General features: G+C 46.3%; 2 protein-coding genes across 5 annotated transcripts; one reads left to right on the top strand and one right to left on the bottom strand.

Annotated features, from left to right (window-relative positions):
- The first annotated feature begins 69452 nt into the window (after positions 1 to 69452).
- On the top strand, positions 69453 to 99757 carry CAMK1G (calcium/calmodulin dependent protein kinase IG). Of its 3 annotated transcripts, none has more exons than XM_025388243.1 (13): positions 69453 to 69548; positions 80711 to 80831; positions 85708 to 85836; positions 88945 to 89019; positions 91261 to 91399; positions 92052 to 92175; positions 93599 to 93674; positions 94771 to 94883; positions 95657 to 95735; positions 97270 to 97357; positions 97597 to 98021; positions 98595 to 98722; positions 98850 to 99757. In XM_025388243.1, exons 2-12 carry the CDS (start codon positions 80740 to 80742, stop codon positions 98683 to 98685), a joined length of 1431 nt encoding a protein of 476 aa, XP_025244028.1. In that variant the 5' UTR covers positions 69453 to 69548; positions 80711 to 80739; the 3' UTR covers positions 98686 to 98722; positions 98850 to 99757. The 3 variants fall into 3 exon arrangements, with proteins under 3 accessions (XP_025244028.1, XP_025244036.1, XP_025244043.1); XM_025388251.1 differs by having other exon boundaries at positions 69493 to 69708; XM_025388258.1 differs by having other exon boundaries at positions 69499 to 69548; positions 80720 to 80831.
- A 932-nt stretch (positions 99758 to 100689) lies between these two features.
- LAMB3 (laminin subunit beta 3) lies at positions 100690 to 141241 on the bottom strand. 2 transcript variants are annotated; one of them, XM_025356555.1, is made up of 23 exons: positions 140533 to 141241; positions 139065 to 139129; positions 137766 to 137920; positions 126709 to 126823; positions 126084 to 126157; positions 122646 to 122837; positions 121236 to 121299; positions 120749 to 120942; positions 118795 to 118915; positions 117847 to 118035; positions 116148 to 116303; positions 115498 to 115694; positions 114983 to 115094; positions 113766 to 114144; positions 111279 to 111439; positions 110945 to 111165; positions 110458 to 110655; positions 110013 to 110157; positions 105873 to 106080; positions 105341 to 105482; positions 104828 to 105004; positions 103893 to 104046; positions 100690 to 101226 (listed from the first exon to the last, which is right to left on the bottom strand). In XM_025356555.1, the coding sequence occupies exons 2-23, from the start codon at positions 139090 to 139092 to the stop codon at positions 101090 to 101092; spliced, it is 3519 nt and encodes a 1172-aa protein (XP_025212340.1). In that variant the 5' UTR covers positions 139093 to 139129; positions 140533 to 141241; the 3' UTR covers positions 100690 to 101089. The 2 variants fall into 2 exon arrangements, with proteins under 2 accessions (XP_025212340.1, XP_025212350.1); XM_025356565.1 differs by lacking the exon at positions 140533 to 141241 and adding an exon at positions 140413 to 140491.
- Positions 141242 to 143818: the final 2577 nt, after the last annotated feature.

The following is a 143818-nucleotide window of genomic DNA, read 5'->3' as shown; positions in this document are numbered from 1 at the left end:
ATCTTTCTTGACTGCTGGGTGTCTCTGTTCCTGAGGAATTTATAAAATGGGATGGAGATAATAATAGTTCCTACTTCACAGAGTTGTGTGAAGATTAAACTGCTTAATACATGTAAATTACTTAGCCCAATGCCCATTGTGAGCTATTATGGCCATTAATTATTTCACCATAATCATTAGCATATCCATCTTCTTCTTTAAGCTATGAGTTATTTGAGGGAAAGGTCCACATCTTATCCTTCCCTTTATGCCCATCACTTAGATAGTTGCTATGGTTTGTATATGGTTTGTCCTCACCAAAACTCATGAAGTTTGACTGCCAGTGAGGCAGTGTTGGGAGGTGAGGCCTGATGGGAGGTGTTTGAGTCATGGGAATTTCACCCTCATCGGTTCCTTGGTGCTGTTCTTGCTGTAGTGAGTTCTTCTCATGACACAGGATTAGTTCTAGCAGAAGTGGATTAGTTCTCACAAGAGTGCTTGCTATAAAGTGAGAACACACTTCGTGTTTGGCCCTTTCACCTGTGTTTACTTCCCCTTTGACCTTCTATCATGTTATGACAAAGCACAAAAGTCCTTACCAGAAGCTAGTGCCATGCCCCTGAACTTCTCAGCCTGCAGAACCATGAGCTAAATAAACCTCTTTTGTTTATAAATTACCCAGTCTCAAGTATTCTGTTACAGCAACACAAAACAGACTAAGATAGAAAATTGGTGCCAGGAGTGGGATATTGCTATAAAGAAACCTGAAAGTGTAGAAGCAGCTTGGAAATGGTTAAGAGGCAAGAGCTGAAAAAGTTTGGAGGAGCAGACCAGCAAAAGCCTGTATTGCTATGAATTAAACATTAAGTGTGATTCTGGTGAGGGCTCAGAAGAAGACAAAAAGATGAGGGAAAGATCGGAACTTGTTAGAGATCGGTTAAGCAGTCATGACCAAAATGCTGACAGAAAATAGACCATAAAGGCTATTCTGATGGGGTCTCAGATGGAAATGAGGATATTGATCTGGAAACTGGAGCAACGGTCAGCCTTGTTATATGGTTGCAAAGAACGTGGCTATATTTTGTCCGTGCCCTAGGGTTTTGTGGAAGGTCAAACTTAATAGCAATAATATAGCATATCTGTGGAAGGAATTTCTAAGCAGCAAAGCACTCAGGCTGCTGCATGTTTACTTCTAACTGCTTGCAGTGAACTGCTAGGAAAAAAGGGAAATGAAGGAGAAAGATTTGGAAAATTCACAGCCTGGCCACGTGCTAGAGAAAAAAAGAACATTTTTCAAGAGAGGCATTATGAGTTTGGTGAAGCAACACTTACTAAAGAGATTAGCATGGCTAAAAGGGAATCAGGTGCTTATACTCAAAACAATGGGGAAAAGGGTTCGAAGGCATGTTTAAGGGTTTTGAGGGCACCCTTCCCATTACAGGCCCAGAAGCCTAGGAAGACACAATGGTTTCAGGGGACAGGTCTGGGGCACTGCTGCCCTGTGCAGCCTCCGGATGCTAGCTCCCCTCAGGATACTACTGCAATGGCTCAAGTGACCCCAGGTGAGAAAAAGAGATTCGTGTACCAACTCCAGAGGGTGTAAGCAGTAAGCGTTGGCCACATGTGTTGTTAACTCTTTAGGCCTGCAGAATGCAAGACCTATGAGGTATGTCTTCCTACTCCAAGATTCCAAAGGATTTATGGAAAAGCCTGTGGTCCCAAGCACAGACTTGTCACAGGGGAGAAGCACTGCAAAGAGCCTCTACTAGGGCAATCACAAGAGGAAAAGTAGGGTTGGAGCTGCCACAGAGAGTCCCCACCAGGGCAATGCCTAGTGGAGATACAGGGGCGGGGCTGCCACTGGGACCCCAGAATCGTAGAGTCACTGGCAACATGCAATGTCAGCTCAAAAAAGCCACAGGTATTTGACTCCAACTCAGAAGAGCAATCAAGTGGGATGTGCCCAGCAACGCCATGGGGACAGTGCTGTGCAAGGCCTTAGGAGCTCACCACTTACACCAGTGTTCCCAGAATGTGGGACATGGAGTCAAAGGAGATCATTCCAGAGGCTTAAGAATTAATATTTGCCCTGATGGGTTTTGGATTCGCCTGGAGTCTGTTACATCTTTCTTCTTTTGGTGTATTTCTCCATTTTGTAATGGGAACGTCTACCCCATGCCTATTCCACCATTGTGTCTTGGAAGTAAATATCTTGTTTTTCATTTTATGAGCTCAGAGCTAAAAGGAACTTGCCTTGAGTGTCAGATAAGACTTTGATCTTCGGACTTTTACAATGGTGCTAGAAAAATTAAGACTTTTGGGATCACTAAGAGGGAATGATTGTATTTTACCTGTAAGAAGTAGGTGAGTGTTGGTCAGGGGGTGGGAGTTGGCCGGGGATGGAATGCTATGGGATGGAATGCTATGGGGTGGAATGCTATGGTTTGGATGTGGTTTGTCCCCACCAAAAATCATATTGAAGTTTCATTGCTAATGTGGCTATATTGGGAGATGGGGTCTAATGGGAGGTGTTTAAGTCATAGGGGCTGCACCTTTGTGGGTCTTGATGCCATTCTTAAAACAGTGAGTGAATTCTCACTCTCATAAGACTGGATGAGCTCTTGGGGGAATGGATTAGTTCCCGCAAGAATGGATTGTTATAAAGCAAGGATGCCTTTCAAATTCAGCTCGTTCATACATGCCCACTTCCCATTTGACCTTCCACCATGTTATGACACAACAGGAAAGCCCTTATCAGAAGCCAGTGCCATGCCCTTGAACTTCCCAGCATGCAGAACTGTGAGCTAAATAAACTTATTTTCTTTATAAAGTATCCAGTCTCAGGTATTCTATTGTGGCAACGTAAAACAAACTAACATAATAATGTTCCCAAACACCTGTCTTCCCTCTCCCCTGTAAGAGTATTAACTATTCCTACCCATTGCTTGTGACTTGCAGTGCCTTCCTAAAGGAAGGGTACCTAGCCCATTGATATCAAGCATAATTATGTGACTTGTCTTGGCCAATAAAATGTGAATGAAAGTGACAGTCTTCCAGTTCCAGAAAGACGCTTCAAGAGACATTCCATGTTTTTACTAGCTCCTTTCACTCCTCTGCCATGAGAATGGCATATCTCAGATAAGGTTGCTCCTCCATCCTAGATCCCAGGTGCCAGGAAACAGCTTGGAACAGGAGTAGAATGACAGCTGACTGGCAACGAGCACACAATATGAACAAGAAATAAGAATTTGATTATAAGCCACTGGATTTTGGGGTTGTACTTACCACAGCATAACCTAGTGAAAGCTGGTGAACACAGCACCCAATAAAAGTTTGTTGAATAAATGAGTATACTGATAAAACAATGAGTGAGTGAGTGAATTATGTTTTCTCCAGCTCCTCACTAGGACTATGGCTCTTATGTACATCACCAAATCAACTAATTTAAGCATGTGCTCTTTTAATAGTGACTATATTATCTGACACTTACTTTGAATATAAATACTTTTAACTAAAAAGTGAGGCGTGACCTCGTAGTCATTCAGACACCACTCAGAATATCCATCCCCAGAACCCATGTGGAAATAAAGTGGCAGTGAAGAGAGCAACACTTCTTGGGCAACTACTGTTTCAAACACTTTACATATTCCAGCTCAGCAGAGCCCCTTCAAGTGTATCTTCCAGATGTGGAAACAGGCTCAGAAACCCTGCGAAGGTCATCAGAGATATAAGTGATGGTACAGGTGTGAATGCTGATCTGTTTGAGTACAAAGCCCATGTTCTCTCCATGAAAGGACACTATAACCATGAAAGTACTTGGAGATAAGCCGGGGAAATCTGGCTAACCAACAATACTCCTCCTATACTACCTATATTCCTCACCTCTTTTTTTTTTTTTTTTTTTTTTTTTTTTTTGGCACATGGGCCAAATTGTTAACAGTTTGAGATTCAAGTGTGATGATTTGAAAATGCAACAATCTTGGTGGGATTAAACAGACTATCAGTCACTTACTCTCAGTAAATGAATTTTTTAAATCAGATTATTTTCTCATCACAAAATTTAAATCTGTACAAGAAAGGAGAAAATGCTAGTTGGGGTATAATAGGAGAGGGAGAAAGTGGAAAGACTAGCTCCCATCAGGGGCTACTTTTCTGTGGGGCTGAGCAGGTAAGCTAATGAGTGAAGAAGGCTGGGTAGGGTATTGGCACGCTGGAGTCCACAGACCTGACCTAAAGGAGACAGCTCCTGGTCTATTTCAGTCAATTACTATTAGGTAGGAATGCCAGGCTTTTAGAAGTTGGAAATCTGGACACATATTTGGACTCTCCAAATGTTTAAATGTTGGCAACTAATTCAAGTTGATTTTTTCAATACTGTATATTCCAACCTTTCTCCCAAAAGTTGTTATATGGGTTCTGGTCTGTGTCACCTATTTGTTACTCATAGGAAACTTGAGAGAATTGCACATTTGGAGCAGCCCACATTTAGAGGAGATAAAGGGAAGGGGGAAGTCAAAGCATATTATAAGACCCTTGTGCTTGGGAGGGAGAGGAGAAGGGGCAGAGGACAGTGAAAGGCAGGCACACAATGTAAATGGAAAGTCACTGAAAACAAACTTCTTTTAATGCAGTTGGCTTGGCCTGACTTCGTTCTTCCCTATTTCAGCACAGCATCAAGTAAAAGCAAATTCTGATAAGGAAAAGCCATTTGTTCCAGAATAAACTTCATTACTCTGCTAAATATCTTTACTGGATTTCATTTGATCCTAGTCATTCTCAATTCTATATTGCACTCAGCCAACTTAACCTTTTAAAAGGAGTTTTATTGATGGCATGTTATGCAGACATTAACATTTCTCAAAAAAAAAAAACAAGAAAGAAAGAAATAGAAAAAATTAAATTGCTTTGCTTAGCGATCTTAATTATCTGGAATAATTAGCTCTAGTCAATTCTCCAACAACAGCTCTCCAGAGAAATCAGTGTTTGGGGAAAGGGAAAGAAAGGAGGAACCAAACTTGGGATCAAAGCAAGTATTTGGCAAGTTATTTGGAAATATCTAATTAACCCCGAGAGTGAAGCTGACAATCAAAGCCACTTTCTTGGTGCTTAATTATTAAAAGCAAATGAAGAAAGTAAATATTCTGGGAACTAGTCTACTGAGCGCTGGAAAACAGGAGCCACTTTGTGCCAAAGTACTCAATAATCCCCAAATGTACTGGCATGCATGCTCCATGCCTTTGTTCCTGCTAATGTCTGTTTAAGATATTCTTCCATCCCATCTCTGCTTAGAAACTCCTACTAGGCCTCTATGATATCATCCCTAACCCACTTTTCTCCTTAACCAGAGAAAATTATTCTCTCCTTTTTGTCCATAGTACTCATTCTGTTGTGCATTCGTTAGGTATTTGTCTGCCCCCCTAGATGGTAAGCATAGTGCATATTCATCTCTGTATCTCCAGTGTCTAGTGTGTCTGGAACAGAGCAGGTGCTTTGTCAGTGGAAGTTGAATGCATCTACAGAGCAACAGCTTTTTATGCAGTCTGGTATGTACTAGAAAGTCAACAAATCTTCCCTTGTTTTTCTTTCTTGCCTTTTTTCTCCCTCCTCCTCGATTCACTCATTCATTCTTTCTCTTTCTTTTTCTCTTTTTCTTTCCTTCTTTCTTTCTATTTCTTTCTTCTTTCTTTCTTTCTGTTTCTTCTTTCTTTCTTTCTTTCTTTCTTTCTTTCTTTCTTTCTTTCTTTCTTTCTTTCTTTCTTTCTTTCTTTCTTTCTTCTTTCTCCTTCCTTCCTATTTATTTTATTTTTAGGTTCTACCATTAAAGGTATTGATCTCAGAGCTGCTGGGCCCAAACAACAGTGTTCTCCTATGTGAGTCTGTTGTTTTGACTTGTGATTGACTTTCAATAAGCCAATGCAAATTTCAGTGGAGTGCCTGAGAAACCCCAGCGCAGGGGTAGCCTGGGGGTACTCCATGCACAACCCCATTAGAAGAGAAGTTTCTTAATTTGCAGCCACTACTCTTGGGCTTGCAGTGTGAGAAACTTCAGGTCCCAGAAGAAGAATTGAAAGAAGAAGAAATGATGCACAAAGCATCTGCTAATGTAACTCTGGGTTATTTTTTAAAACAAGCTTGTCACTGTTGGTACATAAATCAGTACAGCCATTATGGAAAACAGTGTGGAGGTTCCTCAAAATACTAAAATTAGAACTACCATATGATTCAGCAATTCCACCACTGGGTATATATTCAAAATAAAGGCAATCAATATATCAAAGAGATATCTGCACACTTACGTGTATTGCAGCACTATTCACAATAGCCTAAATATGAAATCAACCTAAGTGCCCAACAGATGAATAGAGAAAGAAAATGTATATGTACACAATAGATTATTATTCAGCCATAAAAAATAATGAAATCCTGTCATTTGTAGCAACGTGCATGGAACTGGAGGTCATTAGGTTAAGTGAAATAAGCCAAGCACAGACACAAATATTGCATCTTCTCACTCATATGCGGGAGTTTAAAAAGTAGATCCCATAAAGATAAAGAGCAGATTGGTAGTTGCTGGAGTCTGGGAGAGTGGAGGGAAGGGAGAATGAAGAGAGGTTGATTAAAGAATACAAATATATAATTGTATAGAAGAAATAAGATATGGTGTTCAATGGATCAGCAGGGTGACTATCATTAATATTAATCTATTGTACATTTCAGAATAGGTAGAATGTGTGCCGGGTGCCATGGCTGATGTCTGTAATTCCAACATTTTTGAAAACCAAGGCAGGCAGATTGCCTGAGCCCAGGAGTTTGAGATCAGCCTGGGCAACATGGCAAAAACTGTCTCTTTAACAAATACAAAAATTAGCCCACATGGTGGTGCATGCCTGTAGTCGCAGCTACCTGGAGTGCTGAGGCAGGAAGAGTCCAGCCTGGGTGACAGAGACCCTGTCTCAAAAAAAAAAAAAAAACTAGAATATTTCAAAATTTGAATGTTCCTAGCAAAAAGGAAAGATAAATATTAAGGTGATGGATATCCCAATTGCTCTGAATTGATTATATGAATGTATCAAATTATCACATGTACCCCCGAAATATGTACATCTATTATGTATCAATAAGAAAACTAGGCCGGGTGCGGTGGCTCACGCTTGTAATACCAGCACTTTGGGAGGCCAGGGCAGGCGGATCATGAGGTCAGGAGATCGAGACCATCTTGGCTAACACGGTGAAACCCTGTCTCTACTAAAAACACAAAAAATTAGCCAGGCGTGGTGGCGGGCGCCTGTAGTCCCAGCTACTTAGGAGGCTGAGGCAGGAGAACGGCAGGAACCCAGGAGATGGAGCTTGCAGTGAGCCGAGATCACGCCACTGCACTCCAGCCTGGGTGACAGAGTGAGATTCCGTCTCTAAAAGAAAACTAGCTTGTGTGTACCTGTCTTGAGGACCATGACAATCCTGGGGGCTTTTTGTAGAATATTTATCCCCAGACTCTGCACTGAATCTTGAAGTCTGAGCAAGAATTTGTTGGGTGAAGAAAGTGTCACGTTCTTTCAAAAGGAGAGACCAGCATAAACAAGGGTCCCGGGGGTAGAACATCATGATAGGAGTAGAAATTCAAGTGAGGTTTTGGTTTTCTGCAGAATATTGGTACTCTGCTATAACCTGCAAATAGAGAAAGAAAGTGAGGCAGGTAGTGTTAAGAAGAGACATTCATAGTCATTGCTAATTTCTGAGCTTGGATGTGGCTGTTAGTTTTAGCCTCAGGGTACATTGCCTGCTGCACTTCCAATCTCACTCGGGTGTCCCACAAGCACCCCAGATTCAATAAGTGCAACAATTGATGCTTAATATTTCTCATAAGCTTTCTTCTCCTCTTAACATTCTGTTAATTGCACCATCAATCCTAGTTGTCTAAGGCAAAATTCTTGGAAATCATTCTTGATCCTCTCTTTCCCTCTCTCCCACACCCGATTAACCAGCAAATCCTGAAGGCTTGGCCTCCTAACATTTCCTGCATCTCTGCATTCTGCCCCATTTCCATTATCACTGCCTTCATCATCTTTTCCCCTGGACAATAGCCACCCATAACCCCTTACCTCCAGCCTTGCTCACCTCAACTCCAAGCTTCCTACCTATCACTCTTCTGCCAGCATGTTCAGGATAAGGTTCAAACTCCCAGACATGCATATAAGGACTTCTGAGCTCTGGCCTTGTCTGCCCCTTCTGCTTGATCTCTGTCTACTCACTTCTGCATTGTGCTTTCCACTATGATAAATCTGAATGGCCTGCAGTTCCATGACACTACATGCTATCTCTCATCTCTGTGCCTTTGCTCCTGTGCTCCCCTCTACTAAACCCTCCTCTCACTTTTCTTCTGCGGGCTCTTACTAAACTTTCAACATTCAGTTCTGGCATCTTCTCTTCCAAGAAATCTTCCTTCAAAGTCCAGACTCCCCTAGTGTCCTCCTCTGTTCTCCTGCGGCTCCCTGTGCACATTCCTGCCCTTTACCTCCCACCATTACACTGTCATTAAGTAATTATATGAGATCTGTCTCTCCAGGCTCTGGCTTCCTCAAGGACAGCTGCCACTAGGTCCTATCCATCTTGTAAGTCCAGTTCTTAATGTAGTGCTTGGCACTCAGCTGTCACACATATGTTTGTTGAGCTGCACTCCAGGCAGTGCCCTCTGAGATGACTCTTATGGCAAATAGAAAGGCTCAGCCTGAGCCAAGATGTGCGTGCCCCCAGACACAGCAAAGGAAGGTCCAGAGAACAGCCAAGGGCTTCAGAGAGTTCCAGAAAGTTTTGCTTTGTTTTGAAGATAGATTCTGAAAAGTGGAAAGCATACAGGCTATAGAGTCCAAACAAATCTAGGCTGAAATCTTAGTCCTACCATCATTAGCTAATATGACTATTGGAGAGATACATAATCTCTGTGGGTGTCGGTAAATTATCGAAAATATTAGGATTATCTGCTTAAATGGAAAAAAAATGTTTTTAAAGCCCCTAACACAGTAACTAGTACAATGTAAGTACTCGATAAATATTAGTTCTCTCTTGTAGCCTCCATATTTCTGGAGAAATAGGAGATCCCCATGGCCTGGAATAGAATGACTTTGGTTGCCAGAAACAAGATATTCTTGTTTTCTACATGCCTTAAAATCTTATCATTTTAAACTCTAATTACTAGTACTAATTGGCTTTCATCTATTAAGAGCCTATTTTATGCCAGGTACTATGCAAGGTCCTCAAGGTACGTTTTCTCACTTATTCTTTGTGATGGTAGTGATGATAGTGATGAAAGTTAGCTCTTACTGAGTCCTTAACTATGCACTGCTCTGAGTCCTCTCCAAGTACTAACTCATTCAGTCCTCACAAAAACTTTAAGAGGTAGAGAGAGTATCCCCATTTTAAAGACGAGAAAACTGAGTCTCAGAGTCATTAATTTGCCCAAGTACATTTTATGGAATAATGCTGGGACTAGAATTTCTCTGCACAACACCAAGGACTCTAATTTTTTGACCTTGCTATAAAGTATCTTCAGTATTGTACAAAGTTTTATTAAAAGTGAAGATGATAGCTTTATTTTAATTTTAATACCTTTCCTCATAATGCCCTTTCCACTTTTGGAAACTATGTTGTTCAATCAGCAAATAGTGTATTGGGTAAGAGAAACACTAGATTATTTTCAGCCTCAAGCTGTTTAATGAGATCATTGGAGTCAACTGTAGTGACCTACAAGAGAGAGAATATTTTGTGGACTGTGTCTTTATTACTGACAGATCATTGTGGCAATGTGTAATATTCAACAACTGACTTGTAACATACTTACCATACTGAATTGTACTACTTGTACAGATTGAATTATGAATTTGCTTTTATAAAGGTCAACTCTTTGATCCGGGGAACCCTGAAGACCTCGAGTTAATTGCTCATTCAGCAAGAATTTACTGAATGCCTGATCAATCTCAGGCCTTATGCTAGTCTGAGGATTCTGAGATGATTAAGTCACTGTCTCTTCTCCTAAGGTACCCACAGTCTCATTGGGGTGACTCACACAGGAATTGACTTCACCCGGGGTGACAAGTTAAGTTCCCCTCTTCAAATCCAAAGCAAGGCTCTAATGTCTCGGGAGTGTTCTCAGTGCATTGTCCAGAACTCCTTTCATTTTATCCTTAGAAGTATATTGGCCTGAAAAGCCTCAGCCTAGCATAGTGGAGTGGTTTGGGGCAGAGTAGACTTTCAATGTGGTTAGAGAACACTGAGGACCCCTGCTCCTATGTGGACTCTCCCATGACTGGGTCTCCTCAGCCCCAGGTGGGAAAAGGGCTGGCCTGAGGTTCTACCGCTGCTGAGTCAGATCCTCCTCTCTTGCTAGACAAAGAGCGTTTTCCTCCCCAACAATAGCGTGTCAGGCTGAGCTCCCTGCACCATCCTCCCCCACAATCTCCCAAGCACAGTATCGACACTTGAGATGGACTAGAAGGCCCTGAGCAAATATTGGCTCTTGAAAGGTTAATAATTTACAAATGAACTACAGCTGATTAAAAAAAAAAAAAAAAAAAGTCAGGGCCTCTGCTGCTGGGATACGGTGCATGACATGCATGCAGCCAGCCTTCTCCAATGGAGAACAAAGTGGCAGGCACCGGCTGGCTCCTTTATAAAGGTTTAGAGAGGTGGGCAAGACCTTGTTCTTTCCCATATAACAATGGGAGTTGTGGGGAGCCCGAGCGTTTGGTCAAACCACCAGTATTTCTTCTGTACACAGAAGTCCAGTGAGATGCATAGGCAGCACGCTTCTCCTGGGGGGAGCTTGGCAGCTCCACTCTTCATGCCAGGAAGGACATCAGGATTTTTATTCAACTCCACAGTCCTGCCACACCATCCCACCAGCCTTTGCAAATCACTTCTCTACTGTGACTTAGACCCCCTTGGACAGGCAGGTGCCTATGTTTGATCCCCTGCAGAGAGAAGGAAACAAAACCCACTTTTTAAAGCTGTTGTTGATTCCATGGGATTTCGGTGGGCACATAGACGAGTGAGCAAGATGAAGTGGAGGAACAGAAAGAGCCATCAGTGAGCAGCCCACATGCATTTAGGAGCTGAGAAAGGAGCCCACAACAAATGGACAGAACCAGAATGATTCGGTGTGGAAAGGAGGTGTTTTGGAAGAGAGAGGGCGGTGACTGTGTTCATCCTGGGGATTAGCACAGCAAGGAACAAACAGAGAAGGTTCAAGAGGATGAAATGAACTCCTCCTTCAGGAAAGAAATTACTAGGTTTGGACATGAAGAAACTGTTGCGCTGCAGGATGGATATTTCTATTCCCTGCTGGACTCCATTATCTGGGCCGGTACATATGGAAGGCAGATTAACACCAGACAGCATTTAGTAATTTTAGTAATTTTCTCAGGTGGAGGACCAGAAACTCTTTTCACATAGTAGTTCATAAAAGCTACGCTAAGAAGAAACCCATTCTGTCAGTGAGAAAGGTTGTGCCGTTTATCATCCTCTCCCCACCCTGCTACCCGGTCCAAAGTAGAACCCAGAACAGCACACACATAATCACACTCTCACACACACAGAGGACATAATCACACTCTCACACACACAGAGGACATAATCACACTCTCACACACACAGAGGACGTAATCACACTCACACACACAGAGGACGTAATCACACTCTCACACACACAGAGGACGTAATCACACTCTCACACACACAGAGGACATAATCACACTCACACTGCACAGATTACACTTACACCAGACATCACACACACACTCACACTGGCACACAAACATACTCAGAGGTATTCATACACGTGCTCAGAATTGCACATACCCTCGAAAGTAACCAAACACAAGTGCTCACACTTGCACTCACATACATGCTCCCAGGTGCAAACACACAAACTTATACCTGAGCCCACCTGGAAGGGAGCCAGCGGGAACAAATGACCACGCCTGAGCCTGGGGAGAACAGATGGAGCCAGGCAGAGAGTCCTCGTGGGAGGCTTTCAGCCCTGTGCTTCCCCACATCTGCAATGTCCTTCGTGATCATGTCCACACACCTCCAAATCTTACCCACATGTAGGTACCCCCAGCCAGAAAGGCTGTGTAGCCCTTGTTCTTGGGAACTGCTTGCACTATACAAAGAGGGGTCTTAGCAGCCATGTTTCTGGGGACAGTTCCCCTGGCCATAGCTAATGAATTTACAAACTGGAGTCCTGACACTCTACTTGGTTAATCACATTAGATCGCCTGGAAACTGAAGGTTTCATGAGAGAAACAAAGAATGTTTGCCACTGAATTGCAGTGACAAGAGAACTCTCAGGGGAATGGTCACAGATTTCACCACAGGGTCCCCGAGGATCTCTGCTTCTCACCTCTACCTGAGACTTACTTGTTGAGTTTTTCATGGGTTCTGTGAGATAGTAGAGTCTGCTGCCTGTGAACACCTTTTGTTACAAAAGCTAGATTCACTTTAATTTATTTGAAAAAAAAAGCAATTAATATACCATCCATTCTAATTCTATTCAAATATCCACTCCAGCCTATGTCTCCAGCTAGCAATATGTTCATCCTCAGAGCATTCAAAGCATTTTTATAGCCTCATTTTCTTCCCTGTACCATTCATTTCTCTCTTACCCTTAATACTAGATCATAAACTCCTTTAAGATACAAGTTACGCTTTTTTGTTTTGTTTTTTGTTTGTTTGAGACAGGGTCTTATTCTGTTACCCAGGATGGAGTGCAGTGGCTTGATCACAGCTCACTACAGTATTGATCTCCTGGGTTCAAGCAATCCTCCCAATTCAGCCTCCCAAGTAGCTGGGACTATAGGTGCACCACCACAGCTGACTAATTTTTCATTTAAAAAAAAAAAAATTTAGTAGAGACGAGGTCTTGTCACGTTGCCCAGGTTGGTGTCAAACCCATGAGCTCAAGGATCCTCCCACCTCAGCCTCCCAAAAGTGCTGGGATTACAGGTGTAAGCCATCACACCTGACCAGAAACCATATATATATATTTTTAGTTCACTTAGCAATTAGCACTGTGCCTTCTACACAATAGTTTTTAATAAGCATTTGTTGTACAAATGTGCAAATGCATGATTGAATAAATGAGCTAATACACAATCCCAGGTGATGGTAAGTATGTCTTTTACTTTTCCTCCAGGAATTTATGGAGTCATGATCCCAGAAGCTGAATCTCCTCACATGTGACTCAATTCATTGTGTTTCAACATACATTTGTTGACATCAACCATGTGCCAGACCCTGTATAAAGAGGACACAAAATGAGTAAGACATGGACTGTCCTTAAGGAACCCATGGTCTCACTGGACCAAGGGTGGGGGTTGTGAACAAGGCAAAGGAACACAGCTCCCCACCCTGTTCACCCTGTACACAGCCCTGTACACCCTGTTCCTGGGAGCAGCAGAAGTAGGAAAGTCACAAATTGTACATCCACCCCAATCTTGAAACAAGAGTGTATTAAAAGCCATTTTCCAAGGCTGAGTAAGTGTTTGTGACCTGATAGATGATGGCTGGCAAACTCATTTCATCATAAATATCACAGCAGATAATATACTTCAACATAAGTGATGCATCTGCCTATGCCAGGATCCTCAGAGTGAGTAATGCTCCTCCAATATGGGCTTCTGAAAGATAAACAAATTATGGGCTGTAATTACCTGACGTTTGATTTTCTTTTTTATGAGATTTTCTTCACTCTCATCACACTCAGAGTGGTAGGATGGAAGATACAATTGGGGCTTAAAGAAGGGAAGAAGAGGGATCTGCTCTCTCAGCAGAGAAGCAGATGCCAGATAAGCAGCTCCTAAAGAAGGGGCTGGTGCTTCTGTCGCTCCGGAATCAGAGGAAAGGCTCAGCAAGTAGGAAGATGTGCAGAAAGTGGAGAAATGAGAAAGGAGAGACAGTGATGATTTCTCAAGTATGTGCATTTTTAGAAGCTGACTGCAACAGAAAAGAAATTCTCTTCTCTGACACATACATATCACATAAAGACATAATGCATGCTATGCAGACAGAATTCTACATCTCCAAACTCCCCGCACTGCAGAGCTCAGGCCCAGATTCACACACCGTTTAACCAACTGTGGATCTTGAATTTGACCCTTCCTCCTTTCTGAAGACAGCATTTCTCGTCTCTCCTCCAAAGGTTTGCCTTAAACTTCACTTTTACAAATCCTTTACCTCCTGACAGGCTCCTGTCTGCCAGCATCGATTGTTCCTCCAAAACGTTTCCTCCTCCAAAATGTTTCCTCTATAAGCCTGTTGTTAATATTTGTACTTGAAAATTAAACCTCTCCTTACACATGGGACCAGACTCTTCTGAGTCTGCGGCTTCTCCTGAAAGGTCAGAGAAGTATTTCAAGATGGAAAGGAAGTGTGCCATAAAAAAATAATAATGAATCAACAAATAAGAGGGTCACAGTGTAATGTAGTAATCTCTAAATTGGATGTCAGGAAATCTGGGTTTAATTAGAATCTTCACTGTTTCTTATGAAAGTGATGGTTCTTTGCTTCAAGTCAATTTTCTCTTCACTTAAAATGGGAATCACTTATTTGGTAGGTTGCTTTAAAGATCCAATGTAATAATATCCATAAAATTCCATGTCACCTTCTGGATTCTATAAATATTTATTTCATCCCAGCCTCCTAAGTCTGAATAATAAAGGGCTATAAATGTGCACAGCATTCTTTGTTGTACTTTAAAAGGTCTTTTCAGATTAACAACATTCTCCAGAGGCAGGCAAGACTAAAGCAGTTGCCTTTTTTTATTAATAAAGACATTGAAAGAATTCAGGGAGGTTAAGAGACTTGCCCAGGGTCATGCGGAGATTGAAAACCCAGATTCTTGAACCTTTCTGTGGTCCTCAAAGACAGCATACTTACCTGGGAGGGTCAGGTCAAAAGGAGGTCACCTTTATGAACTATTTAAAAACTCCTGACATTTCTGAGCAGAGAAGTAGCCCATGTGGCAACTGAGCTGTGAATCCAGCAGATACAAACTTTGCCCTCAAATAAAATGAGCCAGCTGGCACCTGATGCCAAAAATGCAATGGGTGAGATCAATGGTTTGAATCTGAAAAAAGGCGGTGGTGGGGTGGGGTGTGGGGGGGAGGGTCAGGGTGCTATGCATAGGGAGAGGAAGTATGCATGAAGTTAGTGATAAATGCATTTGTTTCCTAGGATACCACAAATTGGTGGCTTAAGAGAACATAATCTTTCACTGTTCTGGAAGCTAGAGATCCAAAATCAAGATGTCAGCAGGGTCATGTTCTCTCTGAAGGTGCTAGGGAAGATTCCTTCCTCGCCTCTTTGTAGTTTTGGGTTATTGCCAGCAATCCATGGTGTTCCTTGGCTTGTAGACACATTGCTTCAGTCTCTGCTTCCATAGTCACGTGGTGATCTCCCAGGGTGTGTCTGTTTTTGTATCTCTTCTCCTCTCCTTATGAGGATACCATCACATTGGATTTACAGTGCACCCTGTTCCAGAATGACCGCATCATAACTGAGATGGCCATTAATTAAATAACCAATTGAATAATTAAATAACTAATTAAATAGGTTATCCACAATGACCCAATTTCCAAATAGAACCATATTCTGAGACTCCAGGTAGGATGTGAATTTTGAGGGGACACTATCCAACCCAGCACAGTAAGAAAATGAGAGCCGAGCTGAGGAGGAAGATTGAAAACCTGAGAAAGAACATTAGGGGAAAAGGGAGACTACGAGACAGAAGACAGACAAAGTAGAATGTGAGACAAAGACCAAAGGAGACAGAAGTGGAAAAGCAGAGTGAAGAGATGAGAAAGGAAGAGAAAGAGAAGGATGCTAGTGAAGCACAGATACACAGACCCCTGCGCACACCGTATGGGAGATGCCTAACAGCTTGGTGTTTAAAGAATTTCCTCCAAATTTGCACCTTCTCTCCCACCAGATGCCCACTAGGCAGCCCTAAAGCTGTTACTGTAGAAACTGAGGCAGACATCCTCTTTGGGGTTAATAGATGGCCCCAGTAAGAGAGACGGATTAGTCTGTTGGCCCTCACATTCCTACTTCCTCCCATGACTGGGTCCAGGGGCTTCCGGTTTTCAATGTTAGAACCTCGGTGATGGTTTTTCAAAAAAAAGTATTTTTTTCAAAAGGCCAGTTTTCAGGTGGTGTTATGTTTATTTACCTCCTATAGAGAAGAAAATGGGCCACTCAGGAGATATGACAATGACAGTTCCCCTTTGAGAAGCATCATGTTCCTAGCTTCTGGCAAGCTGCTTGGGGTCAGACTGTCCCCATTTTTCATCCAACCAGATGTCATCCGGCGTTATTCTTCAGATCCCATGTCCTGGTCTTTTCCAACTCACTGGAGTTTTCCAGAGATCTCCAAAGAGGTACTAGCCACTTTAGTATCGCCCAAAACAGACACCAGGAAAGAGGAATCATGAATTAACAGTAGGAAGGAGGCCTTGGGGCTGGCAGAACACCAGTGTGCTGTGTGTGTGTGTGTGTGTGTGTGTGTGTGTGTGTGTGTGTGTGTGTAAGGGGGAGGCTTTCATGGAGAAATAGGTGGAAGTAGAAAGATATCCATCAACATAGACCAAGCCATTTCCAAGTTATGGGGCTCTAGAACCCTCTTTGTCACTGGAACAATCACGCATTCAGTCAGAACAGAAAGTCACATAGGACACGCCAGAATTTATAAGCTAAGATGAGCTAAGTCTCCCCTTGCTTTATTTTCTTTTGCCATATTGAAAATTTAGTGAGTTTGCCTTTAGGATAATAGTCCCCACTCCTTCCCTGTCATAGAAACCACCATTTAAAAAGAGAAAGCCATAAGCTTGTAGGTCTCCTAAGGGAAATTTCCCATGCCAGCCTGACCTGGCCAGTAGTGTGATGGGGGAGACGTGGGTGAAAGGACAGAGGTGGGTAGACATCACCACAGCAAAGTGCTCAGCCGCTGTGCCATCCCTTCAGAGCAGTGAAGAGGAAGAGCCCTCCACTGGCAGGAGCATCTTCTGGGCTTCTGGGCTCCCCAGTCCTCTCACCTCCCACAGCAGGAAAGGCAGTGAGGTGCGCATGCCCATCTCCAGGGACAACCATAGAAAGAGCAGTGAGTTAGGAGACATTTATCTCACATGGCCACACAATGGAGCATACACCTTAATTGTCATAGCAGCTGTTATTCATTCATTGTTTCTCTTATTTACTCATTCATAGTTTTTTGTTTTGTTTTGTTTTGTTTTGTCACCACACTTAAGGTGGTCTATGTTAAGTACTGAAGGTATCAAGATGAAAAAAGCTCAGTTTCTAATTTTAACTCAAAGCAAGAGCAAAGCAAGAAAAAGGAACTATAGGGGCTGAATGCTCAGGGTCATAAACTATAAGGGATGGATTCTTTTACCTGAAGGCAGGCTTTCCTATCTCCCCCACAGGGCTGCAGGTGTTTGGGGCCTAACTCTGGGTCTCTCTTCTGCCAGGTGTCTAGCACCTCCCTGATGACCTGCTGACTTAAGACTCCCTTAGATCATTCTCACAATGAACTATGGCACCCTAACCAGTGGGCAGAATAAAAACCTCAGGTCAAGGTGGTAAAAGAAGTCTGGAAAGGATGTGGAAGTTTGCAGAGGGAGGTGTGGTTATTACTGATCCCCCTCTCCGCCTCAGTGTTCTAGGTTAAAAGAAAGGCCAGACAGCCCAAGGGTATGAAACACAGTGAAATAAACAAACCAAAACAGACATGAGTGTTAAGCAGAACTGAGTAAAATCTATGATTGCGCTATGTACCCATAGTTGTCTTGCTAGACAGATTACTTCACCTAAGAAATAACCAGCCTGCAAATTTTTTGTCTCCAATATATTCATGTGGTAATGTCCTCTTTTAGCATCTGATCAGCAATGTTCTTATTTGAAAGCTGCAGAGACAAACTGTGGGCTTGTCATTTGCCATTGATTCCTCACCTTTCCCTTGCTCTGCTGTGTCTTGCAGGGATGACAAGGCCCTCTTGCCCACTGGTCTCTGGGTAGTTCTGCCAGTGGTGCACTGGTGGCAGCCTGGGGAAAGACAGGGAGGAAGGCCAGGGTAGTTATTTCTTCCTTGCTTTGCCTCAGGCCATGCCTCTGACTGCATTGCATCAGGTAAGCTCCACCTCCACTAGACAAGGTGTGATTGAAGCTCACATTGGTTAGCCTCAGCCTCCTCTTCCCACTGTGACTCCAGTCCTATGTAATTAACAACACTCTGCTACTGTTCATCTTTGGGTTTCTTCACCATTCTTTGGCTTTTCAGCTTCCCCATCATCCACCAATCCAATTCCTGATATTCAATTCTCTCCATTGAAAAACCTAGAGTGGTTTCTGTTTTCCTAAGGGAAACTTAATACATTCTGACTTGTTTAACAGCAAAGTAATTAACTAGAAGGACATAGGATCATTTACAGAACTGCTAGGAAGCAGAGGGGCTATGCAGCCAGACACAGAGCAAAATTCACTCCATGGAAACTACAGCAGGGGCTCCTCAGCAGCCACTGCTGGACTCCAGAACATGATGACCACCATGAGAACTCCACCAGCTGCGACGCTGAGCCTACCTCTGCTGCCCTTGGACACTCACTCCCAAATAAAGTTCAGATTGCTCTCTCTGATGATCTAACTGGTTACGTCCACGTCATTTTCCCTACCCTGGCTTCAGAAGACTGGAAAATTGAGTTTCTGATCTTTGTTAACAGAGTCCAGATCCACATTTCAGTGAGACTTGTAGGGTTAACAATTCTCCAAGTATCAGAAGCAGATCAGATGCAGAAGAGCCAAGAGAAATAAATAAATATTTGTCCCAGGAATAAGACCAGGAGATAGAGGTTGAATTTCAGCCCTAGGGTCAGCATGTGAAGAAGAGACTCTCTCTAAGATCACTGTGTTAAAGGCAATAGAAAGACTAGAACCCTGGGTGGGAGCTTTTGGCCTATGAGTATAATCACAGGCCTTCTCAGTACCCTTCAAATTGATAATGGGCAACCAGTATTTACAACTATAGGATAGCACAGCTTCCTATCCAGGACTGAATGTCTACCTCACTAGGAGTACTTACCAGATTTGGGGATCAGTCCTGACCCTAGCCAGAGAGAACTTAAGGAATCCCTGGCTTCTGAATCCACTCTGAGCTTCCACATTGATTCCTAAGACAGTTCTTATTTCTGGGAACTAGGTCCCTACCTTGTACCTCTGACCCAGCTCCTGGGTTCCTGCCCTTCTTCCTGGAACCCTGCTGATTCTTAAGAACAAAGGTACTAATTAACATCCCCATTCAATCCCTCTGAAGTTTGGGTCTTGCATCAGTCCAGCAGTTTTTGTGGTGAGGTCCTCTTTGTCTACCTCCAGATTTGATCTTCCTCTAGTCGCCCCTTCCTGAGCACAACCAGCCCAAAATTCCTCCTGTTACTTGCTCTTAGAGGCAGCTTGACATAGTAGCAAAAGGATGTATTTCCTTTACATCCTGGAAAGTCAGTCAGACCTGGGTTTGAATCCCAGCTCTAACACTTACTGCTTGTATGAGTTTGGTGGGCTTCTGTACTTATTGTTTCTCTTGTAATTCTCAAACCTTAGTATGTAACTATCTAAGTATCTGCTGTCCTGTTGTGTTTGTTGAAAGGGCAGATTCCTGGTTTCCATCTCTTAGAGATTCCTGGTTTCTATCTCTTAGAGATTCCATTAATTAGGCCCAAAGTGATTGAAAGGCAGGTAGTTTACAGACCACAATTTGGGAATCACTGCCCCAACAAGTTTCCAAGTCCTGTTCATTCTCAATGTGGTTCTGTCATTCATTCAGTCAGCACTTCCTAGGGTTCAGGTGGGCAGGGGATGTGAGTAAGTACAACCACATCCTTTTATGTTCCAGCTGGAGGTTCCCCTTCACCCAGACCTCCTGTATTAGAATCTTGGGATAAAAATGGAACTGACATATGCAATTCACCAAAGTTCCACACGTATCTGTTACACAAACCTCTGGTTCAAAAGCCCTATATTACTGCTTCAGTACCAGACTTGACTCCAGTCCCCTTCCTGCCATAATTTCCCACCTCCCTATCCTGTGTTCTACTCATACCCTTAGCTTCCCTGCAGCCTTACTTAAGAATAGGGCATCTGCTCTTCATAGATGCCACTTCAATGAGAGTTCCCTCTCAGCAAAGCTAAGTCTTTTTTTATTCTTCAAGATTTTATCTGTATTCATTTGGCAGGAGAGTAGATTCTATTATGATCATTACCCATATGGACAAGCAGCCAAGATTTAATATCTGTTGGTCAATAACTGCTTTCCTTACTAATAGCTCTTGATGACCATCTAGAGGGGAGTGTGACCTTCTTATCCTCCTGGTCCCCTTTGCTGGCACTCACATATCCTACAAAAACTGGGGACCTTGATGTCCACATACCTAAGGATTCCCCTTCTCCTGAGGGAGCACACAGCACTTATAGCCACAGTGGGGAAATGGAAGACTGACCTCTCCATCCTCAAAGCCCGACCCATGTTTTACCTCCTCCATGAAGCTGTTCCCAAATTCCAGTGCCCTGTGCTACTTTCTCTTCTCAGATTTTCTACCGCATGCCATATTACACAGCTTAGCACTAGACTGTGTCCTACTTTGGAATTTTTTTTATTATTATTTTTTGCTTATACTTCTTGCTTATCTAGCAATATTGCAGACTCTCTTGAACTAAATCTTGATTTTAGACTTCCCTTGAAGAATCAGGGAGGTGGAAAGAGGAACAGATCAAGGATCTGTTCAAGGATGTCACATTGGAGTGGGACAGGGGACTGAGGACATTGACCTGCCTGTGGAGGTAGAGTCTTCAGGTATCTCCCTCCAGGGTGAAGCTGAGGTACACTATTAAAGGCTGTCATCACCTCCAACATGACTCAGGTCACAGTTGCTGAAGGAAGATCCACTGGTAGGAGAAAGGAAGGGCAAAGGACAGAGCACAAAGAATCCAAGTAGCTGTTGGTAAATACTAACAAGGAGTCACGATCCAAGGAATGTCCACTATCAGCTAGACCCAAAGTAATGGACTAGGGCATAATCCACCAGTTATGTGGATCCAGGAACAGGCAGGATAGGGGTCCGAAGGCACCACAATGGAATTTTCATTAGGTAACCAGCATTAGAGAGACTGACCTCATGGACAGGAAAACCATCAAAATTATAGAGTGGAGCCTTTGAGACAGACACGAAAGAACTGTCTCAGAGGCTGACTCTGCTCAAGCCCTCAGCAGCTTCTCTGGTCCTCCTGCTACACCCCACTACCTCAGGGGATTTCTCCAGGTTTGAGAATTGACTCCCTCTCTCTCCTGTGCTGAGCTCTGTGGCAGGTTTTTCTGTGGCAGGTTCTTCCCTTTGTATCTGATCCCAGCTATCTGCCTGCCTAGTTCTGTAAACTGGGAAACTTCAACTATTTTATGGTTCCCAATATTTCAAGACTCCAACTTTGCTCCTCTTTCACTCAAGTTTGCCGTGGCAGAGGCTCTAGAAGTGAAGTCTGGCTGGCCCTTTCTAACCCCACAGTGCCCAGAATCATGCTAAGTATATACACGGTGGCTATCCATCCATTCCAACACATCAAATAAACACAGCTCACTTAAGCAAGTGCACACCAGAAGGGTGTCAAGAAACCCTGGGGATGGTGAACCTTCTTCAGAATTCATCTAGATGTCCCCATTATCCTCTCTGTAACTTCTTACGTTCCTCTTCTCTTAAGATCAAAGAGACCTGCGCTCCAATCTGCCATTTACTAACCTGAGACCTTGGGTAAGTTACTATCTTTAAAAAATGGAGATAGCAGAGCCTATGAATAAGCAGCCTCTGTCCCCACTCTCTGGGGGTGCACTGGCTAGTCTGCCACTCCCCAACCTCACCCATCAAATGGTAGGATCTGAGAAATGGTGCTCAGTGCTAATTGACTTGACCACTTAACTATGACTAAAGATATCAAGAGGCAAGGACCCATTTATAGCAAATGGGAAGAACACCAGTACATTTTTTCTGGGCATTGGGGATGGCATAGTCCAGTGTTTGTGGGAAGGACTGGTAGTCTGTTTGTAAGGCTAGGCATAAACTCTCTGGAAAGACAAATCACCATATAAATGTTTTAGAATCAGGGCAGCATTAAGGCACAGGTCATGCTCAAAAGATGGATGAAAATGAGGGACAGGGACACCAAGGAGGCAGGATTATGAAGGAGCAAGGACTTTTTTGCTCAGGTCCCCTCCCCCAGACTCTGTGTCAAGGTTTCAGTATGTTTTTAATCACTTTACTATTACTTATAAAAACCAATAGCAGGTGCCTGATGGAAGAAGAAAATAATGATTCAAGCATGAGAGTCATTTTCCAATTGATTTCCTTTCTCTTCATTTCCTTTTGACCTCAGTAGGGAAGGCATAGCCTCACTATTCAAAGAAACCATAACTCAGTCCTCACTCATGGACTTTGTTTAAGAAAGTGCTTAATATTTTTCTTCTTATGTCCCAGGGAACTACGTTTTAGGTGTTTAATCATCTTTACAGCCCCCAAATATCTGGGATTTATGGAAAGCATTTAAACTCAGTTGAAAAAAATAAAAACAGAGTGTCCTAAATTCAGGGTAAATTTTTACTCTTGTTATGGGTGTTAATTTATGATTCAACAATGATTTCAAGGCTTTACCTCAAATCCTCTGAGGCTTGTATTTTCTTGTTATTCAACCTGGTTTTATTCTCAGTGTCAAATGAATCACACATTCAATCACACAGAGCACAATGTTCCCCCAAAACACATAATTCAGAGTCTTAGCCTATGGAATTATGAACCCCCTGGGAGGAAGATCAAGGGAGTCCTTGTGGTCTTTCATTCCCCCGGTGATGAAAATGCCTAATCCTTCAAAAGACTGATTTTTGAGGGGCCAATGCTCCTGAGAGCTCGGTCTTGAGGCCAGAGTGTCTCAGCTGCCCTGAGTACAGAGTACAGTTCCTGGCCACTGTAATACCATGAGGAGTACTGGGAAAGTCTAAAATCAAGATTTTATTCCAAAGGAATGAAGTAGTTTTGAGAAGAGTTGAGCTGGTCTCACCAAAGTGGCCTTAAGTGGATCCTCCACTCATGTTTCAGAGGGGGAAGGAGCTGACACTTGGGGCCTCAACTTCAGTAGTCACGTCTTCTCACTATTAGGTAAGAGATAAGAAGAGTGGTTAGACCAGTCAGGGAGTGGGGCCTCATGGCAGATTTTGGATGGCAGGGAAAACAACCCTATTACATTCCATCCAACCATCCTTGCTCCTGCTCAGGGTTGCAGGCACTCTAGAAAACATCTCTGCAGCCACCATCTCAGCCTAGGCCCTATGGCTTATCCTGACTTTGAACCTCTGACTTTCCTGAATGCTGTCCCTAATTTAGATTCTCCCTTTCTGACTAGCCTCTCCAAACTGAAGCCTTGTTTCCATAGCCTGCCTGGTTTTGGAGTGCAAATGCTCACCTAGATGACTTTCTCAGTCCCATATTCCTCACCTGTAGGTGGGTAATGGTCTTACCTTCACACTCTACCCAAGTCCTCAGGAGGCCCACATCCCCCCTTTCATAGAAGGGAGATTAGACAGCCTGTGACTGACATTTGCTGAGGGAGAATAAGGTGTGGCCCAGGCTCTCCCATGTGCCACACTTCCTGTGTCTCTCACCTTCAATCCAGCATGTGCCCACGGAAGCCACTCTGGTCTGCTCTCCCAGAGGTGAACTGCGCTCTGGCTCTCTTCCTCCACTTTTCCCCATCAGCATTGGCATTCCCATGTCCTACAAGAGCCTAGTATATCAGAGATATATTGATTTCTGATCAGCCAGAAACAGAAGTAACTTTTCAAAAGCACATTTAAGGGAGAATAACTTAACAAAGAAATGAGACGTGGAATTACAGAACTTCAACTAGCTAGATGGAAGAATGATTGGGGAGAAAAACATTCAGTGGTATTGCTCAAATCACATTATATAGAATAAAAAGACACTAGAAGAAAGAAATAAACTATTATTTATTTAGTGCCTATTATCTACAAGACCCTAAGATGCATTTTTCTTCATACATTACTTAATTTTATCCTATAAACAGTGTGCCAAAATACTATCTTACTTTTACAAAACAGAACTGAAATGTAAAGAGATTAAGAAAATTAACTCATGATACTCAGCTAGCAGATTGCAGAAGTGGGGTTCAAACCCAAGCCAATATTTTCTCCTAAATTTGGGAGTTTTCTATTCCAACGCTTTTGTTATAGTAGGCTTTCAGCTTCAGGAAGTCACTTGAATTTGATGCTGACATTCTTTTCTGAGCAGGAGCTGACAGTGTTAGTCATGGGATACCTTCCCCCATCCCAACTCTCTCCTCCAGCCCTGATGCCACTTGCCACCCCAGTTAAAGATACAGGTAGAGCTGCCACACTTGTTCTCACCCCAGGCCCACTAGAGGGCAGACTACCTGACAAGCTGCCCCCTCGCCACCTTGGAACAAGGCCTTTCCCACCTATAGAGGCCCTAGAACTCTCAGGAACCCCATATTGCTCTTCACTCTGCAGAGTCGTTCTTCAGAGGCAAGGTTGCTGAAGAGAAAGATCTGGATCTGGGCCCAATGAAACTCCCCACTAGACTACTGCTCCAACTTAACCAAACTGGAAATTTGAGCCAATTCTTCTTCATTCTCCTACCCATCTAAGAAAGCAACTTGCAGAAGTCAAGGACAGCAGAGAGTCTTCTTAGCTTCCAATCATTCTGCTTCTTACTATGAATATGATCCATTCAAGTGCAAGAAACCTGTAAGTTCAGGGCTAAGCTGCAATTGAAATGCTTGAGCGCTTAAGAAGCAGGAAAGAAAATGTATGATGCTTTTAAGAAACCACTATTAGCAAAACAATCTCAAATAAGCCCAGAAAGTCCCAATAGAGCTGGATGACTCCTACCCAGCCTCAGGGGTCATTCATTTACCAATTTATAATTCAGAGACTATCACTGCTGGCTCAGCCAATCTCCTATCCCAATCATTGTCCACCTACCAAACTGACTTGTCAGTGGTAGATCTGCCAACAGCCACTCATAGAGTACCAGAAAAAATGCCCCCCTCTCTCCCTCCCACCACCACTTGTCTTCTCCAGAAATAAATAGTAATGTAGGAACTCCTAACACCCACAATACTCATGACTCACACTGTGGTTAACCAAAAGAACTTACCTTCCTCAAGTCCAAGTCATTACTTGCTGTAGCTCTCTGGCCAAGCAGAGGAGCAGGTGTGAGTCAATGGATCTAAAAGGTGAAGCATAAAGCTATTACAAATTAATAAGAAAAAGTCAAGTACATCGTAGGGGACTGAATTTTGTCCCCTAAAAATATATGTTCAAGTCCTAATGCCCGGGGCCGATGAACGCAACCTTATTTGGAAGTAGGGTCTTTGCAAATGCAGTCAAGTTAAGATGAAATACTGCGTTAGAGTATGCCCTAAATCCAATAATTGGTGTCCTTATAAGAAGACGAAGATTTAGAGACACACAGATAAGCATGGAGAGAAGATAGTCATTTGAAGGAGACAGAAATTGAGTAATGCAGCTGTAAGCCAAGGAATGCCAAAGAATGCCAGCAACCCCCAGAAGCTAGAAATAGGCAAGGAAGAATCCCTTTCTTCAGAGGGAACGTGGCCCTGCCAACACCTTGATTTCAGACATCTAGCCTCTAGAACTATGAAAGAATAAATTTCTGTTGCTTTAAGCCACCAAGTTTGTAGTAATTTGTTATGGCAGCCCTGGGAAACTAATATATGCACCATGGGGGTAAAATAGCAGAATGATATGTAAAAGCAAATCATGAAAGAAGAAATGTAAATGACAATAAAAAATGTAAACCATTTTCATCCTTGGTGGAAATAAAAGAAATATGACTTAAAATAATGATATACCCTTTTTACTTTTCAGACAGCTAAGATTAAAAAGAATTATAATGCCTGGTGTCAGCACAGGGGTGGGAAATGGACATCTATTAACTGCTTTTGGGACTAGGCGAGAACAAATAATTCTAGAGAGTAATATGGTAATGTATATTAAAAGCTGTAAAATCATTATATCCTAGGAAATAATAAGGTAAGTGTGCAAAGATCTATGCATAATACTATTTCCATCAAAGCATTACATATAATAGCAAACTTAAAAAGGGAAGAAATTTAAAGTTCAAACAATAGGAATTGTTAAATAATTTATGTTATGTTCACACAATAAAATTACTATGAAGCCGTTAAAAATGATATCAATTCATATTTATTGACAAGAAGAGATGTTCAAATATATTGCCAAGTGAGAAAAATAGCCTAATCTAATCCTGTGTGTGTGTGTGTGTGTGTGTGTGTGTGTAGTGAGAGAGTGAGAACTCAGGATGGACACTGTGTTACTGGCTGCTACCGTTATGAATTATTTATGTCTTGAATTCTTTAATTTTTATAAAGTGAAAATCAGTACCTTAAAAAATTAGTACATGTTTCAAATGAAGGAGATGGATTGGAGAACTTCTGCTGTTGAGCTACATCCCTACAATGTACCCAGAACAAAAGGTACTAGGGCGGCCTGCCCACACCCCTTTGTTCAGCACAGGAAGCCAATTGTTCAGAGCAGGCCAAAGGTGCAGAATGGGCCGGGGACAAACAAACATTTTCCTCCTCTTTTCTTACCTCAACTTGACTCTGCTCTGAACCCTTGAGCACAACCTCCCAGACCTTCCTGTCTCACCTCCAAATCAACCAGCTCTTCCTTCAGCTCCCATTTTGAAGGTTTTCTACCCCCTCTTTACTACCTCCCCCTCACTTTTGACCTGGGCCTAGTAATAAAATCATGCTTTTGTTCCCTCTTTCACTTGGTAGCCCTGCTACCTGTAGAAATGTCCACTTTCCTGACTAGAGCATGAGCTCCATGCAGTCATGGGGAACTGGTCCACCTGCACCGCCAGGGCCCAAGGCTGTGCCTGACCCACATGTGTTTATTGGATCGAAGTGAATCATGCAATTACTAGAACCCAAATGAACCTGGAAATCAATAACAATCATTTAAAGGCCTTTCTCATTTTACAGACAAGGAAGTAAAAGGCTCAGAAAACCAAAATGACTGGCCAGTGGCCAAATCAGACAAGAGGCCAGACCCCTGACTCCTAGACAGTGTTTCTCTTACTGCGTCACATTGACTCTCTAAAGAAGCAACGGTCCCTTAGGTCTGGGCCACAGGATCCCTCTGGAGATCAGGAGGAAACTGAGTGGCTCCCTTAGAGCCTTTGGCAAGTTTGATGATCCCTTCCCCAGATTCCTCCCACATTCTCTTTCCTGTATTCCTGCTCTCAGGCACTTCCAACTGGGTAAGCTTCCAGATCAGCTGCCTTTCTGTGACACCCTGCCCGGCTCTTTGCCAGCCCTCCTTTCCCTGGCCGCCCTCCCAGACCCACCTCATCAGTCCCTCTCTGATGTCCTTGTACCTTCTGACCACGTTTCTTATCACCCCTCCACTACCCTGCACCTCAGTCTCAACCCCAAGTCCACTCCTGGGCCCAGCCTCCTGGGTCCAGTCACGGAGAAAAAGTGAACTGTTGTTCCCCTCAGGCCTCACATTCTCCCTTCCAAGGCCATGTTTACACTAGGTTCCTCCCATCCAGGTCTGGTGAGCGCTCAGCCTGCCCCCAGGTGACAGCTCAGAATCTCTCTGCTTCAGCCCAAAGGCTCCTGACCCCCTTTGCTAGCCACAGGTGGCCCCCTGCCCCTCCCCCATCGTGGCAAGGCAGACCACAGCCAGCTCAATCTCCTCCCAAAGGAAGGGCCAGCACCATTGCCCCATGGGGCCCTAAGGTTCAGGGTCTGGGGGCTGGCTTGCTTGCTTGCTTGCTTTCCTCTTTTCCTTCCTTCCTTCCTTCTTTCGCTTCCTTCCTTCCTTCCTTTCCCTTCCTTCCTTTCCTTTCCCTTCCTTCCTTTCCCTTCCTTCCTTTCCTTTCCCTTCCTTCCTTTCTCTTCCTTCTTTTCCCTTTCTTTCTTTCTCTTTATTTTCTTTCTTTTTCTCTTTTCATTCCTTCCTTCTTTCCTTCCTTTCCCTTCCTTCCTTCCCCTTCTTTTCTTTCTCTTTCCTTTCTTTTCTTCTTTCTTTCTTTCCTTCCTTCCTCCTTTCTTTCTATTTCTTTCTCTCTCTCTTTCTTTCTTTCTCTTTCTTTCTTTTCTTTCTTTCCTTTCCCTCCCTTCCTCCTTCCCTCCCTCTCTCTCTGTTCCTTCCTTCCTTCCTTTCTTTCTTCCTTCCTTCCTTCCTCTTTCTTTCATCTTGCTCTGTCACCCAGGCTGGAAAACAGTGGTGCAACCTTGGCTCATGGCAGCCTCGACCTCCTGGGCTCAAGCAGTCCTCCCACCTCGGCCTCCTGAGTACCTGGAACTACAGGCGCACACCATCACACCTGGCTAATTTTGTGTGTGTGTGTGTGTGTGTGTGTGTGTGTGTGTTTGGTTTGGTTTTGTTTTTTGTAGAGACAAGGTTTCTCCCATGCTGGTCTCCAATTCCTGGGCTCAAGCAATCCACCCACCTCAGCCTCCCAAAGTGCTGGGATTAGAGGTGTGAGCCACTGTTCCCAGCCAAATGCTCACTTTTATCTGCCAGGAAATGAGCACTTAATTTCTCAGATGCTTACCAGGGCTCTTAGGAGATAATAAAGACTCTCTGAGGCCACTTACTCCAGCTCAATTTTAGCCTGTGGTGGCTACACCTGGGAGAAAAAAGGAGCAAAAAGTGGTCAAGAGAGAACTCAGGATCAGGACCAAAAGCAAAAGATAAGAGTTATATCAACAAGGACATTGGGTTTTCCAGCTAAGCGCCACAGAAACCAAGTTCCTTGGGGTCCTGGTGAGGTGGTGAGCGGGAGGCTGAGCTGGCAGGGTTGAAAGCCGTCCCCTCAGTTCACCTAAAGGAACTCCACACTTAGGTCACTTACATATTTTGAATACCTTCAGACTGTATTTGAAAAATGGACACCATTGTTAAAATCAAGGTTTAAAAAACACTAAACTAGGGTATCTCAAGGAAGATCCCATCTCAGGACTAAAACAGTCCAGTTTGCATGGTGGGAACATGTATTCATTCATCCACTAAACAAATACTCTGAGACACTACTACACACCAGGCAGTGAGTCGAGGTCAGGCTAACCTGGCTCACTGCAGAGACAGAAATATCTGACACTTCAGGTTAGGACTGGTTCTGAGGACTGGGAGACTGCCTTGGCTTATGTTCCAGGTGTCTAACAAGCCATCCCAAATATAGGGCTGGAAACAACAAGCATTTATTTTGTTCACAAACGTGCAACATGAGCAGGGTTTGGTGGGGACAGCTCGTTTTGCTCCATGCAGAGAGTCATCAGAAGGCTTGCTCATGTGTCTGGCAGTTGATGCTGGCTTCTGGCTGGGGCCTCAGCTGTCGCTGTTGCTGAAACATCTAACATGGCTGCCCATGTACTTGTCTGCCTCCCCACAGTGCAGTGGCTGGGTTCCAACAGTGAGCATCCCAGAAGAGAGAAGTGGCAGCTGCCAGTTTCTTAAAGCCCAGGGCTGCACACTGGCACATGGCTACTTCCACTATATTCTAATAGTGAAGTAGTCACAGAGGGCAGATTCAAGGAAAGGGAGCAGAGACCCCACCTCTTGGTGAGAAAAGAGTCAAAGACCTTTGGAGTCCTGTCTTAAAATTACCACAGCCTCAGGTGCCTGTAATCCCAGCTACTTGGGAGGCCGAGGCAGAGAATAGCTTGAACCCGGGAGGCAGAGGTTGCAGCGAGCCAACATCACACCACTGCATTCCACCTGGGCAACAGAGCAAGACTCCATCTGAAAAAAAAAAAAAAAATTGCCACAGCCTGCAAGTTGGGAAGAAATAGTCCAGCTATAGGGAGGGCTGTAAACCTGGCTAACCTGTATTCTTCATCCAGAGAGTACAATAGTTAAAAGCATGGGTTATGGTAACACTCACCTCTGGACACTGGTACTGCCCTATGGAGCAACATGAAATTTGCTTATGCCCTCTGCTTATGGCAGCTTGTCATCAATTCCATGATGCCTACCTTACCCAGTTCCTGGTCCCAAGAAATACCTAAGCCCCAGACTCAGCACTCTCAATATCTTCCTCCATTCCTTAACTGATTTGATTTCCAGGTCCACTTGCCAAGCTGGTCAGCATCCCTGGGAAATGTCTGTGCTTGTATACATTTCTTGGAAAATGCCACCCCGCACTAAATGCTCGTGTCCCTGAATAGTGCCAGGTGCCAGTGGGCATCATCTCCCTTGTTGTGGCTACTCCATCAACTGATACAGGCTGATGTCTTCAGCAGTCTCTTGGTTCAGTTACGCATACTGAGCTTGCAGGAGCCTAAAGCTTTCTCCCCTGTGATGCTATGAAACCCTAGCCCTTCATTCAAAACAAACTCACTTTCACCGTTAATAAGAGGATAGCCTGTGCTTAGGCAGTTGACAGTTTGGCACCAAAGAGTGGGACTCCAATTACCTACACAAGGGGAAAGCTGCAGTGCACGTTCCAGTTTTCCTCTCTTAAGGGCCCTTTAGCTAAAGGATCTTGTTGCCAGAGGTGCAGCAGTGGCACAGGCAAGAAGTGAAATATTACCTGCACAGTAATTTCCATCGAGTGTAAAATACGCAACAGGACCATGAAATAATCTTGAGATATTCCAATATCAGATTTCACTTCTCCTCCCAAACCAGCCATCCTTCTCCCTCCTAAGAGAGGACACATCCAAGAAAAGATTTGGCTCCTAAACTGACAGGTGGTGGCACATGGCTAGATTTATTGAGAAACACCTAATTAAGCTCCAGAGTAAACTAGCCATCAAGGTGTTTAATTGGCAGCATGTGACTATTAGGGGCTGATTAAGTTGTTCCCTCATACTTTAATTAATGTTTGTCATTTGGCCGCTGTATAGCTGGTGCAAGGTTAAGGAAAACAGAAGGGACCTGCCAGCCAGCCCCTAGACCAAGTTACTAGCTGTCCCCGGCACCAAGGAGGGCTGAGCAGATGGGGCAGCATGTGGAGCGTGCAGTTCATTCACTGTCCAAGCCTCAGAAGTTACTTTAAATGTACCTAATGAACAATTATTGAGCCTCAACTCTGTGCCAGCCGGGCAGGGAGACAGAGAGGGTAGGAGAGAGAATCTGGTGAAGCCCTAGGTTCAAATCCCACCTCTGCCCCACCCTAGTTTTATAATCATGTGCCACCAGGCCTTTCTGAACTTCAATTTTCTTATCTGTAGGATGAAACCAAGCAACACCTACCTCATACAGCTATTGTTTTAAAATGGAAATCAGATATGCTCAATCCTGCATTCAAAACTCTTTCGTGATTTCCTACCTCAGGGTACAAGCTAAGCTCGTACAGTGATATGTGAGGCTACATGGCTCACACCTTCAGTCTTTGCTCAAGTCACCTTGTCAGGGAGGTCTCTTCTGACCTCCCTATTTAAAATTCCAACACTGCCCTCCTCACCAACAAAAAAACCGGCAAATATTCTCTCACATCCTTGCTTTATTTTCTCCTTTGCATTTATTTAGTTCCATCTAATATACAATACTATTATAATTCTCCTTTGCATTTGTTTAATTCCATCTAATATACAATACTATTACACTTAATATTAAAATATTTTAATATATTGTGCTTATTTATTGTTTTAGAATGCCTACTCCACCTCTAAATAGAAAGTAAACTCAATCATGGCAGAAAGATTTTTGTCTGTTTTGCTCACTGCTGCATTCCTAGTGCCTGGAACAGGGCCTGGTGCAGGGTAGGCACTTGATAAATATTTATTGAATACATGAATGCATAAATAATGAGGAAAAATATACAAAAGACACAGCACCGTGCCTGGTGCATATTGGTGCCTGTTAATATTCATTTCCTTCTCCTTTCCATCTTTTCTTAAGCACTGCAATAAGAACTGGTCTCTCTGCCTTTAAGGGTTTCAAATCCAACATGAACACAGCTCATCACAAACACCTGCCCTACAGACTTCCACCCACACCCTGAAACCAGGAGCAGAGGGAGCACAGACAAGAGACCCCTTGTCTGTCCTCTCTGGCAAGACTGAGTTGCTGTAATCAGCAAGGCATAAGCTTTATTGCTCCCCTGCAATATGCCTGCGCTTTCTGCCATGTGCTACAAAGGATTCAAGCAAGAATAGCACACATTGTCTGCTGGTGAGAAGCTTATGGTCTAGGGCTCAGCAAACTTACCTGCAAAGGACCAAACAGATATTTTTTACTTGGAGGGTCATATGGTCTCTATCCCAAGTACTCAACTCTGCTGTTGTAGCACGCAAACGGCCATAGAGAACATGTAAATGAGTGGTTGTGGCTGCATTCCAATAAAACTTTATTTCTGCATACTGAAATTTGAATTTATATAGTTTTCATGTGTCACAAAATATCCTTCTTTGGATTTTTTTTCTACCATTTAAAAAACGTAAAAACTATTCTTAGCCCGTAGGCTATATAAACATAGTCAAGAGACCAGATTTTTGTCCGTGAGCTGTAGTTTGCTAACACTTGGTTTAGACAAGAGGAAGGAAAGGATAAAATACTGCTTGCAAGTGAGGTTTAAAACATGATGCTACAGATTAAATCTCATAAATGTTTATGGAAAATGGCAGGAACTAGATGGGACTGTGGCTGTCAAGGAAGGCTTTGGGGAAGAGGCGAGGCTTAGGCTAAGTGCTGAGACATAGGAAGCAGCAGGCTAAGTGGAGGATAGGAAAGCTTCCCAGGCATGGACAATAATAGTAGTAGTAATAATAACAACAGCCTACTAAGCGTATATGATATGGCAGGCTCGGTTCTTAGTGTTTTACAAGCATGGTTTAGCTTAATCCTCATAGCAACCCTACTAGGAAGTAAATTTTATCCCCCTCTTAAAAAAAAGACCAGGGCCAAGAGGGTTAATAATCTGCCCATATCTGCACAGTCAGCGGCAGAGTCAGAATCTCAGCCTAGGATGTCTGCCTCCAAAGCCCACCCTCCCTCCTGCTATTCTTCCTCCAGCAACCCCTTTGATCTTGGTCCCCTCCCATTTCCTATGATCAGACGCTGCCATGTCCCTGGTGTACCTGTATTCATGTAAATAACCATTTCCTAAATACACTCAATGAAAAATCAATTACATAGCAAAGTGGCTGAGGTTTGGATAAACAACCTAATTGTTCCCTCTGGGGTTGCAGGCTGAGTAGTCCCTGCTGAGAGAAGAAAGACAGTTAACATTTATTAAGAGCTCCGCCTCAGGCACCGATGTGTTTCCTTCCTCCTTGACCACTAGGGGTCTGAGACCATTGGCCAAGCCCCCCACAGAATCCCAGGGAAGTTGCTGGTCTCATACCACGGGTGACAGGTGACAATTCTATGTTCAAAGTATATCTCTAACCCAGGTAGACTTGAGACTTTGACCCCCTAAGAGTGCCTTTCAGATGCCTTACTCAAAGATATACTCCTGGCTGCCTTCCTCTGATTGATTTGAGGACAGTCTCTCCAGGAAGCCCACCCTGTTTAAACCCTGACGTGCCCCTCACAGTTCTGTTCCCTTCTACATAAAATGTTGCAATTAGACGTCCCTTATTTTGAGTCAGGACACTGTCCCTGGTTGATAGGCAAAGATCCCAGGGAGATGTATTCCAAATCAAACCTTATCAGTGATTAACACCGTGATGTGAATTAGTTTTCAGGACTTTTTAACCAGACAGGTAATTAAAATTGAGCAATTGGCTAGAGAAGATGGAAAATTCAAGTTTAGGTAGGGCACAGTAGGGGAAGGCTAAAGAACAGCAAAGTGGCCTTTGGCAAGTGAAGTCCTAAAATGAAGGTATGGTACTTCAAAAGCCTGAGTCCGCATGGGGCTTATTTCCCCATCTTCCCTTCTAGCCACCCCTTCCCCACCTTAGTTGGTGGTGGGTCAGCTGGTGATGCTCAAAAAAATAAGATATAGTTCCAAAGCTGTGACTCCCAAATAATTACAACAGCAGGCAATGTGGCCTGCAGGAAGACAACAGCACATCTACCGGTTCTGGATCAAAGTGTTCCAAGGTGTGACCATCCAACCATGGAAGTCATGGGATAACTGAAAGAACACCAAGCAAGGAGTCAAAAGACAGAGATTATAATGCTGGTTCTGTCACATGTGTATTTGCTGCATGACATTGCCTAAGCTCCTTCCCCTCTCTGGGCCTCGGTTTACTCATCCATTGACTCAGTTATTCATTCAACTTTGTGTCAGCCTTGTGCCACACCCTAGGGATGAATACAGTGATTAACAGATATCTTTCCTGTTCATATAAGGTTTTCAATCTAATATGGGAAATAAACATGCAAGCAATAATTTCACAGATAATTGCCCTATAAGATGATGAAGTTGGTCTAGATCAGGGGCTTTCAACCCTGGCTATAGATTAGGATCAACTAGGGGCTTTTAGAAAAAAAATTTAAAAAGATGACTATCTGGGCATTATCTCCAAAGATGATTATTAAATTTGGTAGGGTTCAGGCATAGATATTTTTCCAATTTCCCCAGCGATTGTGGGGAACCAAGGCTGACAGCCACTGTGCAACCAGGGTTGAGAGCCACCAAGGTAGACAATATTTAACATTTCCTCTTGCTATAACTTTTTATTTGTCTTTTATATTCTATGAGTAACCTAAGATACATATGTGAACAGGTATGGGTATTTCTGTATATACGCATGTGAAAGAAAGACAAAAGTACACAGAGACACAGAAAGAGACCAACCAAGACCATTTAGCATGTGTGTAGAACAAAACACTGAAGACTAGTGGGAAAGTAACATACAAACATTTTCCAAACTTGGCCCTGAGGAATGTTCGGTGGATGGTTATGTAGAGACTATATGCCTACTCAACATTCTTTCTTCAATTCCTCTTTGCTTATAAAACTGATTTAATTCAGGGCAGCAATGTGCCCAGCTCTAGGTCTATACTTCCCAGCCTCCACAGCAGCTAGAGGTGACCAATGAGAGATGCAAGTGGAAGTCATGGGATGGGGCTTCCAGGAAATCCCCTCAAGGAGATACTCTCCAAGGGGGAGCACACTAATACCCTGTACCGCTTGCTCCAATTTTTTTCCTAGAACAAGGGTGTGATGACCAGCACATCATTAGCCATCTGGGACAATGTAGTGACTTTGGAGATAGAAGTAATAAGCTAAGGAAATTAGAGCACAGATATAAAAGGACCCTGGGACTTAGATCATATCTGGGAGTCACAGTCATCTGGACTCCTTACTTCTGTAAGTAATACACATTTACAACTAACGTAAGTCTACTTTCAAATAACACTATTGGCTTCGCAGGGAGTATAGGTACCTCATAGGAAAGTATTCCCAATTTCCTCTCCCATCTCTTATATCATTGCTGCCATTCATTTCACTTATCCATACACTGTAATTACCCAATACATGTTACTATTATTACTTTGAAAACTTATCTATTTGATCAATTAAGGATGAGAAAAATAAAAATTTTCATTTTACCTTCACTTATCCCTATTCTGGTACTTATTCTTTCTCACATAGACCTGAGTTTCTGAAGAACTTCCTCTAACATTTCTAAAGGAGCAAGTTCACTGTTCACTGGCAATGAAATCTCTCTCTCGCTCTCTTTTTTTTTTTTTTGGTCTGAAGAAGTCTTGATCTGTCCTTCACTCCTCAAGAGAAATTTCACTGGATATAAACTTCAGGTTGGTGGGTTTTCTTAGATATTTTGCCCCTCTCTCTTTGCTTGCATAGTTTCTGACCAGTCCACTGTAAATGTTATCCTTGTTTCTCTATAAGCAAGGTATTTTCCTCTCTCTGACATCTTTCAAGATTTTTTTTCTTTGTTTTTGGTTCTCTGCATTTGAATATGATATGCCTAGGTGTGAATTTTTTGGTATTTATCTTGCTTGTTGTTCTCTGAGCTTCCTGGATCTATAGTTTGATATCTGTCACTAGTTTTAGAAAAATATTGGTCATATTACTTCAAATATTTATTCTTTGTTTCTTTCTCTCTCTTTGCCTGCTGAACAATTAAGCATATGCTATCCCTTTTGTCCCACCACATCAGTGGTTCTCAAAGTGTGGTCCCTGCACAGCAGCATCATCACTCCAGAAGTTGTTAGACATGCAAATCATTAGGCCTCACTCTAGCCCAGATCTACTTACTCAAAAGTTTCTGGGTGGGACCCAGCAATGGGTGTTTAATGAAACCCTCTAGGTCAACAGTCCCCAATCTTTTTGTCACCAGAGACTAGTTTTGTGGAAGACAGTTTTTCCCATGGTGATTCTTTGGCATGCAAAGTTTGAGAACAACCATGCTAAAGCAAGAAAATGAGCACTAAGACATCTGAAAAGGGTGATACAGAGGAAAGGGAAGGACAGCTGCTGGAAACATTTAGTAGCCTAAAAAATGTGCATTTAATTTTTGTCTATATATCAGTGCTACTTCCTATTGGGAGTCTTTCATACCTTCAGTGAGACCTAAAGGAAAACATGAGACTAACTCCAAATGAACCACCAGTCTCTTTGCCTCCTTTAACTTTGTTCCTAGCTAGTGGCCCCCTGTAGTGGTATCGTGCAGCATGTCACCCTGAGAATTCATTGAAAATGACTCCAGACAAACTGAACCAGAATCTCCAAATCTTGATGTCCATAAAACTGTGTTTTAAACATAATTCCCTGAGTATTCAGACTTAGCCCCAGTCTGCAACCTGGCAATTGGGTACCATGGCTAGAGGATTATAACTGGGCCTGTTGGTTGCTCTTCATGAAAGCATCAGTGCTCCCATCCCCAAACCAATCCTGATATGTCTTGACCCATATGTAAATAGATTCTGCCTCACCCTTCCTCTTTTCATCTCTCCTTCCTTCAGACGGATCTGGTAGATTTCATACCCTCAGAGATGGGCTCCACAGCCCCAGAGTTGAGTGCTTTGCCCCATGTGACTCCCCTACTCTTTTTTGATGCCATCAGACAAAAGACATAATGTTCCCGGTGACATTGGCTAAATGTCTACACTGATCCCCAGAACATAACTATATCTGTTCTTTCCACCTCATCTAGTCCACTGAGGCCTGCCCATGGAAACATGACCCCTCTCAGAAGTTCCAACTAATTACCCTGGTACCTCAGATCTCTGTAGGACCTGATCCTATCTCAGATCCCAGTCAATAGCTAGGGGCCTCACTGATCTCTGTGCTTGTACTACTAGCTCTATATCCTAAGACTGTCCTCTGGCTTCATGTCCTGGCCCACAGGCTGGTAACTTGCTCCCTTAGAGAGACTGCATGTAAGGGCTACCCTTCTGCCTGTCTCCAGAGTGTTCCAAATGTCAGTCATTCCCCAGGCCATCCCATCTGTGGGGCCACATCTCTGTGGCCACTTTCCTCATGCCAGTAGGCTCTGGATTCATGCTGGGACTTCTGGACCCCTTGGACATGGGTTGAGGTCACTTGTTCAGATAGCTCCATGTGTCAGAATGAGAGGAAGAACCAACAGCCTAGCCTGTCCCTATAGATGCCCTGTGGCAAGACTCATTTCAGATCCTAAGACTTCTCTCATCCCTCCCTCCTGCCAGGACTGGGATGAGGGGAAAACAAGAGTGGCACCTAGGAGGTGCCCACCCTCAGGGTCAGGCAAGCCTAGATCAGCACCAGAGAGGGGGTGCCTTCTTATATTTTGCACCCTGGTCCCCTCACTCACCTCATCCTTGTTCCAGCACTGCCTCCTGCCCCAGGTTGCCATAAATATTCCAGGTCCCTATGAAAGACTAAAGTAGGACACTATAAACCCCAAGGGCTCCATGAAGTTATTCTGTCACTCAGCCAGTATTTATTGTGTATCTCTAGGTTATAAACACAAAGCAGACAGAGTTCCTGGCTGTCAGGAACTCACAGCATAATGGGGAAGGAAACCCTATAAGCAAGAAATAACACAAGACTGGCCAGACCAAGTGCTATAACAGAGTAGCACGTGGAAGGCAGTGGAGGTTGGGATTCCTTACAGGGAGAGACGGTACAGAAGGCTTCAAGGAGAAGGTACAGGTTGAGTTTCCCTTATCCAAAATGCTCGGGACCAGAAGTATTTTGGATTTTGTATTTATTCAGATTTGGGAATATTTGCATATACATAATGAGATATCTTGGGGATAGGACCCAAGTCTAAACATGAAATTCATTTACATTTCACATTACATCTTATACACATAGCCTGAAGGTAATTTTACACAGTATTCTTAAATAATTCTGTTCATGAAACAACGTTTTGATTGCGTTTTGACTGTGACCCATCACACGAGGTCAGGTGTGGAATTTTCCACGTGTGGGACCATATCGGTGCTCAAAACATTTCAGATTTTGAAATATTTTTTATTTTGAATTTTCAGATGAAGGATGCACAACCTGTAGTAGTTATACCTGGGACTTGGAACTAGGGAGAGAAAACAGAAAGCTGATAGCAGGCAGAAAACAGTGTGAGTCAAAGTGTGGTGTGTTCTGAGGCTAGCAGGCGGCTGGGCATCATTAGAGGGTTAGAGACTTGGAAAGAATGGTGGGACACGAGGTCACAGAGGAAGAAGACCAGATTTTAGAAAGCCATTATTACCCTGTGGAGGACTGCTGGGCTTTGGTCTATGGTACACGGGTGCATCCTGGAAGATTTTGAGGCAGAGGAGGAAAGTAATCAGATTTAGCATCACAGATAAAGAATTAGATTTCGGGGGAAGTGGACAAGATCCGCAACGGGAAAAGCAATTGGGAGACAGTTTTAAGAACAGCTGGCAAGTAACGTCTGATTTTCTAAGTCAGGTGCATCAAATGCCGGAGGCTGTCACACTATGGGCTGGAAAAGCAGACAGCACCAGGAAGACAGCCCAGACAGGCACCCTACCATTCCGCAAGCATCTGCCAAAGCACTGGCTTCCGCAGAAAGAAAACCTAAAATCGCTGGCTCAGATGTTCTCTGGGACGGCAGCCTGCAGAGACAATTGTTAGAAATGACATACAAAACAGGCTCCATGGACATTGTGGCCCACATCCTGGGGTACCCTCAAGCTACTGCTGCTTTGACAAGCTTCTGTTGGGAAGAAAGTCTCTTCTCTTCATCCCAGGAAGAAAAGCACCTGCCTGTTAGGTAGTTCTTCAGGTTGGGGATTAAAGGGCCCTACTCTATCAGAGCCCCTAAAGAGGAATGTCCAAATCACTTTGAAAGCTCCCTTCCTGCCCTATTCATCTGTGGCTTGAGGATTCCAGAAGTATAATATGCAGACACTGGAAACTTTAACTCTTCTAGAGTTCCCTGCTGAAATAAATCCCAGGTGTCTGTAATGAATGTAGTCATTTTGATGGTTCACTTCTCTCGATCCACACTGAGAACACCAAGCCCTGGCCACAGTCACCTCTCACCAAGTCCCTGCCTGCTAGAGTCTCTGACTCGTCTTCCTTATTTTCAGTTTTGCTCTCATTCCTCACCCCTTTTTCCATGAATAAAACCAGAATAGGATTTCTGAAGCACATCAGTCTGATGTGATCACATCCCTGCCTGAAATCCTTCCTGCTGCCTTCAGGATACAGTCAGGCTCCTGTGAAGGGCTCACTGGGATGCTTCACGAGGCTGCCCCATGACCTCCCTAAACCCCAAGCTCAGTAATTAAAAATCCCTTCCAATTCCTCAAATCCATCGAACTCCCACCTGCCTCTGAGCTCTGTGCAGACCGTTCTTGTTGCTTAGAGCAGTGCCAGCCAATAAAAATAGAATGGGAGCCACATAGGCAATCGTGAGTTTTCTAGTAGCCACAGTGAAAAAAAGTGAAAGAAAGGAGTGATGGTATCATGAATAACCATATTTTATCATTCAATCTATCCAGAATGTTATCAGTTCAACATGGAATCAATATAAAAATGATTAATGAGATAGTTTACATTTTTTTCCATGCGAAGTCTTCCAAATCTGGTGTGTATTCCACACTTACAGCACATTTCAATGTGGACTTGCCATGTTTTCAAGTGCTCGACAGTTGCATGTGGCTAGTGGCTACCATAGCAGAAGCACAGGCCTAGAGCTCCGCTGCTTCTACCCCACCCAGCTCTCTACCCTGTGGTTTAGGTCTCAGCAGCAAGACCCGGCCTCTCGTCCTGTCTGTCCGGGTGCTCCTCCTCTGTGCTCCCGTAGCTCTCTGTCTGAGTCCATTCAAGCCACAATAACAAATCACCATAGGACTGGGCAGCCTGTAAGCAATAGAAATGTATTTCCCACTGTTCTGGAGGCAAGTTTGAGACTGGGGTGCCAGCATGTTCAGGTTCTGGTGAGGACCCTCTTTCAGCTGTGGACTGCAAACTTCAGTGTATCCTCACTTGGTGGAACCGGTGAGGGTCTCTCTTATGAGTGTCCTTCTAAGGCCCCACCCTTATGACCTGCTACTTTCCCAAAGGCCCTTTACCCTAATACCGTCACCTTGGGCTTCAGCATATGAATGTTGTGGGGACACAAACATTCAGACCATAGCACTCCCTACAGCTCCTCTTGCAACTCTCACACTGAATTGCAAAAGCCTGTGCTCTTATCTGAATCCAAGACTGTCCGCTCTATGAGGGCAAGGACTGTATTTGTCTTCTTTATCATTCAACTTCAACACTGAGCCTAGCAGCAAACTATATATGTTGTACAGAACAAATCAGTATCTGTTGAAAGAAGAAAAGTAGTCTCCTGTGTCCTCACCTGTCACTGGGAGATACTAATATACTTTGGAAATTCCCTTAAAGATTCCCTTCTGCTTGACCCTCTCTTTCTCCACCATCTATGTGTACATGCACACCCATGCTCACACTCATTACACACTCTCACACTCACACACTTGCACAGTAGCATCATGCACATATACCCTACACTCTCAAACCCTCTCACACTGCCTCACACTCACTGAAACATGCTCATGTGTACACATCTCTGCACACACATACTCACACGTATTTAAACGTATTTAGACACACACGCTCACACATCCATATATACACTCACACACATTGCAGAGGTTAGTGGGAGGCCCAGAGAGGTCTTTATTTGCTCCAGGCCACACAGCACAACTGGGGCAGGCCTGGCACTATATCCCAAGGTGACTGCTTAGGTGACCACACTGCCTCCCACTGGACTAACAGGACCACAAGGTGTACAAGTGTGTCTGGGCACATTAAGAATGATTTCTGTTTGCTACCAACCAGTGACTAATGCCATACCTGATCGTCAATGAAGTATATTTCTAGGTTTTTATGCTATTCAGACAAGTTGCCCTGGCTGGGGTGCCTCAGAGAAAAACCCTGCTGATGCCCAGGGCAGGCAGAGTTTTGCTGACACAGCAGAGGGCAGCCAGGGTTTCATGTGGACCTGCCAGGACCTGGCACCTTCTCTTCCTTGACAAGGAAGGGGCTGAACCATCTCCATTAAAAAACATCACATCTCTCACAGTCTCCTAGAAAGAAAGCAAGACTTTTGGCCTGGGTGAGGGGAGCTCACATGGTAAGCTAGAGCAGTAGTCTTAAAACTGGGGTACACAGTTGTGCTGTGTGACCTGGAGGAAATAAAAAACCTCTCTGAGCCTTCTACCAACTTCTGCAATGTGGGTAAGTGTAGGTGTGTGTGAGTGAAGAAAAGGTGAGTGTGCATACGTGTGTGTGGGTGTGTGTTTTGGTGTGTGAGTGTGAAGGTGTATGAAAGAGTTTGTGAGTGTATATGGATGACGGTGTGTATGTAGGTGAGCCTATGAGCATACATTCGTGTGTACAACAGTGTTTGTAGGTATGAAGGTGTGTTTTTCGGAATGCTTGGTGAGTGCGAGCTTGTGAGTGTGAATGTGTAGACAGTGGAGAAAGAATTCCATCCATGAGGACCTTCTGAGGGGTATGCAGATATGGCTATTTTGATCCACTGCTGGGAGACACTAAGATACTCAAACCGCATTTACTATTTCCTAGTCTCCTATTGGTCCCCTTTGCTCTCCCCACCCCTACGCTTTTTAATTGCCTTTCTCTCACTTTCCCTCACCCATTCTCAACTTTACTGTGCTTTACTCTCCAGAATGTAAAAGTTTTCAGGGCACCAAACAAAAAGGACAATTAAAAACATTATTCAGGGGTGTGTTTCCTTATTGATAAATTAAGGCACAAAGCTCATCTTAGGGCCTTCTAGTCCTTCCCTGCTTTAATCAAGAGCAAGCCACAAGCTCAGTAACGGGCCCTCGTAGAAGTGGTTTTTAATCAGACATCCTATAGAGTAGGGGCAGTGGAATGTTGGCTGTTTGGGGTAAGGCCCTCTTCTCTGCATTCCTCAAGGCTTGTCCAAGAATGCATTGCTTTTGACAGGGTCCCAGGAGAGCAAAGAAAAGACACCACAAAGCATAATGAAGGCTAAAAACTGTCCGTTTTTCCTCACATATTAAACATAAGCAACTCTTTTCAAATATTCTCACTACCAACCCTAGGATGACCAAAAAGAAAAGAGGAAGGAAAGAAAGAAAGAAGGAAGGGAGGAAGGGAGGAAGGGAGGGAGGGAGGGAGGCAGGCAGGCAGGCAGGCAGGCAGGCAGGAAGAGGGAAGGGAAAGGGAAGGGAAGAAAGGCAAGAAAGGCTCTTTGAACAGCCAAAGCAGCACAGGTTTGTAATGTTAGTTCTTTTAAACACAAATAAAATATACTCAGGGCTACTAACACTTACAAGTTAAGCCAGATAAAACCACAGAGAGATATTTTATGTGCTTTCTTTTGAATGCAGTGTGCATTATTCAATAGGTAGTTAAAATCTATTTTATCAAATAACGTAATATGTATTCCAATTACAATCAATCCTGAGACTATTTCATCTTATAAAATGTTTAAAATTTGTTTCTCCTACACCTTTTATTAATCAAAAAATAAAATTAAATGCTACCTGCTGGACCAATTCATCTTTAGTAACATATACCTTTCTCTTTCGTTAAAACAGTTGGAGAGTTTATCTCAATGTCTAATGAAATTAAAGGAGTTATTTCTGTTTTATATACAAGATTTTAATTTAATTATTCCCAAAAGCCAACTCTAAAGCTCAGTACACATAGGCATGCATATTTGCCACACTTTTATTGTGTATTTTCTTTTGTTTCGTAAATAACTTGCATTTTTGGCTGCACATAACATTTAATTGTGACTAAGTAATGAGAAACAACATATAGATTTATTCTTGCTTTTATAATTTACCATAAAATAGATTAATTATATTATATCCTTCATGATTTTAATCTTGACTGCTTTTTAGTAATCTTTTTACAAGATTATGAGTAATCCCTCTTATAGTGGTTTTTATAATATTCCTTCAAATATATGATGTTGATTTGAATTAAAAATTTAAGTCAGATGTTTTCTTACAGAAAGTGAGTCTGATTTGCAGCCTGGTTTGACAAGAAAGACTGACTTTGCTAAACAGATTATGCACAAGGCAGTTTTCATAAATTGAATGAGCTAAATCTGAGTTATATGATTTTGACAAAAAGATACTTGAAGCATGCAATAAAACAAATACATCTGACTTTTTAAAATGCATTGAAAAAGATATATTGAAATTTACAACATTTTAATTTTTCAATCTTTTCTTTTTGTTTCTTTTTCTTTTTTTTTTTTTTTCCTTTTTTTTTTTTTTTTTTGACGGGGTTTTTCTCTGTTGCCAGGCTTGAGTGCAGTGGATCTCAGCTCACTGCAACTTCTGCCTTCTGGGTTCAAGTGATTCTCATGCCTCAGCCTCCTGAGTAACTGGGAGTACAGGCACGTGCCACCACACCCCACTAATTTTTTTATATTTTTAGTCAAGATGGGGTTTCACCATGTTGGCCCGGATGGTTTCGGTCTCCTGACCTTGTGATCTGCCCACCCTGGCCTCCCAAAGTGCTGGGATTACACGTGTGAGCCACCGCGCCTGGCCTCAATCTTTTCTTAATAAGTTGAATGGGATAAGTTGCTGCTAAGTTAAAAAAAAAAAGAATAGAAAATGTAATTAATAGTCATTAAATACATTTTGGAAAAGGCTTTTGGGATATTCCCAGAAATTGAGAAAGTGAATGGTTCTAATTATGGGCAACAAATACCTTAGGAAGTCTTTTTCTCTTTCAACAGAATTGAAAGTGAAAATAATTTTTGATGATATGTCACAGTGTGATTTGGAGCATTTGAACCCAAAAAGATTTCAAATAATTGATGAAGTTACCATAATAAAACATCTGTTCCCATCAACTTACACATGTAAGCAAAATTAATCAATGTGCACATTTATAAAAGTGAAACAAGTTTTCAATAAAGAATAGAATTGATTTATATCCTTTCTCATTCTAGCAAAAAGGAATATTTATCATCTAATTGGAGGATCTCACTAATCTCATTAGGAGATGTAGTCCCAATAAATTTCTACTATGTTTAAGTTAGCATTGACAAAATTTATGTTACTTTTTTTTTTTTTTTGGTAATGTGTACACTGACTTATAATGATCACTCATTGAAGAAGTAATTTTAACATTTGGAAACAATATTAAAATTTCTGATTACAAACAATATGAATGAACTTAACATTACTGAACTGTATACTTAAGAAAACTGTCAAGCATAGAAACATATCACATTAGAATAAAATTCTGTGGGAGTTAGAACACAAAGGTGAATTTAAGAAGATTAGAGAATGAAATAAAATTTCTCAATGTTAAATAGCAGTTTGAGGCTGGGCATGGCAGCTCACAAACGTAATCCCAGCACTTTGGGAGGCCGAGGTGGGAGGATCTCTTGAAACCAGGAGTTGGAGACCAGCCTGAGCAACACTGGGAGACCCTGCCTGTACAAAACTTCAAAAAAAAAATTGAAATAAAGAACAGTTTGTTCACATAGTTTTTAAGGGATGATGATAGATAACTATAGTATTCCAATTCCATTGAATACATTGAACAAGTAGTAATGGTTTCATTTTAAAGACTCAGTACTTATAATACCTTGACATTATACCTTTTGGAATGATTCCAAACTTATGGAGAAAATTGTAGACGTTAGCTTAAAGATGTTTGAGGAGCTACACAGACTTTCAGAGTACTTTCAGAGGCATGTGAGGAAAACTGAAAGGCATTGTCTTTGAGCGTGGGGAGAAGGGGGGATCCTCGCAGCAGAGGCCAGCCCTGTGCTTCCGTTAGAGTTGTGATTTTTCTGTCCTTGTTCTTCCCACTTCATTCCTTATGGCCATTTCTTTTTTTTTCTTTTGCAGACGGAGTCTCACTCTGTCACCCAGGCTGGAGTGCAGTGGCGTGATCTTGGCTCACTGCAATCTGTGGCTCTCAGGTTCAGGCGGTTCTCCTGCCTCAGCCTCCTGAGGAGCTGGGACTACAGGCGCATGCCACCACGCCCAGCTAATATTTGTATTTTTAGTAAAGATGGGGTTTCACCATGTTGGCCAGGATGGTCTCGGTCTCCTGACCTCGTGATCCACCGGCCTCAGCCTCCCAAAGTGTTGGGATTACAGGTGTGAGCCATGGCTCCCGGCCTCTTATGGCCATTTCTTTTCTCCTGGAGAAAGCAGTGACATTGTGGAGCAGTTTTTAAAGGTATGTGACCTTCTCAGGCTCTAACCATTCTATGCTGCAATAGCCTTTCTGTTCAAAAGAAAACTGAGTTGGGCCAGGTTTTTTAATTATACAGACTGGTTCATCTATTTAGGAAGGACAGAAGGTGGAGACCTTTATTTATTATTTGCCATGTGCTAGATACTGTGCAGGATGCTGTCTAGATAATCTCATTTATTAACAAGAAAAATCGAGATTATTGTCTGGGCCAGGTGGCTCACGCCTGTAATTCCAGCACTTCAGGAGGAAGAGGCAAGCAGATCATTGGAGCTCAAGAGTTCAAGACCCTCCTGGGCAACATGGGGAAACCCCATCTCTACAAAAAATACAAAAATTAGCTGGGTGTGGTGGCATGTGACTATAGTCCCAGCTACTCAGGAGGCTGAGGTGGGAAGATTGCTTGAACCCGGGAGGTTGAGGCTGCAGTGAGCTGTGATCTTGTCACTGCACTCCAGCCTGGGCAACAGAGCAAGACTCTGTCTCAATAAAGAAGAAAGAAAAAGAAAAGATTATTTTTATATGTGGTTATTGTTATACTAAGCATTTACTATGTACCAGACACAGAGCTGGAAACTTCACATAAATGATTTTAATCAATTTCAAGAATGATCCTATGGGGTAGGAATTATCTCATTTTCCAGATGAGAAAATAAATCTTGCAAGACTAAGCAGCTAGGAAGGGACAAAAACCTGATCATGATGCCAAAAGCCATACTTTGATCTCAAACATTGTCATTCCCACTTAAAAATGAGGGTCTGAGAGTTCCAACAAGTTGCCAGGATCACAACTGGTAAGACTCAAGTCAGTCTGAGTCATTCTTTCCTTATTTTATTCCAGATAGGAAGGAATTAAGGCACTACCTGATAACAACAAATAGTCATGTTTACCTAGAACTCTCCAAGTACATTATTCCCCTTGCTTCTCTGCCAATTTTATGAAGTGGGCAGAATTGATTTTACTATATTACTATCTCCCTCCTTTAAAAAAAAAAAAAAATGAAGGAACTGAAATACCCAGAACCTTTTCTGAAACTTGCATGGCCATCTTAGCATCCTTTCAGCTCCTGATAGGAGCAGTCTGACAGCTGTGAAAACCAAGCCTAGGCAGCTGATGCCACGAACACTGGGGCCCCTGATCTCCCAGGGTTGGTACAGCTAAGCAAGGGAAAGGAGCCCCGACACACGGTCTTATGCTTTTGGCTATCACTGAAGGTGCGGGCTCCTAACTCACATTTCCCATCGTGTAGGGAAACTGTGTGTTCACAGCCTCACTCCTGGTTTTGAGCAGGAGCTTTTGAGCCCTGGCCCCAGAGTGTTTAGGAAAGGGGAAGGCCTTTAGGGGTCTTGAGAAAATAATGTTAATGAGGAGGGGAGGTCGTGAGAAAAGAGAAGCCTGAGTCTCATTCCCCACTGCCACTCCCTGAGTTGAGGTGCTTATTTTGTTGGTTCATAAAATCAGAGTCTTCATTGGACTTTGCATAAGGGCCTGTTTTTACTAATTATGTCCCAGGCAATGGCAAGAGGCAGTCATTTAAACATAATGTAACATGTGCAAAAATCCTAAGAGTAATCTGATTGCAAGACAACCAGAGCTGTGGAGCAGCACACTAACGTTGATAGAATGGGCAAGAGACAGACCAACTGGAGGCAGGCCCTCCCCAGGGAGGCTCTTTTGTGAACTGCCTGCAGGAGCTCCCCAAATTCACCTGCCTAACCTATCCCACTCTTCCTAGGAATGGTGCGTCCCAAGAAAAAATAAATGGTCTCTTATGTGTGTGTGTGTGTGTGTGCGTGTGTGTGTGTGTTTGTGTGTGTGTGGTTTTTTTTTTTTTTTTTTTTGGATTGAAGAAGAAGAAATAGTTTTTGTTTTGTTGTTGTTGTTATTTTTGTTTTTTGTTTTTTCCTCCAGTTGGCTAAACATGACATCCGACCTACAGGCTTGGAAAACAACTTGACTAGCAGTCTGAGCGATTAGACAGGACAACAGCCTGGGGTATTCTCTCGTGGACTGGGGAAACCCCAGGCTGTCTTTTCTTGCGAAATTTGTGGCAATCATCAAAAAAGAGCAGCTGTCAAATTCGCCTCCTGCCCCAGTGGGGCCACCAGGCTGCTGCAGTCTTTCTTTAATTGGTTTATTAATCTTATAATGCAATACCGTCCTCTGTCTCATTGTTCCCCACTAGCTAACCAGGCCTGGACTTTGTAAACATGTTTAATTAAGCTCCCAAAGCCACAAGCCTTTTCTCTTCTTGGTTACACTCTCCCACCAGGCCAACACCAGCCAGAACTGATACAAACAACTGGCTCCATCCCCCTGTCCATCTGCTTCCACGTGGGGGTGGGGATGCAAGGGGAGGACATTCTGCAGGAAGAAAAGTCCCCCACCCCAGATGAGAGGTGCTGCCTTCCATGGCAGGAGGCCTGCTGTTCTGTGGGGAGACATCAACTAGGTGTTCTGGAGAGATGGAGAGAAAAGGACACCATTCAAACTTGTGGGTATAAATCTCTCTTTCTTCCAGACACCCGCATATGTTTGGGAAGGAAATCTCTCTGCTACAAAGGAGTAACCCTTCTCTAATATTTTTTGAGCTCCCACCCTGGAGACACAGCGGGTGCAGGGAAGTTGGTGGGAGCATAGGACATGAAGTCAGAGAAGGTGAAAATATCCAGAGATAGGCCTGGGGAAGAATTGCACTTGAACATGTTCTACAACTGCTGTGTGCACATCTGTCTTACCCAATAAACCCCGAGTCCTAGCAGACAAGGATCAGTATCTAGCACAGTGCAGGGTGTGTAGGGGACATGTAAGTTTGGAAGGAGGGAGAAAAGGAGCAAGGGAAAAAGGGAGGGAGGGAAGGAATAAAGCATGTGGGTAGGTGGGTGGATGGACAGATGGATGATGTGGTAGGGATTTGAACCAGGGACCACACTCACTGTTATACAGACCATGTGGCTTCAGAAACCAAACAATAGGGTTCTTTCATAGAAGAGTCTCTTCCTAGGAAGGTACTCAGAGCATTTGGTCAGAGATGGCTTATATGGAGTCTGCATTGCATACCACCAAACTAATGCCAGCAGGAAGGAAAAAAACCCAATCTCTACAACTTGTTTTGAAGACAAGATGCTAAACAACTCACTGCTTGGGTTGTAGAGGTTTTTAAAATGTATTCATGTATTTGTTTTTACTGAATTGTGTCCACAGGGCACCCAGAATATACAAAACAGCAAACATTAAATCTACCATCTGGACATTTCTAAACATCTGGGCATTTGGCATCACACTCACCCCAACGTGTCATCATGTGACCATGGAGTTGGGGCCCAGCGCAGACACAGGCAGAGGGGACAGCACATGGAGAGGGGTGTTAAGCTCACCCATTCCAGAATGCCTGTGGATGTCCACATTTCAAATACTCTGACATATTGTCAGGCTATGTCCCAATTTTTAATTTGGAAACTATAGTCACAATAGATACAGGGAGAAAAGAAACAGTATGAGGGAGAAGGGAGAAAAAAGGAAGAAAAGACAGGAAAGGAAAGACAGCAAGTGAGAAAGGGAGCTGGCTGGGGCACTTCTCTGAGCAGTGAGGACGGAACAGTTAGAAAACACGTGCCACACCATATGGCATTCCCAAGGGGTGCTGTTTCCACAGCCACCGCCTAACACTGTCATGGGCTGTTCCCAAGGCTCAGATGGAAATAGCCTGAGCACCAGGTTCCCCTGGAGCTTACCTTACACCAGGTTTAGTAACACTGTCATTTTCCTCACCTCAGTGGTGTGGGACAGAGAAGGAAGAGTGAGAATCTCCCCATTCTACAGACAGGGAAGCCAAGGCTTGGGAGGGAACCGAAGGTAGCCAGCGATGAGCTGAAAGGTGGAGGTAAATCTAAGCTCCTTGTTTCCAGGGTGACATCTGGATGTTTTCCCCTTTTTTTTTTTTTTTTTTTTTTTTGAGAGAGAGTCTCACTCTGTCACCAAGGCTGGAGTACAGTAGTACAATCTCAGCTCACTGCAGCCCCCACCTCCCAGGTTCAAGCAATTCTCCTGCCTCAGCCTCCCAAGTAGCTGGGACTACAGGCATGTACCAGCATATCTGGCTAATTTTTATGTTTTTAGTAGAAATGGGGCTTCACCACGTTGGCCAGGCTGGTCTTGATCTCCTGACCTTAAGTGATCCACCTGCCTCAGACTCCCAAAGTGCTGGGATTAGAGGTGTGAGCCACCGCACATGGCCATTTTTCCTTTTCTAGAGGTAAGAGCTCAGAGAAGCCTTAATTGAAATAATAGTTCCCTGCTACCCCCATATAGACCAAAAGAGAGGTAAGATGAGACGAGACTACTTGGAAGCCTGGAGAAGATTGGCACCACTTTAAACATGGCCCCCCACATACACACCTCCTCACACCAAAACATACACATGCTCATGCCACATGTCCTTAAGATTTATTTTGTTAAACCCATGAAGCGAAGAGCATCCTCTCTACAGAGTCCCCCTGCCTGCCTGCCTGCCTGCCTCGAATCTCCGTGTGTTTTTGTTTCCTGTACTGGGTGATTGATTACAGAAGAGCAAATTAGCTCCCACTGCTTTTAAGATGCATTTTCTTTCTTAAAGAGAAGATGATGTGAACATTACTTCTCCCTTCCCCCCGCCTGCGTTGGCGGTGGGCCTGTAGTCACTGCAGCTTTGGAAGGGCCTTCCTGGAAGGCAGGAGTACAGCAGCATCTGCTAGACTGCAGCTAGGCCCACCCCGGGGGCCCAGTCGTGTACCCACTCTGCTTTCCTCAGGCTTCTCCTCCTGTCCCAGGAGACTTTCTGGTTACTCCAGGCTATTTTCACCCTTCTCTATCTGTACCAATACATGTGAATTCAGCTGCCTAGCAGACTAGATGCTGTTGAATGAATGATGAAGTAAATGATGAATGAATTATAAAGACTAAGATCTCAACTTAATGAAATAAATGTGCTCTGGGCTCCAAAGCATGCTCCCCTGCCCCCATCTGTTTCTCTCTCCCCGTCTCTCTGCTATGGGTCTTGCTATTCAAAGTAGTTCCTGGACCAGCAACATCAGCAGTCACCTGGGAGCAAGGTTCCAAGGTGACCTATACACATACACATTAAACCTCGAGAAGCACTGCTCTGTGGTCCTGAGTGGAGGCAGGCTGGTAGACAAGATGATCTCTCAAGGCCCCTCATTGCCTTGCATATCTCTCAATATGATCTCAGATAACGATGGTTATGAGAAGACATAGACCAGGGTCACTGTACACCTACAGGGCCGGCCTGGAATGTGGAAGGTGGAATTTCAACTCTTTCCCTCCCAGTCTCGTCCTTCCTGCTGTAATGCTCCTTTGGAGGTCCCAGCTGACAGAGCCAGAGCACAGCATGGCTTTGCTCTAACTAATTGCCAACAGTTGGCTGAAGCTACATTTGTTATTCAAAAAGCCTCATTAATCTGCTAATGCCAGTGTAGCCATGGCTGCTAATGGTGCCTCTCATCTCCCCACACCCAGTTCCGGATGGGGCATCCTGGCTCCTGGCAGCAGAGCAGCAGGAAATGGCTTCCTTCTCAGAAGGCTAAGCTAGTATCTGGGGTCATGGAGCCAGGCTGATTTAGAACCTGGCTGACTTCTGCCTCTGGATGGAGTGGTCCTAGGAGGCTGGACTCAAATCTGGGTCATCCTTGGGTCACAGAGCCTTGGAATGGTTCAGGTAGGTGGAAGAATGGATTATAGAATACCACAAGGAGGCTTATGTGAGACCTCTTGGATGAGCTGAGCTGAGCTTCCCCCTCACAGCCACATCAAGAAATCCACCACTTGTCTCTTGGGTATAGGAATGGGCTTTATCTCAGGAAACCCTGCAGGGTGTTTGGACATGGAAGAGGTACCTTCCAGAAAGTTCATGATGAGGAAGTCCTGAACCACTAGAGAGCCGTTGCCAAGGTTGAATCCGAGGTTGAAACTTGCTTGTATCCTATGGCCCAGAGAACACGGTTTCAGTGCTTTCCTACCTTCCCTCTCTAAGTTCTGCCTCTGTCAGTTTGTCTTCCCACAACTATAAACTCTGAAGGGACGGAATCTGCTGTATCTTTCATACCTAACCCCTCATATCGCCAGTACTGGCCCTGCTGACTCATGAGCCATCCACCTGACTCACAGTTAGATATGGAGGTAGAGGAGAGAGCATGAGGGGGACGGGAAAAAGGAGAAATAGCAGAGGAGAAAAAGGAGCAAGCAAAGAAGAGAGCTGACTGAGGCATAACTCTGGGCAGGGAGAATACGAGGAATGTCAAGAATAAGACACTCCGTGAAGACCCATGCCACTGCCCCCAGTGGCTACGGGTCTGGACCCAGATGGGTGCACCACCCGCAGCAACAGGGCTGAGACAGGCACAACCTAGGGCTCCATCCTCTTTTTTCTTCCAAAAATTTATTACAACATTTTCCAGACGGAAACATTGAAAGAATTATGCAGAAAATCCCAGTATAGATAGTGGGTATACAGGTGCCTATCTTTTTCGCTGTTTTTGTTTTTCAAATGGACCAGACCCTCTGGCCTCGATCAATTCAATTACATCAGTATTGCCAAAGTTTAGATGCGCGGGCAGCCTTCTCACTAGCCATTATTAAAGTATTTGTTAGAACAACACTGCCCCCTGCTGACTACAGGCTCTCACTTCTCTGGGACAGCTCTGCCTTGCAAAGGGCTCAGAGAGGGCTGGATCAGATTGTTCCTTCCCAGCCCTTTGTTTTGTCTCTCCCGCGTCTACCCTTAGCTTTGCCTCCACCCTCAACTTTAGTTCTGGGGGCACCCACCCAGGCACAGCAATGAGCACCCGACTGAGACTCAGACAAGCTCAATTAAGCAATGTGTGAGGCCAGCAAATGTCTTTGTATCTTCATTTTTCTACAACCCTTCACGGAGTACTGCTTGTGTGAGGTGCAGCAGTAGGGCTGTATGCAGAGCAAAGCTATGTCTCCAGGCTGTGGGTAAATAACTTGACTGCGTGGGGGAGCCTCACTTTCCTCCTCTGTGAAACAGGGATCATAAGACTCTTTCTTCTCTGCTTCAGAGAGGGTATGTCAAGCAAAGAATGAGGAAGAACGCAATGAACCTGGTAGTTTCAGATATAACTGGGAATTCACCTTCTTAAAGCTACAGTTGAACCTATTTCCAGGTCATTTCTTAACTTCAGGTAATTAGCTTGGGCCATAGTATATGTATTAGTCTGTTTTCATGCTGCTGATAAAGACATGCTCGAGACTGGGGAATTTACAAAAGAAAGAGGTTTAATTGACTCACAGTTCAGCATGGCTGGGGAGGCCTCACAATCATGGTGGAAGATGAAGGAAGAGCAAAGGAACGTCTTATGTGGTGGCTGACAAAGAAAAAATGAGAGTCAAGCAAAAGGGGTTTCCCCTTATAAAACCATCAGATCTCGTGAGACTTATTCACTACCATGAGAACAGTATGGGGGACACTACCCGATGATTCCATTATCTCCCACCAGGTCCCTCCCACAACACATGGGAATCATGGGAACTATAATTCAAAATGAGATTTGGGTGGGGACACAGCCAAACCACATCAGTATATTTGTAGTTAAATATGCTCAGGTGTTTAGTGCTTAACTATCTCTACCAAAGGAAAGAAGTAAAGTAGAATGGATCATCCCAAACACTGGTGGCCTCTGGGGCAAGCTCCCTGTGTAACTGGAAGCTGACAGAGTGGGATCTCACCTCAGGCTTCTGGCACCTGTTTCACTCAAGATCAGTTACAGCTGTGGTTCTCAAGCCTGAGCTAGATCAGAGTTACCTGTGGGAGTTGTTAAAACCCAGACCCTGGCCCCATCCTCAGCCTCTGATTCAGCTTGCGTGGGGTGAAGCCTGAGGGTTTGCCTCTCTTAAACATCCCCTGATACTTACTTGGGACCAGACTGAGAACCACTGAGCTTGGCTCTGCTATGGTAACAACTCCTGAATCTCAGTGACTTTGCACCACAGAAGTTTATTTTTCACTTGTGCTACCCATGGATAAGAGTCAGTGCAGCTTTGCTCCACGTAGTCACTCAAGAGCCCAGGCCCACATAGGTCCCCCCACCCACCTTATAGCTGCAACTTCTGGAACATATGACCTTCTTGTTGCTGTGACACAGGAAAAGAACCTGAAGAATCATGTTTGGGCTTTTAACTGTCTCAGCCCAGAAGTGAAGACATAATGCACTCACATTTCATTGACCAGAGCTACTCACATGGCCCTGCCCACATTTCAGGCAGGAGTCTTCCATGTCCCTAGAAGAAGTGGATTGGATGTTAGTGAACACTTGTACTTGTGGGGACAAGAATGACTTTATTTTAAATGGTAATTCATCATGTAGCTTCTGACTAACCCCGAGTCCAGGAATGCCTCCAAAATGTCTAGTTGATGTATTACTCTTTATGTAGGGACACCTATTCATTAAAAGTTTCCTCCAAAACAACTCTTGTAGTTACAGAAATCAAAGGCTATGACACCCATAGCCATCTACACATCTCTTCCAGAGCATGTATGCTTTTTCTTCAAGACATCAGCCCTGGGTCTGGGGGGTGTTGTGGTGCAGAGATCCACCTGTCTTGGGACCACCCAAGACCTTGCTTCTGCCTGTGAGTCCCCCCTAATAAATCATTCAGAACTGACAAACTGGATTTGTCTGCCTCTTTCTTTGATTACTTGGCTCCTTCTGCATTTGAGGGTCACTTTGTACATACAGCCCTTTCATGGAACAGTACTGTCAACCATACCACCCAAGCATATCTCTTTTCACTCTCAAGAGCATGCATGATCACAGCAAAATGGGGTGGCGGTTAGTGGGGACAAATATTTGGCCTCATAAGTCTTGGTCATTTGATGATGATGATGATGATGACAGAAAATAAGTACTGAGGGCTCACTATGTTCCAGGAACTGTTCTAAGTAGTTTTTGTGTATCAACTCATTTAACCATCACAGTAACCTTACATGGTAAGTACCATTTATACCCATTTTATAGATAAGGAAACTGAGGCACAGTGTGATTACATAGCTCACCCAGGTCACAGAGCTATAAGAGACACAGCTGAGATTATAATCCAGCCAGTCTGACACCAGAGTCCATGCCTTTAATCACTATTCTGCTCTATCACTATCCAGCTAACTTTATTTTTGAAGATAAAAGGAGACTATGGTAGAAGGCCTGGTTATTATTGATAGATAAGTGAGTAGTTCAAACCCAAATAACCCAAATACAAACAGTTCTACAGAGAGGGAATCCCCACCCAAGCATCTCTACTGATATCCCAAATACGCCCTAAAATGTCAAAATGGGATCCAGTTCCAACAGAAGGGCTTTGAGGGTCCACACGAGTGCCCCACAGTGTCTGGAAGGCCATTCAGGTAGTATCTGTTCCCCCTAAAAAGCACACTCTTCCTAGTAAATTGATCGGGAAGATGGACAATTTTTTTTTTTCATTTCTCAAAGAATTGCCTCCCAGGTCATACAGATGCCCCTTAAGAGGGGAGCCAGGAATATTCTTATGCCCGCTTTCCTCCCTCTTTCCCCCTACACTTCCCCTTGGCCCTATTTCATCTGGAAAGACTACAAACTGTAGAGTCCCCACCCTGACCCAAGCATCTACTCTTTCTCTACCCTGGTGGGCCAGTGCTAGGTTCTTATTTGACAATATCATCGTAAGCAGCTTTAAGTCTTAGCATCAGTAAGAAAAAGCAATTCTTCAGGTTGAAGCATCTACACAAAAAATAACCCTTTTCCCTACTGATTATGATAGCCTCTTATAATTTCAATGAGTATGCTATTTAAAACTCTGTTTCTTTATTCTGTCTCACCAAATGCCCCTTCCCCACAATAAATTGGGAAATGAAATATATGTAAATAAACGAGAGAGAAAAATCCCACCTGGACTCCCTGGATTAGATGAATTTGTTTTCCTCATTGGTGGATGCATAGGATTTAGCTGCAAAGAGCCTCTGGCCAGCAGAGGGCGATAGTCTCATAGCTTCAAATGTAAGCTACAGGTCTGCCCTCAAAGGTGTCTCGCGGGGAATGCTCCCTCATCAAGAAGAATCTGTTTAATCCGAAACACAGGATGCTCGATGGTTCTTGTTAGTGCCTCAGATGGAGTCAGTCAGTGGCCTCAAAATGTCAGATTTCCTCCCTGGGTTTTACGAGTCTCTCATTTCCTGTTTTTCTTAATAAAACTTCAAAATCTCCCTGGCAATGATTTTGAATCACTAGAGTTTTCAAGAAATCTGAAAATCCTATTTCTTTTGGTTGGACAGCCATCAAAGATACATGTCAGTCATTCCAACCGTCTCTCTCTCTCTCTCTCAATCACACACACACACACACACACACACACACACACTCAACATTCACAATTCTTGCTGACAGCTCAAACCCATGTCTGCAACCAGAGATACCACAGAGAAGAAGGAATGGTTGGAAATTGACTAAGCGCTCCAACAAGTTATTCTGCATCCACGATCTGTATTATGAGAGGTCTCCAACCTGCTCAGAGGTGTGCTTAGCGTTACTAAGGGCACATGGAGTAGTGGCTAAAGCAATTCTTTCTGGTCTGGTCTCTAGGTGGTTAAAGGCATGAAACATATCTTTCCTCTCTTGCAAGAGTACCTATCAGATGGACCAGCAGTGGGGATTGTGCTTTGGAAAAAGGCAACAGCAGCCCACTTCTTGGCTAATTCTGACATGGAAAGCATATTGCACCCACAGCTCCTGAAGGGCACCCCATGAGCTCTGACTCAGATTGAAAGAGAAAAAGTGGAGATCCAAGATTTCACGCTGTCAGCGAATCTGTGTCTGGAGAGGGCGGCAAAGGCAAGCTTGGGATCCTTGGGAGCTCTCCCTCCAGCACTTAAGCTGGGAGGCACACTGAGCCCCATAATTCCTTACTGCAGCCCTGCCCAGCCGAGCAAGGTTCCTGCCCTAGAGTTCAGTCTTAACCATCACCGAGGAGGTGCATTAGTTTGCTAGGACTGCCTAACAAAGGGTCACAAACTGGGTAGCTAAAATGATAGAAATTTACTGTCTCACAATTCTGGAGGCAAGAAGTCTGAGATCAAGGAGTTGGCAGGGTTGGTTCCTTCTAAGGGCTGTGAGGGAGAATCTGTTCCATGTTTCTGTCCTAGATTTGGGTGATTTGCTTGCGATTTTTTGGCATTCTTTGGCTCAGAGAAGCATCATCCCTATCTCTACCTTTATGTTCATGCGGCATTCTCCCTGTGTGTGTCTGTGTCCACAGTTCCCCTTTTTATAAGGACATCAGTCTTACTGCATTAGGGGCCCACCCTCCTCCAGTATGACCTCATCTAAAATTAACTAATTAAATCTGCAATGACCCCACTTCCGAATGAGGTCACATTCTGGGGTCCTGGGGGTTAGGACCTCAGCATATAAATTTTGGAGGGACATAATTTACCCCATAATGGGAGGGCATGCCTCCCCTAACGACCAACCCATCTTCCAGGCTAGATGGGGATGCCAATGGTCAGGGAATAAAGCAAGCAAAAAAAGCCACATACATTAATTAGATGTTATTTATTTATTTATTTATTTATTTTTAATTTATATTTTTAGACAGAGTCTCACTCTGTCACCCAGGCTGGAGTGCAGTGGCACAATCTTGGCTCACTGCAGCATCTGCCTCCTGGGTTCAATTGATTCTCCTGCCTCAGCCACTCAAGTGTCTGGGATTACAGGCATACACCACCACGCCCAGCTAATTTTTGTATGTTTAGTAGAGATGGGGTTTCACCGTGTTGGTCAGGCTGGTCTCTGATTGGTAAAATTTTAAGAGTGACGTGTTCCATCAATATAGCAGGGCTAGGAAAGAATGGGAATGGGAGAAGGACAAAACGAGAGGAAATCAGACCAACTCAGAGGCTTCTACTAAAGTCCAGGCAAGAGATGATGAAGTCAACCCATGAAGAGATGGAAAAGAACATGCAAATATAAGAAATATGTAGGAGGCAAAATCAGCGAGGCTTGGAGGCTTGTTGGGTGTGGCAGAGTAAAGGAGGGTGGAGAGTGCAAGTGGCTCAGATTTCCAGGTTGGATGGTGGAGAAGACAACGGAGGACACAGGTGGAGGAACAGATGGGGAGGAAGACGTCAGGGTCATTGCATGGCTCCGCTTCACCCCAATCCTTCATGCTCCTGGCTTCACTTCAATATCTAATATCTAACGGTTTCTCACTCCCCATTTAGGTGCAGTTCTGGACATGCCGAACTTGAAGTGATTGTAGGACAGAGTGGTGTTCATCCCTGCCTTCAAAGAATTCATATTCTAATAGAGAAGACAGACATGTATGATCCAAATATGCCTAGACTCAACTACTTACAATTCCACAGTCCATGCTCCACAATCCCCAAATTCAAAGTGCCCTGGAAATCTAAACAGAATTTTTTTAAATATAAATTTGAAGTAAGTTCATTTGGCAGCAAAACTGAACTGAATGGACTTGAGCTCACGACTTGACTCATCAACTGTGAACAGGGGTAGGTTCTACACAGAAGTCGTGCCGCCCATTAGAGTCACATAACGGGGAAATGAGCACTTTCCAGCAGAAAGGGGGTAGAAGTGTATGTGCAGAAAGGGGCAAGGGTACTGTTTGGACCTTGCAAATGTTTTCCATGCTCATCAGATCTCACTGGCTGTCAATATTGCATTATTCTTCCTGTTCTATAGATAAAACTAAGGCTCAGATTCATCTGAAGTCACCCAATGGGGACTCAAATTTAGAATGAAAAGCTCTTCTATGAGATGAGAATTTGCAAAGAGGTGCTAGGACCTGAACTGTTTTTATTTGTTTGTTTGTTTTGTTTTGTTTTTTAGATGGAGTCTCACTCTGCCGCGCAGGCTGGAGTGCAGTGGTGCAATGTCAGCTCACAGCAACCTCCGCCTCCCAGGTTCAAGCAATTTTCGTTCCTCAGCCTCCTGAGTAGCTGGGAATACAGGTGCGTTCCACCAAGCCCAGCTAATTTTTTGTAGGCGCGGTAGCTCACGCCTGTAATCTCAGGACTTTGGGAGGCTGAGGCGGGCAGATCACGAGGTCAGGAGATTGAGGCCATCCTGGCTAACGTGGCGAAACCCCATCTCTACTAAAAAATACAAAAAAGTTAGCCAGGCATGGTGGCGGGCACCTGTAGCCCCAGCTACTCAGAGGCTGAGGCAGGAGAATGCCGTGAACCCGGGAGTTGGAGCTTGCAGTGAGCCCAGATCGCATCACTGCATTCCAGTCTGGGTGACAGAGCAAGACTCTGTCTCAAAAAAAAAAAAAAAAAAAAAACAGAGCAAGACTCTGTCTCAAAAAAAAACAAAAACAGAACAAGACTCTGTCTCAAAACAAACAAACAAACAAAAAAACAAACTAGAAGTAGGCTCTGTGAAACACAGAGGAAGCAGGTAGTACCTGCATGGATGGTTCATCAGTGTCTCTGCTGCAGGTTTCATATGCCAATTCTATGCACAAAATGTCTAATATTTAATGGTGGCAGGAGGCAGATTCCCTCGGGATTCCATCAGATGCTAATGTGCCTTGCTGTGTTTAGAAGGCTGGGATATCTGTGCCTGTGTTCGCTTTTTGGAGAAAAGAGGACAAAGCAATGGTCATGAGTTTGGCCTATTGACTTGTTGGCTCATTGTACCCTCAGCTCCTCAGCTGCAACTGAGAGCACTTCAAGGCTATGTTCCCAGCAGCAGACTCAGCATGGTCCCAAGCCTGGACACCAGGACCATCTTCCTTTAAGGACCCTCAAAGCCCTTTTAGTTCAATGTTCATAAGACTCAATCAGCATCCAGCCTTTCTCAGGCCCAGTGCTCAATTGTGTATAAGCCTCTGCCTTGCTCCCACAACCAATTCTCCTCCCTGAACCCAAGATTCCCGTGTTGCCATCCCTGCATTGAAACTCTGCCAGGTATCCAATTCCACTAGGACAAAGACATGTCCTTGCCCTTTGTTTCCACCCTCACCTTGGGCTTGGAGTATTGCCTTGATGGCTCTTGCCCTGAATTCTCTCACCAAACCTCCTCATGCTACCTGCCAGCCTGCTTCCTGAGTTTTAATTTACAATTGTTGGATGAATTAGTAAATTACTAGCTGTTATACACTGGGTAGTTAAAGCCACAGAATCTACTCTAAGGGCTCAAAATTTAGTGAAATGGATTAATTTAATAATAGAAAATTTTGCATATAATGGAATTATGAATGAGGTATTGTCAAATGTTGTAGAGAGAGAGAATTATTTTGTTACGGAGGATTTCATAGAGGTGGCAAGATGTGAGCTGCTCTTGAAGCATCGTTAGGAATCCTCTAAACAAAAAAGGAGTGAACACTCCAGGCAAAGGAAATGGCCCATGCAATGGCACATGGTCTGAAAATCTCAGATACTGTCTTCTCTTAGACTCCCTATTCTATGGGAGCACTGCTCTATGCACACTTGTTGTGATGCCTCACCTCGCCTCTCATGGGAACTGTGGGATGTGATGATTTGTTGGGCATAGCACCCATTCCCTATCACAACCCTCTCTAGATACAAAGCTCCTTCTGGTCTCTAAATCTTTCCATTTTCAGCTGGGTTACAGGCTATGATAAGATCAACCTTACCTTACGAAGAAATGTCCAAAATGCCTGGCCTGGGCTTATTTCATCGGCTGACACTTGCAGAGCTCCCTAGCGCTACAAAAGGAACAGAGCCTGCCTTGGTGCTGCCCTTTTCTTCTGTCTTTGAAATCTGCCTTCTCATGCCTGAGCCCAGGAAAGGACAGAAGTTTCTCCTTCCCCTTTCCCTTCTCTCCCCTTCACACCATCTTGCTGCCAAACAAGGGGCTGATTTCAGTATCCCCATTTAGGAGCCTCTGGACCCCAAAATCAATCAATAATTTTCTGGCATCACCACATCATCTGGCCTTGCAACCTTCACAAGAATATAATTCTTTGTCTCTTTGCAATTCTTTAGGCTGGTTGTTTTTCCTAAGGTTTTGGAAAACCTGGGCAGACCGTTCTTTCTGCTTCCCTCCACCTATTGTGGGAAGGTAGAAATGCTGAAAGCTGAGGTCAAAACAATCCATAACAAGGACTGGCAATGCCAGCCTACTTTCTGTCCTCATGCTGAGGACTCGTCTCCAACATGGAGTGGAAGGAAGCAGCCTTGGATCTGGAGTGGCTATTGTGCCTCGTTTCCAATTCGCTGCACAGAGAAGGAGCCAGACCATTGTTCTCAGCCTGCAGTCCTTGCTCTGGAAGCACTGTGCCTGCATTCCACCCCTATGCAAGGTTCTTTCAATCCATCTCTGAAGGTCAAATGTGGACCATGGCACTGAGAGCACTCAGACAAGAGATCTGGTGTTTAAATCAAGCAATTGTTTCCTTCCTCAGGAGTAGATTATTTCTGCTGATTTCTATTTATCATCAGTCCTATTATTTAAATATTCCACCTCAGGAACAACAGCAGAGGAGAACATGCAGCTGGTGATGCTGCTGCTCCTTCAGAAATTCTCCACCTCTTGAAAACCTAGAAGAAGGGAAGAGAGAAGGAGGGTGGGAGTGAGAGGAGTTCACCTCCTTGCAGGGGATGCAAAGGGAGAGTACAACTGGAAGAAGGATTTTCTTGTTGCTACTCTCCCTAGGGCCAGCTGGGGCTGGATGTGTCCCCAGAAGGTTGTCTGGCTCCCAAGTCCTAAGCGTTCTAGTTGTTCAAGAGTCCTGGATATCACCCTCCCAAAGCCATTATAAGAGGAAGGTTTTGTCTTTCATTTGCCTCCCTCTTTCTGACTAAGTCCCCTAACTAGAGCATACATTGATTGGACTCCTTGGAGATGAGAGTGCTCGGGAGCTCAGGAGGGTTCCTCTAGACAGTTATCCCAAGAGGTAAAAGTGCCTGTAACCTCTAAATCACAAAATTTTTAGCTGAGATCTCACTATACATGGAAGTCCTCTGTCCCAAACCTCTGGCTTATGGGTGAGCATGTGTATGCACCTTCTCGCCTTCTGTGCAAACACTGTCCCCTCCTTAACCCCATTTGCTCCCTTCACCCAGATCTCTGGAGCCACCTTACATACCACATTGGTCTCTGCCATGTCTCAAACTGATTCAAATCCCCAAAGCGTCCTCTTCCTGAGTGCTTGTCATTTTCTAAGCAATTCATATGCATTATCTTATTTAGTGCTTATGACCTTCTTACACCCAATTTATGCTAGAGAAACTGAGGCTCAGAAAAGTTTTTAAAACTGTCTGACTCAGCCTCTGCACTAAAGTGAGTCTCAGAAAGGTATGCACATATTACAGAATGTCAGGATCTATCCAAGGAAGGCATTCATAAAGGTCAACTATTCACTCAGTAGAACTTTCCAGAATGCCTGTGCCATGCCTGCTCTGTGATGGGCACTGTGGGGGACAGAGAAGACTCTCAGGCAACCCCTGTGATCCCACTGAGTCCTTTCCACAAGTGAGGAGGGGGCCCAGTAATTGTCCCTGGGAAGTCTCCAGAAGGCTGACTTGCTGAGGAAGGTTGTGCACAGCTCCCTCTTAAGGCAAAAGAGGGAGATGGGAGGTGGGGGAGCAGCGGCAGCTCACTGCCTGCGCATAGCCTTACCCACAAGAGACACCTGCAAATATGTGTTGGTTCTTAAAACATTAAAGAAAAGGAGCAGCAGTTACTGCCCGTATCAAAAATATGATCCTCCAGGTGTGCAATGGGTTACCGCGTGGAACTTATACAGAAGAAATGTGGAGAATTATGAGGCAAGGCAGAAGGAGGGGTTGGTCAGACACAGTGCTACCAAGAAAATGATCCGTTCTCCCCACCAGTCAGCCATTGGGGAGGACACAGGCACCTCTGGGCCTGTTGCTAGACAGGACACTGTCACTAGAGGGCAGTGCAGCTCATTCTTGGGCGTGAGGGAGCCTGGCCATCCCATCTCCCAGAGAGCAATCCTGCTGGGAAATCGCCGTGCCCCAGCGGAGCGGGGCAGCACCTGGAGGTAGGTAGACTCGAGATTCTAGGAGTAGGGGACAAAGGTGACATTACTTTTGATGTTTTTATACACATTCTTTCGTTTTATTTGACCCTGACAGTAGACTCCTGGGGTAGACTGAGATCTTTAGCCCAATTTGACAGATGAGAAGATAAATCATGAAGGTTAGACTCATCCCAGGTTACCCAGCTAATAAAGGTGCCATGGGACAGACGCCAGGTTCCCTAAGCCCCAGTCACAAGTTGAATCCAGGGCTGTCTGTAAACATGGGCTAGATTCCTTAGCGAAATTCTCACCATTGTAATTTCTCCCTTTGTTATTTATGTATTCCCTAGAGGGTTGGGAAGAAACAGAAAAACAAGGTTAAAATGGAATCGCTCAATTAGATACTTTGTAAGCAGCTGTGATAAAAGTTTGGATGAAGCAAGGGATACTCATGACTACCCACTTCCTTTGACTCCCCTTCTTCTGGCCTTTCCAGGCCACACCCTGGTGACCTTGGAGAGTCATTGCAAATGCTTCTAGCTCTGGATACAGAAATACATGTGGATAATAAAGGATGCAGAGGTGAAAGGTCCTCCAGTCTCTGCTGAGGACCAGAAGCAGGTTCCCACATAGGAAGTGACTAGGTCATAGCCAGAAATCAGAAGCGGTGGGTGATGAGATTTATCCTGCCCTCCGCCAACTCTTCCTGGAACATGACATAGACCCAGGCTGGGGTCATTTGGGAATATGATTTCAAGCAGTAGAGGTGATAGATTCTTTTAGCACATAGACACAAATCACACACATGAAGAGAGGGTCCGATGATCAGATGAAAATCTACACGCCTTGTAGATATTCCACGTGCAAGATCCCTTGCTACCCCCACATCACCCAAGGTACAGCTAGACATAACCACGTGCTTGATGAACCCTAGCAGAGGCTGAGGAGGAGGATTAAAGAATCCGGGAAAGAATACATAGGATGGAGAGGCCAAGGGAAATAGGAGAAAAGAAGAAAGTCCAGATGGGAAGAGCTGATACCTTCCTCTTAAGCAGAGTGGCCATGAAGACCCAAGCAGACATCCTGGATGAATGGCCCACCCCTGACACCCAACTCTCTGCAACATCTAAAGAAACATCTAAAGAAATTGGAAGATGCAACACAAACCAAACAATGGGCCATTTTGTACATTTTTCAGGATTCTGTGTGTCCTTGGGGGCAGCCCATGGTAAGCCTGATATGGTTTGGTTGTGTCCCCCACCCAAATCTCATTTTGAATTGCAGCTCCCATAATTCTCACATGTCGTGGGAGGGACCCAGTGGGAGGTAATTGAATCATGGGTCTGTGCCATGCTGTTCTTGTGACAGTGAATAAGTCTCACGAGATCTGAGGATTTTATAAAGAGGAGTTCCCCTGCCCAAGTTCTTTCTTTTGCCTGCTGCCATCCATGTAAGACGTGACTTGTCCCCCACTTGCCTTCTGCCGTGATTGCAAGTCCTCCCCAGCCACATGGAACTGTCAGTCCATTAAACCTCTTTCCTTTATAAATTACCCAGTCTCCGGTACATCTTTATTAGCAGCGTGAGAACAGACTAATACAAAGCCCACGTATTTATCATCCATTGTACTCCTCCTCCCTTACACAGTGTCAAATGGCAAATGGTGTCAAACTCAGGACACACCAGAAAACTCTCATTTTTAGAATTTATTTAGCCCTTCAATTTTCATGACTTTGTGGAAGTGTAGAGGTCATTGAAGCCCGGTTTCTACCCTCAGAGAGCTTATCACCTAAGGGGCAACGCTGACACGTATCATGCCAATTTTAACCCAAGCAGAGTAGGGCAGGTACCATTGCAGAGATGCTTTGGATCTTGCCATTGCAAGAGCTTGGGAGAAAAGAGAAAGAGAGACATCATTTGCCTGTGGACCGAGGGAAGGATGCTCAGGAGAGGAGACTTTTTAAAGATCCAGCTCAAATAAAAGAGCATTTCGCAGGCCGCAGGAAAAATGTCGTCCAAGACACAGCAGTGTAAAATGTCTATTCCTGGAAATACTAGCAGTCTGGTGTCTTATTTTTAACATAAATAAATACTAAAGCAGCGAGTCTTGCATTGATTCACGCCTGTGAGCCAGCCCATCTATGGTCCTATAATTTCCATTCCCTCCCTCCAGCCCCCATTCCCTGATCAGGAGCACATTCTATTCTCTGTTATCCAACCTCCAACTGGAGATATGTTTTGAAATAAGTGATATTTGCTCTTTGGTGGCCCCTCTTCTCCCTCATTATCTGTCCTAGCATGCCTTCAAGGCCTTGCACAATCTGCTCCTTTTCCTACCTCACCAGCTGCATTTGGGTTACTCTCCCACTACTCTACCTGCCCAGTCACAATGCGCTACTCTGTCTTTCCCCAGCAGGTATGGCTCCTTTCCACCCCAGGGCCTTTACACATGCCATTTTTTGGTTTGTTTTCCTGACTTCTCATGTAGCAAATTCTTTCTCCTGATTCATTTTCCCTTCCCTCTTCCACCCTGGCACATCGCCATGTCTTGTCATTTGGCTGTCCAGAAAGCTCAATCTGGAGATCTAATTAAATGTAAAAGACAATGCAGAAAGGAGGTGACGCAAGAATCTGCTCTTAAACAGAGGAAGGATTGCTCTGTCCTCATGAGCAAATCTCCCTTTTCTCCTCCTTATATGAAACCTTAAGAGGACCCCTTATTTTGTTTACTTGGAGGGGTAAGCGTGGTCCGATAGGAGGGATGGAGGTAATTATCAGGTTCCATATGGCCACTTTCCCCTTTGCCAATGTCACCTGTGACATTGCAAAGCTGTCTCATCATTTCCAGTATGGATATTGTGTAGGTATTCAAATCCGTGTGTTTTCTTAATTCTACCACACCCACCACTGACGCCTCCCAAATCTGGTCCCACTTATCCTTAATATGCAGATTCTACTTTTTCTATAAAACCTTTCCTGATATCTCCATCCCGCAGAAATCTTTCCATGATCCTATCTCTGGGAACAACGTAAATTAATAGTACCTTATTTAGCTATTGAATGATCTCCAATTGTTATTCTGTAGCTTGTCTTGTCTCCTGTCCTGGGGACATAGTTGATGTTTAATACATATTTGGTCAAATTGCCAATTGAGAAAAACATAGAGATAAGGCCATTAAAAGAATATAAACTGGGCAAAACTGCAACCATGCATGTGCATGTGCGTGTCTTTGTGTAGTGCATGCTTGTACCTGTTCTGTAATGACAAAAGCTCTCTTCCACGTCCTTGGAGACATTACCAAATGCCCCCTCAGTTCTCTAGTCATCCGTTCTAATATTTGAGCAATGGGTGCTCTGCCTCCTCCCTACGCCTCCAGTGATTGGCGTATGGCCTGGTCAGTGCTTGCAAGGAGAGCTGGCTTCTGACCTCATCGTTAAGAGGCAATGCTTTCTCCTCTGGCGCCAAACATCTGCTGAACCTATTTATGTTTCCACAGCAGAGAATTCATTCCTGGCCCTGTGGCTTTTCAAGACCAGCAGGGTGCAGGTGAATTGGAGAGAATGGGAAGAAAGAGAACTCTGGTGGTCTGATGACAACATACAATTCCTTGCCCGATTCATCCTTTCATCAGAGTGACCTACAAGGTGCAGAGTTGACTGATGAATGTACTTGGACAGTAAAAATTGTATGAACATATGAACTAGGTCTGGTTTCAGATCCCCAATACTTAGTATACAGTCAGCACTTGATAAATATTTAAGGAATGAGTATATGTATGCGTGTGCTGGGAAAGTCTTCAGAGAAGCAGAATTCAGCTTCCTCTAGAGATGAACTTTGTCATGTGTGTCAATGCCCATGGGCATTACTTAGCTGTCTTAGGCTGTGATAAACTCCCCAGCTCCAGAGTGTGCAAACAGGAGGAGGACAGCAGCTTAGTCAGGGATGCTCTACCCAGAGAGTCTAGGCAATAAATGGGATGTTGTATCAATAACAATAATATGCTATTATTCCTACTTTCAATACCAATAATAGTTACCATTTATTAAGCACTTATATATCAATAGTTAGCAAATCATCTCTTACTTAATTATGATGACTATCAAAGGCCTTTCTACCCCTGAGGGTTGATAAATCTATCAGGTCCAATAAACATTTGCAGAGCCAGGCACAGGAGGAGGATGGAAGAAAGAAAAAAGAGGGGCAAGAAATACAGGCAGATTCACGGCCCTTAAATAACTCTCAATTCAAAAAAGGAGACAGGAAACAAACTAGAATTCAAGGCAGAAAAAGATTAAGAACTAGGAAGAGTTGTAGACAAAAGTTTTGGGAACAGTCCAAAGGGAGAGTGATCAGTTCTCAGTGGGGTGGGAAATCTTAGAAGGCTTCCTAGATGTGGAATTTTTGAATCTATAGCATTTTTATAGGCAGAGAATGAGGAAAGGGCATTTTCTTAACCAACAGATCAGGATAAATGAAGGTCAGGAGTTTTGGTGTGAGTGTTATCTTAGAAATAAGTGTTTCATATGGTGAGGCTGGAGTGTCACATGGGTAGAAAGAGAGATGCAGTGGAGGGAGAATAGCTCTGTGCCCAATCCTGGAATGCTTTCAATGATGGCCTGAAGTGTATGGGTTTTATTCTGTAAACAATGAATGTTTTTGATGAGGAAGCAATATGTTTTATTGAGGTAATTCTAGAATGAAAGTTACATTGTATATTGTCTTAGTCTATTCAGGGTGCTGTAACAAAATACCATAAACTGGTGGCTTATAAACAGCAGAAACATATTTCTCACCATTCTGCAGGCTGCAAGTCCCAGCAAATACAATGCCTGATGAGGGCTCACTTCCTGATTCATAGAAGGCACCTTTTCTTTGTGTCCCCCTATAGTGGAAGGAGCAATGCAGCTCTTCGGGGTATCTTTCATAAGGGCACTGATTCCATTCACAAGGGCTCTACCCTCATGACGTAATCACCTCCCCCAAACCCCATGTTTTAATACCACCACACTAGTGATTAGGTGTCAGCATATAAATTTGGATGGGGACATAAATATTTAGACTATGACAGGTAAAGAATGATCACAGCTAAATTTTATTAAGTGCCCACCACGTACGAGCCACTGTTCTAAGCAGCTGCATTCTGTCTCGCTCCACCCTACTAGTGTGTGAAATAAGTTTAATAATTATGCCATTTTACAGATGGAAAAACTGAGGCACAGAGAGGTTAAGCTACTTTCCCAAAGCCACATATCTGTCATTGGAAGACCCAGGAATCCAACCTAGAAGTCTTCCCCAGAGCCACTTTTAAATATCCTACTGCACCACCTCATCCTATGCTATCACAATTCTACCTGGGTGGGAGGGTGAGGGCTTGAACTGAGATTGTAGAGGTGAGTATTTCCTTGCATTCACATAAAGAAATACCATAATAAAAGTGGTCACCTATAGAAGGCAATATCAGGGTCAAGGGACAGACAAGGAGTAGAAGGGGGTGACACATCTCAATGTACACCTTTTAATATGGTCCTTTTCTTGCCCATATGAATGTGTTATTTGTTCAAAAAACAAGATGACACAAAAGAAAGGGTACAATTTAAAAGCTAATTTCAAGGAACAAATGAAAGTGCATAAGAGCTGGATGGGTTTGGAAGACAAATGAAACAGGCAACACAAACAAAACAAACCCTGGAGTTTCTCACTTGAGTGTTTGGAAGATGGTAGCCCACTAGCCTAGCTGGGGAAAACAGGAGAGTGGGTTTGAGGGTGGCCATAACACATTCAGTCTTGTTCTTAGGTGACAGTGGACATCTGGATGTTGAGGTTGAGCATGGTAACCAAGGTGGGATGTTGACCGGGGAGGTTCTCATGAAGATGGTAATGGACCCCGTGAGTAGATGGTAACCTTAAGGAGAGAGTAGAGAAGGAGAAAACAAGAGAGCAGATGACAGAGGTTAAAGAAATCTGCACTAAAGGGACTGCCCCAGAGAAACTAAGATGGAGACTGTGAAGCCTTGGTCAAGGGCCAGGATGGAGAGATGAGTACAGGAAACAGAGGGAGCAGAGAGTTTCCGGAGGAGGGGAATGATTTCCTGGGGTCTCATGGGTTAGGACTGAGACAGGTTCGGGGATCAGAATGCTGAGCTTCCGGAGGAAAGGAGACATATCAAAGATATTGAGTGCGACTGTCCAACTGAAGGGCCCCTTGTGGGACGTCTAAGGCCCTTTCTCCCAGTTCTGTAAGAGATAACAAGCAAGGTGGACACTGAGATGTCTTCAGTCCCTACATGTCAGCCAGTGTAGATGTTCTGTTTTTCAGGGAGAGGTTTTTAGGCAACATACGCCAGCACCTGAGTGGTTAAAAGGGAAACTGAGGCAGACAATCCTAGAAAGCTTATCTGATTTTTTCTGCCATCACCCATTCAGGATAATGGGAACCTATAATTCGATATGTTTGCTTTTCATTCTTCCTTTCTATCTTTTCATCACACACATCAATGCAAACACAATTGCACACACACACACACACACACACACACACACACACACACCCCAGGCAAAAATGCACAAGCATTTTTCTGGATAAGACTCATTATTGCTCGGTGGGAGGGAGGGAGAGCAGAGCCAAGGAAAGGAAAGAGAGATGCAAGCCACCCTAGCTACTTTTACTCCCCTTTAAGGCTGCATGGTTACGGTCCTGGGAAAGAAAACTCCTGCATTCCTCCCCTTTAATTGGGTTTATTGTTAAAGCACTGGAGCAGCTAATCCTCACAGACCTGTAGGAGCTGGAGTGGGAGCCCAAGCAGGATTCTTGCCGAGTCCGTGGGTAAGATGACCCTGCTTCTTTTCTTGGCTTTAGGGGGTCTCCTTGCTTAGTGGGAAGCGTGCAGCACCTAGCGAGTGGATTTGAAGAGCCACTTTGTAAGCAACTTGGGCATTTATTTCAGCCCCAGTTCCAGGCTTCCCTGACTCTTTTGGCATCAAGGGTAAGTTATAGGTGTCTTGGAAAATAAGTCTGAATGGGGGTCCGGGTGGAGCCATCTGTCCATCATTCCTGGGCTGGCTTGCATGGAAACCTTTTGCACTTCTGGGCAGGGAAAAGGGAGAAAAATATCTTTATGTGCCCCTCCTGCAATGTCTGCATTCTAGGGACAAGCCTCCAGGCTCTATGCCTGGAGGGACCCCATCCATCTGCTGGGGTGTCAGGACCTCCAGCTTTCTTGCACCCCTCCCTCCTATTCAACCTTCATCTCTTAACCTCTCTGACCCCATCCATCAAATAAGGTATGCCCTCTCTGCCTACCTCTTTGGGTTATTGGGAGGATTAGCAGAACCAATGACAAAACGATTCGTAAACAGCCTGTGGCTCTGCAAACCTAAGGAAGAAGAATCAGCCTCAGTCCCTCCTGGAGAGGTCTGTGGACAGGCTTCAGGCTCCCTATCCCCGGCCGCGTTAAGATGCAGAACACAGTCGAGCTATCGCTGTCAGTCACAAGACAGCTCCTTCACCTTCCCCAGGGGCGTGTCTACCTCCCTTCTGTTTTTAAACTTCCCTAGTTTACCTCTCAGGTGAAGATCTTGAAAGGAGGTCTGGATTCACCAACACCATCACCCCCATCCACACCGTGGCCCCTTCTCTCCACGTAACTTTGACGTACAAACATTAACCCTGAAGCTCCCGGAGGTGGCTGCCAGGCCTCACGCTGGTCTGGCTGCAGTGCTTGGCTGGCCAGCCTCTTGCTCTGGAGTGAGATAAATTGATCATGAGGAAAATCTCTGAGAAGGGTCAAGAGAATCAAGCAGATTCCGCCTTAGGTAAGAAGATGATCTTTTCCAGATCATAAGCTGAAGACAGAACAAGGCCCCTGTCATTCCTGCTGACCCAAGCTTAACCAGAACCAAAGATGAGACCCACCTCTGAAACAGGCTGTAACACAGAGTGCTTAGTAATACCTGGTATGCGGACCACATTTTACAGTTTAGAATGTGTTTATAATTAATCTTCTTTAGGACGATCCCATCAGATGATGTGGCATGTATTATTTCCCCCTTAATATAGATGAGACCACTGAGGCTCAGAGGTTAAAGGGGTTGTAAAGCTGGTGATGGTGGTGGCATTTGAACCCAGATCTATTGATAAATTCAGTGACCTTTCCATGATGCTGCAGATTGCTCTGGTGTGTGTGTGTGCGTGTGTGTGTGGCTGCTTATTAAGAGTCCTCTTCAGAAAGTACTCTTTGGGAAAGAAGCTTGAGGTTAGAGTGAGAAATGGTTTGAGCTGGAGCCATGAGAGGCTTGGGGCAATAGATATGCTGCCCCCAGCCTCTGTGCTGAGAAATCTGAGTGCTTTAAGGATTCAGTCCTTTCCAGATTGTCCGAGCCATGTGTTCCCAGGGGAATCAGTCAGACGTTAGGATTGCATTACAGCATCATGAGGATGAAGGTGGAGATGAGTGACATCCCAGCAACCGCCACCAGGAAAGAGGCAACAGGTTATGTGGTACAGCGACGAGAAGACTAGCGTTGGAATCCAGTTCAGTTCTATCATTCACTATCAGTTTGATGCGGGGAATTTTTCTGAACATTTCTACTTATCAGTACCTGAGACGTAAAATGCGGTTACCTTGAAAGGGGGACATGAGTCATTAAACAAGATAATGCATGCAAAGTGCCTAGCGCGGTGCCCCACCCAGGTGCGTGGTCCAGGGCAGCGAATACTATAAAGCCTAGGAGAGATTCTACCTGGAAGTGAAAAAGCATCCCCCTCTAAGAGGAGAGCACCTCCCTCCCTCCCTCTCCCCCATACACACGCACACAGGGCCAGAAATAAATTGCCACACGAATGCGCGCGAGTGACGGCGCCTAGCCACAGCCTGCCAGCGCCAGCGAGTGAATGAGCTGCAGCATGAATGAGGGGAGCGGCTGAGTCTGCAAACAGGCTGCGTGCCTGGCGCTACAACTGCAGGCGCGCCGCCACGGTCAATGGCGAGGGGGTTGGGGCTGAGTGGGAGCGGCTGCCAGCAAGAAAGCAAGCTGAAGCAGGCAGGGGACTGCACGGACTATCCATGATTGTGGAGGAAAGGCTGGTAACTCAGAGCTTCCTGACACAGCCCTTCGTCCTGAATTCAGCCTGTCCTTTCTTTTGCACTCCATTCCTGGTGGGGGAAATATCCTTCCTCTCCCCTTCTGGAAGCCGCAGTGGAGTGCCTGGCTGTGACGGTTAATAGTAATGAGCGTTCAGCCTGTACAAAAGAGGCACCTCTTGCATGGGATTAGGCTTGAAGGCGGTGTGTGACACACAGTCAGTGTTAACCTTGAAAACTCCTTAGAAAAGTGCCCCAATGGAGACCTGATATCGCCCATGAAAAAATCCCAACAAAAGTATTATTTCCTCTCTTGTTGCAACAGTTCCCTGCTTTCTTGGTTGGGTACCAGATGAAGTAGTTGGCTTGCATTCAGGGCTATGATGTATGAAAAATCATATATCTTTAAACACTTTAGAATCACAGTGAGATGAGATGCTCACACTGTGAAAGGCACGTGGGAGCTGGAACCAGCTGAAGGAACAGCAGATCCCTGTCTCCTGTCCTGTGTTCACCCCTGTTTAAGTCCTTATTGGTTTCCCTTTCTTTCTCCAGTGCTTAGTGTTTAATTCATGTGCCTATAATGTGGACCCACTGCATGGCACTTTAGAGGTTGCAAACTGCTTTTGTGCCCATTGAAGCATTAGCCCTCCAAAGAAATGCTGAGAAATAGAGCAGGGATCATTATTCACACTCAGCAGATGAGGAAACCGAGGCCCAATATGCTTAGCAGCACACTAAGAATAAGCAACATACCCTGCTCTTTACAATGGCCCCTGTGTGTTGACCCCTCAGCTACCACATGAAGCCCTAGAGAATGGTCTTCACATCCTCTGTAAGAAGCACATAGTAAACCATAAGCAACACATAAATTATGGCTTGTCACTGCAGTCAGCGTGATTTTGTTAAACTTAGATGTAGGTTTGCGCCTTAAATAAACTGCAGGCAACAATGGAAAAACCTTCTCCCTGGGTCATTTTGTGAACAGAAATTGGCATGCAGAGTTGATCTTTGAAATGCAGAATGACAGTGGCAGAAGGGCTGGGAAATGGAGTGGGTGGTCCTTGGAGTTTCTCTCCAGTCAGAAGACTCCTGAAGCCTTTAGGCTCCAGAACCTGGGCTTTGGCAAGCTGATGAGCCACTTGGGTTGCAACCCATGAACTAGAAATGAGTTCTGACACAGGCCCAGCCGTTCACCTATGACACCACAAGGAGGGTAAAACTGTGACTGATGGCAGAGGGCTGCTAGAAATTTCATCTATCCTTTCAAAATATGAAGAATTACAAAGCATTAGAGATGGCCTAGTCTACATTTTCCAAAGGATGCTCTGAGAAACCCTAGATCCCCTGCACACTAATATGAGTGTTACAGAAGGAAAGAATTTCACTGTCTACTAAATTTGGGAAATGCCGGATTAAACAGCATTAAGCATGTGTCTTTAATGGTCCTCAGAGCCTTTAATAAGCTAATGTGGATTATGAATCTCCAAGAAGGGGGCCAGAGGAGGTAGCAAATCCACCCTGCTCACGGAGAGTCGCTCAGGACTAACATAATGAAAAGCATACTTCAGGGAACTTTAATCTAGTCCAATCTCATCTGTTCACCAAAGAGGAGGATGGAAACTCAGAGATGTATAGTGATCTGCTTGGGGCTGCACAGCTACTGGATATCAAACCAAGACTGGAACAAGCCTTGGTTCTTTCCAGTATTCTTTTAACCCAGTGGATGATATAAAGTTCAATATGGGCCAGAGTGTAGAAAATTGTGGGACCCAGCAAGAAAATTTCCCAACTTTTGCCTTTTACCCTTTTGTCACAAAGTACTGACAGATTTCCATGATTCTGTGTGCCCCAGCCTGGAGGCAGAGAGCACATTCTTATTGAAGATGATCCAACTGATAACCTCCCTCCCAAGGCCCATAGGCTCTTCTGAGTCATGGTCCCAAAGAATGGAAAATCCTGGAAGCAGAGACTATAAAGCAGTCTTAGGGTAGACTGATTCCTCTAAAGTCAGTGAAAGAGCCAGGCATGATCCAGAAGGCCTGAGCCTGCTCACTATGCCCCAGAGTGATTCAAGCCTCCTTGCTCAGAAGCCCCTAGTGACAGCACTAGCAAAAGGAGGGTGGCTCTTTCCATGGGTAGAATTGAGAACCATTATCTGTGGGCTTAAGATTGCAGAGGTGCTACTCAAAGATGCTCTCCTTCCCTGTCCCCATCTACTCTGGTTAGTCCATGCCCAGTTTAGGAACACTATGATTGTTCCTACACTGTACCTATTGTAATGGTTTGGAGTGGATTGGATTGGAATGGAGTGGAGTAGGGTGGATTGGATTGGATTGGATGGAAAGCCTTTGAATTCTAACGTGATGCTCCTAAGACTCTGGATCACCTAATTAGGAGTGTAACACTTTTAAGCTATTAGCCCAGCTGATTAATTTAATAAGCACCTCAGGGCAGGTCCCTAAATGGCTGCAACTCAAATAGGAAACTTTGGATAGTGAGGCCATGTGGAGAGTGGGGCAGAAGTGAGAGTCCAGGGAAAGAATCTGGCCAGTGTGGGGTCATGAGGTGACCTGGCAGTTTTAGGGTACATGACTACAGTGAGGAGGCCACTGCAAACAAACCTCATCTGCCTGAGAGTTCTGTCTGGGGCTAGTGATGCTCCCTTTACTAAATGAAGCTGGAAAAGGAGGAAGGACAGAGAAGCTCCATGGAAGGAACACCTGCCTGCTGGGCTCATGGCCCAAGCATCTCTCACCAGCATCTCATAAACAGGCATCACACAGCCTGCCACTAGGAGCATGGAAAGGGCTGCACTCAGAGGCAGCGTCCACCCCAAGGCTGTACTGCCTGCCCTTTAGGAAGAACTTTCCCCTCTGTAACCTCCTCCACAGCTGCAGAATTTTCCCCCAAGAGGCCAGGAAGATCACCCAAAAAATACAGTTGAGCACTAACCAGGAGGCAGGTACTGCAGTAGCCCCAAGGGAGGCAGCGAGACAGCCAAGGTCTTTGTGTGGAGTTACTTTCTACAGAGGAGATCAACCTCTGACAAATAAACAGGGTGCTTTGAGATTGTCATATGTATTACAGAAGAAAGGACTGGCTCACCTAAGAGAGAGTAACTCTGGGTGTGGGTAGACAGACTCTAGGTAGAATGGTCAGAAAGAGCCTTGTCTAGTGTCCCAGGGAAGTTCTTCTGACCAAGAACTGGACACAGGTCCCATCCCAGGCACTACTGTCCCTGAAATGATGATGACAACAAAGAAGCCAAGCAGATTTGGCCTTCTATGGCCATTCCACCCTCTCCTGCTGCTGTGCCATGGGCAGAACCTCACAGTGAGGACTACAGAGAGGAAGGCCCTGCTGCAGTCCCTTCTCGGGGCTCAGGTCTTCTTGCTATACGCTCCTCTCTAAAGCAATATAAAGAATACATCCACCCACCTTCCATACTTATCTTAAGTCTAACTCCTCCACAGTGCGCTCCCCAATCAACCCACCCCCAAGCTTTTCTTTCTCATTCACTCATTTAGCAACCATGGGCTGGACCTTTAGCGAGTGCCAGGAACAGTAGTAGGTTCTAGGATTTCAAAGATGAGTAACACGTGGTCCCAGTCCTTTAAGCAGACTGGTCTGCATTCTTAGCTCCTTATTTATATATCTGCATTTGGTCTTCATAACCTGATTGTAAGCACTTTTAAGGCCAGACTCCTATCATAGAAATGTCTATTTATAGCCCAAAGGGTATACAGGAAGTACTTAATAAATGCATGTTGCGTGAAGGACTATTACCTCCACAACTCAAAGATAGTTCCATGAATAAAGTCATTTCCTTTGCTAGGAGCCATTTTTGCAGAATATTCTTGAGAATCTTGCTGTGCTGAGGTGCAAGGCGCCTGAACCAGCCACGAAGCCAACATTCTCCAAGTCTCCTGAGCTATCGACGTGAAATCAGCCCTAAATCTCAGAGAAATCTGTGGCGGCTGCTCCTGAGCTTTGAAACCCAATGGAAATTGTTGCCAGAAATAGAGTGAGAGGCGGGGAGTACTTTGGAAACAAATGAGAGCAATACTGGAGCTTCAAGCTCCTTAGAATTTGTTTTCTTTTCCTCTGAAAAGGCCTAGATTACAGAAGTCAAGAGAGGAAGGGGAGGACTTCAGCAGAAAGAAGCAGGATGCAGCCATGGAAGAAACGTGGGCACCCCTTTCAAAGCCCGCTGTTCAGACCTCCACCACACAGGGCATGGGGGTCTTGAGGCGATCGCTCTGGTTACAGAGGGGCGGGAAGGAAAAGTCAAAGCTATGGGGGTTTCAGATCTGGGCCTTTGAGTTTTCCACATTGCACTGAAGACGGAACTAAATGGTTAGGATTCAGTGTATGGGAGGAGGAGTGGGCGGGAAAGATGTTTTCTTATAGCCTAGCTTCGGCTAAGAATACTATGTTTTTAAAGCTATTTAAGAGAGAAGAGAAAGAAGGAACAGTGAGTACAGATCTGCTAATGAGGTGGTACAGCCTCCTGGAGAACAGGCCGTCATTCCATGGGAGCTCCGGAAGGGGGAGTGATGGACGCCTGGCTCTTGGTCCCAGAGCTGGAAGGCAGCTCTTGATTGGCTGGAAAAGCAACATCCACAGCCCTGTTGTTCTGTGGAGAGGGGAGAGAGAGAGGGTGGGGGAGGCACACAGGCAGTTGATTTTGCTTTGTTAAATGTTCAAACCTTTGCCCTTATCCCCTACTTTCAAGACTTCCCAGCAGCAGTGTATCTACACAGCGAGAAGTATTTGTGATGCCCCCTGGAGACTGGGTCAGCTAAATGAGATTCTTTAAACCTGATAAGATTAACATGCAATAATGGACAATCTCAAATTTAAAGTACCCCATTTTTCTTTTTGCAGCCTGGTAAAGCGAGTGAGAGTTCATGCATTCTAGATGCCAAGCACCCTGATAAGTGGAAGCTGCTAGATTTGGGGTTCAGGATCTACAGAAAGGCATCTGGCTAAAGACATTCCCCAACTCTTATATTCCATCTTCCTCAAAGAGATCTCCACCAGTCAGGGTCCATTTGTCTCCACCTTGTGTACTGTGCCCTCAAAGTCAAGTGTCAGCCCACCACTGCCAGTGAGACCTCCTCTGGCCAGTGCCTGCATCCTGAACTGCTGTGGTCCCTTTGGGCTGCCACCCTGCCAAGAGGAACAGATCATCTAATGGGCCAGAAGACCCAAACACAAGCTACCAGATGTATATACAACTAGGTCAATCATGAAGGAGTTTCTCATATGCATTTTTTAATAATAAATAGCCACCAATTATTATATAGCCAGGTTGCAAGTTGACACACTATTAAAATGTACACCAAAAAATGCAGCTTCCTTATTTCTTATAAATCTTTCTCATGAACTCCCACCCCACCAGGGAACAAAAAGGGAAATGGGGAACTTTAAATTTCAATTTGTCCATTATAGCATATAAATCTCCCTTTGGGTTTCAAGAGTCTCCTTTAGCTGACCTTATGCCTTTCAGGAAAACATAGCCTTGAGATGGCCTTTCCTCTTCCTGCTCAACTTCAAGGTGGCATTTTATGTTGTAAGGTGTTTACTTGACCTTGTTGTCGTATGGGAGAAGGGGGCCTCAGACTTCTCAGACTTATCAGACTTATCAGGGACCCTGGATTCCATAGTCCTCCAGATCCCATCAGAAACTGACTAGTGACCTCTGAAGTATGACTGGTCACACTGGTTCATGGGAATCATACTGACATACTCTACTAAAGGCCCTGATCCCAGCTGTTTGCTTACCTGAAAAGTCCTGGTCATCACCATCTCTTCTCACCAACCCCAGCCAGCTGGCCCTGACCTGCTCTACGTCCCCTCATAGGGCCATGAGCCATGATGACCTGGTAAATGTTTAATGACATGTCTTGGGGCAGGGGTCAGTGGAGTCAGGGAGAAGCCCTGATTATAGCTGTTGCCACTGTCCATGGTGTAAATACTCCTATTAGGCTGGGATTGGTGGCTCACACCTGTAATCCCAGCACTTTGGGAGGCCAAGATGGGAGGGTCACTTGAGCCCAGGAGTTCGAGGCCAGCCTGGGCAACAGAGTAAGACCCTGTCTGGAAAATAAATTAAAATTAGTCAGGTGTGGCGATGCATGCCAACTACTAGGGTGACTGAGGTCCCAACTACTAGGGTGGCTGAGATGAGATCACTTCAGCCCAGGGGGTGGAGGCTACAGTGAGGAATGATCACACCACTCTACTCCAGCCTAGGCAATAGAGCAAGACTCTGTCTCAAAAAAAATACTCCAGTACTCCTACTGTGGTCACTTTCTAGCTGCCAACATTAACACCAGAGATGTGCACAGCTGGCTCTCATGAGCTGGCATGAGCTGGCCCTGGGGAGGTTTTGGAGTCTCTGCCCATCATGAGGCATTGTCTCAACTCACCTTCTCCCTCGAGGCCTCCCCATGATTCCTCACTGCCCTGTTAGATGCAGTTGCAGGTGGACCTCCTCCTAGGCTTAAAGCCTCCCACCAGCAGGGTCCTGGTAAGCCACCCCATCCATGTCACCAGTCTCCCCATTCCTGAACAGATGCTCTAAAGCAAAGATCTGTGCTTTGGAAAACTATACCATCTGTCTCCCCATCCCCTTTCCAGGGTCCACTTGAACCAAAAGTAGCCATCTTTCCACCTCCTCTTCCTCTCTGCCAAGAGCCTCGCTTGTATCATATTCTTCTTATCCCAGGGCTCTAAGTCTCATATTGTGTTTTAATGGTGGAAGAGGTTTCCCTCTATTCCATGAAACCTGTTTTACCATGAGTCCTCCAGATGTGGATTACCAGGAATGAAATACATCAATAACTGTCTCCAGAATATTATCTCCATTACAACTGTTTATCATTGTAGCAGAACAGAAAAAAAAAAAAAAAAAAAGAAACCACTGTTTATCACGTGTACCAACGTCTCTATATGCACCATTTCATTTAACTTTTACCATATCATAAAGGTTTTTGCCCCCACTTTACAGATGAGGAAATAGATTCAAAGAGGTTAGTAACTTGCCTTAGGCAAGGCCATTTACCTGGTAACTAGCAAAGGTAGGATTTGAACTCAGGTTGGCCTCCAAAACTATGCTCTTCACTAAATGCTGAATTGTAGACAAACAAACTTTCTTTTTGTTCAAAGGCTATTATTAATAGGAGACCCCATAGAGTCTACAGGTGGTTTTTCTCAAGTGGGGAAGGAAGGTCATTGCCCAAGAGGGGCAGTCATTAGACATATTTTCCTATTTCTCCATCAGGTTCAAAGAGTGTGAGGGAGAGGGTGCTGGCAGAAATGGTGTCTCACTCATCACTCCTGGACACCCAGTACCCTGCCATTAGCTGTTGGAGGAGGTAGACAGAGTGGAATATCCAGAGGAACAGAAATTCCCTCCAACCATTTAACCCCATCCCAAAAATGTGTTTCTCTCTAGTATTCATGAGCTCAGTCAGGGCACCCCCAACCAATCCCAGATGCTCCTACCAGAAACATGGGAGTCCTCCTGGACTCTGTCTGCCCCACCATATGACACATCGCCTAATACTGTAGATAGCTGGACTCCCAGAATACATCCCAGGTTCATCATTCTCTCCTTCACTCCCATCTGGCCCAAGCCACCATCATCTCTCTCCTAGACTTCTGTCCCCTACCCGTTTTCCATGCAGCAACTCTTGCCCCTTCCACTCCCTTCACAGATCAGCCAGAGAGAACTCTTTAAAACATCAATGGTGTAATTAACTCCCCTGCTAAAAATACTTCATGTCTTCCCATCTCACTTAGAAGAAAATCCAAGGTCTTTAACAGAGTCTACAAGGCCCTTTATGGTCTGCCTCTGCCTGCCTCTCCCTGCCCATTCTCCACCCCCGACCATAGGGCGCTCACTCTGCACTAGCCACACCATCCCTTCAGGCTCTGGAGCACACCATGCTCTTTCCTCCCTTCGAGATTTGCTGTTATATTTCCTTTGCAGAGAAGCTCTTTCACATGCTTTTTGCTTGGTTGGCTCCTTCCCAAACTTTGCGTCTCAGCTTAAATATGGCCTGCTCAAGAGGCCTCCCTGGCCTTTATCTAAAGAAGACTCTCCCTGTTTATCTCTATGACAAACCCAGGTTTTTGTCTTTCATGATTTTCCCCACACTTTGTAACTGTACACGTGTGACTTTACTTGCCCATTGCCCATCTCCTTCAGACTGGCAGCCTCATGAAGGCAGGGCCAGCATCTGTGTTGTTATCAGTACACATCGGCACCTTGCCTATGGTAGGTGCTAAATAAATATTAGTTGACTGTTGAATACGTATGGTAACTCCAGAACTCTGATATAAATTTAGGAAATGATTCAATTTAGATTTTCATGAATAACTATTTGCCCAGCACTGTGCTAAATGTTGTAGGAGTTACAAAAACAGCACAATACTCATTCATTTAACCCATAACAGGTGGGAGAGAGGTACTAGTGAGAAAAATTGAGGGAGGTGGCAGAGTTGTGACATGAGAGAGGAAGCCTGGCTGACTCTGTAGTCTGAGTAAACATTATGACTATCATTTGGAAAACATAGGACATGCCTCAGCTCAGCTCAGATCCCCTCAAGGTGGATATTCCCAGGTTATCTACACACGTACTCACTACTGCCCTGATGTGAGCATGCAGCAAGCATAGTACCCATGTAGTAGGCATTCCATAAATTTGTCCTTGTACTTTTTATAAGCAAGCGTGGAGATAATTTTATTTTTGCCAGTTATCCAGGTTTGCTCCTAATCCTTCCTTTTGATAATTACAGAAAGATGTGAGTATTGCAGCCTATTTTTAATCTTGTTTGACAAAGCAACTGACCAGACTTTTTTTCTCCTCTTTTTCCCCCCGTTCCAATAAAGCATCCTCAGAAGCTTCAACTCTGGAGGCGATGGGTCGAAAGGAAGAAGATGACTGCAGTTCCTGGAAGAAACAGACCACCAACATCCGGAAAACCTTCATTTTTATGGAAGTGCTGGGATCGTAAGTCCTGAGGCTATAAGGCCGGGCGGGCTGGGCTGCCTGCAGTGGGAGGTTGGAAGAGTTGTTCTCTGCTGGCTGCAATTGGTGAACTGGACTGAGGCTGCTGTGACTTCATTTTGATTTCTTTAAGGGACATAGGGAGAGTTGTGTGGCCTAGAGGATGGTGGGTGGAGTGGGTGGCAGGTACTTTGGGTAATACCAAAGATGATTTAATACATTGGATATAGTCCCAGCTACTCGGGAGGCTGAGGCAGGAGAATTGCTTGAACCTGGGAGGCGGAGATTGCAGTGAAAGGAGATTGTGCCACCACTCTCTAGCCTGATAACAGAGCAAGACTCTGTCTCAAAACAAAACAAAACAAAATTGGAGCCCTCAGGGAATACCAGTCCCTTTCCCCCAGGGCTTACCTCCTTCCGACCCACCTGCAGTGACCTATCCTCCTTCCAGATCTGTGACAGCTTGTGGGTTCTTGCCTCTGTCACAGGAGAGGGGAGTTGGAGAGCACTTCTGGAGGGCCAGTGACCCTAGAACTTTCCCAGCCTCCTCCCCCAGTATCTTCATTTCTCCATCAGTGAACAACCTCATCTTCTGCTCTCACTGGAACATAAGGGGCTTTTCAGGTCCAGGATGCTCATGGGTCACACACACCTGAATCAGCCCCCTGCACCACCATCCTCCCTCCTCCATATCTAAGTGTTTCAGCTGTGCTGTAGTCCATACCTCTGCCAGCCTGCAGGGTGTCTGAGCCTGCCCCTTGAAGATGATTACACGACTGGCAGACCAGAGACAGTTTGTCTGGAGCTGACTCTCCACTTAGTCCTGCCTCTCCCCTGGGAGGCTGCAGACTCTGACGCAGGCTGGCAGCAGCTCCAGGCCACTGGCCCCCAATCCCCTCAGAACCCCAGCTGGTCAGCTAATTAGTCTAGGCTAATTGGGCCTGGGCAGTGAGGAGCAGCCAGCGGGCTGTCCATCCCCGGGTAAGCTTTCTCTGTAGCCAATGCCACTTCACTTTGCCCTGACTAGGAGGCAATGACCTCAGGCAATGACGGCTGCCCACACTCATGCTGTAGACAGAGAAGTGACTTCTGAGCCCTCCTGGCACAGGCAGGTTGTCAGGCTGTGAAAGTGCAGGAGGATCCCAGTGGGATGCTGGTCATGAGAGCATGGGCCTTCCATCAAAGGCCTTTACCAAGACGGGAGTGATGAGAGAGGGGCTTTTGGCAGGAGAAAGAGACAAGGCTCACGAATAAGTCAGAAATGATTTGCTAAGTGTTCCAAAAATCCAGAGGAGAGGAGAGAAGGGAGCCCAGGTTGACAAGAATTTACCATCTGCTAGACTTGTGCTGTAGGACTCCAAAGATGGACACACCTTCCGTCTTAGAGCTCAGTGAAGTTTACCATAGCAGCACCTAAATCTGGGAGAACATCGGAGTCATCTGGAGAGTTTATGCCTCCAACTTTTAACTGTGAAAATGTTTAAACATATGGAAAAGGTGAAACAATGGTAAAATGAACATCAGTATACCCATCATCTAAATTCAACATTGTTAGCATTTCACTATACAGTATGTATTTTACATCATACACACACACACACACATACATACATGTACTGAACACTGAACTATTTGTAAATAAGTTGCTAACATGATGACATGTCACCTCCGAATCTTCTGTTTGTATCTCCTAAAATAAAGGTATTTTCACATATATCTACAATATCATTGTCACACTCAAGAAAATGAATAACAATTCCTTTTAGCCTGGGTGACTTTTGAAAAATAAATCCCGGTCTCAGACCCACTAAATTGGAATTTTGGAAGATAGGATGCAGCAGCCAGGAATCCATATTTTAAGTGCTTCTGGTGTTCTAATGTATCTAGCTCAGCAGTGATTTGAAGGGAGCAGAAGGACAAGACAGGAGGCACGTCACAGCTGTTGCAGAAGTTAGAGCTGAGCGAAAGAGAAGACACCTCAGTGGTGCTCGGGATGAAGACTAGTGTCCCCAGGCTGCAGACCCCACAGACTTACCACAGTGGGGTGTGGTGGAGAGTGGACAAGTGTACAAATTATGAAAAAGGTGCTCTTTTATCTAGTCTGCTGTCTGCTGGGGCAGGAAATATAATAATTATCATACGAACATGTACGATGGCTTCAAGGTGAATGGCACCTGCTGGAGCTGTTGCACTGCACAACCTGCCCAACCATAGCAGGGGCCCTGTCTTAAGTGTCCATTTTCTGTGGCCTCTTAATATGTCATTCTTATGTGTTGTGTATGTATCTGTCTTTCACACTGAATCCCAAGCTGGACCAATACTAATCTCAGTGCCTGACACAGAGAAGTTCCATCAGTTCAATAAGCATTCATTGAATACCTGAGAGCATTTTTCAAATCAAATGCTAATTGCTTACTTGTCCCTGTTCCTCACTATTCTACAGGCTCCTTAAGAATGGAAACACTCACCTTTTACTTTCCAGTGTCTAAGACTCAGTAGGTGCTCAATAAATCTTGGTTGAAGGGATGAGTAAGTGAATGGATTAACAGAGCAAGCTCAGGAGGCTTTGATTAACTCAGTTCCAAGTGCAGCTGGGAAAACAGGAAACTCAGACACAGGAAACACCAAGTAATTTCTAATGCAGATTTTTAAAGTCCTTGTAGAAGCTTGACTCCCATTGGGCTTTCATTCTAGCATATCCAGATGGCAGGGTCAAGGATGGCTCAGCTGTTTCCTTACTTAGATTCTCTCTCCTCTTGTACTACTGGGTGTTCTTCATAATGGTATTCAAATAGTAGTGATGATAATAATAGTATCTAACACATATAGTCTTAATAGATGTCAGAAACACTTTTAAGCAATTTACATATATCAAGTCATTTAATCTTCTAAACAACCTTGTGAATCAGATACTATTGATACTCCAACTTTTCAGATGAGGAAACTGGGAATATGGGAGTTAAGTGACTTTTTACCCCAAAAGCTGAGATTCTAACATGAACAATCAGGCTTCAGCATCCACACCTAGCTTAACTTCTGGTCTGATGGTCTGGTCTCCAGAGGACCCCTTCAAACCAAGAGGCCTGTAATCTGGACTCCTACCCTGTATTACCATTGGTTCCACCTTCCCTGTCTTCAGAGCCTGCCTCAGAGACTGCTAGGTTCTGTCTTTTGTCTTTGAAGATCCTACTGAATGAATGAGAGGATGATCAGCACCCTGGCCTCTGATAAGGGTGATCATCACCATCTAAAATTGAGAGAGAAGTCTTTTTGTTCTCACTGTATTTCCACTGTGTCCCCTGTGCTACCTCCAGCTGCCACTCCAGTGTGCCACACTGAGTCACATTGAAAGTGACATGAATTGACTCTGTAGTGGCTTCTTTTTAGTGGGCTTGCCAAGTGGAGAAATCTTTCCACAGCTGCAGGGGACTCTCTGTCTCTAGGGATCATTCCCAAACTATAGAACCAGGAAATAACACATGCCTAGTCCCTGAATCTGTGGTGGGATCTTTTTCTTCCAATATGATCTTTAAATTAGAAAGCACATTAGCATGTCAGATACACCTGCCATCAACATAACTCAGCAGCGCCCAAATGACAGTGAAGAGTAATTATCAGCCTTTCCCTCATCTACTCTTTCACTTTGCCTCTAAGTTTAATTGTTTAACTTTTTAGTTGGAAATAATTTCAAACTTAGAAAAACATTTAAAAAATAAGAATAACACCAGGCGTGGTGGCTCATACCTGTAATCTCAACACTTTGGAATGCCAAAGCAGGAGAATTGCCTGAACCCAGGAGTTCAAGACCAGTTTGGGCAACTGTATTAGTCTATTTTTATACTGCTATAAAGAAGAGCTTGAGACTGGGTAATTTATAAAGGAAAGAGACTTAATCGACTCACAGTTCAGCATGGCTGAGGTGGCCTCAGGAAACTGACAATCATGGCAGAAGGTGAAGGGGAAGTAAGGCTCCTTCTTCACAAGGCAGCAGGAAGGAGAAGTGCCAAGCAAAGGGAGAAGAGCCCCTTATAAAACCGTCAGATCCCATGAGAATTCACTCACTATCATGAGAATATCATAAGGGAAACTGCCCCCATGAGCCAATCACCTCTACCTGGTCTCTCCCTTGACACATGGGGATTATGAGGATTATAGGGAGTACAATTCAAGATGAGATTTGAGTGGGGACACAAAGTCTAACCAGATCAGCAACATAGTGAAGCCCTGTCTCTAAAAAAATAATAAAATAAAATAAGAATAAGAATGGTAGAAAGAATTTCCAAATGCCCACTACCCAGATTCACCTCTTGTTCACAATTTCCCCCATCTGCCTTCTCATTGCAATGTTCTCTGTAGATTTGTAGAGATAGATGTAGAAAAATGATTCTTTCCTAATCTCCGAAGAGTTAGTTGTGGACACCATCACCCTTTACCCATCAAGGACATTCGTGTATATTTCTAGGGATGGAGTATTCCCTTACGTGACCATAGTACAGTTCTCAACTTCAGTCAATTGAATATTGACTCATTAAGTGTACCTAGTCTGTCATCCATACTCTGGTTTTATTGATTGACCCTATTATGTGTCTTATAGCATTTTCTCTCCAGTACAGGCTGCAGTCTAGGGTCTGGTATTGCACTTCGGTGTTATCTCTCTCTAGCTTTTTATGACATTGGCATTTTGGAAGAATACAGGTTCCCCTCTGCCCTTTTTTAAATTTTGTATTTTCCTGATGTTTCTTCCAGATTTAAATTCAGGATATGCCTTTGTGGTCAGAGGACTACATAGACTCTGTTGCGTCCTTTCTCAGGTCTCACATCTGGAAGTGTAAGATGTCTGCCCCCTACTAAGTTTTATCTTTTGGTATCTTCTCCTCAGAGGAGCTTTCTCAGAAGTGTTCCTGGTGAAGCAAAGACTGACTGGGAAGCTCTTTGCCCTGAAGTGCATCAAGAAGTCACCTGCTTTCCGTGACAGCAGTCTGGAGAATGAGATTGCTGTGTTGAAAAAGTGAGTGGGTCTTAGGGTTGATTGGATGTCACTATGGGATCATAACATTTTCTTCATAAATTTCCTTCAAGAAGGACTAGGACTGGATTTCTGCACCCAAAGGCATTGCTCCCTTTGATTGAGTTGATGGGTCAGTTCAATTAGCTAAGTTTAGTTGGACAGCTGTCCTAGCTGATATTTTTTTTTTTGGCAGCAAATTGATGCGCGAACCCACTGGTGGCAGAACTGGTTTGTGCACATAGGCTGGAGAGTAATTAGCTCAAAGGAACAAAAATCAATTGAGGGCCAGCATCAGGAAGAATTAATAATTAAGGAAGCAGCGCAAGATTTCAAAATTAGCTTCAATTTATACCAAAGCAAACAGAGGTTCAGCACCCCAACCATCATAATGAAGGCGACACTACAAATCATCAAATATTTACAGCAAGACTCTTACAACAGGCCCTTGTGAAACCCTTATGGTGTACCAAAAGTGTATTAGGCACATGAACACAGGATAAGGACTACAAGGATGAGGCAGACAAAATTCTGTACCCTCAGGAGTCTACGTTGGATACAGAGGTGCCCATAAGAAAATCCAACAAAATCAGATGTAAGTCACACTAGCAGAAGGCAGACTTTGGAGGAGATAAAGATTCATTTTGCCTATGTGTGTGTTTTTATGAGTATGAGTTATTGGACCACTTTCAAAGAAGATGGACCTTGATGGATGAGTCAAACTTTGTGGGGGCAAGAAGGGCAGTGCAGAAAGGGAATTCAGGCCAAGAGTAGCATAAACTTTAATGTAGAACCATGTAAGTGCAAGGGGTTTTAGGGAAGAGTGAGTATTTGAAATCCTTGAATTTACAGTGCATAGTATTAAGAGACAAGTGATGAAACTAAAATCGTGAAATAAGACTTGATTACAAAGGATCTTAGATGGCATGATAAGGAATGTTGGCTTTATTCTGTGGGCAAAAAGAAGTCATCAAAGGATTTTAAGTGAGGAGTCACATTGTTTGATTAACATGTTGGAGCTATCCCTCTCAAGCACGGTGGAGGATGGATTGGAGGGTGCCAGCCTAGAGGACAGGAGGCCAATTATAAGACTTTCACAATAATTTAGGCATGGGTTGAGAATACAAGAGAAGGTGGTGGCAGAATCATGTGTGCCTAAAAGGACTAGATTACAAAAGATGTTTCAAAGAGAGAAGTGACTGGGTTTGGGGTTGACTGCTAAAAGTGTACAAGACAAAAGCATTAAAAGAGACCCTGAGATCGAGCAATTAAGTGGACAACTATGTCATTGCTTGGGATAGAGAGCAAAGAGGATGTGTACGCTTGGATGAAATACAAAGAAATTGGTTGGAATATACTGAATGTAAGTATCCACCTATCTCAACATGAAGGCATTTTGTAACATGCTAGAGACATAGGTCTGGGATCCAGGGAGATTAGGGCAAAGAAAGATTGTCAACTAATTGAGAGCAAGGACCATGTCATCTTTCTTATTATTGCCTTGTATCAACAGTATTTATGCTCAATAAATGTTTGTTCAGTGAGTGAATAATTGATAAACTAATGTTAGCATTGCCAGCTTATGAGTATAGTTGAATTCATCAAGTGACAACTGCCACAGGTCTATATTTTCTAAAATATCGTAAAGAAGATAGCTACTATTGATTATGTGTTTACTCTTCCCCAGGCACTGTATTAAGCATTATGCATTATCTCCTTTTATCCTGATACAATTCTATAAGAGACACATACTTTTCAGAGAAGGAAATTAAGGGTTTGAAAACTGGAATAAGCCAGCTGAAGTTACCTAATTGCCTGAACTAGATGTGAACCCAGGCCTGACTGAGTCTGAGTCTGAGTTTAAGTCCTTAACCCCTGTGCTGCACAGCCAGGAGTAAAATTCCTAGAGAATTTTCTCCTTTACAGGTATGCACAGCATTGCTGCCTGGCAAGCCAAGCCCCTCTGCTAATATGATTATTCTGCATGATTCAGTCTTTGAGTAACCCCGAACAAGGGTAATAGAGGGCTGGACTTCTCCACCATGATGCTGTCGACATTTTGAACCAGATAATTCTTTGTGGTGTTGGGGGCTATCCTGTGCATTGTTGGATGTTTAGCAGCATTTCTGCCTCTACCCACTAGATGCCAGCAGCACCTCCCCCTGCCCTAGTCGTGACAATCAAACATGTCTCAAGATATTGCCAAATGTTCCCTGAGAGGCAAAAGAGTCCTTGGTTGAGAATCACCTATCTAAGTCATTCCACAGAACTAACCCTAAAAATAAGCATCTACCTTGCTTCTCACGATATCCTGGAACACTAATTTTTCAACACTTCCTCTGTGGTTATCCAAGAGGAGGCTCAGCTCACCTGAATCCTTCCCATTGTATACAGGTTGAGCATTCCTACTCTAAAATCCAAAATTCTCCAAAGTCAGAAACATTTTTAGCATTGACAGGATGCCACAAATAGAAAATTCCACACCTGACCTCATGTGACAGGTCACAGTCAAAATGCATTCAAAGTTTTGTTTCATGCACAAAATTATTTTTTAAATATTGTGTAAAATTACCTACCAGCTATGTGTATAAGGTACACATGAGACAAAAACGAACTTCATGTTTAGACTTGGGTCCTATCTCCAAGGTATATCATTATGTACATGCAAATATTCCAAAAACTCTTCTAGTCTCAAACATTTTAGATATGGGATACTGAACCTGTACTTTTTAAATGCAATATTTCTAACATCTGAATACCCACTTTGTAGAATAACCTAGAGTCAGGTATTCCCTTAGCCTTCCTCCATTCTTCTAACTGTCTCTTTTAGTAAAGTTTAAAGAGATTCCTGGCATAACAAGGAAGTGTTTGTTCCCTGATTGAAGGATGATCAATTGTTCATTCAGTAAACACAGACCGAGCACCACCATAGGAATCTTTTCTCTGGGATTAATTTGTGACAGTCAACTTATTATGAAGACTTCACAAAGACCTAGTCTTCCTAAACATTGCCATCAAAAGCCTCCAACAGAAGCTTTTGGGCTAGGTCTGCATTCTTTGTCTGGACAACCTGAATCACATACCGTTCATCATGCACTTTATTTTTCCCAGGATCAAGCATGAAAACATTGTGACCCTGGAGGACATCTACGAGAGCACCACCCACTACTACCTGGTCATGCAGCTGTAAGTGATAGGCGACTTGCTTCCTCCACAGAGGCCTGGTGGTGTGGGGGAGGCCTAGAGGAGGTTGGTCGCTGGTGAGGGATGGACAGAGATTCAAAGACAAAAATGAAGACTTAATTCAGGAGGCTCAGAAATGCCAAGGGTCCTTTTAGACTGAGTGTGCCTTTGGTCATGGGCAGGTTCTATGTGGGCCACAGGGTAAACCTGGGTTGATTATTGAGCTCCTTTGCACCAGGACAACCCTATCGGTTGTTAGAACATTTCTTACTAGTCAGCAAATAGCTGCGACCCCAACCCATCCATGTCCTTCTGCTGCCCAACCCCTCCTAGCCCCTTGCAACCAAACAACTGAAGGGGTAATGCCAGACTAACAAGGAGTTGCCAGAACCCTTTCCTGGCACCATGGCTTCAGTCCATTTGGACCAATACATGTTAATCAAATTGGATAGTAAATGTTTTAACATCACTCTAGCATAAAATTACTGTAGGAGCAGAAGCCACAGGTAGATATATTTCAATATAAAGAAAGATTTTCTCAAAAGAGAGCCACCCAAAGTTAAAGACGGGCTGTGATTGTGCGTGTCCACCTGTAGGACAGAAGTGGTGCTTCATTAGCAAGGTCTCTGTGTCATTGCCACATCCAAACAACAGTTCTGCCTGACAGCGACTGCTGTAGAGGTTGGTCGGTGTTCATGAGGACTCAGCATTGGGCTCAAAGACACTTCTGTTTATAAAGTACACACACACACAAATACACACACTTGCACATGCACACACACATGTACTCACACACCACTCTGCAATCTCAGCGTGGCTGGACACAACATGATTTTTGGCTGATGGGCTGATTCCTAAGAAACTTTAATGAGCTAACTCAGGCCTAAGCAGCTGATTAACTGGGGGGTCATCTGAGGGCCTCTAAAGAGAGGTAGCAGGCAGTCAAGGGAGTGAGATGGGAAGGGCCCCTAGTGGCACTAACAGGTGATCAGGGACCATCAGGTACTTCAATGAGGCCAAGCCAACAGTATTAGCACACAGTAATTCAGAAGGCAGGGAGGCAAGGAGATAGGCAGGGTTGGACGTCCCTGAGGAGACACCAAGCCTCCTCAGAGCATAGCTCCAGGACTCAGGCCCCTCAGGGTTAAGAATTCATACCTCTATACAAACAGCACATTTCCTACAGGCCTTCAGCTACCATAGGAAAGCCCAAAGTCTAAAGACCGGAAGCCAAAGAGCAGGATAAGGTGAATTTTGATTGGAGAAATTGTGTTCCTTCATCACTAGTTGGGCATGAATGACCACATCTAATGTCATGGGACAGTGGTAAGGGGGACTAGGAGGGTGAAAGGACTAGAACCCCTGGCTCATGGTTGAAATAGTCTGGGAATGCTTATCTCAGAGAAGACAAGGCCTCCAGAGAGCATTTCACTATCTTTGAATACTTGAAAGGTGCACAGGAAAGGCTGTTATTCTTGTTCTGTGCAGTCTCAATGGGTGAAATTGGTAGCACTGGTATGACAGGACATCAGCTTTCAACATAATGTACAGAAACATTAGGAAGATGCCAAAAAACACTCTGTCTTAGGAGGTAGAGTGTTCTCTGACACTTAAGTGTTCTAGTACTCACTAGAAAACTTCTAGGCAAAAATAGTGTAGACGGTATTCACGAGATAGAAGTCGGACTTGATCTTTAAGCTCCTCTGAGTCCTAAGATACTCTACCATTTGAGTCTCAAAGCACCCGTACAGCCCTACCTGTAATTCCAGCTTTACGAAGTCCAATTTCCCAAAATGAGGAAAGAAATCTTAATATAAGCACAGTTAGTTTCACTTTCGTGCCTTCCCTTTCCTACTTTGCTTAATTTCTGTGTCAGCCCTCTCTTTCATCATGGCTTCCTGTGTCATAGGCCAGGAAGGAAGGTGGCTAAGAAGTGTGTCCACACTGAGGAATTATTGGCTTCTTGTGCAACCCCAACCGGAAGCATTTACATTTTAAAGGAAATTGTCAGAGAGAGAGGTCAATGCTTGGCCCAAAGAAATGACTGCCTGGTGATATCACTCCAGGTGCCCAGAGTGGGTGTTCTGAGACTGGAGTAGTCCTGCCAGCAGCCCTTCAATCGCAGTTCATGGGTGCCTGCCTGTTCCACCACAGCTGTGTCCCCCATGGCTTCAAAGCAAACACTTTCGCATTACTTTGACCTGAAATGAGAACAGAATTCCTGTCTTGATCCTATGCCCACAGTGTTTCTGGTGGGGAGCTCTTTGACCGGATCCTGGAGCGGGGTGTCTACACAGAGAAGGATGCCAGTCTGGTGATCCAGCAGGTCTTGTCGGCAGTGAAATACCTCCATGAGAATGGCATCGTCCACAGAGACTTAAAGGTGTCAAGCCGGGAGTCCTGGGTGGGAAACAGATAATGACTCTTAAGGAAGCTGCATGGGTCATGGGACATCTAAGCTCCATAAAGTAAGAGGGTTGGACTAGTGACTCCCAAGGCCCCTTCTGCCCCTAGATTCCTTAAACAGACCTTGGATGAGTGAACAATGGTTACTAATTTGCACCTCAATCTTTTCTTGAACCTTTCACTATGCCTTACCCTATTTGGATACCAAAATAATACACACATTTCTTAAATCCAGCCACAGTCAAAACCCAATGCAACAAAATACTTACTGAGGGCCTACATTGTACTAGGCATTGCACTGGACTTTGGAGAGATCAGACACCATTAACCAAAGATAGGTTCCCTCAAAACACAAACAGTCCTGGGGTAGTTGGAAGTGAGGGAAGGAAAGGGTGAGTATATTAATGGTTATAAGACTGAGCAAAGTCAGAGCCATAAGCAAGAGGCAGAGTGCTGGGGTGCAGGGGTGAGGGTGCAGGTAGGAGGAAGGAGGGAAGAATGGAGGAGGATGGGCTGGCCTTGAAGTCAGGAGCCCAGGGCTCAGCTTCCTATGAAATTATGTATCAAGGGGAAGGAAAATACTTGCTTCAAGTGGTTATATCCTACACTACATATTTTTTCTCCTACAGCCTGAAAACCTTTTGTACCTCACCCCTGAAGAGAACTCTAAGATCATGATCACTGACTTTGGTCTGTCCAAGATGGAACAGAATGGCGTCATGTCCACTGCCTGTGGGACCCCAGGTTATGTGGGTAAGTCTGGGAGCAGAAGGAAGGTTGACCAGTTGGCTACATTCAACCACATGCCTATCATTCACAGAAAGGGGTAATTCTGAGAACGTAGGGTTCAACTTCAGGGGCTATCCAGGTAGGACATCCACTTACAAGGTTTAGGGCCAGCCAATTCATCCATCTCAGGATCTGTCCTTACTGCTCTCAAATTCTACATTTTTAAAGACCGCCTACCCCTGAGCCCTCCACAGTTCCTGCCTATGCTTTGGCTCTCATTTCTGCAGATAGACTTTGAGCCTTTGTCTTTCCAGCTGGACCAGGGGCAGACAAGATCACAAACCCAGAGATCAGCAGAGAGCTGAGGGGTTGAGCACTGGCCCCACTCCTTTCTCCCACTCTGCAGGAGACATTAGCCCCCAGTTGTTGGGAGCCAGGAAGCACAGGATATTGAAATTGGGCCTGAGGAACCCAGAAATGGGCTAAATGTCCACCCAAGGAAGCACTCTGGGAAATTGGCAGAGCTGGGGCCTCCTGCTTGAACATTCCTATAGGTTTCCAGGGCACCCAAAAAGAGTGAGAGCAGGCAGGGCACCTGGGAGAGTATTATTGGGATCTACAGGAGAGAAAGCTGGAACTCTGAACATCTGCTCCTGTCCCTTCCTCCTTCACCAGTAATCACCTGTTTACAGTTGGGTAATGGGAAGCAGAGCTCTGACTCAAGAGAGGGAATCTACCCTCCCAGAAAGTCAGGTCATTCACTCATCAGTAGGTATCGAGTCCCACCAGGTACAAAGTTCTGGTAGCTGCGATAAATATAGAAGGCAACCCTCTACACTCCACAGAGGAGTGTAGAGACTTCCTAATCAGAGGAAGTCATGGCTCATGCCCTCTGAAAGCTCTCAATCTGATGGGGGAGACTAAATGCCTCCCCTCAGAAGGTACCCACGGTGTGATGGGAGAGATACTGCCTTTGCTCCAGGATCTCCTAACCTAATGGGGGAGACTCAACATCTGCCTCCCAGAGGCTCCTAGTCTAGTGGAAGAGAGACAGTGCTACAATGATGATCTCCAAGTCTGAAGGGAGAGAGATCACCCTTGCCCTGGGAATCCCCTATCTGAGTGGGGAAACAGGCCCTGCCTTCAGAGAATACTCACTGTGATCAGGGAGACATAGCCCTGGAGATCTCCAGTCCAACAGGGGAGTCATCGACCCTGTCATGGGGAAACTCACAAACTAATGGAGAAGTCACAGTCTCTCTTTGCAGGAAGACTTAGTCTTCCCAGAAGAGACACAGCCCCCAGCCTTAGGGAGTTTTCAGTCTCCTAGAAACACCACCATCCCATGGTCTTCCCCAGTCTGCTTCTCTAAGCCTGACCTTCAGCCCCCACCCCAAATCCCTCTCCTCTTGCCACCAGCCCTGACTCTGCCCTTGGTCTGCTGCAGCTCCAGAAGTGCTGGCCCAGAAACCCTACAGCAAGGCTGTGGATTGCTGGTCCATCGGTGTCATCACCTACATATTGTGAGTAGACGCTGGCCTGGGCTCAGCTGCTGAGAAATCTCGGAGCCTGCTTACCCTTTCTCATTCCCTCCCCTGTCTCAGCTCCTCTTCCAAGCATGTGCATGTGCACAAACAGACACAGGCACACGGGTGCGTGCACACACACACACACACAAACACACACACACACATATGCATGTACACGAAGCTTAAAAGCTTCCTCTCTCTTGACCTCCACTGAATTTTAAAACAGAGCTCAGCATGAATCCACTGCACAGCCACCTGTCACTCCCTCCTCTTGCACCCCTGCCCCATTTACTGCCTATAAATGTGTTGGATCCCACTCTGTGGAATGAACAGTGAAAAAGAGAGAGGCCAAGCCAGTCTTGGAAGTCAGGCGGACCCACTGTTCCTGCATCTCAGCTTTCTTTCCCAAGGCAAAACCATTGCCTGGATGAAGCTGGTCAGGGCCTCACCTTTTCGCTCCTCTCCACACATTCCCAAGCTCTCCCTTTCCTAACCTGCCCATCACCTCTTCCCCACCATCCCTCCTCACCTACAGTAAACTTTGCTCTTAGGAAAATAACCTGGTTTCAATTATCTCCTCCATTTATGTTGAATAAGTTTATGTTGATAAGTTTATCTCCTCCATTTATGTTGAATAAGTCATTTATTTGCTCAACCAATATTCACTGCCTATCTACTCTGCATCTATCCCTGTGCTAGGTTCTAAAGAATCCAGCAGCGAACAACGCAGCCTAAATAAATCCTTCATCAAACTTACAATCAAGTAGACAGTCGACTCCATCTTTCTTAAAGATATTTTATATAGCATTCATGAGTCAGGGAAAGTACAAGGAGAGGTGGCAAGGGTTTGAGGGCATAATGTATGCAGAGACCTTCTAGGGATGCCTGTGCCAAGGCTTGGCACTTGCATAAACACTTCATGGGACCTGTACCATTCTTGAATTTGAGGCAGATCCGTGTCCTGGTCATACCGCTGTTCTGAGACCTTCATTGCCCACCTGTGTATACAGTGGGAGCCTGGGGGAGCAGAGAGGCTGGCTCAGGGAGGACAGGTTTTTCAGTAGTGTACCTCCTTCCTGTCCTGCTGCAGGCTCTGTGGATACCCCCCGTTCTACGAAGAAACGGAGTCTAAGCTTTTCGAGAAGATCAAGGAGGGCTACTATGAGTTTGAGTCTCCATTCTGGGATGACATTTCTGAGTCAGGTAAGGCCAGTAGGCATGAAGGAGAGATAATAGGCTCAAGGTAGAGGCTGCCAGGCAGGAGAAATGAGCTTAACAAAGGGTGACAGTCCTGGCTCTTCAAAGTCCTGGGGATCTTACAGAACAGGCTGCCAAGGAAAGTGGAGAAATCTTCATCTGCTTCAAAGACCCAATAAATTATTTACTTCTAAGGGCTATGCTTTTGTTTTTCTGGGGGCAGAACCACAGTATGCCTGATAAGGAGATGGCGGGGGGAGCGGGGGCAGTTCAGATGCGGGGCCAGGAGGGCAGAGCCAGGTGGTGAGGGGAGAGTTCCAGGCAAGAGCAGCAAAACCAAGGGGTTAGATACCAAGAAAGACCATGCAATGTCTGTGTGTGAGAGAAGATGATCATTACGTGATTGTTGGACCTGTTAAGTGGAAATTGGAGCTGGAACAATCCAGCACTCACATGTGTGCCCATGTGCCAGTGCTGTTTCCTGTTTCCATGCAAACACATGCACATGTGGTGTGCAGGCACATGGGGGCCTCGTGACCAGTGATGCTTCTGCAGTGCTGTGTGGGTGAGGCGGCTTGTAGCTTCCCTTCTTTGGTGGTTTATAGTGGGTTGTTGTTAGGTGGTTTGGATTTTTTTTTCCCTCTTCTAAGACTCTTAAAATTGCCTCTTTGGAAGATCAGCTAAAGATGCATTCACTGCCACCCACCAGCCCGGAAGTGAATTTCCATCAGTCATGAAATCTGGTCCTTAGTCGTCGTGTCTTTGATTGCTCCCCTTAGCCAAGGACTTTATTTGCCACTTGCTCGAGAAGGATCCGAATGAGCGGTACACCTGTGAGAAGGCCTTGAGTCACCCCTGGTGAGTGAGACATGGAGTGGACTCTAGACCCCAGCCCTGTGGTTCCCAAAACCAGGCTGACTCATTCACATTGTGTTCCTCTGGAATCTGCTTGCCTTGGTCCATTTAATGTTGCGACGAGCAAGGACCATGCCATTGTTCATCAGGCCCAGGTGGAGATTCAAACAGCATTCAGTGGAGCAGGTTCTGATGCACGGGTAGCAGCTGGGTTGTCTGGTCAAGTGCAGGAGGCAGGTGCAGCCGAGCGCTGTCATTCAGCCCTGGGACAGGGTGCAATGCTCAATACCAGTTATTCAAGAGGTGCCAGGAATGGGCAACTCTGTTCTGTCCTTAAGAGGTTTGTTTTACTCAGGGATCAATAACTATTCCAGGTGAAGTGATTTAGGAATAATTGCAAAGCAACCGATTGGCAAAATAGGAAAATCTCAAAATACTTCTTCATGTTACTCCCTAACTCAATTTACAATACTTCCCCACTTCGCACCCCAGCAAGCCTGGATTCCTTTGTCTGTCCAGTTTCCCTAATATGGCCTGACCCTTTATCTCCAGCCTCTTTTCCCAGGATCGCCAGCATACCTCCTCTGTCCAGATAGGCCTGGGAGCTATCTCTGTCTTCCTGCCATCCCTCACCCCACATACGAAGCTCTTTCTTAACTACACCTTGGATCAGATCATTCCCACTACCTACAATGTCTTGCTTCTTGCCCTGTATGTGGCATCCTTCAGGATCCAGATCAGTCTCTGCCCTTCCCTGAAGCCCCTGATCCCTGCAGTCCATCCCAATCTCCCCTGTTCTCTTTATTAATCACACAGCTTACCATGCATTACTGTAGTCCATAGCATAAGCAACACCCCACACCTAGACTGTAGGCTCCTAGGTGTTAGGGCCCATGTCTCTTACTTCTCGAGGTCTGTTGGCACAGTACTATGCACACATCAGGTGTCTGAGAAACACTTAGAGACCAGTGAATAAGAGGCTAAGGGGATAGAAAAGGGGTAGCCTGTACCAGATGGCCTTATTGAGGAAGGCTTCCAGGGGGAGGTGGGTTCTAGGCAAGGTTTTGAGCTAAAGGATGGTGACTATGCTAGTGCCCTCTGATGCTAGGTCCAATAAACTTTTTCTATAAAGCAGCAGATAGTAAATACTTTAGGCTTTCCTGGCCATACTGTATTTATGGCAACTACTCAACCCTGCTGTCACAGTGCAAAAGGAGCCACAGACAATACCTGAATTAGTGAGCACCGCTGTGTCCCCTTAAAACCTTATCTACAAAAACAGGCAATGGGCCGATTTGGCCTATAGGCCATAGCTTGTTGACCCTGCTCTAAAAGTTTTTTATTTTGCCAAAGCTAAAGCCCACTCTTACCTGCCTGGGGGACAGAGAACCCCTGCTTGTAGCCCTTTCCTGCTGTGGGCTGCCTTTCCTCTGCACACTCTACCCAGCTCTCACATGGACCTGCAGGCACCCTGCCCACCCCCTGGCTGAGTGTCCATAGCCACCCAGTAGCCAGGTGTCCCCTCTTACATCCACAGGATTGACGGGAACACAGCCCTCCACCGGGACATCTACCCATCAGTCAGCCTCCAGATCCAGAAGAACTTTGCTAAGAGCAAGTGGAGGGTAAGCTGTCCTCTCCGGGGGGTGGGAAAGCTGTTCTGGGCCCCTGGAGGCTGGGCTGGCAGGAGCTGACATAAGGGCTTTCCTTGGGATGTCCCAGAAGGCACTGGAGCTCCCTGTACCCTCTCTGAAATGAGAAGTGGGCACCCAGGTTTCAAGAGGCCACAAGGCAAAGGGAAAGTTTAAGCCCCGAGGCCCTCTGAGGTTGCAGAAGGCCAGAGGCTGCTCTTGTGTCTCCTTAGCAAGCCTTCAACGCAGCAGCTGTGGTGCACCACATGAGGAAGCTACACATGAACCTGCACAGCCCGGGCATCCGCCCAGAGGTGGAGAACAGGCCGCCTGAAACTCAAGCCTCAGAAACCTCTAGACCCAGCTCCCCTGAGATCACCATCACTGAGGCACCAGTCCTGGACCAGAGCGTAGCACTCCCTGCTCTGACCCAATTACCCTGCCAGCATGGCCGCCGGCCCACTGCCCCTGGTGGCAGGTCCTTCAACTGCCTGGTCAACGGCTCCCTCCGCATCAGCAGCAGCCTGGTGCCCATGCATCAGGGATCCCTGGCTGCCGGGCCCTGTGGCTGCTGCTCCAGCTGCCTGAACATTGGGAGCAAAGGAAAATCCTCCTACTGCTCTGAGCCCACACTCATCAAAAAGGCCAACAAAAAACAGTATGTATTTTTAGCCAAAGATGGAGCCCCAGCTTGGGTCTGAAAGAAATCGGCCAACAGGACTGAAAGAAATGGACACAAAGGCCTCTCCCACTCGCAGGCAGCTCTACAGGGAGGGATGAGTTCTGGATCAGGGGGCGGGGAAAACGCTTCCAGCCCTGTCCCCATCACTTACTAGCTATGAGGCCATTGATGAGTCAGTGAATGTCTCTGCTTCTAGTTTGCTCATCTGTAAAATGGGTTGACATCTATTTATCTACTCAGCCTGCCTCACAGAGGTGCTATTAAAGGTTAGTGAAGCAATAGAGATGATAAAAGCCTACAGAAAACTGGGTATGTGCAAGTGGTGAGCATCAGATTCCCTGAGTTTCTAGGGCCTCTGTGCTTTGGAGGAAAGGTTAGGGGGGCTTGGTTATCTTTATCTTTTCTGCAGGGTCTTGAACTTTCTGAACCTCATGAGGGGAGAGCTGAGTGGATGCCATAGGCACAGAGAACTACCACCTCTGCCCTACCCCATCAACTCTTCTTCTCCTCTCAAATACTTCAAAGGTTGTTGCTTCATTTCCTTTCTAGGAACTTCAAATCGGAGGTCATGGTACCAGTTAAAGCCAGCGGCAGCTCCCACTGCCGGGCAGGGCAGACTGGAGTCTGTCTCATTATGTGATTCCTGGAGTCTGTGCCTGTGTCATTGCAATTTTCAGGTGAGGAGGGTCACAGTGTGAGGCTTGGGGAGAGTTTCTGTCCCAGAGGAGAGCCCCATACCAGAGTGTGAGTGATGGGGTCTGAAGTGGCAGCCCCGCCCTTACTCTGAGCCCCTTTCTCTTGCAGGAGACATGTTCAACTCCTCTGCTCTTCCAAACCTGGTGCCTATCCAGCAGAGGGAGGAAGGCAGAGCAAGTAGAGCAGGGCCTAGCAGGAGCGGTTTCTGGCCGGAAGCACCAGCCTGCTGCCAGCAGGGCAGCCCCTCACAGGAGGCCCGCAAGGGAGCCCCAAGGCATGAAGCCTTGTTGAAGCTGTGAGCAGGAGGAGCAGCGCCTGCGGGCTTCCAGGTCTCCCTGACCTGCCTGCTCTATGCCCCCACACCCTACGTGCCATGGTTCTGTGCAGTGTACGTAGATAGCTCTCGCCTGGGTCTGTACTGTTTGTCGTGAAAAGCTTAATGGGCTGGCCAGGCTGTGTCACCTCCAAGCAAAGCCATATGGAGCATCTACCCAGATACCCACTCTGCACACACTCACTCCCACCTCTCAAGCCTTCAACCTCTTGGCCAGATTGGGCTCATTAATGCTGTTGCCTGCCCATCCGCATGAATGACAGGCAGCTGTCCATGGTGGTCTGCTTGTGAGCTCTTCAAGTTCTAATCCTTAACTCTAGGATTAGCTCCCAAGTGCGCTGAGACCCAGCCAGCCTGCTCCTGGCACAATTCTGGCCCCTCTCCCTGCCTCAATCTAAAAGCAGTGCCACACCCTCCAAAGTGGAATGGAAAGAAATTCATGAGCAAGGGCTGCAAGGAATTCTTATCCCGGCCACATGCCCTCCGCGCACACACCCAATTGAGTTAACCTTGGAAGTTGACTATTTTAATGTCTGCCAGGAGTTCTAATCCTGCTTCTGTTCCCTTTTCTCTCCTTGAAAGTCCAGCATACCGTTCTTGTCCTTCCCCAGTCTTCTCACCCTCCGCCCCTCCAGCTTCATGCTCAGTGTTGTGCTCAATAAAATGGACATATTTTTCTCTATGATGCTTCATTTGGTTCTTTCAAAGTCAGGAGCAGTTCAGGGACTTCTGAGCATGTCTGGAGTAGAGAGTGCATGGATGGCTGGGGTCAGTAAGGAACCAGCAGTTGTAGCTGATGTGCATACAGATGTGCATACAGCAGAGTATACAGTGCTCCAGGCACCTAGGGACATGAGTTACACCATTAACTCATTACTCATCACAACAACCCCTTGGGGCAAGTTCTGTTGGAACCCAGGCAGTCTGGCTGTAGTGGCCATTCTCTGAATGGCCGTATCAGATGAGCATGAGTTCAAGCCCCAGCTCTGTCCCGAACTGCCATATATGTGACCTTGGGGAAGTTACTTAGCCTTTTGTGCCTTGGTTTCCTCACTTATCCAATGGGAATAGTAGCACCACCTGCATCATGAAATGATGCAGATAATGTGCCCAGCCTCGTGACCAATAAATAATTAAAATGATTAACAATGATCAAGAAATTAATGTAGATAAAATGTCTAGCACAGTGTCTGCTTGGGCCATGGTTAACACACAAATGTCCATGCCATTCCATGTCATCCTCCACCCCACCCCCCTCACATATCCATTTACTTCTCTTTAAGACCCCAAGAGACACAGATTCTAGTCTTAGTCTTTCCTCTGGAATCTGCATGAATTTGAACAGAACCTTCCCTTCCCTGGATTTCTATTTCCCCATCTGTAAACAAGAAGTTGAATCACTGCTTAGAGATGAAAACTGCTTGTCTGGTTTCTCAAGGGTAGAATCCATCAGGTTCTGGGGCACAGGGGTCCAGACTCCCTAAATCTGGTTATCCAGCAAGCCAGGTGGAACAGAGGAGAGCAAACCATGGGCTTGAACAGAGGAGTCCCCCACAAACCCCAAATAGGAGACAGAAACAGTGGCAAGAGTTTACCCAGTGAGGGGACAGACCATTTTTCCTTGTTGAACCTCTAGGCTCTTTTCCAAAGATTTTTATTTGGCTTTTCATTTTTATATCACTTTTGTTAAGTTTTTGTGTTTGGTCCAGGATTCTTCCCCAGTGGAGAACTAAAGGCGGGGGATACTGCCCAGCCCAGCTTCCTTGACTTGAGAGCTCCTAGCTTCAATGGCATGCCAATCTCCACCATCTCTGTCTGTCAAGTGTAACTGTCCCATTGACTCAGGCTCAGCTGCAGCTCAGGGTAATCTTACTAGCTACACACCAGGGGTGGTCCAGGCTGTGCTTTGGCTGCATGAAAGACTCCTGGAGATGGAAAGCATTCCAACCCAATCTGCCCCCAACTAAAAGCAAAGGGGGCAGATGAGTAGGGAAAGGGGCTGGAAGCTGTAGCATCACTTGCAGGTGGCATAGTAGAGCACGCGCTCATTGATGTGGTCACGAATCTGCTCCACACGCTTCTCCAGTCCTGTCAGGTCCGCCGAGCGCAGCATGATGGCCTGGCTGCCCCGCAGCAGCTCCAACTCCATGTCTGAGGCAAATGGAACAGCAGCAGGAGGAGGAGTTGATAGTGAGACTCCCAAAGACTCCCAACCCTTCCTTCCCCTCCTGCTAACTGGAAGTAGCATGTGCAGAGGAAGCCCCGCCAAAAAATCTGGCCTGTAAGGCAGTGGTGCCCCCCCATCTTCATGCCTCCCTAGCCCCTATTCCATGCTTAGAAATCCGGCAAGGGCGAAACCCAGCAGGCCCCCACTCCTAACTATTACTGGGCCCCTGACCCTCTGGGCTCTCACAGTTGTCCCAGGCTAATGAAGGAGGTCACAGACACCAAGATTAGCAACCCAGTGCTGTTGGGCTCAGACAGCTGCCATCCAACTAATGGTCCTCAAGTAGGCACCTTGACAAAAGAGCTGGATGAGTGACCAGAATTCCTCCTCAATTTCCCTCCCCAAATGCCACTCCAGATAAATCTAGCCCTCCTCTTCCAATTCATTCTGCATACAACCACCAGATGATGCATAGAGGTTTGAAGAACTCTGGAAGTGACTCAGTCCAGCCTGCCCCCTGTCCCTCTAGGCAGGAGTCCCTCTATCACATCCATGAGAGCTGGTACCCAGGCTCAGCCTGAACTTTTCCAGGAATAGGAAGAAAGCAGGCACTGCCTCATGAGGCTCCAATCTTAGGCAGCTCTGGTTATGAAAAAAGTCATCTTCTCATGAAGCCAAAATCTGACTGCCTCTTACTTCCACCTCTTGTCCCAGGTCTGTGTCCTGGGGGTATAAGAATATACCTTCTCTGTTCTCACATGTCAATCCTTCACATATCTGAGGCTTTATTGTCTCCAGGTTAAATATCTCCAGTTTCTTCACCTATTCCTCATCTGATATAATTGCTGTGTCCCACCCTGGTCACTCTCTCCTTGATGTATGCTGGTTTGTCAATATCCCTTCTGAAGATGTAGCAGCCATCACTTGAACAACCATCCCCCAGGTGAGATCCCATCAGCAGAGTATAACAGTGTTATTATTGGATTGACATTCAGCCAGTAGATACCCATATGGATTCACAGGTTGATAAAATATTTAAATATGTCCATAGCAGTTGTTAAATAGCTGCCATTCTGTTCCTTGGTACTCACCCCCAAGACCCACATCCCACCCCTGGTCAATGCATGATCTTCCCCCATTATCCTGCAACTAAAGGTAAGTTCCTGCAAGCAGGTACCTTCCGGTTCCAATACTGTAGCCTAAGCCTTTTCTGGTTAGTGGGTACACACCACTCCAGTTGCTAAATAGTCTTACCATTACCCCAAGCTATTACTCTCTTCACTTTGGTTGCATTGTGTTTGTTAGCTCTTTGGGCAGCAGTAAGCATTGCTGGCTTATAACAAGCTTGCGGTAACTCTTGGGTCTTTTTCAGGTGAGTAACAACTCATATTTGCTTATCACTTACTAGTTATAAAGTGGTTGCAGTGGCATTAGCTACTGAAAAGCCAGGCTTCACCTGAGCTGTACTTGTGGTTTAAGCCCAAACAAGGCCAGAGCAGGAGGTTAGTTTTCTCTTTATTTAATTTCATTTGTTAGTTTCAGCCCATCTTTCTGAACTTTTGCTATTGCCTTAGAATACTGGTTCGGTTACCTGGTGTCTCTGTTGTCCAGAGACTTGATAAATTATTTATCTTCATACAAAGTATTGGATGAACAGGACAAGGAAAAGCACTGACTTAGCCGCTGGCCCCTTCCCCTAGGTCAGCTCCTCTCACTTCATCCTTTGGGTGCAGCTGCCCATGGCCCCAGGTTTATTCATTGTCTACCCACCAGCCCAACCTTTCATGTGGTGCCCACCTGGCTATCCAACGAGACTTCTGCCAAACACTTCTGCTGAAATTCGAAGGAACTCTTTCTGTGGCTTTCACTGGATACACCACTCCAGTGATCCCATCATCATGTCTTAGCGATGACTCTAGTTCCCAGGAGCCCCTGTTCTTTCTGAGAAATCTTCGGAACCCTTCCGAAAGCTACTTTCATTATGTTTCCATCATATTCAAAACCCTTGGATGTGCCCTACTGCCTCCTGAGCTATCTACCCTCCTCATCCTCACACTAGAAGCCAGGCACAGGGACAAGTCATGTTAACCCCATGCCACTTCTTTCCCACCAGCTCCTCAGCAACCTTCTTCTCCTGTCCCTATGTCAGAACATACCTTGTTGCTTCCCAACACCCTTATCCTAATGTCCCTCCTCTTCCTCACAGCTTCTCCCAGGCCTATACATTCTTCCAGGCCCATCTCAAATCTTCTTTTCTTACCTTCACTGAACATGTCTCAGTCAAATTATTTATGCTCTGAGCCCCAGAACTCTTATTATTCAACCCCTATCAGAGACCACCTCATCCTGTTAAATATAGTTCTATGCATCTTAAACATAAAGCAATAGGAAGAGAAAATATGACCCCACTGTTTGCAAAAATAGAAAAAATGGTCCCATTAATTGTGAGCTTTTTGAGGCCAGGTCAAGTCATGGAACCATCTCTGCATTCCCCAGCCTCATACATACTAGACGCCCAGAAAAAATCTCATTTGATCTCACTCCCATAGCACGGCTAGCTCCAATAAGAATGGGCTTCAGAAGCCTTGGGTTGGGTGGGACCAGCCTTCATGAATGCCCTGTAGTCCGTGCCCCTGAACCATTCCCTCACCTTTCATCCTGTCCATCATCTCCATGGTCTCCCCAAATAGCTCCTCTGCCTCTGTCTTCACACTCTGGATCCGGGCACCCTGTTCACCCAGTGTGGGACTCTGACCCAACCGGTCCTTCAACTCAGCATACTTTTGTTTTATTCTCTCAAATCCCTGAAAAAGGTAGAATAGTCTCAGTGTCATTGTCATCATGCAAGGTCCTAAAGACCTGTGGCCAAAGCACTTGATGTCACCCAAATCAACACACAGTGGGAAAGCGCCTCCTATTAACCCCCAATAGAATTGGTTTTGCCTATTAAAACGCCTGAGTCACAGACTATGACTTAAACTTCTGTGTTTCCCTCTTCCCATCTCCAGCTCTTGACATGTCCCACCTCACTCCCAGGACAATGTTAGTCACATCACAGGATATTGATATTAAGCTGTCACATAGTATACTTAGCAACTTGGTCACTGTGCCAGGATTGAAAGTGCCAGTGTTCCTAGCCATAGGGGGAGCAGGTAGTGTGTGTGAGACACTGAGAATGGGCTCTTTGATCTTCTCTCTCATCTAATTCTGACAATTGTGGAGCCCAGGTTAGGATAAGCAAAGAGCATCTGTCCAGGCTGGGGATCCAAGAGACAAGCTCTGGATCCAGTGTCAGGGGACCTGCTTTATAGATGAGTCTTAGGCCTGTGAACAAGTCACCACCTCATCTGTAAAAGGAAAGGGATTGGACTGGTCATCTCCAATGTCCCTGAGCCAGCTATACCAAAGGCAGTGGAGGGAGAAATCAGATGCCTGGCCAGGTTTGGGTTGATTCTCAAGCCTCTTCTTGTTCTGTTATTCTAAGCACATTTGAGTTTGTGGTCTTATAAAGTGTGCAAAGTCCTCTCCTGCTCAGGACCCCCTCACTGGCCATACATCGTTGAGCTAACTATGCCTTCTCTATACCTCTTGGGCACTCAATGCCTGCTTGCTGGCACCTTCTGCAAGCTGCTGGGCCTGGACTGCCTGTGCCCGCTGCTGCCGGGCTTGGCGGCGGAGCTCCTCCATCCGTGTCCAGAAGTCACCCAGCTGCTTGGTCATGCTTGTCACCAGCTTTTCTGCTGGCTGCAGTACCTGCTGAACCTTTGTGGAAAGAGGGAGATCTGGCATTTGTGGTGGGTCTCATAGGTGGGGGGGTTCATCCCCATTTTTTCTCCAACTCATCAGGCAGCAAAAACCCTCTCCAATCAGAACAATCAAAATTGCCCACCTCTCACTCCTGCCTTCTGCATCCCAGCCACAAGATCAGAAAATCCAAGGCCCAAAGCCAGCCCAAAACTTGTCACCCTCCTGTAGAACTTCACCTCAGCTTTCATCTAGTCACTTTTCATCTAGTCACTTTCTGGCATTTTCTATGCCTGGTGCCCAAATTTTCCTGTTTATGCCCAAATATGGGTGGAGGAAGCCATGATGCCTCACCTCAGCAACCCTGTCCTGGATAAGCCTAAGGGAGCGGCTGGTGCCTTGCATGGTGTCCTGAGCTTCCTGCAGTGCCACTGTGCCCTGCCGCAGGTTCCCAACCACATCCTCCACCTGGCCCTCCACTGCATGGGCTCGGCTCCTGGGTGAGAGAAGCATGAGGGAGAGGAGAGAGAGAATGAGTGAATAGTGAATCAATGTGTGGTTTGACTCACACACCAGTCCAAAAGAACACCCTTCCCAGCCAAGACAAAAAGCAAGGAAAGTATTAGCTTTGACGTCCCAGGACCCCACCAAGCAGACATGATGAATGTTTGTGTTATGCCTGAGACACTCTCTTGGCAGTTTCCAATACGGAAGACACAGTCACGCAAATTGTTTAACCTGCACTCTGGACTCTGTGTACCACTCCCCACCATCGTAAGCATCCCCTCCTGTCTCCCAGCCCTCTGCACCCCTCTCCCAGCCATGGGGTTGAGAAGCAAAACTTCTCTCTTCTGGGCAGAGAGAAGTTCAGGGCCCAAGGCCGTACCTGGCTTCCTCAGCCTCAGCCTGCAGCCTGCGGGCCCGCGCAATGTCCTGTTTGGTCTGGGACAGCACCAGGTCCACGTTGGGGAGCCTGGCTGCAATGGCCTGGATCTCATTCATCTTCTGCAGAACAGTAGCTGAGTCTGTGGGCAGCCACAGGGCCAGTACAGCCTCGCTGACCTCCTGGATAGTGGCTGCATCAGTGTCGGGGTCTGGAAGACAACCATGCATTAGACTGTGGGAGCCCACTAACCTCCCCAGAGATCCGAGGCCTCTCCTGGCTAAGCAGCACCTGTGGAAGGCACCCATGGTGGCCCCTCTATCATGGTGTCCCAAGGAGCTGCTGCCCCCTCTCAGCCTGTTCTCTGGAAATTTCTGGGAATGCTGTAGGAGGATGACTATCCTGTGCTCCATGCTGCAGCAGGGAAGAGGAGTGGGGGAGTGTCATCACAGCTGTGGCAACTAAGCGTCTGGTGTCACAGGAAGCTGCGGGCTAGGGAGAAGGAGGTGGTGCCAGACAGCTGGTACTGAACAATGCCTGCGGCACATGCACAATCAGCCCTAAATTGGGAAGAGTGACCAGAAACTGGAGCTGCTTCCTTGGCAAAAAGACCCCTTCCCTGCACTCCCCCTCAGGCAAGACTGCTCATTTTTGCAAAGGCAAATAAGAATGATCAAGTCTTTGCTGGAATATCACCTTCTCAGGGAGGCCAACCCCAGCCATCCAATCTAGAATTGCAACCTCCACCCTAGACTGTAGCACACTTTATCGTCCCTCCCCGCCTCATCTTTCTGTCTAGCACTTGCACCACCCCGGTACCAAAAACTGTACTCATCTAACTGTTTTTTTTTTTTTTTTTTTTTTGTCTCTTTTCCTCTAGAATGTAAGCTCTACAAGGGCAGGGGCTGGGTTTTGTCCACAGCTATATCCCTAGACCCCAGCATAGTGCCTGGCACTTGGAGGTCCTCATGTGTGTAGAGTGAACGAATGATTGACAGGGCTTCAGGTTCAGATTGCTGCTTTACTATTCAAGCCACCTGGGCAAGTCAAGTGGTTCCCTAAGCTCAGTTTCCTGATCTGTGAAAAAGGAATATCAATCCCCAATATCAATCCTCAACCTGAAGGTACAACATGAAACAACCCATTTACAAGAGTTGTTACAAACCAACTCTGGGTCAGAGAGTAAGGTCAGAAGTACAGAGATGACATCTCCTCCCCATCTATTCCAATTTGCTTTTACAGATTTCGCTGGTATTGAGGTATTAAGGAGGGGGGCACCCACTCACCCAGATGATTTGCCCTGGGACCTGAATTCCTCCGGGGTCCCAGGCCCAGCCTCACTCTACACCTAGAGGGTACTAGGTGACCACACAGGTCTCATTCCCTGCCCCATCCCATGCCAGGCAGAAGGACACTCCTGGAGGGTGGAAGCCATGCTTGTTCATTGCTGTGTCCCTTGGGGTTTGCATGCAGCATAACTGTGGTTGAGTTTCATTAAGTGGGTTTATCCCAGCAGCAAGCTTTCATAAGGACCTTCCTTATAGAGACTGTCGACCTCTCATCTAACCCAGAGTCTCACTCTCAAAGCAAGGCTTCACATGCAACTTCCCCAGAAAGCCTTCCAGGATGAGCACATCCCCACCTAGAACTGGCCCTTCCTTTACTCTGCACCACTTCAGCTGCACCCTTAGGCTCAATCTACATGACATTCAGTCATAGAGCCTTCTGGGTCTCAGGATGGGCTCAGTAAATATTTACTGCATTAAGCAAAAGCATGGGAGGAGTTGAGACGGCAAATCAAATTAAACTCAATACCTGCCTTTATGGAGCTGGAAATCCAATGGGAGACAGGCACATGAACAAAGAAGTACAGCTTTGAGTGAGTGGTGTAAACACAGGTGCTACAGTGGCCATGGGAGGGGCCCCCAGAGCCACCTGATAGGTCAAGGGAGGCTGCTGGGAGAGTGGGATGCCTAGGAGGATTCCTAGAGGATGAACAGGAACTAGCCAGGTCAGCAGAGGTGGGAGAGGGGAGACAATCCAGAGAGAGGAAAAACATTTGCAAAGGCAAGTGGCAAGAAAGTGTGTATTTGTGTGTGCATGCACACTCACAGGTGTGTATGTATGTGTGTGTCCATGCCATAACGCAATAGGTTGTGGATGACAGAATCAGACCATTAGGGTTGAAGCCTACCTGCACCACTGCTGAGCTGGATGCCTTTAGCCAAGTTGCTTAACCTCTCTGTGCCCAGATTACTTGTGTGCAAAGTGGAAGTAATAAGAGTACTTAGTTCATGTAGTCAGGAGTAAATGATGTAATACATGCAAAGCACTTGGAACAGTGCCTGGACTCAGAACTTAATAAGCCTTAACTATTCATTTTGTCAATTCCATTTGGAGAACTGGGAAAGGTGATGTTTCCTCCTCCCTCCACAGACTTTCCACTCTCCCTCCCACACCGTGACCCTACATCTGACAGCAGCCAGCGCTCAGAGGCGTCTGCACCAGGACTCTGGAGACCAGAGTCCGAGCCTACAGCTACACAAAATTTTCCTGGGTTTCTCCCTGGAGCCAGGCCTCTCTCAGGCCCTGCTTTTTCTCTCTGACCCTGGACTCATCATAAGACTTGACCTGAGATACAAGCATAAGAAAGACGACAAAAGGGGCCTGGCAGCTAGCTCCCTGTCTGTTGACGTGAGCCTGTTCATGGTACTCACCCAGCAGGAGAGAATTCCAACCCACCTCCCAACCCCTGAGGTCAGAGCCCTGGCTGAGATTAATGCAGGATGAGTAGCCATTCAGCGTCACTGGACTTGACTCAGGGTCAAGACTCCCTTATCCATGAGCCTAAGCCCCACACCTTGACCTCCCCCATCATCCACATTTGTGGGGCACAATCTCCCTAGATTCCCAGGTATCATTTTCCCCAGGTGTGGGCCTCATGGCCTTATGCAAGTCATGAGACCTCAGAAGAAGTCTCCTGCCCCTCTCTGACCTGCCATCTGCACTCAGGAGGGGACTTTGCCCTATCTGGGGCAAAAACACGGTAATAGCAGCAAGAAGAGCCACTGTCATTACACCAAGCCCTAGGCTCGTATTAACTGGGCTCCCAGCCAAGCAAATTCCCTGGCAGGAACCAGAAATCTAACAATATCAACTCCTGTTCCTGAGGCACCTTTCCTTTTTCAAAACACATTTTACATCAGTTATTTGATCCTCAGAATAAACTTGTGAAATACTACCGTCTCCCCATTTATAGAAGCAAAAGATGAGGCAAAGAGAGAAGCAGCCTGCCCAATGTCACACGAGTCTCCCGGGTCCTGTTTAGGAATCTTTCCATTGTACAGCCCTTCCTCACTCCCCAGGGCAGTGAGGAAGGGCATCTGGTTCATTTATTCATGCCACCTATGTCAGATGCCTTTCTGTGTCTGGCCTTATGTTAGGTGCTGGTGACACAGTGGTCAAAAAGACAGACAACCATCCTTACCCTCCTGGAGACCCCATTCTAGTGGAGTGACAATCCACTTGTCGACAACTGAATGACGGTGAGTAGTGCGAGGAAGGTAAGACACCGAAGGGGAATGGGAGATGACAGGGGACAACCAGATCAGATGGTCAGGAAACACCTCTCTGGGGAGATGACCCAGAGGACAAGAAACAGCCCTGGAAAGAGGATTCCAGGCACAAAAAGAGCAAATAAACATTCCTGAAGCGGGCAAGAGCCTGATATGTTCAAGGACAGCCAGTCAACAAAGCAGAGAAGAGCCCAAGGTCACTCCCAAGAGATGGACAGAGGCCAGGCTCTGTAGCCATGATAGGAGTTGAGAGCGCATTCCAAGAACAAGGTGAAGCCACTGAAGGATTTTAAGCAGGAGTGAGATGTGATCTGACTTATACATTTCAAAAGAGATATTTCAGTTATTGTGTTGAGAATGAGAATGGGTCACGAGGGAGTGGAGTGGGTGGGAAGGGCAGATGGGAGAACGACAAGGTCACGGCCATGGGAAGGAGAGGTGGAGGCCTGGAGCAGGATGTTGCAGGCCTGGGAGGAGGGAGGGAGGGCTGGCTGATGCACTGAACATGGGAATGAGGGACAGGCAGGACTGGAACAGCAGCCAAGGTGGGAGTGGAGACCAGGCTCACCTGTTAGGAAATCCCGGACCTGCTGGATGAGGAGCCGCGTGCGTCTGACATCTTCCTTCATCTGGGAGCGGCTGGTGCTCACCTGGGTCTCCAGGCGCTGGGCATTGGATTGAATCTGCGAGGCTGATTCCTCGGCTGCCCTAATCTGTTGACACACACTCTAGGTCAGAAGGGATAAGGCCCCAAGGGAAATCTCTCAGCAGTCCCAGAATTCTGTGGATCATCCTCTATGCCAAGACCTACCTAGGAAGCATTTGTAACCAGTGCAGTTTCTATGTGGATGTCCAGTAAAAGAGAAAAAAACTATCTTGCACTTGCTGTGGTACCTTAAGCAGGTCACTAAAATCTCTGGGCTTTAGTGTAAAATGGGAACTCTGACTTGCCCAGGGGATCTATTCTGTCTGCCTCCTCCTACCTGTGCCCATCCCACCTTGGCCACACTTACCATCTGCCTGGTCTGCTGGAGCTGGGCATTGAAGCCCCGCAGCTGCTCAGCCACCTGCCCTGCCGTCCAGAAGGCCCCACCAGCCCTGGGAAGGACACCCCTGCAGTGGGAGCCACAGGCTGTGCCATTGTCATGGGGACACAGCTCACCAGGGCATGATCCTGGGGTGCAAGCCATCTGCCTGGAGCTGCCACAGAGCTGTAGAGAGATGGGGCTGTCAAAGAGGCTACCCAAAGCCCCTCAATAACCAATCCCACCTCACACCTGGGAAACCAACAGCCAGACATCTCCATGACAACCAAGCACCAGAAACTGGTTTCCTTGGCAACTACTGAGCTCACAGTGAGCGGCACAACGGTCGGGATGGCTGGGGGAGTGGGGTTCTCACAGCGGCAGGTCTGCCCTAATGGGAAACAGGTGGCAGCAGTTGGCGTGTGACAAGCTGGGGTGTGGGCTCCAGGAAGTGGGACTCCATGCCCCAAGTCACCTTGTTGAAGGTGGGTGTCAGGTCAGGCAACGAAGACATCTCCAGCCTCAAGGCCACAAGCTGGGGGCTGCCGGTGCCTCCTCCTCCTCCTGCCTGCTGTGCCAGCCTCTCTGCCTCTCTCCGGCTGTCCCTGAGCTGGTCCAAAAGGTGTGAGCTGTCGGAGACCTGCTGAGCAGCCTGGGCTGACTGCTCGTAGGCTGTGGTTAGCATCCAGAAGGCTCCTGTGGCAAGAAGCATGGGGAATGGAGATAGAGGAGGAGCAGGAGGGAGGGGGGCGGCATGCCCACCACAGCAGTGCCCATGCCCCGGGTTATCTGGGTGGCCCTCTCCTCACCTGAAGGATCAGCACTGCTTAGTTTTTCAAACTGCTCCCTCTTCCTCTGATACATAGTGAGGAGACCATTGAAGCTTCTGTCCAGACTCTCCAGGTCTCTCGGAAGGGACAACGTCTCTTCCTCTAGGGGCAGATCCGGCTGCAGGCCCTGGAGAGTTCGCCTGAGAAGGGAGAGGAGCTTACACTAAAATATAGTAGGGAGTTGTGCCTCCCCAGAGCAGCCATTCCCTTAGAGCAACTGCTACTGAGTCAGAACAAACAGAGGCCTTGGGCAAAGGCACCAGAACAGAGAATCCACAGGCTAAGGGGGTTCCGCTGGACAGAGGCTGAGCAGCCAGTACAACGTTTCTCTGTCCATGCATGGGCAGAGCCACAAAACTCTCTTCCCTTGACTTCCATGACCCAACATTCCCAATTCTCCTCCCCCTCTTCCAGCTCCTGGCTTCCATGAGGAGCACTGCCCTGATGCCCTCCTACTTCGCTCTCTACAGGCTGGCTTCAGCCACTACCTGTACAGCTGCAGCTCTGAAATCTCTTCCACAGTCCACACATCCCACTCAGTTCCAGACCCCACCACTGCTGCCAGCTGGTCATCCCCTCTGAAGGAGGCTCGGGGTCCACCTCCCAGGCCCTTGGCCACTGAGCTCTTGGAGAGTCCTCTCTCCCTGTGCCCTTTGCAGCTCCGCCAACCCAACTACCAGCTCCCTCCTCCAAACCTCACATTCTCCACCTCTAGGCTTTGATCAGGCACAGAACGCCCTTCCATGGAATGCCCCTCCATGCCTGTGTTTCCAACCTACTGAACCTGGTGGACTGACTGCCCGAATCTGAGACTTAGTACAGAAGGCACCTCTGTGAAGCCTGCCATGATACGTTATAACATGTGTCACATTATAGTTTACCATTTACACATCATTCTCCCCAGTGCAAGCTTCTCGAGGGCAAAGACTATGTCATATTAATTTCAATATCCCCGATGCCTTGTGCAATGCTTGGTTCATAATAGATGCTCTAAAATTATGTAAAGAGAAAGAAAGAGAGAAAGAGAGGAAGGAAGGAAGGAAGGAAGGAAGGAAGGAAGGAAGGAAGGAAGGAAGGAAGGAAGGAAGGAAGGAAGGAANNNNAGGAAGGAAGGAAGGAAGGAAGGAAGGAAGGAAGGAAGGAAGGAAGGAAGGAAAGGGGGGAGGGAGGGAGGCGGGGAGGGAGAGAGGGAGGGGGGAGGGAGGATGGGAGGAGAGGGGAGGGGAGGGGAGGGAGGAAAGAAAAAAGGAAGGAAGGAAAAAAGGAAGGAAGAAAGGAAGGAAGGAAGGGAGGAAGGAAGAGAGGAAGGAAGGGAGGAAGGAAGAGAGGAAGGAAGGGAGGAAGGAAGGGAGGGAGGGGGGAGGGAGGGAGGGGGGAGGAGAGGGGAGGGGAGGGAGGGAAGAAAAAAGGAAGGAAGGAAAAAAGGAAGGAAGGAAGGGAGGGAGGGAGGGGGAGGGGAGGGGAGGGAAGGAGGGAGGGAAGGAAGGAAAGAAAAAAGGAAGGAAGGAAGGAAGGGAGAGAGGGAGGGAGGGAGGGGGAGGGGAGGAGAGGGACGGGGAGGGGAGGGGAGGAGACGGGGGGAGGGGAGGGGAGGGATGGGAAGGGGAGGGGAGGAGACAGAGGGAAGGGAGGGAAGGAAGGAAGGGAGGGAGGGAAAGAAGGAAGGAAAAAAGGAAGGAAAGAAGGAAGGAAAAAAGGAAGGAAGGAAGGGAGGAAGGAAGGAAGGACGGAAGGAAGGGAAAAAGGAAGGAAGGAAGGGAAAAAGGAAGGAAGGAAGGAAGGAAGGAAAGGAGGAAGGAAGGAAGGGAGGAAGGAAGGAAGGTTCCCAATATTTTCTTGACTTCCTCTGCTGGAGCCCCCAGCCAGAGGCTCTAGCACATCGTGAGTCACGAAGCCTCCATTTTCATTCTTCTTAGGCTGCCTTTTCCCTCCCCGCCACTCACACACCTGGATGGCTCTGTGCACCATCAGAAAGCCAGTGCTCAGGGAATGCCAACTAACTATAGAAGCTTCCAGAACTGAATCTCACTAAGAAGGCACCTCTGCTGGTGGGATGGGGGTGTGGGCAGGACCACTTCCATTCCAAAGGCACACGCGGGTTATTTTTGGAGCCCCTGCCTCTCGGATGCCCTCTGCCAGGGTGACTAATCCAGAGCTGACTCCCTCCCACAGGCAGCATCGGGCACTTAAAAGAACGCTGGGCTTGGGCTCCTGGGCTGTGTTCTGAGTCCCAGCTCTGCCCTTCGGGGGCCATGTGGCTCTGTCACATCACCTATCTGTGCCTGTTTTCTCATCTGCAAAACCACACCAACCTCACAGGACTGTTGTAATGGTTGAAAGAGAGAGCACTGTGAAAATGCCTTTAAACTGTAATGCGCTGTACAAATGTAAGGAAGGACCAGTGTGCCGCGTACAGGAACCCCGGAGCATAATTCTTCCAAATGCTTGGCAGGGAAAGGGAATTACCTGAGGGAGAGGATGGCACTGGCCACCTGAGCCACCTCCTGCTCTGTGACTGCGGCGCTGCTGAGAACTGCTCGGATCTGCTCAATCTTACTCTTTGCATCTAGGATCCGGGAGGCCAGGCCACGGTCCTCCAGCCCTGGCCCTGACCACAGGCTGGCGGTGGCATTGCGGAGGCTACCAAGGCGCAGGCCCTGCTCCCGGAGGTCCGCATCATAGGTCTGGAAGCAAGGGTGGCAGGCCACACACACCGGGTAGCGGTTGCAGTAGCCTCGCTGGCACTGGTCACAGCGGGGCCCAGTCAAGCCAGCGCGGCAGAGGCAGCGGCCCGATGCCTTATCGCAGCCTGGGCCCTCTGTTCCCCGGAAATCACAGTCACAGGCTAGGGCCAAGAAAAATGACAGTCAGAGACAGGGGTCAGGGAGACAGAAGCAGCTGTCAGGGAGAGCCCTGAAAAGCAGGTCTGACCTGAGGCTCTTTCTACATGACTTAGAATAACAGAAGTCACAGCCAGAATAAAAACCATGGTAACAGCTGCAGTGAAAGCAAATGCTTACTTAGCACCTACCATGTGCCAGGCACCATTTAAAGTCACACACACACATTAACTCATTTGATCTTCACACCACTCTCAGGATTAGCACTCTTGTTTCCCCACTTTTTCTAGATGTCCCTCTCTGAGGGACAGAGAGGTTAAGTACAGCACGCCTCTTTCTCAAAGGAGGAAACCGAGTCTAAAGAGGGGAAGCAGCTCCCTCAAAGTCACTCAGTGAGGCAGGGGCAGAGCTGGGACCAGAATCTTGTCTGTACACTCCAAGGCCTGTGCTCCTATGGTGACATCAAACTGACTCCCTGGGAAATGACACCCTTCGGCCCTCAGGACTCACTTCCTCCATCTATGAAGAATGAAGAGACAGCCTACCATTCTTGCTGCTGCCTTGGAGATGGCTTCTGGGAAATGCTCTCTCTCAGGGAAGTGGGGAGCAAAGCAACTGGCATGTCACCGGGACTCAGGGACAGCAGGGCATAGGCCTGCCTCAGGGGCTTAGAGGCCACACCAATGGGCCAGAGTGTGTGCACTCACAGGGCTGCCCAGGCCCACACCACGTGCATCAATACGGAACGTTCTGCCCTGCTGCAGACCTACACGCCCCCATCACGTGCCCAACCGCGTGCTTGGACCCCACAGCCTCAGCATCCCCCAGGCCTTGAGCACGCACCTCGGCATCCTGTAGCTGCGTCTCCATAGGTCCGGTCTGGACACTGGCGGATGGCTGCAGCGCTGCACGTCAGGCCACCAAAGCCTTCCCGACAGGGGCACTGCCCTGTGAACTGTGTGGAGAGAGCAGCGTCAGTGGACCCTGCCTCATAGCCTCTGCCTTACCCTGGTGTCAGGGACCGTGTCCTAGATTTCTGGTCCACAGGTAGAATCCAGGGCTCGTGGCCACCTCCAGAGCTGCTGTGCCCACAAAACAAGGGCTCCCACTCAGAGATGAGCCTTGAAGTCAAGGCCCAGCGTGGGCCTTTCAGAAGGTGTGCTGCATATGCTATCACTGACGGCCAAGAGCCACAGAGGGAGGAGCATCTGGTGACTTCCCCAAAGGAGAATGGGGACAGAAGATGCCCGGTCTGACAGGGGAGAGGCCCAGAAAGGCAGCATGGAGGGGCAGCAGAAAGGCTGGTGCTCAGGACCCCTCTCCCACTGAGGGGCCCCCAGGCCACCCTCACTTCGTACCTGGTTGCAGTGGGGGCTGAGGGAGTTGTGTGGGTCGCAGGCACACGGTTCACAGCCCTGGCCACTGGCCAGCTTCCAGTGGTAGGGAGCGCACTGGTCACACTTGGGGCCCACCACGTTGGGCAGACACAGGCAGCGCCCACTCTCCTCGTCACACAGCACGTCCCTCCGGGACCCCAGGATGTTGCAGTCACAGCCTGCAGGAGGAGAGCTGCTGAGCTCAGGCAGACGCTCCATGAAAAACTCACCCCCAGAGGACACACATCCAGGGAGGGGCCCCACCTGGGAAAAGAACTAGGCAAGGCCATTCCCTGTAGATGACATGGCTGACTCACAGTACCCCTGCGCTGTCCCACCAGTTCCAGCAACCTGGCAGCTCAGCCGCCTGCCTGCCCACCCTCCATCTGGCTCTCAGTCCCACCTTCCAACTCGGACCTCTGCTGCCACCTGCTGGAAGCCAGTAGCACAGCAGCTGGTGCTGGGTAAGAGGCCAAGAAGTCCGGACTCCTGGCAAAGGCCTGGGCACACCCCCTCTGTCTACCCTGCAGTGGGATTTCCTCTGAAGAGAGCACAGTGAGCAGGGCAAGCCATGGGTCTGGTGGCCCCATGCAGCCTGCCCCATGTCGTGCTGGGCCGCGCCCCCTACTCACGGTGGCAGCCCTGCGGGTTGGCGTAGGTGAGTCCAGTGAAGCCCGGCTTGCATAGGTCACAGCGCTCTCCCTGCACATGCTCCTTGCACACACACTGCCCGGTCACTGGGTCACAGGGAGCCCCTGGCACTGCCCCATCCGGATCACACTCACAGGCTGAGAGACAACAGCAGTCACCGCAGTAGGAACAAAGAAAAGTAGAGTTCAGAGCAGATTCCAGGAGCCAGGCTGCCTGGTTCAAATCCTTGTTCCACCACTGGCTTTCAATTTCATAGCCTTAGTCAAGTTACTTAATCCCTCCATGCCTCAATTTCCTCGTCTGTAAAATAAAAATAATGATACAGCCTTCATAGGCTTCTTGTGAGAAATAAATGAGTGAATGGCCGGGCGCAGTGGCTCATGCTTGTAATCCCAGCACTTTGGGAGGCCGAGGCGGGTGGATCACCTGAGGTCAGGAGTTCAAGACCAACCTGACCAACATGGTGAAACCCTGTCTCTACTAAAAATACAAAATTAGCCAGGCACAGGGGCGCATGCCTGTAATCCCAGCTACCAGGAGGCTGAGGCAGAAGAATCACTTGAACCTGGGAGGTGGAGGTTGCAGTGAGCTGAGATTGTGCCATTGCACTCCAGCCTGGGCAACAAGAGCGAAACTCCATCTCAAAAAAAAAAAAAAAAAAGAGAGACAGAAAGAGATGGGTAAACATAAAGCAAGGGGAGCATATTGGCATATGCTAAGTACTATAGAAGGCGTTTTGTTGTCATTACTTACTGAGCAACTACTCTTGCCAACCACTGAACTGGGCACTCTCACATGTTGCCTCATGGAATCTTCATGGTAATCCTGGAGATTATTATTCTCATTGTACAGAGGAGGAAACTGAGGCTCAGATATGTCAAATAACTGATTCAAGTTCTCATTAAAAGTTCACGCAAGAACCAGGGATCAAACTCAGTTCTGTCTCACTCTTCCCGGCAACAAACATCAACAGAAAGTGACTCGGCTTTCCCCAACCCCCATTCCCTGACTTCTTTCAGACCTTTCAAAATGTAAGACCCCTTCATCCAGAAAGTCTTTTCTGACTAAACCTGCCCGAATCAGATTGCTTCAGTCCAGGCCCTCTCCTATATGAAGTCGCTGGCTCTTGTGGACATATTAAGCTGCCTCTGCCTGTTGTCTCCCATTACATTCACAAACGCTCCCTGAGCATCAGTGATTTTCCCGTCAGTGTGCTAGGGCCAGAGGATGTGAGAAATAATCCTTGCCATGGAGGAGTTCTCAATGTTAGGAGAAACAGGAAATTAAATCACAAACCTCATTACAACATGGTAAAGGCGATAATATACATATGGAAAAGGTGCTTTCATCCTTCTTCTTCACAAGTATATAGTTTATATCACCAGTGTGTGTGTTCCCTGATGGCAGAAACTGTATCTTATGTTTACTTTTTTCTTTCCTATGCCCCAAATAAAGCCCATCTATTGATGGATTGTCTGCTTGATGGTCCAGAGAGGTTAAGTGACTTGCTTAGTAATACTCAGCTAAATTAAAATAATCTCCCACAAATCCTGACTCACAGTCAAGTTTTCATGCTCCATGAGGGCCTTGGTGTACCCAGAAACATGTGATCTATTGCACTCAGAGCAGATGGGGAGTAACAGACAAATGACATTCTGGGTCTCCAGAGCCTCTACTCACGGATACACGTCTCCTGAATGGAAGCTCCCGGGCGCCGGTTCCGGAAATAGTGCAGCTGACACCGCTCACAGTTCTTGCCTTCGGTGTGGTCCCGGCAATTGTCACACACACCTCCATATGCCCCCTGGCTGGCGGCAAACACAGCGGGGTCAAAGTGACATGTCTCTGAGTGCCCATTGCAGTCGCACCCTGGAAAAAGAGAGTCCCAGGGCTGACATCTGACCCCCGCCTTTGCTGTCTACAGAGCGTGCTCCACAAAAGCTCATTGGCATCTGTAACAACTCTGCAAGATGATCAAGGCAGGGAAGTGGGGAAACTGAGCCCAAGGGAGGTTTGTATAATTTATTTAAGGTTACATGACCAATAAGAAAGCAGAGGAGAATAAGAACTGATTCTCCTGATTCCTACTGTTGGGATAAACCCAAGAACAGTGGCCATGTTGGGCCAAAGCAAGAGCCCTTTGAATGCTCTATCCCCAACCCTCCCACTGCCAACATTGGTCTCCTCTTGGGTCACTGCCTGTCTCCAGGATGAGAATCTCTGCTTTCCTCATTTATGTAAACAAAGTCCCTGATTCTAGGGAGCCATTTGAATTAGGAAAAATGACAACAGAAAACCAGATATGTCCTAAACAGGGTAAAGCAACTGGAGAGGCCAGAAGAAGCAGGCTCTGGAGATACCATGAAAGTCACATGGAATCAGAAGCATCAGCCAAGTGATGGTCCCTCCAGGTCTGGCTGAGAAGGCAGGGGATGGTGGGAGGATGTCACCCAAATACTCTCTCCATCCTCACAGAGCCGGGAGAGCTTGAATTGTAACAGTGCAATTCAGTTTAGATTTACATAAGAAAGACTGGATCCCCCTGTGTCCCAGGTGAGGTCACTGAGGCCTAGAGGGGCCAGCACTTGACCCAGACCCTACAGGGAAGGGGTGATCCAAAGCTCCTACTTTGGCATTCATGGGTGTCCCGGCCCTCTGCAGGTCTCCAGGGCTGGTTGTTGTAGAAGGGCGCACAGCGTTCACAATTTGGACCGGCAGTGTTGTGCTGGCAGACGCAGACATCGTGGACCTGGAAGGGGGACCATCAGCCATCAGGAGTAATCAACAAAGAAGGGCCCCAGGGATGGACCTGCCCTCTGTGTACCACTCAGGTCTGGCTCAGACACCAACCCTTCCAGGATGCTTCCTCTGAATGCCGCAGACTTCACCCAGCTCCTGTGAAACTGTCTGCCATTGTTCCGCACATATGAGCACACGTGTGTGTGTGCACGTGCTTGTGCCCGCACTGCTCCCCTAGTGAGGTTTTTGCAAGCTCACTCGTTGCACTTGGACACCCCCGTGACACCCAATCAGAGGCAGCGCTTGGAAGGTGCTCAGAAACCCTTGGCAAACTGTGGGATCTAGAAGCTGGTGGGGCCCTCTGGAGATTTATATTCCAACAATCTATGACTACAGTTGTTTGGCTAATGGAACTGCTGTGATGAACTGTCACTAGACTCATTAAGGTATAAAAATAGAACAGCTATTGTGTGCTAATTGCCTTCCAAATTAAGCCCAACACCTTCAGCCTGGCATTCAAGGACCTGTATCATGTTAGTTGCATTCTCAGCTCCCATGCCCTGCTGACAGCACAGCAAGCTGAACTTCTAGCTGCTCCCTATGCAAGCCCTACTTTCTCTACCTTTTGACCTTAACAATGGTTTTGCTTCTACCTAGAATTCTCTTCTCTCTGTATTCATTCACAAAATCCTGCCAGCTGGGCTTCGGCTAGAATGGCACCTCTCTCATAAGGCCTCCCTGGTCCCTCTAATTCCATAGATCTCAACCCTGGCTGCGCCTCAGTGTCACCTGGGGAGCATTTTTTAAAATGCCAAGGTCCAGACCCAATTCAGTCTGAATCTCAAGGATGAGGCCCAGGCAGTGGCACCTTTTAAAAGTGGTGATTCCACTGCACAGCCAGATTTGAGGACCACCAGGGCTAGGTGGCTCCCTCCCTCCCTGTCATCTCATAGCATATTGTATTCCCTCTGTGTCACTCAGCCTGGGGTTCTAGGAGTATGTCTCATGGGCCCTGACAGATGACACACTCCCTGAACTGGGCTCCCTCTGCACACCTCTGCAGCCTGGGGCAGAAGTTGGCCCAGAAGTGGAAAGAAGAATGCCAGCTGAGGCTTGTGCCACCTCTATTTCCCTCCCAGGCCATCTTACATGATTTCCTTCTGTCCCCCTATCACTAGGACAGCTGTCACACTCCCATGTTGGGTCTCTCTGCTTCTTTGCTCAAGGTTCTCTCTTCTATACCTGTGGTTCTCAAGTTTGGTTTCACAGCAAAATTCCCTGGGAGGGGAGGGCTTGTTAAACTGGAACTTCTCAACCCCCATCCCTGCTGAAGCCAATCCGCCTGGTCTAGGGTAGACTTAGCATCTGTACTAAACATTGGTCTCTCACCCTGCCCCCATATCTCACCACTAGATGAGACTTTAAAATCCCTAAACCAGTGGCTGTCAGACCTGGCAGTATATTCGAGTCACCTGGGAGCTTTAAAAATCAATCATAAAATTAGAATATCATAGGGTAGAGGGCTGGGCAACATTTTTAGCTCCCAGTGAAGTTATAATACATAACAAGGGTTGAGAATCATTGCCTTAAACTCCCTCCCAATTTCCACACTTATGTAAATGAAATGAAAATCATCTCAAATTAGGAAGCAGGTCTAAAGAAGTACTAAACGATTCTGATTTTTGGAACGAAAACCACTTTGATTTTTTGTTGTTGCTGCTGAAGTATTAAGTACCCAAGTTTTAGATTTAGTGCCCTTCCTGCTTTATGGGAGCCCCAAGAATGTCCGTAGTCTGCCCTGGTCCTGCCCCCTTCCTCTCCCCTTCCCACCCTAGGCTGTCACCTGCACGGTGGTGGAGGGGCCAGCAGAGGCCCCAGGCTTGGGGGCGCAGCGATCAGCATGGCCATGACAGAAGCAGCTCCCCTGCAGACGGAGCTGGGACACGGCATAGTAGGCGCTGGGAGGGTGGTAGCCCCTTTGGGGCACAGGGGCCAGCCTGGTGAAGTTGACTCTCAAGTTTGTGATCTCCCCCAGCTCTGAGAGGACCAAACAGCAAGGAGGGAGGGGTTGGAGAATGGAAAATAAAGAAAGGAAGTTAGAGGCACATAGAGTCTCCTTCATATGTGATACCATGGGCCATCCTCTCCAGACCTCAACCATCCCACAGCATCCCACAGACAATGTCCCTATGGGGCAAACAGGGCAAGTATTAAATCCCCAACCACGTTGACAAAAACATGAAAAACCAGGAAATTCCCATGACCTGGGTTCCAACTCTGTTTCCTTTCCCACTCATAGTTCCATGGACAAGAGGAGGGGCCACACTGACCTTGAATTTTTTTACTTTGAGTTGCTGGAATCCCAGATGCTAAATCCATAAGGTTAAGTTGGACCTACAGAGAGAAGGGAAAGAGAAGCACTTAAGAAGAGACAAATAGTGTGCCTCGAGTTCAGAAGAAACCTTCCTTTCCATTATATGCCTCACATTTGAAGTCCTTGTTACCTGGAACCTGAGACAGATCATGGTTATGAGGCTTGTCAGCTGCTTTGGGGGAACAAGATGATCACTGGGCCATAAATGTGTGTGTGTATGTGTGTGTGTGTGTGTGTACACCCTGCCCCCCAGTTGAAAATATAAGTATCCTAAGAATTTCCTGAGTTCCCTGGGTCAAAAAGTATGGTAAGATGTATCATCTATATATGAGGGTTTAGGAGATACTAATTTTCTCATGACTCAGGATGAGTGAGAAATCTAAAATCCAAGGATGCATGAATGTGGGTGACCACAGCACTCTGGACAATCCCAATTTCAACTATGCTTTTGATTTACTTTTTTTAAAAAAACGATTCATCATCTACATATCCCAGGAAGAGTTTTCACATCCGCCCTCCACAAGTTAGGAAACAGTCCTGCATTCTGATCTGCTGGTGTGAAGAATGTGGTTAACATAGATTTGGGTAAGGGTATAACCAAGGAGGAACTGCTAAACCCAAAGGAAGAGATGCATGGTCCGCAGAGAGGGCCCCACTCTGAGCGTTGGTCCACATGAGAGCAGCTCTGAGGGCTCACTTGTGTCTCGGCCAGGGAAAGGAGAAGAGAAACTATAGCCTCCGCTGCCAGGGGATGGGGAAAAGCAGTTATGAAAGAATTTGATCATGTCAGGAGGACTTAGGGAGAAACATTCTGAATGTTTCTTCAGGCAGGTTTTTATTTCTAGCTCAGGGTTTAAGCTCAGGAGAATTCGGGCTCTGGGTTATACCAGAATTCCCTCCAAGGGCTAAGACTGGGTTAGATGGAGGGATTAAACTGAAAATGTTTATTTTTGTGTTAAACCCTACCAAGGTGAAATGAAATTTGTGTAATTTGCTCTTGCATCTAACTAGCCATCCCAAAATCCTCACACCAAAGTAGGGTCGATTTCATCTTCCCACTAGAGGGATGAGACAATGAGTCACGGGGGAGGGGGCTGTGGAAGAGGGCAGGGGTGAGTAAGAGAGCAGGGGTGAGTAATGTGGTGGCCCCAAGGTCTTTCTGAAATATCCCTCCTCAGAAAGAGGATAAGCAGCAAATGTTTTGAGGGTGGCTACAGGGGTCATTACTGGGGGGAATTCAGGAAAGTCAGCAAGGGGAGCTGGCAAGGATGTTTCCATTCCTTCTCAAGAGTCCATGTGGCTGTGTGAACAGTGGGACATCAGGGACTTCTCCCCAGGCCTAGTTTTCAGGATTCCCTCTACCTACCTTCCCCCCATTTAGGCGCGCATTAGGCCTCTGGGGCAGGGACTGGCACCGAACATCCTGCCAGCTCTGAGGCCGGCCCTGGCGGACCCGAGGGAAGGTGGAGGTGCAGTCAGCAGCCAGGTACTGGTACACTCGCCAGGTCTTACCGAAGTCTGAGGAGCGCTCAATCAGCATGCCGGCGGGCATGGGCCCCTGCGGAGACAGGGGCAGTGTGCAGAGGGGAGGCGCTGGGGCTGTGCCCCATGGAGACACAAACAGAGAGACAGGCTCCTCCAGTGAACTGGGGAGAAAGGGAGCCCAGCGGGAGCAAGTGGGCTCAGGAGCGTCCAGGTCCAAACCTCCTGGCATACCACAGGCCACAGAAGTTTCTCCCCAGGATCTGCCTTCCAGAAGGAGTGATCCCTAGCTCAGCTTGCCAGGCTTCCAGGCTTCCAGGCTAGACATTCCCCTGCTCCTACACTTCCCACAGCTCACCATTGTCTCTCTCTCTCTCTGTCTCCCCTCCTGGAACTCATGTCCAGCCTCCTCTGTCCTGGCCCTCCAAACCACGTTCCCCACTTACCAGAGAGCTCTTCCCGGGTGATTATCTGATCTTTGAGAGCTTCAATCAGTCTGCACTGATCTCATGATATATTCTGAGCACCTTAGCATGACATATTGAGTCCCTGCTCCTTCCTACAAAATGATTTCATCCATTTTGGGTGGCTTTAAATGTGGTCTTTATGCTGACAGCTCCAAGCTTGAACAACTTCCTGGAACTGCAGGTCTATAAACTCAGCTTCCAAAGCAGACACTGAACCAGGCCCAGGCCTGTCTCTCCAGCTTCAGGGTTCCCTCCTGCCTGATCTCCCTAGTAAGCTTCATCTGATTTCCCCTTTCCCCACGTTCACTCTTACTCAGTCATTTCTTTTTTTTTTTTTTTTTTTTTTTTTTTTTTTTTTTTTTTTTTTTTTTTGAGACAGAGTCTCACTCCATCACTCAGGCTGGAGTGCAGTGGTGTGATCTCGGCTCACTGCAACCTCCACCTCCAAGGTTCCAACGATTCTCATGTCTCAGCCTCCTGAGTAGCTGGAATTACAGGTGTACACCTTCATGCTCTGCTAATTTTTGTATTTTTAGTAGAGACAGGGTTTCGCCATGTTGGCCAGGCTGGTCTCGAACTCCTGACCTCAAGTGATCCACCCGCCTCGGCCTCCCAAAGTGCTGAGATTACAGGTGTCAGCCACCGGGCCGAGCTAATCTTCATATTTTTAGCAGAGACAGGGTTTTGCCATGTTGGCCAGGCTGGCCATCTTCTTAAAACATAAAATGGGCCTTGTCAATCCTTTGCTAAAAATCCTCCAATACTATTCTGGAACGAAATCTGAACTTCTGACCATGAGTGAATAGGCCCCAGGCTCCCTGGGCGCTGCCTCCTCTCAGGCCACCTCCTCTCTTCAAGCCCTAAACCAAGCTCAGTCCCTCCTCAGAGCCTTTGTCCAGTCTTCCTACTTGGGATGCTCCTCCCGCTGGTAGGTTCCCTCTCATCTTTTGTTCTCAGCTTAAATGTCATTTCCTGGTACAGATCTTTTGATACCTGACTGAAGTGTGTTCTCCTGCTCATGGCTGGCCCACCCCACCCTGCCCCATTATTTTCTATTTCAGCATCTTGTTTCCTTCAGAAACGTCACCACGATTTCCAATTATTTACTTGTTGGTTTCTTGCTTTTTATTCTTTTCCCATGAGACCAGGATTTCTCAACCATTCTCACTGTTATAGTATTGAGTTGGGGAAATCTTAGTCCTAGGAGCTGTCCTGTGCACTGCAGCCTGGTGAACAGCATCCTTGACTTCTACCCACCAGATATCATTACATACCCATAGTTATGACAACCAAAAGCGTATCCAGAAATTGTCAGCTACCCCCTGTGGGAGAGGGGAGGGAAAATAGTGCCCCTGGTTGAGACTCAGTATACCAGGCTGTAGCCCCTATTGTCTGTGGTTCACAGGTGGACCCCCAACACCTAGCACATCGGTGTTTAGCACACATTTGTTGAATGAATGGTGAATCTTCAGTCTGCTCCCCTCCCTCTGTGTGTACCTGGAAACTCATCTCGCAGCAGTCTTCAGCCCTCCACATCCCCACCTCTTGCCACCAAGCACATTTTACCCTCCAGGCCCTGTGTGCATTCCCTTGCCCCCAGCCCCAATCATATACCTCACCTTCTTGCCGCCTGCATCCTGGTCTTTGTGTTTATGGTTCTGTTTGCTTGGAATAAACATTGCCCTTCACCTGGCCATTACTGATCTACGAAAGTTCATCTTCCCCTGGGTGTACTCCCTGACAGGCCCTCCCAAGACAGACCATGTGAGAGCCCCGTCATGGGCTCCCAGCACCTCTTCTTACCAATATTGTGCACACATTGCACTCTCTCACTACTGACTTCCCCACATATGGTGAAAGCTGCTTGAAGATTGTGATTTGGTTTTATTCATCTTTATATCCCTAACATCTGACACCAAGCCTGCCATGTAATCAGTGTTTAGTAAGTGCTCACAAATAATTGACAAATAAATGAACAGGTGAGTGATGATAAAGTAAGGAGACTATTTAACACTGTCCATCCAAATGAATATGCTGCCCTTCAAAGTTGCCACCTTTAGAGACTGGGCATTTATTCAAACAATACTTGCATTTCTCAAAATACCTTTGACCTTTAGATGGGGCGAGGCTCTTAGAGCCAACTTCTTCAGTCATGTAAGAAATTAGGTCCTATTACTTTTTATTCCAAGCTCATTTTAACTCCTGAAAGTTATATCTCCCTTCCTAATCATTTAATCTTATTAACCAAATTTGATCATTGAATATCTGACTATTTCTGTAGAAAGAATAAAACCAAATCATCTCTGAAAAGAAAAAATTGACCTATGGCAATTAAATGAAAATGTTTCCTCCAAAAGAAGTATCTAGAAGGCTGTTCTAAAGGCAGAATCTGAAAGTGCTTTGAGAAGTAATGGCACTGAATGAGTAGATTGCCCACCAAGAGAGCTGTTCCAAAGGAACATCCGTCAGTTAGTTGGATAGGCAAGTTCTTGGCTGCTTGTTAAACTCAATCTAATATGCAAAGTTATTAAAACAGAGTATACCAAGAATACACAAATGTACAACAAGCAACTGGGCCCAGTAGAATTGGTACTTGGCAGACCTGAATTAATTAGATGGGTTGAGGGTGGAGAATGAGAGAGGAAGAGGATATGCAACCACTGCACGACCAAGATAGGGAGCCTGGAGGTGCCACTGTTCACCCAGGACCAAGTCCTTTGCTGTCACCATGATATAGGCTCATGGTGAGTGTTGCCCCAACCTAGAGAGACAAGGACACTGTGCTCCCCCATGGCTCCATGCCCATATGGCCCAGGAGCCACTCTCCTATCCGCTGCCACCCCCAGGAGGCACACCTGGAACTCCATCATGACTTCCTGAAGCTGGAATCTCCTGTCCAGGTCCAGCTGCAGAGAGACAGGGTTCACATCTGGAAGGACAAAAAGTAGAAACTGTCAGTCAGAGACTTTCCACTTCCCCAGCCCTGAAGGAAGCCCTGGACTAGACTAGCTCAAGGAAGTCAGAAACTCTCTAACCTTGATTTTCCAAACTCCCTCTTGGAGAGGAGTGGGAAGTGGTATGTTTCTGCTTATGTCATCTATTCAAGACCCTATCTGTTTTTGGCTAAGTTTCCTTCCCACCATCACCTGATGTCTTCAATACTTTGGAGGGCTTCAACTTGTCTGTTCCACACAGACTTGTTCCCAAAGCTTAATTCTGCAAGCCCACCCACTGAGACTGAGTGGAGGGAAATAAAGACATTCCCCTCTCCTCATACCCTTTCCTTCACCTCCAATAAATTCTTCTACCATAACATCCAACGGACCTCAAATATGAGGCAGAATGTTCTTCTTGTCAATCACCCACGTCACATCACCAAAAGAAATGCCTGGGAAACCCAAGGGGTTACAGGGCACCTTCCATCCACCTCATCCTGTGGAGGCTGCACAGTTTGAGTCCCTGTAGATGGCAAATGCTCACCATTCTGTGACTGCCACCAGCGCATGGGGCCAGAGGATGAAGCCACATTCTCTACTCGGTGACTGTAGTAGTTGTGAGGCTGCCTGGAGTCACACTTGCAGCATTTCATCTGCCACTGTGGGAGAGGAAGACAGCAGACACTCAGAGGTGGGGTCCTAATAGAATTCCCCCTTGCATCCTGACATCCCAGCATATCCCCTCTGTGGAAATCCTGCCCTTAGGAATCACTAGTTTTATTAATACACTTTGAAGGATTAATCTCTTAAAACAGGGCTATTGGTCATCTTTTAATCGGTCATCTCTGAATTCCTTCGTGTCCCTCCTAACACACAGCAAGTGAATGGTGAATAGATGTGTGAATGGAGAAGAGGTACAAGGTGGGAAAAAATACTTGAGTACATGACATTGCCTTGCAGAGAAACTTGAGGAAAGTGCCAAGGGCAGGAAAAAAAGGGGGGGGGGGGGGGGGAGAAATTCATACTAATTGAGCACCTACTACATACTAGGCACAGGCTGGAAAGTTTAATAGCTCACTTCATTTAATCCTGGCAGCCTGGGAAATTCTGGGGTTTTGAGGATCAGAGAGAGAGGACTCCAAAAGAAGACAAGGAAATGTGGATCTACAGTCCTAGCTCTGTCACCTCTGTTTCCTAGGCTTAACTTTCTCCTCTGTAAATTAAGTGGGGATTGAGCTAGAGCTTTTTATCTACCCAACAAATGCTTATTTAGCATATACTATGTGCCAGACTCTACTCTGGGCTCAGGAGTTATAATAGGGAACAAAACAAAGGCCCTGCCCTCAGGGAGCCAAAATTCTAGCAACATTCAAATGATCTCTAAGGCCTTCCAGCAGTGACATCTGGGGCTTGAGGATCTTTCTCAGGTTTGGTATTCCCTACCTACAGGAGACCAACCAGCCTCACTGGGGAGGTCCCCAATAACCTGGCCTATGCTTATCTCTTGGAATGAGACAGGAGCCAGAACTGAAACCCATGGGTTTCATGGCAAAGCAAGGATCACCAAGAAAAACAGCATGGCCATAGAGGTGACATATCCCTTGTTCTTTTAGCTTGTGCCTATATGCATACATATACACATACATACATACACGCACACACGTGCACATGCGCACGCACACACACACACACAGATAACGTGACCTTTTCTCAGCTCCCCCATAAAACACACATAAAATCTGTTTTCTTTGAGTAACCATGATCCCAAACCCTGTGCGTAGCTTAAACAATACTGTCCACAGGGCTCCAAATTTGCCAACAAATAGATGCAAGGCTTGGACAAGAACCTCCTAGACCTGCGGGTCCTTCTGGGTAGGGAAAATTGTCCCTCCACACACCCTGTACCTCTGCTTTCCTCTAAGCCTCCATTCACCAGAACAAAGGACCGACCCAAAGAGTCTGAGTGGATATGTGGGGCCTATGCCTTGAGTGATAGAACCTCCCTGCCCAACACCCATCTTCCCTCTCCAAAGCTGGCACTGCCTGCAACAGGAGAGAGCAAAGAGGGGAGCCAGGTGTCTTGGTTCCCTGGGCCTCTGCTTACCACTCCTCTTTCCAGCTGTCACCCGCTCTGCAAATGAAGAGAACTATCACCCTTCCCAGTGCTTGGAGGTGCCCTTGGCATGTCCAAAAATGCTTTATTAAACATTCATTGTTTGGGTGTTTAAGGCTCAAATAACAGCTGGCACATAAGCCCTTTAAAAAGTAGCACCCATTGGCGGGGCGCTGTGGCTGACGCCTGTAATCCCAACACTTTGGGAGGCCAAAGCAGGCAGATCACAAGGTCAGGAGTTCGAGACCAGACTGACCAACGTGGTGAAACCCCATCTCTACTAAAAATACAAAAATTAGCCAGGTGTTGTGGCAGGTGCCTATAGTCCCAGCTACTCGGTAGGCTGAGGCAAGAGAATCGCTTGAATCCAGGAGGCAGAGGTTGCAGTGAGCCAAGATTCTGCCACTGCACCTCAGCCTAGGCGACAGAGCGAGACTCTGTCTCAAAAAAAAAATAATAAAATAAAATCTAGTAGCACCCATTGCCCCACCTCCCACCACTCACTATGCATTCCCTTGCCCTGCTATATTTTTTTCATACTACATATCTACACTTGATACATTGTATACTTACTGTCAATTTATTTATTTGTATATTGTCTGCCTCCCCCTTCTAGAATGTATACTCCATGAGGGCAGGAATTTGCAATCCTTCACTGCTGTATTCCCAGTGCTTAGAAAAATACCCAGCACATAACAGACCCTCACTAAATTCCTCTTGAATAAATGAATAGCAAATTTTCAGTAAAGGCCAACTATTTGCATTAGCATTATTACTAGGCACTTCCTTCTTGCAATTAGGGAGTTTAAAGGGAGGGGTGGAAGAGTGAGTAGGTAATAAAGCATCAATAGTAAGTGGAGTACAACCATGTGCAGAGGAGTCCTTGGTAGTTTCAATGCAATAGCCTACTTAAATCTCACAATAACCCTACGTGATAAGTAGTATTAGCCCCATTTACAGAGGAGAATGCTGAGGCACAAAGAGGCAACATGGCTTTGCTATTGACTGATTCCCACCATCAGCATCAGAAAGAGTCCCTCCTCTCCTTTCTCTCTTTCTCCCTTCTTTCATCCTCTCACTTCCACTCGAAACTAGTTGAGTGGCAAAGATGTGGGGAAGTATGCTAAAGGGTAGCAGTCTCTGTCTCATGCAGCGAGCCCCAAGAAGGGCTTGGTCTGACTTTGAAGCTTATCATGGGGAAGGCTAAGGCAGAGAGAGAGCACTTTGGGAAGAAATGGGGCTTCTCCAGCTGACTCAGCTCAGTTACCACAGAAACTGGAGACCTGTCGCTGGCTGAAATACCTGAGCACTTAAAATAATCCTTTCTGGGCAAGAGAAGGCCCTTGCTAGAGCCTGACTCCCCTCCAGACCCCTATTTTGGTCCCTGGCAGGGAGCATGCCCTTCTTTATACTCTTCCCAGCCTCTCAGGGACAAACTTTTCCACTCCTGTCCTCTGCCTGCACTCAGCACATGTCCTGAGAAGAGACAAGGGCCAGCTGCCTTCCGGCCGCCTGTCACCAGAGCTTTCTCCCCAGCTCTGCTGGGAGCTGGTCCAGCCCTTCCCTGGTCAAGAGAGTGCCAGAAACAAGTCTCTTTCTTTCCCTGGGCCATGGGACAAGTAGCTGGAGACTGCGGAAATGTCCTTGATACTCCCAAACGACAGGACATTATGTAACTATTAAAAACACTGTTTAGAGAAAAAAAATTAATTGCATGGAGAAATAATTATATTATGTTTTATGAAAAAAAACTGGGCATATACTTGCATATACATTATAATCTCAAATATATACGTGTGTGTGAATATATATGTATATATTTCCATTTAAAGGAATGTAAAGTATTTGGAAGGAAATATACCAATATATTAAGTGAAAACATGAAATTGCTGATATTCACCCATTTTGACCTATAAAAATGGCAACTGCATACAGTTCAACCTGATATCTCTGGGTAGTGGAATCATAGATAACTTGTTTTTTCCTTCTCTGTTATTTTTTATTATGTTTAAACATTTTGTTTGTTTGTTTGTTTGTTTGAGACAGGGTCTCACTCTCTCGCCCAGACTCTGGGGTGCAGTGCCACGATCTCTGCTCACGGCAACCCTCTGCCTCCCAGGCTCAAGCGATTCTCCCACCTCAGCCTCCCGAGTAGCTAGGATTACAGGCACAAGCCACTATGCCCAGCTAATTTTTGTATTTTTAGTAGAGATGGGATTTCACCACGTTGGCCAGGCTGGTCTCAAACTCCTGACCTCAACTGATCCACCCACCCCGGCCTCCCAAAGTGCTGAGATTACAAGCATGAACCACTTGCACCAAGTCTGTTTAAACTTTTATACCTTGGATACATATTAATTTTTATATTCAGGAGAGCAGATAGTATTATTAAACAAAACCAACTAAAAATGCCCAGGGTTTGTTGCCCTGCTCCTCCCTCAGTCTTCATGGGGATAATCTGGGGCACCCATGCCTTCTTCTCCTTCCTTCCACGTGTGCAGGCACTGATGGCAGGATCAGATGGCATCATAGGCTTATAAACTATGTGCTGCTTATCACAGTAACATAGCTAAAGGAGGAATTTATCTCAATCCTTGGAGACAGGCTAAGCCAACAGGCGAGACAGGTATTTTAAGTAGCTCTGCCTGTCAACGAGCTAGCAGGACAGAAGCCTGAAATAGAGCAATTTATGGCAGAAGCCCACATGAAGACAAGCTGCTAATTTATCCTTTCCCTATGGGCCTCAGTTTCCCTTTCTGATTTATTCTTGTATGCTTATATGTAGGGTGCACATATTTGTAAGCATCGTGTGCGTGTGTGATTCTCAATGTGAAGCTCTTCTTCTCTCATGTGTGATGTGCCCCCGTCTCTTCCAGTGATGGCAGCTCTCTGCTGCAGCTGCCTCCCTCTCTGGGGTCATTTGGCCGGCATTCTTCTGGCTGTGTTACCTCAGAGACACAGTACTATTATCAATTCAGCCTGTCAGGCCTCCAGCCAGTTTGGCTCCTGCTTGCTCTCCAGCTGGAAAGGCTAGGCCTTCTCCCTTATCCTAGAGCTTTCTAGAAGCTCAGCAGTCTGGCTGGAAGATGAACTCTCCCAGAGAGCCAGGGGAGGGCAAAGGAGCAAGAGGGCAAGAGCCAGCAGGGGCCTGAATCACGGTGGAGATGGGAGGAAAACAAGGGCACACCCAAGTAAAAACTCTGAGCCTTTGCAAAACACAGAGCTAATTCTGGGGGAAAACAGGAAAACAGGCTCTGATTATGTATGGCCCAGCTCCCTCCCATGAGGAAGCCAGAGGGCTGTCTGGGTTCATCTAAGATGCTAAGGTCGGGTTATGGCCACCAGCCAGGGCCAAAAGAAAAAAAAAAAAAAATCTAGCTGCCTTCAAGAAAATACATTTCCTCCACTTCCACTTTCTTATTGGTGAAATGGAAGGGTTGAATGAAATAATAAAGTTCTGTCTTGTTCTAACATGCTAATAGAATTCTTCCCTACTCCAGCACATCAGCCCAGAAGTTAAAGCCACTCTCAGCAAGTAGACAAAGAAAGCAAGAGAAAAATAAGACATTCACCAGATACTGTCCTGGAGAAACACTTTTTCCAGCAATATGGACAGGGAGAAGGGGATCAAGGCCTATGGTCAGCCAGGCCTCCATTAGAACCGACTGCAGTTCAAAAGCCTCTGCATTTCTATGTCAATGCATATTGGCAATGAAGATCAAAAGTCAGCACCTACTGCAGGCACTGCGTGGGAGGATAGCCATATGTGAGGTACTTTCAGCTTCGTCTTTTTCCTTATCACGAAGTGAAATTTTGACCAAAGCCTTAACTCAGTACAGCTGTTATTTCCATCCTAACTAAATTCAGAAATCACTCTCTGAAGCTGATTATAAAGATGATATATGCTACACACTCAAAAATTACACTGCACCAGCCTCAGTCCTGAGCAATGTGCATATATTATCTTAGTCCCTCCTTCCAAAATCTCGGAGGTACCTATACTACATTTACAAATGGTAGGTATCCCCATTTTGCAGATTAGGAAAGTGATAAGAAATGTGTCCAAGCCCATAAAGTTAGCAAGGCATGAAGCACAGACTCTTGTCCCACCTTGTCTGACTCCAAAACTACCTGTGCTGTTCTTCTTCTTTTCTTTTTTACCTCCCTAGCATACTGGTGCTGTTCTGATTGAAGGAACATAGCAATCACTCGGCAACCACTGAAAATTTCAGAGTTGGTTTCAGGAAACTCCCTTCTTCTGCTTACTCCACCCCATTGGAAAGGCAACCTCAACTCCAGTATGGACATCTCCAGAAAGAGGGATGTCCCCTGGACCTGAGTGCAGAAAGTTGGTTAGTATGCCAGGGACCTCTACAGGTCCTGCCAGTGGCAATGACTACAGCCCCTCATATGGCCGCACAGGCAGTGGGTGGATGTCCAGGAAAAGCAGCAAAGTAGGTCTACAAGACAGTTCCCGGAGGCTTCCAGGGGCCTGGGCCCCAGAAGCAACGGGGTGAGAAGCCAGGCTAGCAAAGTTGTGAGGCCATCCAGGTTTGCCTTTGGGAACTTCCCATCTCACATTTCTCTTCTCTGCTTTTAACCCCACAAGCCCTACTCCTTAGCCCATAACAATTACGACCCAAGAATCTCACATTCCGCCAACCCAAGTTTTGCTTCTCTCTGATAGCAATTTTTCCCTACAATGTCCCTTTCCATTTTCTTCTATCCCCTCAAAACGTGACTCATTCTGGGTCTCGTGGGTCCCTCTGCAAAAGTCACATCTAAGTTTCTGATTAACATACTCAGCAAACTTAGGTTTAGGTCATAGATTGATATGGTGCTTTTCTCAAGGTTGTCTGTGTTTTAAACAAGGAACTCAGTAATGCTTCATCCAAAAGAGTAAACCCCCAATGGTAGAGCTCTGGAAGCTTTAGAGATGCTTAGAGCTTCTAGGAAACAAAGAAAGCAGATATTTTGGGCCAGGGGGCAATGGCTCACGCCTGTAATCCTAACACTTTGGGAGGCCAAGGCGGGTGGATCACTTGAGGTCAGGAGTTTGAGACCAGCCTGGCCAACATGGTGAAACCCCCGTCTCTACTAAAAATAGAAAAATTAACCAGGTATGGTGGCACATGCCTGTAATCCCAGCTGCTCGAGAAGCTGAGACAGGAGAATCACTTGAACCTGGGAAGCAGGGGTTGCAGTGAGCCGAGATTATGCCACTGCACTCTAGCCTGGGAGGCAGAGCAAGACTCCATCTCCAAAAAAAAAAAAAAAAGAGGATATTTTGGGTCAGAGGCAGGCTCAAAATCCCTTGTGGGTCGAGGATAGGGATCACAGTACATATATGAACACATCCTCTGCCAACATATTAGCCTTCCTGAAAATCAAGAAAACAGATAATTGTCAAACGAAGAAAGGCAGTGGTCGTTGGAGTGTGTGTGTCAGCAAGCAGGGGGATGAGAGTGCATTTACACGCATATGCGCCTGCGCGTATTAGAGGGGAGGGACTTCCAACTGGCTACTGTTCCTCAGCTTGTTTCCAAGAGATAAAAATGACAGCTGTTTGGCTTATACAGTTAATTAACCTGAGGAATGCGCTGTGTAAGACTGTTACTAAGGCAGCTGGGTAATTAAGTTTTTCCCCAGAAAGGGAGGGAATGGGGGATAAATAAAGCATTTAGGAGAGCAGACACAACACTGGAGGAGACATTGTTGGGAGCAGAAATCAGGGATAGAAAGCTTTCCAGCTAATCCGCTGGTTCTTGAGAACTGTGTGCCATCCCGGAAATGACTGAAGGGCATGGCGCAACCCCTGCCTTCACACGCCCTGAGAGAGGACAGTGGACTCTCGGGGTCACACACAGCCCAGCTGTCTCTGAGAAGCAAGCTGAGTGGCCAGAGCTGAATAAACAGTAAAGTTTGACTAACTCCTTCACTTCACACACGGAAAAATGGCGGTTTGTAGAAGAGCCCTGACTTTCACAAGGTCACGTCCCTGTTATTAGTGTCAGACCCAAAACCAGAAAGAGGGAGCCTTCACCCCCAGTCTGGGATGACTTCACTAACCATGACTGCCTGTGGATTCTTCAACAGCTCACTCTAAGTCAGATTGGCATCAATCACCTTGAGAGGCACAGAGGAGGGCAGCCCAGGGATAGGTGGATTTTAGTGAGGTACATGAACACATGTCCTGATCAGGGAAGAAATGCTCAGCAGTGTGCTTTGCAGATGGGGCAGCCTCTGCATGCGGATGCAGCCACCAGGAGGGGGGCAGGAGAGAAGGGTTGGATAGAATAGTTTGCATCTGCCAGGCACCAGGTTTGTGGTCACTTTACACATTCTTTTGTGCAGTCCTCATGACAACCACTGAAGCCCATTTTTCAAATGAGGCCCAGGGATAGCACAGAAGTAAATGAGGGCAGGGAAGCATCACAGAATCACAGACGTTTTCATCCATGCCTTGAGATTGAGGGAATAATGGTGCAGTGAGTTTTCCTAGAATCCATCTAGGAGCTGGAAGAAAGAAAACAAGAGGCCAGGGTGATGGGACTACAACTTCAGGCCGTTTTGGTAAAGAACAGCCTTGTCCCAACCATAGACAGTTAATGGGTCATCAAAGCAGACGAGCCCAGAAGGGCAAAATTAGGGAGGCAGAGAAGATGCCATAAGGCAAAGCTGGCCAAGACCTATGTCCATTGCAGGGTTGCAACATGGACCCGGAATTTACAGAAGCAAGCCCTTGAGACCAATGGGATTTAGCAACTGAGACAGAATTGGGTAGAGGAGGTAACATGAAAACAGGCTAAGACTGGTCCACAAATAAAAAAAAAAAAAAAAAAGCCACACTTGGAGGTAGGGAACTAGGAGAGACAATTTTGGAACTAAAAGGAGTCTCACTGCTCCTGTAACTCCATTCTGCTGAGTCGCCCTGTGTTAGTTGACTGAAACTGGGGGTAGGGAGTGGAGGGAGTAAGGCAGAAATGTCCAGGGGTCATAAATGCCCACCCCATTGCCCTTGCATTCATGGCACATCAGTAGGATGTGGCACAGAAGAATGATCTGGTCCTGGGGCTCAGGGCTCGCTATGTCATCCCTGCATGAAGATAGAACAGAGGCACTAACCAGAGGCCTTGGCTTCAGGGAGGTGTATCTGTGGGAGTGGGAACTGGTAGACAGGGGTGAGAGGGGTAATAGGGAAGGGTGAAGGGAGAGGCAATAGGAATGCAGCATTGCATTCGGCCAGCCTCGTTTCCAGCTGTGGCTGTCCAGTACACCCCCTACCTCTAACTACTCAGAAAACTCAATACACAATGTGTTTCTCTCAGAAGTCTAAGGTCCCAGCACACACCCAAACCCTCCCAATAGTTCACAGGGAAAACAAGAGCCACTTCATGGGGCGTTATAAGAATTATTCGAGATAATTTATATAAAACTCTTAGCATGATGCAAGGACATACATGATATGCTTAACGAATTATAGTTGCCGTTGGTATCATTTAATAACAAAACAAACTTAAAAACTGACATTAGAACTCAACAGAATTAAAACCTGAATTTCTAATTCTTATCACGCAGCCACCAATGCATCCAGAGAGGGTTCAGGGTACATCTGTCCAGAGAATGAAAAGGGAGTCTCTATGCCTTTAGTATCTATCTTCATTGCTGGAACTCATGGCCTTTGGGAAGGGTAGGCATGCAGTAGTGAGGGAAAGAGAAATGAAACAAGACAGAGAGGTGGAAAATGGGGGAGAGACGCTGATTGTCAGCAGTTGGCTCATTGCCAAAGAATGCTGAGGAAAAGAAGGGACCCTAAAGGCCATCTCATCTAATACATACAGAAAAGGACAGCAAGGCTTAGACAGGGGTAATCTCTTGCCCAAGGTCACACCTCAAGTGGTGTGACCTGAAACTATACACTACACTCAAGACAATACTGCCTGCCATCCTCTATTCTTTCCAAAAGGCTAGATAAATTTATTCCCCCTTAGAAAAAAAAGAAGAAAGAGCCAGTGCTTCTCAGCTTTCACAGCAGAAAAATAGCTGAGATTTATCCATCCCCAGGGTTGCAAAAGTCTAGACTTCTGTTTTATAAGCACCCTGTTTTGCTCTCAAGGGGACGCTTAGGAGCAGCGAAGACAGTTGGTTTCCCAGGGCATCAGAGAGGCAGAGGGCAGGTCCGTGTGAAGCCGAAAACCCTAGGCCTGGAGGAGGAGAGACGTTTCAGATGGGGCTGGGATTGAGGGTACATCCCAACAGAGGGGCCTCTGACCTCTCCTTGCCTCCCCTCCCAAAATGCAAGTCAGCCTGAGAAAGGAAATCGGCAGAGGTCTCCCTGAAATTTTTAGACATGGGCTTGTAATTTGGAGGAAACAGCCAAAATCACTCTGTTGCCTAAAAAGCTCAATACTGCCAGGTCCCCTGATGCTCATGGAGTAATCTAGACCCACAGGGAGTGCTGGCTAGGAATGGCCATCTTACCCAACCCTGTCAAATGGGCTTCCCCACATCCAAGTGGGTGAGATGCAGAAACCACAGCCATCTCTGCTCAGCACCTCCAGTCATTTCCCTATACCATGTGTAACTAAAATAGCCAAGATAATGCAGGGACTAGAAGGGCAGTGAGGCCCAGAGGCCGTATCACATACCACCTTCCACAGCCCAGAAGACAAGGGCAGCCTGGAAAGGAGAAACCACAGATAACCCAGGTCTCTTTCCCCAAAGCCTGCAGCAACTCGGGACAAATCACTCCCCTATCCATTCCCTTGTTCAAGCAAAATGGCCGAATGAGGCAGCTGGTAGACAAGAAAACACTGAGCGATTTCAACTTTGGTAAAGAAAGATTCCACTCTGCTGAGGGCAGACAAAAAGAAAACCAAAGTTCCTACAAAAAAAGACCCAGAGACAATGTAGAAGAAAAATACAACAGCTGTTTATAAAAGCCATGCCTAACAGGTGATGTTAGTCATAGTTCAAAGCGTTGTGTTTCTGGATTTGATCCAACTTACACCTGAGCCTCTGACCCTGCTGGAGAAGTTCAAGTCACTTCCTCATCTATCTCACTGACTGTGGCACAGCTCAGTTCCTGACATGGCAAGAACACAGTTTGGCCCACACATCCCAGCACCAAATAACACATGAGGCTCTGTACACCTAAATGGCCAGTGTTTGGCCTATTTGCCTATTCCCAAGACTTGAAAGACTATCCTGCCCATGCCCAAGGACTGAGAAAAGACTCCATGTCATCTCAGAGAGATAAGAGAGAAATGAGCTATTTAGTTAATTCTGAGTACATTTCCTCTTGCCCAACTAACAAGTAAATTTCTTAGAGGCAAGGATCTGGCCTTATACTTTTACTGCACTCCCCAGTCCGCGTAGTGCACAGGGCTTGGCCTACACCAAGTACATTCTAAGTATTCAGTGGACAAATGGCAGCTCACACATCCCTCCCATCCCGCTTTCCTCCAGTCCTGGGAAGTAGGGCCTACCTCACCATGCTGGGTGCAGTAGGTCTCAGGCTTGGTCAGTCCACAGGTAGATGAAGCTCGGAGAAACCGGGTCCTCCCAACAAGCAGGTCCCCGACAGGTGGATAGCAGGCCCCACGGGAGCAGGCTTGCTGGGCATGCAGGAGGCCAGGTAAGGCTGAAATCATACGGATGTGTGATGGTACAGTCCAGAAAGAGAGGGACCTCGCTGGCCACCCCCAGTGTCCTTCAGGGAAGCTGACATTAGCAAGATTATATCCTCTCCCTCACTCAAGCTTCCACTCGCTGCTGGTGGTAATAATTGCAGTATTAATACTGTTAGATTTTATTTTATTTATTTTATTTTATTTATTTTATTTATTTATTTTTTTGAGACGGAGTCTCGCTCTGTCGCCCAGGCTGAAGTGCAGTGGCCGGATCTCAGCTCACTGCAAGCTCCGCCTCCCGGGTTCACGCCATTCTCCTGCCTCAGCCTCCCGAGTAGCTAGGACTACAGGCGCCCGCCACCTCGCCCGGCTAGTTTGTTTTTTTTTTGTATTTTTAGTAGAGACGGGGTTTCACCGTGTTAGCCAGGATCGTCTCGATCTCCTGACCTCGTGATCCACCCGTCTCGGCCTCCCAAAGTGCTGGGATTACAGGCTTGAGCCACCGCGCCCGGCCACTGTTAGATTTTAAAAGTTGATTTCATATTCTATATAACTCAAAACTTGAAAAGGAGAGAGGAGAAACACTGGCAACCAAAAACCATAGATGACCCTAAAATATGGCTTTTAGAACCAGACTGGAGATATTGACTCGGCCATCACGACAAGGTCTGCGGCTCTTTCTACCTGCATCGTGGCCTCTGTGAGCAGCCCAGCGGAGGGCTGACTGCTGAGCCCTTGGCGGAGCATTCAGAAAGGCCTGCGTTCATTCTGCTCCTTTATCTTCAAAGCTGCCCCAGCCACACTTTGGGAGTGCCCAGCTACAATTCACTGGAAAATAGGAACTTAAGCCACAAAGGCTTTGGAACGAGCTTGAGAAAGGATGGGAAACTGTGGAGAACACTTGGGAAACCACAAACCACCCTCGGGTAAGAATAAGAAGACATTTGGGAGCCTTTCCAGAGTGGCAGAAAATCTTCTCCCCCAAAGGCCCAAAGGAATGGGGAAATCTCACAGGTGTCCCCAGTAGACAAGTATTCCCAACTGAAGGGACTACAGGTGACAGGTGATGCCCACACTTTGGTAAACTCTCCTCCTCCCGTGGCTGTCGCCTCCCTGCCATATAACAGGCCTGGAAGGATGGGAAGGGGTACTTACCAAAACACAAGAGGAAGAGTGGTCTCATCTTCAGCCAATGGGGTGATCCCCAGAGACGACCTTACCTAGGACAGAGCAAAGCAACCTGGGTACAACACTGCAAACACCTAGAGCACACTAGCCCCTTTTCTTTTCTATTTCTAGACTCAAGTTTTTTTTTCAGAAGTCTTTATGTAGGGTCCTGATCTAGAACACTTGGTGCAGCAGATACATTTGTAGCCAAAAGCTTGGAAAATGCTGGAGCTCTAGACCCTCTCAAGTGGCATGTGACTCACAGGGTGCCCTGCGAAAATCCCATCCCCTCCCATACTCCAGCTTCCTCCTCTAAAGTGGATGGGAAGGAGTGTGGACCCTGCCCTACCCCACACAGCCATAAGGACAATGTGGGGAGCAGGAAAAGGCTGGACCCCTTGCAGGAGAAAAGCTGTAGGAAGGTCCAAGGCCTAGTTCCTGCCCCGAGAGGGCTGGCTTTTCTCAGGGCCTAGACCAGCAGCCTCAACCCAGCCCAGCCCAAAGTGAATGAGTCAGAGTGGCTGACAGCCTGGAGGCAAGCCTTCTCCTGCCATGGGCATGGCCTCCAATACCATCCAGGGCCACTTAGAGTTTGAGGCTGTGTGCCCACAATTCTGGGCTAAGCAGGCAGCTGGGATGCAACAGGGAGAGATGTATGGCTGTCTTTAACAAGTGAGTGAGGATTTCATCTGAAAGGGAAGCAACCCAAAATGTCTTCAATGATGGGCTGGGGCTCGACAAGAGGGGTGGGGCTGGGAGGCCACAAAGCAGGGATTCTGAAGGAGGCTGGGGAAGGATGCTCGAAAGCCACTGTGGGGTCCCAGAGGCAGGCTTGCCTTGTGGAAGCATGTCCCACCCTTGCTCATGCAGTGACCCCCTCTGCCTTGAACTGGATGTTCACTCTGTTCCAATGACAGCCACAAACTCTTTTGGCTGGGGTGGAGGGCTGGAGGCTTGGCAAGGCAGGGGCAGAGGGGAGTTGAGGACATTCCTGCCATCTTTAAATTATAGATCCTAATGCTTCAAAATCATTCCTTCTAATCCCTCTCCTAAAAGAGTCATGGGCCCAGGGAGGGAACATGTGGTCTGAGGTCCCACAGCTAATTGGCCTAAGAGAGACCCATCTTCTGACTTTCATCCAGTGCTTTCTCAGCTTTCCCACCCCTGACTGGAAATCCCCCTGGAAGTAGACATTCTGAGCCAGGCCAGCCCACCCTTTTCACTTCTCTTTTGTGCTCAACCCCGGATCTGAACCTGCTTTCCTCTAAGCCACTGAGGTGCTTATCAAATTTAAAAAAGCAATCAAAACTGTAGCAGACATTTTAACCTAGCTCACCTGAGTGAGCTCCCAGGAAGAGGAATAAATCAGGTCCTGCAACCAGGCCCCAGGCACCCAGAGATACAGTTCTCCTCCCCCATCCGGCCCCCACCAGGCAGGTAAAGACAGGTAACCTACCTCACTGTGTGTTCTGCCGTTCTTCCTCCAGATTGCCTGAAAGCTCCTCTTGAATGTGGGGGTCTCCCCTCCTGGCTCCAGGTTTTTAAACAACAGCCTCACCTCTGGAGACTCCCTGGCTGGGTGTAGCCCCACCGCAGGGCGGGCCTCAGGAATCTGGCAGCCGTCACACCCATCTGTCGTCACTGCACCCCCACCTCCCAGGACAGGACTGGGCAAGTGGGTCGGTCGGTTGGTCCTAGAGACCTTGCAGTAAGCTCCACAATGCCCGCCTCCCTGTGGGGGCTGCAAGGGGCACCACAAACAGCACCAGGCACATGTAAGTGATCATCAGAGACCAGGATTCATAGGGTGGGGAAGGGCCCTTGCATCTGTGCCAGGCAATGAACTCCTCATTTTCCCAAGGCCAGCAGGGGTCAGCTTCTTCTTGTGACCTGGACCACCCCAGACAGAAGATCCGGCAGAGAACGCAAAGATTAGGGCTTACATAGAGAGTTAAAGCCCCAGACATGTCACTGGGCTGGAAGGTGAGAAGACCCAAACATCCAGGACCCTGGAAAGTACCATTCCCCTCCCCAGTGGAAAAAAAAAAAAATGAAAAATCCCAGCTTCTTGGGGAATTTGGAGGATCCTCAAAAGGCAAGGTTCATCAGGAAGGATTCAAAGCTCAACTCATCCAAGGAAAGCTTAAGAGAAATGAGCAGAGTAACTCTAAATGCCTCCCCTCCAGCTCCTTCCACAGAGTTGGCAGGGAGCCCTGGGACAGGTAACTGCCTGTGAGTCACTCCTCCCACCTGTGGGGAAGGTTAGTCTCCTAGCCCCTCCCTCCCTGGGCAGGAATGCCCGCCTGGAGGGCCGGAAAACAGACCTGACCACAAGTGGTGGAAGGAAAGGCTGAAGCATAGCTAGACTGACAAAGTCAAAACAGACTTTCCCTGGCCTCCTGCCAGGCCTGAGAACACAGCTTCCTTTGTGGGCTCCTTGCTCAGGGCTCCTGGGCTTCCAGCCACTGTAAATGGACGTGGCAGGTCCAAATTGAGAGGCTGGTCTCACAGGACACTTTTTCCCCCAGGTTAGAGTTGGAGAACTTTTAGGGAAACCTGGAGGGCCACCCAGTCCATGTCTTGGCCCTGGAGAGCCTGTACTGGCACCGTTTTGGAATGCTAGGACCTCAAAGTTGCTATTTAAAGGAACTTCTTAACTACCTATTCCACTTCATCAGTGTCTCCTAAACAGAAAGTTCTCTACCATTGGAGGGTTATGTCCAAGAAATTGGCTTGAAGACGCTTAAGGGGGAAATGTAGAATTTTGTGGATTAAATTGGGCATTTCTAACCCTCAGATTCTAATTTAGCATAAGTTCAGGTAGGCAGAAGAAACTATGTAATTAGCAAAGTGGGCAGTAAGTTGTTGATGCAAGTTGATGCATAATTGATATTCCAATAAATGTTAGAGTCTTGCCCCCTGTAAGCATTCCAGTGAAATCTAGCTCAAGTCAGCAAGTAAGGGTCAGTAGAAGCAGTGTCTCTTCAACACAAAGAGACCTCCCTCAAGTCCCCCACAGAGAAAGGTCACCTCGGACACTGACACGCCTGTGTTTTCAGTTCTCCCACCTGGTGGTCTCTTTCTCTCCACTTCCCCAACTCCCTGAACTCAGTCAGAGCTCTCAGGAAACTTTTGCCCTCTGCCCATCACCAGAGAATGTGACAAAGAACTCATTAATAATTAACTCAGCAGAAGAGAGCAAGGTGTTGCAATCTCAGATCCTCAGAGGAGACAAGGCAGGGCAGGTGTGCGGTGGGCCTCACCATGAGTAGCTAGGGCTCCTTAAATCCACCCCCCTCCCTTTATCTGAGGCCATGAGCCCAGGTAAATACACATTCGGTGTCTCAGACTTCACAGGCTTGGGCAGGTCCTGGAGTGGTTTGGCTTCGCAGGAGGGACATGCCAATTGCTGTGCTTGGCTCTCCCCCACACTCCTGGCAAAGTCCAGGAAGCTGTTTATGCAGACCCCCAAAAGCAGTCCAGCCAGCCTCACTCCTGAGGGACACTGATCATTTCCAAGTGGGGATCCAGTCCCCTGAGAACTCTAGGGCTCTAGGCACAAACTTTGGAACTTCAGAACCCAATTTGTTCAGTCAGGTAGCCTAAAATAGAGCCTGAGGCCAGATCAGGGTCCAGCTAAGATTAAAAGGGTATGGTACTGTGGCTTGAGCCCCTCAGCCTCCCCTGTGTGCACACCTTTCCTCTCTCCCTGCGCCCATCCTCCTACTTCAGAGCACTCATCTGCCCTAGAGCCTTGGCTTATTAGAATGTGTGCTCAGGAAAGTGGCTAGTGAAGTCATCTCAGACTTCAGTGTCTCAAACCTCATCACTCCCTCAGCAAATTCGGTCAGCTCCCCCTTCCAATAATAATCAGAATCTACTTCTGCCCTCCTGGCCTAAGCCTCGCTCCCTGGGACATCTGCAACAGCCTCCTCACTGATATATGGTCAAGTCCCAACACAGCAGGTTACGTACCCCCAGCTCAGAATCCTCACATGCCCCTCTCCCACGGAAGTCCAAGGCCGGAGCTTTTTCAGAGTCTAGGGGCCCTACACCACCTTCCTCCCATTACTCTTCCCCTCTACTACAATGGCCTCTATCCCTATCTTAGCTCAGGCTTAGGGCTTTGGCTCCAGCTGCTTCTGCTGCCTGGAATGCTATTGCCCCTGGATATCTACAAAGCTAACTCTCCGACCTCTTTCAAAGTCTTTGTTCAGATCCTAACTTCTCAATGAGGCCTACCCTAAACACACTATTAAAATTACAGCCAACTTCCCTGCCCCATCCCTGTACCCCATCCTAGCACTCCTAACCCCACCTACCCTATATTTTGGTGAGTTATTTATTTACTTATCTGATAGGGGGGCATCACTTACCAGCTTCTAACCAACTATATAATTTATCTACTTATCATGTTTATTTTCTGTCTCTTCCTAACTAGAATGTGATATCCAAGAAGGCAGAGATTTATATCTTATTCCTCAATACTTGTGGAATGAATGGAGCCACACTAAAGTACAAGCAATTAATATAGTTCAATGCATCCCCTGTGCCTTTTGTATAGTTGCATTCTCAGCGGGGACAACCCAGGCTTTGGGCACTGGGATGGATTACTAATAGTGGAAATCCATGTATCAGCCAGAGTGCGGAGGTCTTTTTTGAGGCACCTATCTCCAATTACAGAAATGTCACCATATTGACAGAGGCAGTCTCCTTCTTTTCCTGCTTCTCAGTCTTTGCTG

The sequence above is a fragment of the Theropithecus gelada genome, chromosome 1, assembly GCF_003255815.1.
Source record: "Theropithecus gelada isolate Dixy chromosome 1, Tgel_1.0, whole genome shotgun sequence".
In the NCBI taxonomy this organism is placed as follows: domain Eukaryota; kingdom Metazoa; phylum Chordata; class Mammalia; order Primates; family Cercopithecidae; genus Theropithecus; species Theropithecus gelada.
This window is presented reverse-complemented; position numbering and strand designations above follow the sequence as displayed.

Coding starts and splice junctions, on each gene's coding strand:
- LAMB3 (XM_025356555.1), bottom strand. CDS start 139,092: ATGAGACCACTCTTCCTCTTGTGTTTTG. Junction 110,158..110,457: donor TCCAGCAGACCAGGCAGATG/GTAAGTGTGGCC, acceptor GTGTGTCAACAG/ATTAGGGCAGCCGAGGAATC. Junction 105,005..105,340: donor TCCAGGACAGGGTTGCTGAG/GTGAGGCATCAT, acceptor CTTTCCACAAAG/GTTCAGCAGGTACTGCAGCC.
- CAMK1G (XM_025388243.1), top strand. CDS start 80,740: ATGGGTCGAAAGGAAGAAGATGACTGCAGTTCCTGGAAGAAACAGACC. Junction 89,020..91,260: donor TACTACCTGGTCATGCAGCT/GTAAGTGATAGG, acceptor CTATGCCCACAG/TGTTTCTGGTGGGGAGCTCT. Junction 94,884..95,656: donor GGATGACATTTCTGAGTCAG/GTAAGGCCAGTA, acceptor TGCTCCCCTTAG/CCAAGGACTTTATTTGCCAC.